A 130,697-nucleotide genomic window follows, 5' to 3' on the forward strand; every position below is an offset into this window, starting at 1 on the left:
CCCCACACCTGCCTGTGGGGCTGCGGCCCTCCATGGGGTTGTGTATCCCCCTTTGCCCCCCACTCAATGGGGCTGTGTCCCCCTGTTGCCTCCCCAAAGGGGCTGTGTCCCCTCCATGGGGCAGAATCCCCCCTCCTGCCCCCCACAATGGGGTTGTGCCCCCCGCCAAGCCGCTCATGGGGCTGTGCCCCCCGGCAGGGCATCACGGCCGGGGTCCGAGCAGCGCCATAGAATCATAGAATCATAGACTGCTTAGGGTTGGAAGGGACCTCTAGGGATCATCTAGTCCAACCCCCTGCACACGCAGGGTCACCTAGAGCACGTGGCACAGGGCTGCGTCCAAGCGGGTTTTGAAGATCTGCAGAGAAGGAGACTCCACAAGCTCTCTGGGCAGCCTGTTCCAGTGCTCTGGCACCCTCACTGTTAAGAAATTTTTCCTTAAGTTCCTGTGGAATTTTTGGTGTTTCAGTTTCCGGCCATTTCCTCTAGTCCTATCAGTGGCCACCACTGAAAAGAGACCAGCACCATCCTCTGCACTCCCTCCCTTGAGGTACTTCTAGACACTGCTCAGGTCCCCTCTCAGCCTTCTCTTCTCCAGCTGAACAGGCCCAGCTCCTCAGCCTCTCCTCATAGGGCAGATGTTCCAGGCCCCTGACCATCCTTGTGGCCCTGCGCTGGACTCTCTCCAGCAGCTCCACATCCCTCTTGTCCTGTGGAGCCCAGAACTGGACACAATACTCCAGATGCGGCCTCACTAGGGCTGAGTAGAGGGGCAGGATCACCTCCCTCGACCTGCTGGAGACGCTCTCCTTAATGCACCCCAGGATCCCATTGGCCTTCTTGGCCACAAGAGCAACTGCTGCCTCATGGTCAACTTATCATCCACCATGACACCCAGGTCCTTCTCCGCAGAGCCATGGGCAAGAGCTGCAAGGTGGTGGTGTGCGGGCAGGCGGCCGTGGGAAGACCTCGATCCTGGAGCAGCTGCTCTACGGGAACCACGTGGTGGGTACGTGCGGGGCGCGGGCGGCGGGACGGGCACGGCGGGACGGGCACGGCGGGGAACCGCGCGGAGCCGCAGCCATCGGCAGCACCGCGCGCGGCCCCCGCAGGCTCCGACATGGTGGAGACTCAGGAGGACATTTACGTGGGCTCCATCGAGACGGAGCGCGGCGTGCGCGAGCAGGTGCGTTTCTACGACACGCGGGGCCTGCGCGACGGCCTCGAGCTGCCCAAGCACTGCTTCTCCTGCACCGACGGCTACGTGCTCGTCTACAGCACCGACAGCAAGGAGTCCTTCAAGCGCGTGGAGCTCCTCAAGAAGGAGATCGACAAGTCCAAGGACAAGAAGGAGGTGAGCGAGCAGCGGGGCCTCAAAGGAGCGACAGAGGCAGCGCCCCTTGTCACTGCTTGTCATAGAATCATAGAATCATAGAATGCTTAGGGTTGGAAGGGACCTCTAGAGATCATCTAGTCCAACCCCCTGCACACGCCGGGACACCTAGAGCACGTGGCACAGGGCTGCGTCCAAGCGGGTTTGAAGATCTCCAGAGAAGGAGACTCCACAACCTCTCTGGGCAGCCTGTTCCAGCGCTCTGGCACCCTCACTGTTAAAAAAATTTTTCCTTAAGTTCCTATGGAACTTTTGGTGCTTCAGTTTGTGGCCATTACCTTGGCTTTCACGGGGTGGTGACGAGCTCCTGCTCCAGCAGACCCTCGTCTGCAGCTGGTGCTGCTCTGGGATGCTGGCCGGGGAGAATATGGGCTGTGTCCCCATGGTCATTTCACAGCCACCGAGCAGAAGGGCTCTGGGTGGAGGCAGCTGACGGGGACAGGGCCCGTGTGGCTGCTGCTTTGCGGGTCCTTGTCACCTTTCTCCGTCGAGCAGGTCACCATCGTGGTGCTGGGCAACAAGTGCGACCTGCAGGAGCAGCGCCGCGTGGACCACGACGCGGCCCAGCACTGGGCCAAGGGCGAGAAGGTGAAGCTGTGGGAGGTGTCCGTGGCCGACCGGCACACGCTCATCGAGCCCTTCATCTACCTGGCCAGCAAGATGACGCAGCCACAGAGCAAGTCGGCCTTCCCCCTGAGCCGCAAGAACAAGGGCAGCGGCTCCCTGGACGGCTGAGCCTCGTCCTGCCCTTCCTCTCCTCCGCCGCCGCCTCCTCTCCCTCAGCTCCCGCCTTTCCCTGCGGTCACCTCCCGGAGCCGGCGGGGAGCCCCTGGAGGAGGAAGGGGCTCCCTAGGGCCAGGCTTTGAGGATGGGAGAGCGCGGGATGGAGGCTGCGGGAAGCCGGGCAACGCTCCCTCCTCGGAGGCCCAGGGCTGCGAGGGCAGCCTGGCCGCATTCCCGGCTCCCGGCCGCGTTCCCGGCTCCCGGACACGCAGGAGCGCTCCCTTCCTGGCCGAGCTGCGTGCGGGACACGGAGCTGCGCCAGGGCTGTCCCTGGGAGCAGGGCCTCAGCACACATCCCATCCCAGCACACATCCCATCCCCGCGCACATCCCATCCACACACAAATCCCATCCCCACACGCATCCCATACCCGTGCACATCCCATCCCCGTGCACATCCCATCCCTGTGCACATCCCATCCACTGAGCACATGCTGTCCCCACACACATCCCATCCCCACACACATCCCATCCCCATGCTCATCCCATCCCCACACACATCCCATCCACTGAGCACGTCCACCACGCACATTCCAACACGTGCCGTCCCCGCGCACATCCCTTTCCCGCACGCATCCACCACACACGTCCCTGTGCAAATCCCATCCCCGTGCACCTCCCCACACACATCCCGTCTCCATACACATTCCCATGCATATCCCCGCACACATCCCATCCCCGTGCACACCCCATCCCTGTGCACATTCCCACACACATCCCATCCCCATACACATCGCATCCCTGAACACATTCCCACGCACATTCCCGTGCACATCCCCACGCACATCTCATCCCCATGCACATCCCCGCACACATCCCATCCCCACCCACATTCCCACACACATCCCATCCCATCCGACACGGGATGTGTGTGATCCAGTGGGCGCTGCGGCGGGCTCGGGCGAGCCGGGCGAGAGGCAGAGATCACGGCACGGCCCTGGCTTGTTTGTACTTGTTCCTTTTATTTACTGAGTAACACAATAAAGCGATGAGATTTGATTATCAAAATATTTTCCTTTTTCCCAACAGTTATAGTACATCAAAAAATATACAGTGAACATTACAGGAGGGGTACTGGCCACGTCCCTAGACTCTGCTTGTTTCGTTTTCGGAGGGGGTGGGTCTGGATTTATTTATTGTTTTGGAATCAAACTCAGTTCACGTCACTCCGAGGTTATTTACAGGGGTCACACGTCACCGAGCACTATGGACTATGCCCTACTACCTAGTACAGCGGACGCTAAGTCGGAGGCAGTCGATGCTTTGGACGGCACGGGAGCGGGGGGAGGCGCCGGGGGCTGAGTTCTGACGCAGCTCGTTGCAGTTGTTGTCGTCGGAAGGAATGGCTTTCACGGGATAAAGTGCCAAGTGTGGGGGCGCGTTAGGACCCCACGGGGACGGTGTGGGGGCGAGGGGACGGGAGCAGCCGCTGCTGCTGCCTCCAGCAAAGGCTTTTTTGGGGCAAAATGCAGGGGAGCGACCCCCGCCGCGTGGGGCAGGGGCTGCGGGCGCCGCGGGCCCCTCTGCTCCGAGCCGCGTCCCCAAGACCGACCCCGTCGTCTGCTCCGTCCTCCCACCCCGCTCGGATGCCCCGAGTGGCCGCACGGGCGCCCAGGACCCCCGGAGCCGCCTACCGGCCCCGGGGGCTCCCGGCGGCCCCGCGCGCTCCGGGAAGCGACGGATTTCGGAAGCGACCCGGGAGCAGCTCCCGTTGGCCGTGGCGCTCAGGGAAGGGGCTCGAGAGGGGCCCCTCGCTGCACCCAAGCGCCCTCCGTTCGCGCTCTGCTCGGGCGGCCCCGGCCCCACGAGCACCAAGGGAGCGGGGCCGCTCCGGGGATTGCATAGATGGAGGGGGGCTGCTCCGGCAGAGGGGCCGTGGGGGCTGCAACGTTCCTGCGTTTTCCTATTTACAGCGGCACCGCGGGCAGCGTGAGGGGCCCCGCAGCGCCGCGGTCACAGTTTTCGGACGGGGCCGTCGCGGGGTCTTGGAGCACAGTGAAAAGCGGCTCCCCGGGGGCTCCTTCCCGGGAATGCCCGGGGGGATCCCGGGGGGCGGCCGGAGCCTCCCGTGAGGTAGGGGCAGGGGGGGCGCCGCGCGGGGGGCTCTGCTTATTGCTCCATGTGGACGAGGCCTCCCCGTCTCGTCCTGTGCCGGGGCCCCTTCCCCGTGCGGGGCGCCCGGCGGCTCTAGTAGGGCGCGAAGACGATGGGCCCCGGCGTGGCGCGCACGGGGGCCGGCGGCGTCCGGAACAGCGCTGGTCCCAGGAGGGGGGCTTGGAAGAGCGTGGCGGCGGCGGCGGCGGCCGGGCGCAGCGCCAGCGGCCCCGGCACGGCGCACACGGCCGCCGTGGCCAGCGGGCTCGGCAGGAAGCGCCCGGCCAGCGTCTTGCTGAGCTGCTTCTGCAGGGCCAGCTTGGACTGCGGCGGGAGGGAAGCGCCGGCGTGAGCGGTGCCCGGCCCCGCATCCCGCGTGCTGTATCCGCATCCCGCATCCATATGCTGCATCCGCATCCCGCATCCGCATGCTGCATCTGCATCCCGCATCCTGCATCCGCATGCTGCATCCCGCATGCTGCATCCCGCGTGCGGGCACCAGGCCCCCCGGGTACTCACCGCAAGCGCCGCGTTCTTCTGCAGCTTGTTGTAGGGGCTGTACTTGGGCTTGGGCGGCTTCCCGGCCAGCCGGTCTTTGTGCCTCCGGCTGCTCATGTGCTGCGCGGGAGAGCGGCCGGTGTCACCACAGTGTCACCGCGGCCCCGGCGCCCTTCCTGAACCAGGTTTCACCCGTTGCACGAAAGCACCCACAAGCTCCATCACTTTTCTTGGGGGGTTTTGCTGGCAGTGGAGCCTGGTCGGCATCGCGGTGCAGCCCCCGAGCCCCAGGCCTGTGCACGCAGGGGCCCCGCTCTCCCCACACCGCAAATCCTTTGGGATCCAAAAGGGAGGTGACCCATAACCCGGGGCTTCGGGCCTCCCCTCCCGCGGGGGATGCGGCGCGCGGGCCCAGTCACCTGCTTCAGCTGCGTCTCCGAGTTGACGTAGATCTCGCAGACCTGGCAGTGAAACGCCTTGTTCTGGATGTTGATGCTGCCCTTGTTGCCGATGCGCTTGGCCTTGTGCCCGGCGCGCGCCAGCAGCCGCCCCCGGCCGCGCCGCAGCTGCGCGCTGTGACCCTCCAGCATGGACTTGTGCTTGGCGCCTGCGGGCAGAGGCAGCGGGGCTGGCGGGCGCCTCCGAGGTGGGAGCAGGGCTGGCCCAGGTCCCCAGCGGGGTTGGGAAGCAGCTCCCGGGTCCCCAGTGCGGTTGGGAAGCAGCTCCCGGGTCCCCGGTGGGGTTGGGAAGCAGCTCCCAGGTCCCCAGCAGGGTTGGGAAGCAGCTCCCGGGTCCCCAGCGCAGTTGGGAAGCAGCTCCCGGGTCCCCAGCAGGGTTGGGAAGCAGCTCCCGGGTCCCCAGCACGGTTGGGAAGCAGCTCATGGGTCCCTAGTGGGGTTGGGAAGCAGCTCCCGGGTCCCCAGTGCAGTTGGGAAGCAGCTCCCAGGTCCCCTGCAGGGTTGGGAAGCAGCTCCCGGATCCTCAGTGCGGTTGGGAAGCAGCTCGTGGCTCCTCACCCGTTGTCCCAGCTCTTGCCCCTCTCTGTAGGGGTGCCCGTTGGGTGGTCGCCCTTTGCACCCATCCTCGTGCCACCCCAAATCCCTGCACGAGCCCCGAGTGCCGCGCACACCAGCCCCAGCACGGATGCTGGGGGTCCCTGGCACTGCACACGGACGGTTTGTGGCACTGGCATCGCCACCACGGCGCAGCCCGGGGCAGAGCCATCGCTTCCGAGGGCTCCCGACACGGAGCCGTTGCCACCCCGTGTGCCAGCGCCACAGCCCGTGGCCCCCTCGTGCCCGGCTCATCCCTGGGCAAAGCTGCTATTTTAAGCGCGCGCCGGAGCCGCTCGCCCCGTGCCCGGGCACGAGCGCAGTCTGCAGCGCGCGGCATGCGCTGCCCGCGGCGCCGCAGCATCTCCGCTATGCCAAGGTCGCGGAGGAGCCGCTGGCAACGCCAGGAATAGCTCGCGGGGCCGGAGGAGCGGAGCCGCAGAGCCCGCGCACCTGGGGCCGCGCGGGTCACCCAAACCCCTGCAAATTCCCGCTCTTGTCCCCGGTGCCGGGCGAGCAGGCAGCGCGCCGCGAGGCCCGCGCTCTGTTTGTTTGTTTGTCCTTTTTTTCCCCCAAATCAGCTCCGGAATCCATAAGCGGAGCTGACAAAAGCACAGGACGCGCTGGCGGCGCAGGCGGCCGCGTCCTCGTCTGACCCCGTGCGCAGCCCCCGGCCCTGCTCAGCCGGGGGGTTCGGCGGGGGGACGGGGCGCTACCCCCCCGAGTGGGACACAGGGGGGTCCCTTGAAGGGCGGTGGGGGGGACGCTGCTTTCGGCATTGCAGGGAGGAAGCGACGGGGCCGGGGGAGCTGCAGGGACGGCGGGAGCCGCTGGAGGTCCCCACGTTGCAGCCTCGCGTGTCCCAGCGCGGAGCCACCGGGTCCCTTGCGGCAGCCGCAGGGCCCGGCCGCGAACGGGCCCTCCCCAAAGCGCCCCAGCCCCGGAGGGACCGTTCCACACAAACCCCATCACAAGGTGAAGCAGCCCCAAATCGGTTGGTTAAACACCCCCAAAATGCCCCTAAAATGAGGCTCGGAGATCCCAGGCACATTCCGCCTCGCCGGCGCGACGCCCTTACCGGTGTTGTGAGCCTCCAGCTGGGACAGGGAGTTGACGGTCACCTTGCAGGTAGGGCAGTAGAGGTGCTGCTTGCTCCTCTTGCCCTCGTCCTTGTCGGCGTCGGGGCCGGCGGCGCTGCCGCCCGGCTCGGCCGCCCTCCCCTCGGCGCCCGCCGTGCCCGCCGAGGCCACGCTGGCCGCGTCCGAGCCGCCCTCCGACGGCTCCGAGGGCGGCGGGGAGCCCGGCGGCGGCGCGGGGCCCGGCGGCTCCGCGGGGGACGTGGACGCGGGGCCGCCGCTCTCGCCCTCGGTGTCTTTGGGGCCGGGCAGGCCGCCCGCGGGAGCTGCTGGGAGGGAACGGGAGACGCGGGAATCACCACGCGGCATCGTCCTGCGCGCCGGAGAGCAACGGGACCAGGCGTCCCGCATCCCCTGCTGCCATCCCGCGCACGCTGTGCTCGTCCCTGTGGCTGCTCCCACTCCTGCTTCCGCCCCAACTCATTGCAGCCGTGCTCAGCCCCTGCTCCTTCGAAATACCAGCCAAATCAACCCCTACCTGTGCTGCTGCCGTCGCCCTCCAGCGCCGCGGGGACGTCGCCCGCCTTGTCCCGGCCACCGGCTGCCGCCGACTTCTGCTTGCTCTTCATGGCCTCGATGGCCTTGAGGCGCCGCGCGTGCTTGTGGCCCTTGTAGTGCGCTTCCGCCTGGTTCTGCGGGAACGGGTGGCATTGGCGCAAGCAGACACACACACGCGTGCTCGCCTGGCTCGCTTGGCACAGATGGATGCACCATGACGCCGTGGGGCAGCATCTGCAGCTTCAGAAAGCTGCAGGGAATTGCAGGCCCCTCAACAAGGTGGGTGATCTTCTCAGAGTGAAAGGCACTGGGCATCACAGTGAAAAGCATTGAGTACCAGCGCGCAGGGTGTTGGGTACCAGTGTGCAGGTGTTGGGTACCACAGTGCATAGTGTTGGGTACCACAGTGCATGGTGTTGGGTATCACCGTGCATGGTGTCGGGTACCACCATGCATGGTGTCGGGTACCAAAGTGCAGAGTGTTGGGTACCACAGTGCATGGTGTTGGTTACCACCATGCATGGTGTCCCGTACCACCGTGCATGGTGTCGCGTACCACCGTGCATGGTGTTGGGTACCACAGTGCATGGTGTTGGATACCAAAGTGCAGAGTGTTGGATACCAAAGTGCAGAGTGTTGGGTACCACCGTGCATGGTGTTGGGTACCACCGTGCATGGTGTCGGGTACCATCGTGCATGGTGTCGGGTACCATCGTGCATGGTGTCGGGTACCACTGCGCATGGTATTGGGTACCAATGTGCAGAGTGTTGGGTACCACCGTGCATGGTGTTGGGTACCAAAGTGCAGAGTGTTCGGTACCACAGCACATGCCGTTGGGTACCACCGTGCTCACTCGTCCCCGCTGTCCCTCTGAGCCCCGGACCCTCCTGTGCAAGCCACCCCGTGCGCGGCGCCCGCTTACCGCCGAGTTGAAGCGCAGGTGGCAGATGTTGCAGGAGATGAACTGCTTCTTCTTGAGCGGGGCGGGCACGCCGAACGTGTGGCTGATCACCGCCTTCTGCACCGGGTCCATCTGCGGGGCGCAAGGAGGAGAGCGGCTGGCTGCCCGCTCCGCGCTCGCCCCGTGTCCCCGCTCGCGGCGCGCACGGCGCGACGGGCGCCTGTCCCGCCGCCGTCCTCCACCCGGAGGGTCCTCCGCCGCGGCCGCAAACCCGCTTGGAAAGCGGGACTTGTTCCAAGCCAAAAGCAGCGCTGAGAGGTGAGGGGGACAAGAGGGCCTGTGTGCGCGGCGCGCTCCATAAAGCGCGCTTTGTTCCGCGCCCGGCGCGGCGGGTTATCTCATCTGCGTCCTGCTGTCAGCGGGGCCCGGGTTGGCGGCCGCCGTTATCTGAGCAGCTTTTTAGCTGCCGGGAAGGTGTATCCGAGGGGGAGCGCGTGGCCGGGGCTGTCCGCATCCCGCCGGAGCGCACGGCACGGAGCGGCGGGAGGTCAACGCGATGCCTCTCGCTACAGGCTGCGGCTCGCTTAGCGGGCACAGAAATGAGAGACGCTCGGAAATGTGTTATGTATTATATATATATATATAGTCTATATACGCTATACGCATAAATATAAAGCCCTGCTTATTCTCCCTCCAGGTGCATCTCGGTTTCACCTTTCTGTTCTTACCAACTCCGACGTCTTGCCTCGTCCCTGGGTTTTCCTACTGCTATAAATAGAGCCCCCAGCACGGAGCCTCCGGCAGCCGCCGGGAATGGGAATTTGCAAGGACAGGGATCAGCTCAGATTGTGTCTCCAGCCGGGGCTCTGCAGGATGCGGTGACACCCCGGGGCTCTGCGGCATCCCGGGGGGCAGAAAGCGCCGCTCGAGCCCTGGGGTGGCCGCCCGGCACGGGAGGGCCTCTCCGCTCCATCCTGCTGTTTTATGCGGTGGATCACAAGGCCCGGAGCGCTTGCTGGGCTGAAACGCCAAGTGCCGAGGGCTCCACGGCACACGGGGGACACGGGCAGAGCACTGCGGAGCACGGCCCGGCACCTGCGTCCTCCGCGCGCTGCAAAGCGCCAACGCGCGCCCGGGGGCACGTGCAGCCCGTGCGGCTCAAGGGCTTAGTGCCATTCCAGCCCCGGAGGTGCACGGCCGACGGCACTGCCGAGCAGGGATCAGCTCCCCGTGTGCGGGATTCATTTCCTAATTTCTTTTTTGCTTTTTTTTTTAAAAAAAACAAGCAGCACAGCTTGGCAAGCAGGCGCAGGGCCGGCGGCACGAGCGTAGCGAGCTGCTCGCTCCAAAACAGGAGCAGAGAGCACGAGGAGCAGCGCTAATGGCACCAACCCCTCCTCTCCGGCGATGCTGCTTGTTAGCACGGAGCAGAGCCGGCCTAAAGCCGGGATTGCAGAGGAGCTTAGAGGGGCTCGATGGCTGAATCCCTTTGAGCAGCAGTGGGAATTCAGTACTTAGCATCTGTGGCCGCCTTTGAAGATCCCGACGGCAGCTTGGCCGCTGCCGCGTGGAGAGCGGCGCAGGGTTTTCCTAAAACTAACGCCCGTCTGCCCCGAGACGCTTCGTTGCACGCGATGGCGGGCGCAGGGGCTGGTCCCTGCGGAGCATCTCGCTGCTTCGGCTCTCACTCACCGTGTTGAAGTTGGGGAAGAGGTTGAGCGGCGACGTCCCGTTGAGCCGGAAGGTCAGGAAGTGCTTGATGTCCAGCGGGGTGTGCAGGGGACGGCCCGGGATGGGCAGCGAGGCCAGGAGGGGGCTGCTGTGCCCGGCGGGACCTGCGCGACGGAGAGCAGAGCTTGAGGCGGCCGCTTGCCCAAACACCCGCTCTGGGCTCAAACCCACCGACCAAGCGCAACACCCGCACCCAGGCACCGCTCGGGAAGGGCTCTGCGGTGCCCCCGGCTCCCGTGGGCGCTGCCCGTCCCCCCCGTGCTGCTATTTCGGGTGCAAAGCGCCGGGCTCCCCCCCGGCGGCGCTGCCGGAGCCGCCCCCGCGCCGGCAGCCGCGCTGCGTCCTCCTCCGCGCGCTAATTGCCAGCTCCGGGGTGCCACCTAAAAATAGCCCCGAGTTAATAATAGTTTCCTTTAAATAAGAGTAAGCGGCCCCCAAGGACCGCGGACCCGGCAGGACGGTGCCAGCCCCCGGCATCGCCCCGGCCCCACGCGGGGCACTAAGAGCAGCCGGACCGAGCGCGGCGGGAGGCCGCGTCGCGCTCCCCTTGTCCCCTCTTCCCTTCGCATTTTGTCGCAAAGGGAACCCAGGAGGCGGCGGGAGGAACATCCGAAATTGGAAGCGGGGGGCGAACCCCGCGCGGCCCTGCGGGCCCGGACGACCTCTTCTGCGCCAGCGCGCGGGCGCCGCGCCAGCCCGGCGGGAGCCGGCCCCGAGTCACCGGCGGCTCCGGGCGCAGAAGCGCATCTTGCTTCGCCAGGCGTGCGCTGATCGAATTAATTCCAAAGTCACCCGGGAGGGAAAGCTGCAAAACGGCCCGGAAAATAAATAAATAAACAAGGCCGGGTCGAGGAAGGCAGCAGAAGAGGAAAATAAAAGGGTGAGCGCAGCTTCATCAGGCTTCTAGGGTGCAGAGCGGCGTCTGCACAGCCGGGCACAGCAGGGACCCGCAAGGAGCCCGATGGCAACCACGTGCACGGGGCTGCGCAGCCAGTTCATCCCCTCGTCCTTTGCCACCAGTTCCCATCCCTTTAGGGGTCACAAGAACCACATTAAAGCCACTGAGGGGCAGCAGGACGGTGAGCTCCAACCAACGCAGTTCAGTGCAGGGGCCGAGGGGAGCGCGCAGGAACCCGCCAGCGAGAGGGGAGAGGGGCCGCCCGCCGCGTCCCGGGCACCTTGGCCAAGGTCGCGCCGCGTCGCCGCTTCCTCCGCGTGGCCGCCGTCGCTGCGGGCCGGATTCCGGCAGCAGCTGCGGGCCGTATTTTTAGGCATTAATTAGGCACGCAATTAAAGGGCTTTGCTGCGGCAGCCCTGGGTAGGGCGACACGACCTTAGCGGCGGGTACCGGGAGGGTCCAGGTGTCCGGGGGCATCGCTTTGCCCCCGAGTGCCCTGCGAGGCCGCGGAGTGCACCGCGGCGCTCACCACGGCAGCCTCGTGCCATGGCCCAGCTCCCGGGTGGGCAGCAGGGCCTCACTGCACATTTTGGGGCTCTCTCCCCTTCCTTAGCCAGGGCAGCGTCTCCTCCAGGCCAGCACGGAGGGAACTGCCCCCTGCTACTGCCCAGACCTGCTGCGGAGATGCCGGCGGCTGCAGCTTCGCACATGGAGCAGCGCCTGGGTCTGCAAATCCTCCCCTTGCAGCTCCAAGCACCCGTCACCTCCTCGGAGGGAAGCGGCGGCGCTGGGGCCGCCCTGACGCGGTTGTGCCACGGCCGCGGTGCCCACGAGCCAGGCGGCAACGCGCGGGATGGGGAGCACGGGCTGGCGACAGGCGCTTGCCAGGAGCCCCCGAGGCGCAGCCTGGGCTTCGGCCGGCACAGGTTCCACAGGAACTTAAGGAAATAATTCTTAACAGTGAGGGTGCCAGAGCACTGGAACAGGCTGCCCAGAGAGGTTGTGGAGTCTCCTTCTCTGGAGATCTTCAAAACCCGCTTAGACGCAGCCCTGTGCCCCGTGCTCTGGGTGACCCTGCGTGTGCAGGGGGTTGGACTAGATGACCTCAAGAGGTCCCTTCCAACCTTAACGATTCTATGATTCTATGCTCCAGGGTAGCTGGGAGCCCTCGAGGCACAGCGTGGCCGCAGCGGCCGAGAGCCCTCGAGTGCATCCGTGCCCACCACAGCACCGAGGCGGGGAGATGCAGCAGAGGAACACGCACGATCGCGGGTTGAGTCCTGGCGGCCCAGCAGGACGCTGCAGACTTACCCCGGGACGGAGCCGACGCGTCTCGGCCAGGACGCGGCTCAGCAGCGCCGGCATCTCCGCCACCAAAGAGCCAAGGCGACGGCACCGCAGGCCAGTGCCGGGGTGTCCGCGCCAGCCCTGGAGCAGAGGGGTCGGAGCAGAGACGTCCCCTGCCACCAGCGAGAGCCCAGGACACGGCGGGCAGGACGCAGGCTCCGTGCGGGAGCCCAGGACACGGCGGGCAGGACACAGGCTCCATCCGGGAGCCCCGGCCCCTGCGCGGGCTCTGTCGGCTGCTGGAGCACAAGGAGGACACGACGCGCCAGGTCTCAGCTTTCCTCTTTATTGCGAGTTGACATCGGGGCGAAGGCGCTTCCCCCTCACCCAAGGGCAGCACAAGCAGCACCCATGGGCGCCCATGGAGGAGACAACCATGCAACACCCTCCGAAGGCTCCGACCGCTCCGTGGGTCAGCGACGCTTCAAAACAAACCAGGAAAACCCTAAACTAAACAGCACTCCAGCTTGTCCCACAGTTGGTGTTAAAAGACTTGCTTTGGCTGCAAGACTGCAGAGAGCTTTAGCTGTAGAGGGAGCTTAGGTGCACGATGCTGCTCTGAAAAGACAAGGAATTCACTTGTGTTCTGGACCCTTGTTTATAATTTATTCTGTCATTGCAAAAACAAAAAGTCCTTTTAGATATCTTTATACTTTAAACACTAGGAAAGTTAAGATAGATCTCTTATATATATATATTTATGTATATATTTATATATGTACATACACATATATACACAGCGATGCATTTAGAAGTTACCATTTCCTCGGTGACTGCTCCCGGGATGACTCGCTTTTGCCATGATCATGACTTGGATCCAGTACTAAAAATACGTTGTGCTGCGTGCAAGGACTAACAAGGAGCCGCCACCGGGCGCTCGCGGCTCTTCCTGCAAGTTCAGGATGTGGCACCTTCCCTGCCCTCCTTCCCAAGGCAAAACCTGGGTATTTCTGCAGGGTGGGAAGTGGAAGGAGCCGGGTGCCGTGGGGCGAAGGCCGCGTCATGGCCACGCTCACGGGATGCGCTCTCATCTCCCCTTAGGAAAGCTCGTCACAACGTGGAGGTGCAGTTGAAGCCACTGGGAAGGCTCCTGCTGAGGCTCTTGGCCAACACAGACGTGTGATCCGGGGGCAAAAGGAGGAGGAAGGATCCCGTTGCGTCTTCCCTTGGTCACCGGGTCCCAGCACTGCGGGGCTCTCCGGCCTTGGCCGCGCCGCTCACTTCACCTGTGCCGCGAGGAAGCCGGACTCCCGCATGCTCTCGTAGTACTCGACGGCCAACGCAAAGTCAAACTCATTGATGGGCGGCCCGTCGATGGCGATCTTCATGACATCGGAGAGCCCCTCGTCCCCGTGCGACCGTCCCCGCGCCAGGAGCTCCCGGCCCCGGCTGAGCTTGTCGGCCAGCACGGAGCCCAGCGGCAAGGCCAGCGCGACGGCGGCGAGGACGGCGAAATCCGGGAAGAGCTCGTGCATCTCGGAGCTGCCGTAGACCAGCTTGGCGCAGAGCTCCTTGAAGGAGAGCTGGCCGAGGCTGAACACGATGCGCTTGAAGAGCGGGAAGTCGCTGCGGGCCCTGTCGCTCTCCACCACACGCGAGTACGTCTGCAGGAGGAAGTCCAGCTCGCCCACGCCGTAGCCGCCAACGTCCTCCAGAGAGCGGGGGTAGCACTTGGGGTTGAAGATGGCCGAGAAGGAGCTGACGGCCTCCAGGAGGCTGCCGGGGAAGCTCTCGAGGAGGCTGCCGCGCACGCTCTCCAGGTAGCTCTCCTTGAGGCACTCGAAGCGCTTGAGGTGCGCCGGGGAGCACTCGGCCAGCTGCACGCCCCGGTAGCGGAGGCGGCTCTCGCCCGGCGGCCGCTCGCCCGCGGCGCTCAGGAACGCGCGGAGGTTGTGGCCGCCCGCGCTCCTCTGCGCCTGCAGCGCCGCGGCCGCGGCGGACACCGCGGGCTGCAGCACGGACAGGTCGACGTCCTCGGCGCGGAAGAAGCCGCGGAGCTTCTGCAAGACGGGCAGCGCGTCCAGGAGGGTCTTGGTGAACGCCACGAACTGGAAGGTCTTGAGCTCCCGGCACAGGCCCAGCGCCGGGGCCGAGCGCGCGGCCTCGCGCTCCAGCAGCGGCACCAGCGCGGCCCACGCGGCGTCCAGCGCCTCCACGGCCGGCAGCAGGGAGGCCCAGGGGACGGCGCGGGGAGCCTCGAGGTCGACGCCGCAGAGCTCCAGCGCGTCCCGCAGCTCCCGCGGGCCGGCGCTTCCCGCCGCGGGGCGCCCGTAGAGCCGGAACACGGCGTCCACGGCGCTCTCGTACTGCGGCACGTACTCGCCGGGGCCGGCGCGGCGGGCGGGCAGCGCGGCGGGGAGGCCGCGCGCCTCGGCCAGCAGCGGGCACGGGGCGGCCGGGCCCTCGGCGCGCAGCCACGCGGCCTTGGCAGCGGGGATGCCGAAGGAGCGCATGGCCTCGGCCAACGCGGCCGCCGCGGCGCCCGCCTGGCCCGCGGGCAGCGCGAAGCAGCCCAGGAAGGCGGCCGAGGGCTGCCCGCTGCGCGGGGACACGGTGGTGCCGAACACGGCCAGGCTGCCGCGCGTCTCCTCCACCAGCAGCCCCACGAAAGGCGACGCCTTGATCCTGCGCCGGGCCTCGCGCTGCAGCACCTTGGCCATGGCGGCCTGGGCCGCGGGACGGCGGCGGGAAGGGGAGAGAAACAAAACGGGCGTCAGGATGGCGCGGAGGCCGCCCCGAGCGGCGCGGGACCCGGCGCTGGCCTGCAGGAACCCGCCTTCCCGGGAAAGCGAAGGATCCGGGCGGACCTTCCTTCCAAGCATCAAGTGCTTCTAGGTCCTTCCACGTTAGGACAGGACTTGGTGGGTCTCGTTTGCCCATCCATTCCACCAAAGTGCAGGGTCGTAATACTGAAAACAACCCCAAACGGCAACGATACCCTATGCCATGGCTGCAGCCACAGGTCTCAAAGGTAATTTTGGCCCCATAATGCTGCAAAAGCTCCGTGCGCAAGCAAATTCCTCTACTCTAGTCCCTCCTTGCACTCAGAACACCCAGGTTCTGGCTCAGGAAACTCCTCGGTCCAGACCCAGCAAAACCCTGGCATGGGCTGGACCTGGCACCGCCAGCTGCTCGCAGGTGCCTCCCAGCAGAACCCACTTCTCCCTATGACGCTGTTCAGAACACTCAAACTTGCTTTTTTGCTATAATTTCCTCAATTACCTTCATGCTCGAGAAACAGCCCAGGCAGGAGCATCTCCCTGCCTTCTGCCATGGTACCCGTTTCACTCAAAAACCGCTGGTTCCGAGGGGAAACTTCCCCGTGCACGAACGCTGCAAGTGGCGCTCCAGGCTGTGAAACCTAATTAAGGACTTTAGCCTATCTGCAGTAAAACAAGGCTCCTTAGCTAGCTAAAGCGACTGGCAAACAGCCAAGAATCACTAAAAAATTAATTTGGTTTTAACAGGCAAGAAGCATTTGTAAAATCAAGAAAATCCTTTCTAAACTCTCTGGCTACTTGCACTTTCTGATCGTTCCGTTTAGGGCGAAAGAGGGAAAACCTCGTGGTGCTCATAGGAGAGCCATGGCAAAGCCTTCCCGTGCCCCACGGAGCAAGGGCCGTCCCCAGCCGCTTGGTGCCAGGAAAAGTGACACGGTGCAAAGCCCCGAGCGCCTCTCCAGCCCGCACGGGGCTCTGGACCACAGCAGGGTGAGGGACAAGGGCCGGGACAGGCCCCCTTGCTCATACGCACCTGCATCTCCCGAACGCTGCCGGGGTGGTAATAGTCACCGTGCTCCGAGGACAGCAGCGCCTGGCACAGGTTGAACTTCTGCAGCTCGAGCAGGGAGGAGACCTTCTCGAGCGGGATCTCCTCCTTGGCCATCCAGTAGACGGTGCTGAGGATGGCGATCTTGGCCGGGTTCACCTCCGCCTTGACGAGCGGCTGCAGCTCCGGGTGGCCGTGGCCGCGCGCCTCGAAGGCCACTTGCTCGCGGTTCACGGCCAGCGCCTGGCGGTGAGCGCCGGAGGTGACGTGCCGCAGCAGGGCATGGCGCTGGAAGTTGTCCGTGCCCACGGTAAAGGCGTTCTCCGCTTTACCGTGCTTGTTCTTCACCAGCGCCTGGCGACACTCTATGCAAAACATGAGTTTCCGCTCATAGTCAAACTCCAGCCAGGTAAACTCCTCCTTCCAGTGCTCATTGAAATAGCGCTTACACTTTTTATTGGAATTGGAAGTTTCCCCAGCTGGCTTTTTCCCCGGAGGCACCATGCTGCCGCGGCTGGGAAACCCAACGCTAGGACCGAACCGACACTTCCCTTGCAGGAGCAGCCTCTACATTGAACTTGGGGAGGAAGGGCCAGTACCACCTTGCTGGTTCGACTGGGGATGAGAGAGACACAAGGGGAGAGGGGTTAGGGCCCTTGCAAACCTTAGTCCTTGCTGAGCTTTTTTAATTCTGGTCTGCTAACGATGACATGGTGGTGGCAGTGACGTGGTGGGACCTTCCCGGAGCTCCTCTTCTGCCCTCATCAGCAGCTCCAGGTGCCAGCATGGGGGCATCAACATGCACGCGTGGCCTTCTCTTAAGGAATGGGATTGTCTAGATCCACTTCCAGGTCCAAAATTGCCCTTCTTTTTTTTTGACAAAACGTCAAAAAATCAGAGTGTTTGCCCTCACGAGGAGAAAACACTTGATTCTCCCAACAGCCAGTGCACTGCAGTGCAGAGGCTCGCGCCGCTCTGGGCTCCCGCACGCCTCTAGAAACCCTGTTCTAGCCAGCGGGGCACATCTGGGCTCGGCACGCAGGAAAGGAGGCCGAGAAAGGAGGCCAAAGGCAGCTTCTCGCAGCACATTTGGGTCTCCTTCCGCAACGAGCGCTCCGGGGAGCGGCGCTCGTTGCTTGGCATGGCCGGGCTCGAGCGGAGCGATGGCCTCGAGGCCAGGGAGCAGCTCGAGAACGCGTGCCCGGGGGCTGCGCGCGTGTTGTCCTCGTGTCCCTGCTGGTCCTTATCCTGGGGAGCTGCTGCACCCGGGTTGGCATCACCGGGGCACAGACGGTGCCCTCCGTGAAGCACCCGCTGGCCAGCACAACTCCTGCCCACGGGCCAAGCTCGTGTCATTCCTGGCAGTGCCGGGGGCTCTTCCGACCTCCCTGAACTGCTGCTCTGCGCCCTGTTCCCCTCTTGTTTCAGGCGAACCCAGCCAGGCCGGCACAGACCTGCAGCCCCAAATGCACCTACTGCAACCGGAGAAGTGTGGGGGAACTCGTGCCCTGAGCCCTGCCAGGAGCCCCAGGGCCATCTCCATCTGCAAGGTGGCATCTGTCACAACCGAGAGGACCCTGGGGCACAGTGAGTCCAGCATGGAAGAGCCAAGAGCCGCTTCCAGAGACCCTCTGCGAAGGAGGAGGGAAAGTCTGGACCTCCCAGAGCATCTGCTGAGGCTCTGGGGCTGCAGAGCACCCACGGAAACCAGTTAGTGGGTGTATTTGAGCAGCCACGTCACTCCATGCACACGCTTAAGCCCTGCTGAGCCCAATCCTCATGTGCTTCCATGAGCTGGATGGAAGGTCAAGCTGGGGCTTGACAAAGGTGATGGAACCAGCATAGAAGAGGGAAAAGGAAAAAAAAAAAAAAACAAAAAAGGACATTGAGCAGCAAGTCACCAAGGCAAGCAGGGGATTGTCAGTGTGACTCACTGAGAAACCCGCAAGGGACTTGGGATTTTCAAGAGCAAAAACCCCAAGAACTGAAGATGTTCCCAAGTGAAGAGTCAGGAACCTCATGGCTGAGGCTCCAGAGCAGCGTGGAGGCCAGCGCAGCCGGGGCTGCCCCAGGCCGGAGGGTCCCACGCGGGAAGGAGCCGGCACCGTGTGCGGAGCGACTCGTCCCCATCCCTGCCCGTGTCCCATGGGCCACCAGCTCCGCGGCCCTTCCCACCCCGGCAACATGGGGACACGCTCCAGCCAAAAGTGCTACCTTGGGAAGAGAGAAAAAGCCATTAGTCTCCTGGACGCAGGGAGCCAAAGGCAGCTCATCCCATCCTGTCCCGTCCCATCCTGGAGACGCCAGCCCATGGGATGGCCTCCATGCCTGGTGATTCCACCACAGGAGCGTCCGCACGGAGCCGTGTCCTGGGGACCTTGGCACAGCTCAGGTGGCTGGGAAGTTTTGGCAGGGTTTATGGCTAAGGCTGCGAGTTTCCCTGGATGTGCGAGCCCTGGGAATGGCCCCGGGACGCGGCGCACGGCACGGTGCGGTACGTGGTGCGGTACGTGGTACGGCACGCGGCCCCGCGCGGTCCTCGCCCCGCGCCGCCCGCCCGCTGCACATACGTACCGCTCCAGCGCCGCCAGCGGCCTGGGGCTCCCAAACGCCCCGGATTTGGGTTTGTTTGCTTTTTAAGTAGCAAAAAGAGCTCAAATTACAGAAAAAGCAAAAAGCAGCCAAACGAAGCAAAGCCAAGGAGAGAAATCCCCCTCCAAAGAGCAACGCGGAGACCCCCCCGGCTGCGGGCGAGCCGCCGCGCGGCGCATGGGGCCGCGGCAGCCGCAGCCCCCGCGGGTGGGCGCGCGGGGCGGCGAGGCCGGCGCGGAACAAAGGCTGCGGCGGGCGCCCCGCGCTCACGGCGGCCCCGGCGCGGCCATCTTGCAGCGCGGGCTGCCTGGCGCCTCGCGGCAGTGGCCACTAGCGGCGGCCGGGGACGCCGAGGCCGCGCGTGGCGGCCGCAGCGCCGGGCCTCGGCGTGGGGAGCGCGCGGCGCCCCACGATCCTGCGCGCTCCCACCGCGGCGCCCCGCAACCCCGTGCGCTCCCGCTGCGGCGCCCTGCAACCCCGCGCGCTCCCGTTGCGGCACTGAGGCCGCTGCAAAGGGGTCCCCGGGGAGGGCTGAGCACGCACGGGGGGACACGGCGCCGAGGCCGGTGCTGCTCCCCGTGGAGCTGGTGCCGAGAGACCCCGCGCGGAGCGGCTGCCGAAGTCGCGTTGGGCCCCACAAAGCAGCCCCGGTTCCTTTGACATCGAACTGCTTGGACCCCCCCGGCTCCTCCTCCCTGGCCGAAGCTTAGGGAAGAGCTGGGATTAGGAGCCGCTTTGTCCCTGGCTCCTCACAGCAAAGGGGACACTGGGCACCCCCCCTGCTCCGGCTTCCTGCTGCCCTGGCCCAGGGCGAGAGGCTCCTCCGCGCTCAGGACATTCCTGCCCGGCAGCTCCAGGAAATCAGGGACCGGCGGCTGAGGGCAAAACCCTGCTCTGGTTATTCCACTGCCAACGCAAGGAAGGAGAGGAGCTGGCGGGTTTAGCCGGCCTGGGAATGGGCAGTTCCAAGTGGGACAGCAGCGGTGGGACAGGAATGGAGCCAGGCAGCACTGGGGGCTTCTCCCTGCCCACCCCCGGCCAGCGCAACGGGCACAGAATTTGCTGCAACTCTCACGAGGTGCAAAGCCGAGCAGAGCGAAAACAAGGAGAAAGCCCCCAAAACGGCCCTGGGGAGCTGGGCAGCTCAGGACAGAGGCAGGACTGACACACGGCTCGGCGCCGGGGGAGGAGGAAGGCTCTGAGGAGGAGGATGGAGCAGCAGATAAGCATCGCAGCCGATGAAAGGCAGCGCCAGTCCCCGCAAGCTGCCGGCGCCGCCTCGGGCGCTGCTCCCGCTGTCCCTGGACGCCCGCCCGCACCGGGGCGGCCCAGCAGGCCACGGATGGCACGAGGGGCCAAACACGGCCCCTGCATGTCCCCGAGGCCGAGAACACGCCGGTTCTGCAAAGACCCCGCGTGGCTGCTGCTTCCACAGCTTCCAAGGCCGCAGCTCTCCCTTCTCCCCTCCAAACAGGCAGAAGGTCAAAGCTCTTCGCCCTCCTTCGGGACGGGGGTGGCAGCGCGTGTCCCCCCCACACACACAGCCCCGCTTGGAAGCAGACACATGTCCGTCATTACCTTGCAATTATTCCCACCCACGACTGTTTCATTGCAATTCCCTCCGCTCCCGCCCGGAGCGGCCGGTGCAGCCGGGGGCAGCAGGGGGGGCAGCCGGCCCGGCCCCCCCGCTCGGCTCCGTGACAAGATCCACGGTCCCCAAAGGGCATTGCGGTACCGACTCGGTGCATGGACAGGCCTCGAGGGGCCGGTACCGACCCGCAGCGGTCACCGCTGTCCTGCGGTGACACCTTCCAGCTCCCTCTATCCCTGCAGCCCAGGGCGGCCCAATGTGCAGCCACATTCGCCCTTCACCACCAAAAACAAGGAATGCAAAAACCCCCAATTAAAACTCAGCTAATTCCCTGTGCCCTAGGAAGGAATTTGGGGAGTTTGGGGTTTATCAGTTCCCGTGTTTACAGTCACACGGGGCTAACTGGACTGCCTGCATCCGGATGGAGAACAGCCTCAGGGACAGGCAATGCGGAGCTACAGCACCCTGTGAAAACAGCATTTCTTTCTCTTGAGTATTTGGCAGTTTGGGACATTGCAGCATTTTTGCTTTTTTTCCCCCTCCCCAAAGATGCGTTTGGAACATGAGAGGAACAAAATCCTTGCCACACACTTGGCGTGAGCGGCCCCAGCGCAGGGATGCGACACCCTTGGTGCAGCCCAACCCCAGGCACAGCCCCGGCTCCCGCGGGACCCCGCAGCTCCCTCCGGAGCCAGCACCAAAATGCCACCAGCCGCCTCGGCGCGGATGTCACACGCGTCACGGCGGGATCTCATTTCCAGAGAGATCATGGGGAGGGAACGTAACTTCCAGAGATGCAAAAAAGAAGGAGAGACTGAGAAAGAGGAATGGAAAATAAAGTATTTGCATTGCACATGCATGGATCGCACCTCTTTATGCCAAAGCTGCGTTTTGAAGTTTGACATTAAAGCTTTGGTGGCTTCACAGCATTTCCGATGCATGTGGAGGCGCGAGCTGAGAGCGAGCTCTGCTTTGTGCCTTCCCCAGCCCAACGAGCAGCGCAACCGAGCGGCCCACGCACTATCACACAACCCAGGACACGGGCAAAGGCAGCTCGCAGGGAAAAGACGGCGTTTCCAGCTGCTGGGAAAACTCCAGCGGTAGCGCAGGGAGAGCTGCCGGGCCGGAGCTCGGGAAGCGGAGGTGCCCCGGGGACCCCGGCACCAAGTGCCAGGCTTGTGGCACAGTGATTTCCCGGGGCTCGGTGATTTCCTGGGGCTCGGTGATTTCCTGGGGCTCGCACGAAGCCGCGAGCGAGCGGGCGCCTGTGGAATGCGGCACCGCGCAGCCGCGGGCACGAGCGCACGCGCTCGCACGCATGCACGGGCGCACAGGCGCGTGCGACGGGCGCCCGCCGCCATGCCCAGCGCTCCTTGCTCGCGTCCGCCGCGCGCAGAGCCGCTCTCGAGCGGAACAGAGCCGAGCCGTTCCTCTAGCAGCGCGGGGACAAGCTAGCGCTGCCGATAACGAGAACACTGTGAAATCGCCGGCCCCGAAGCCGTGCCCGTAACGGGGCCGGTGGCGTCACGCTTCGTTTGCAGCCCCACGCGCCGAGCTCCGCAGAGCCAGTGGCGGCCCCGGGCCGGCAGCTTCCCTGCAGCTCTCCCACCTAACCCCATTTGGCAGCAAGAGCATCAGGGAGCTCCACAGCAGGCGCAGCGGGCAGAGCAGAGCGGCACCGCGGAGGCTCCGCTGCCAGCACTGGCCCCAGGTGAAAAGCAAGGACAAAATAAAGCCATGTCAGCGCACAACCCGCTTCTTTCTCTCTTCGCAGCCCCGGGGAAAAATCAATAAGATGCAGTGAATCAAACTCAGCTTGAATCCCCCAAGTAATTAGGATTAGAGGACTAGGAGGCGGCAGAGGCTGCATGTGCAGCAGGGGGGATCGTTCAGCGGGTACGACGCCAGGCTCAGTCAATCCAGAGCAAAAGAGCAGCTCTTCAAAGGGGCTCCCTGGCAGGATGGAAATAGTGAGTGCGGCAAGACCGGCTCCACTCGGGAAGAGGGAGAATCCAGAATCCCTGGCAATCCACTGGGACCGGGCAGCAGCGGGTACAGGACGGGGCAGAGCAGATCCTGCAGGTCACCAACACTCAGGTGCCCCCACGCGCTCCCCACCAGGCGCCTTCGGCAGCTCTTCCCAAGCAGGGAATAACCCGCATCCATTCTGCCCCCGATAGCGAGAGCGCGTCCTTGGCCAAAATTGCAAAGGCGAAGAAGAGACACCCCCCCTCCATCACCACGGCACGTTAAGAAGCAGATATCCACATAACGCACACGCATTAAAGAGAACAACTTGCACCTTGGTTTCGCAGCTCGGGCAACTCTGCGGACGCCCTTGCCCAGGCTGCGTGAGCGGCCGCTCGAGCGCCCGCAGCCCCAAGCGCTCCCGGCCGCCGCGAAACCGGCGCCAACCCCGGCCCCGCGCCGGGGAAGCGGCTCCCGAAAACCGCGGGCGGCCCCGCGCTGCAGCGCTCGCCCCGGAGGCCGCGCGGCCGCCGCTCGCTTACCCAGGAGCATTTTGGATGCGGGCGCCCGGTCCCCGCGCCGCCGCCTCCCGTCCGCGCTGCCGCCGCCGCCGCCGCCTGCCCCGGAGCCGCCGGGCCGGGGCTCGGCGCTCGGCCGCAGTGAAGGGCTCCGCGCTCGCCGTGCCCGTGCGGGGGCTCCGCGCTCGCCGCAATTCGCGGCTCGGCGCTCGGGCTGCCGCGCGCCCCGGAGCGAGCGCCGCGCGGCCGCGCAGCCCAATCAGCGGCGCGCGGGGGAAGCGCCCGCCGCTCCCCGCGACACGGGGGGGCTGCGGGGCCGGCGCCCCCCGCGCCGCCCCCGCCGAGCAAAGAAACTTTGAGCGGGGGAGGAAGGAGGCGCCCGCGCCCCCCGCCCCGGACCCGCCGCCCCCGCGGGGATCGCTGCGCCCTGCGCGGCCTTTCCCCCCCTCCCCGGGGATAACTCGGGATAAGGCGGCTGGCGGCCACCGGGAAAGGGCGCCGGTCCCGCCGGGGATGCGGAGCGGCGCCCACGCGGGATGGGGAAGGGACGGCCGGGAGCTGCCCGGCTGCACCTGCCCCGGGACCCCCCGGGACCCCCCGTGCGCAGGGGCTGCTGTCCTGCCCGGGCAGCCTCTCCCGATAGAGATAATTGCACATTCCTGGCAACGCGAGCCGTTTGTATCGTGTTTTTGGCCTCGGCAGCTGCCTGGGAAGGTGATGCCCCCGCGGATGGCGTGGGGGCTTTTTAAGGAAGAAATAATTAAACTGCAGCTGGTGAGAGGGGGCTGGAGAGGGGGTGAGCTGCCCTGCCAGAGCAGGGCAGGCTGCAGTGGCCAAGAGCAGGCAGGGATGAGAAGGGGTTCCTCAAACCAGACAGCGCACAGAATGGGGTAGAAACCTGCCTCTTCTGGTTAAGAAGAAAACAAAGACAGGGATGCAAATGCCAAAAGCCTGGATCCCCTCCACCGGCAGCAAACAGAACCATGGCCAGAGCTGGGTGCTTTCAAGCGCAGAAATGCCCCAGCTGGTCAAGCACGAAGCACCCTGATGCCAGCTGCCACGTCCTGGCTGCTCCGCGGGAAGGATTGCCCCTCCAGGTGGCAAATCCCTGCTGTAGGTGCACGTGGGCCCAAGGACAGGCCCAGCGAGCCCCGGCCTGCTGCAGCTCCTGCTCACATTCCTGCGGTGCCACCCGCGCCTGCCAACATGGGAAGCGGCAGGAAGGCTGCGTGCGCCGGGAGACGCCGGCTTGCTGGGGCAAGTCCCACCGAGAGCGCCAGCAGCTCCAGGCTCGGCGGGCCCCATCTAGCACGGGCTAGCCTTGAAGTCCCTCCTTTTAGTCAGGCACTTTGCAAAGACAGAGGCCGCACAGCAGGAACTGCCATAGAGTGTTCACTCTGAAACCTACTGAAGTCAGCCCCAAGATTCCTGCTGGCTCGGAGGCAACTGAGACAGGGCAGGGAGCAGCCCTGCAAATGCAGCTGAATTTGGCAAGAAACACATGAAAGAGGGAGGAGGGAAAGAACAAAGGCAGGGAGCTCCCAGTCCCAGCTTGCCCAGCCCTTTCTGACTGACTTTGTTCACGGAGGATTTAGGGTATAATTTGGGGGTGAAAGACGCCAGATAGGATCAGGACCGATGCACCTGAGAGAGGGGGATGGTTTTTCTTTTGACTCTGTAATTTGAGCTGCCGTCATAAGCAGAATGGCTCCGGCAGGGAACAAAACGCCAGTGTTTGGTCCCCGGCGGGCAGGAAGCCGGCGCTGACCTCCGCGCTCCCGAGTTCGCTCGGGATTAAGATAACATATTTTAAGGACTGCGTTTCCCCCGGGGGCTCTGCACGAAGGGCGGTGCCGGTAGCAGCGGGTGAGACCTGGGGTTGGTTTTGGAGCCAAACTCGCAGGGGCAGAAGCCCCAGGTGGCCCTTGGCATCCGCAAGACAAGGACGTTGCCACAAGCGCGCGTCGGTCACCGCGGCCACAGGAAGGGGCACCCTGGCAGTCCCCTGCGAGCCGGCGCGCTCTTCAGCGGGCGCAGCGCATTGCTCACGACTGCCTGTCCGCGAGCATGAAGCGGTTTAACCAGGCGGCCCCGAATCGCAGTGACAGCCCCGCGCTACCCCCGGCTCTGCGCTCGCACATCCGCGGCCCCGGCCTCCCCCCACTACGGCTATTTTTAGGCCTCGTCTCCCCCTTTGCACGCGCAGGACCAAGGCCCCGGCACCGCTCCGGCTCCTCCGCGCTGCCGCACGGAGCCTGGATGCGTCGCCCGCTGCTGCTCGTGCCAAGCACCGGGGTCACGCGTGGCCTCGAGCTGCAGGTCCCAAAATGCTGCTGCAGCAACACGGCAGCAAAACAGCACAGGGGGGAAAAAATGTACATATCACAGCAACATCCAAGGCCACCTGCGTGCAAAGGTCCGTGACATCCCTGCCTCCTAGCGCGCTTGCAGCCCTGAGCGTGCAGCTGCTTCCCCAGACAACTCCATGCAGCAGGAATTTGCTGTTCTGGGCAACTCATTGAGGCCTAAGGATGTTCCTTAGAATAAATGTGTAATTTAAAAAGAACCCCCCATCCCCAAAAGGGGACACGTGGAGCACGGGAGGCGACGCTGCAAGAGTCAGCATCACTCAGAGGAAACCCCGATGGCAAAAGCTAATGGCAAATCGATTCAGTTGTTATGCAAAGTTACCGAGTCAATAATTATTGGAGATTAATTACAGTGCTGTTATTAATCTGGAGGAGTGGAAGAGCAGGATCTTCAAAGGAATGAGTTCCTGGGGGATCTCCAGGGGAAGAGTTTCCCCCAGATGAATGCAAAGCTCCAAGCACTTCCCCATAGTGCAGGGATTTCCTTGGCTATTGCCAGGTTCCCAAAAGGATGCAGCCTTTCCCTGGGACTCAGTAGGACTGGGGCAAATCCCAGGAGTGTTAGGGAAGGGCTGCTCCAAATGGACCCAAGGAGGCTCCTCCTTGGCCTTCACATCCCCCAAAGCAACCGAGCGGGGGAAGGAAGAACGCAGCAAGGAAAACCCTGGGGGAAGCCGAGCCCCCACAGCAGTGCAATGAATCCACCAGGTCTCTGCACACACAGCCGAGCTGCGCCCCATGGGGATGGGTCTGAGCAGCGAGGGGAGGATGAAGACGGGGACGTGCAGCCCCTCTGCGAGACCCTCCCCTGCCGCCCGCACCGCGCTCCCAACTGTTCTTTTTTCCTTGAGATCCGTAACCGGAGCCGTCAGGCGCTGTTAGAGTCAGCGGCGCGCTGGGGCGTGCGGCGGCCGGCGCTGCGAGCGCGGCGCGGCCCAGCAGCCCCCCCGCGCCCGGCCAAAATTCCCAGCAAAGCCCCAAAGCAACAACCCACCGCGGGGAGGAGGCGGCGGGGCCGGTGCCGGAGCACACGGCAGGGCTGAGCACGGGGCGCTCTCGTATTACAGCCCTGAAGGACAGGGCTGGAGCCGCAAATGAAGCAAATCTCCAAGGCTTCAGTCCGCCAATCAGCCCCTAATCCTGCATCTTTGCAGGTCGTTTAAATCGATGCATCGGGTTTTGTTGCAGACGAAGAGCACGGAGCATCGGCCGAGTTGTTAAGAGCAATTAAATGACTCCGCGCACAAAGCAAAATTAAGGAAAACTGATTTGGCACCTCTGCTCCTGGTCATCAACAGCCGGAGAGATCCAATAGAGAGGAACATTGGGAAGCGCCCCCCGCCACGACCTTTGGGATTTTGGGTGCCGGTGACACATGAGAGCAGGATCATATACAGCATTAAGGCGCCCGGCGCGGAAGCTCAAGGTCAGCACCGCAAACTCCCCGCTGCGAGCGGCTTTCCCGACGGAGCTCGCAACGCTTCTCAGGATTCGTCCACGGAGCGTTGCCCACCCGCTACGGCCGTTTCCTTCCCAGGTCGCCCCTTCACCACTCGGCTGCGCAAACCGCAACGGCCTTTGGCTTCTCCCCGGAATGCCCACGGGCACCCAGTGCTCTCCAGAGCCAGGAGCTGGGGGGCGATGCCCCCCCGGCAGCTCCCGGGGCAGCGCGTGCCCTGCGCCGTGCGCCCGCAGCCACCGCGCTGCGGCTGTCGCCCTGATTTCGCTGCTCGTCTCAGACAGCTCCGCTCTGCGGCACCGACATCTCGGCAGCTAATGGGGAAACCTCAACCCTCTCCCTCGCGGGGAAAGGAGGACGTCGCTGCCTCCCCTGCAAGGGAGCTGGGGGACAAGAAGCCGAGACCCCCCTGGGGGCCATTCCTGCTGGGAATGGGAGCATTTCCCCACTGCGTGCAGCAAGAGAGGAGCCGCCGGCCCCAGGCTCCTCCAGCAGCACAAGAGAGCCGGAGCGCGTGGAACACTGCGATGCTGGAGGCGACAGGGCCGGCACGGCGAGCAGAGGGAGCAAATCCCGGCCTTTCTGCCCAGGGGGGACACGAGCAGCGCTCCGAACGGAGCCGACAGCACCAATAACTTGGCCACCCTTGGAAAATCACAGGCGGTAATTAAATCACTCCTGACCCAGTTGGATGTGAGCTGGCATCTGCAGCGCACAGGCAGCTTTCATCTGCGGCCACGCGGCGCGGAACGGCCGCCCGCGCCGCAGCGCTGTGGAAACCCAGGGTTTGCCTCACGGGCAATAATTCCTCTTTTAGCTGGGGTCCATCCCAGCACAGAGCTAATAAATCGCGATGGTACCAAGGCCCAAGGAGGCAACCGAGCATTCCCCAAAACACGACAGCTCCCGCGTGCCCAGCCCGACGGAGCAGCGGGGCCGTGACCACCGTGCACTTACCTTGTGCCACTGGCATCTTGCCCTTGTTGAGTTGCTTGAGGCGCTTCTGGTGGGACTTGCCGTTGCAGTGGATCTGCGCCTGGGCCGCCGAGTTGAGCTGGATGTTGCAGACATCGCAGAGCGTGAACGACGGCTGCTTCCTCTCGCGCTTGGCGCGCTGCTCCGGCGCGCAGCCCGCCGGCTCGGCCGCGCGCTCGGCCTCGGGGCTGCGCGCGGGGCTCAGCGGCCGCTTCATGCCTGCGGGGAAGCACAGAGCCGCGGTGAGCGGCAGAGCGGGTGCTGCTTCGTGCCCCGGACCCACACGGGATGCGGGGATGAGACCCGGAGCGGAGCTGCTGTCCTCGGAGCCGTCCCGGGACTGGCGGGACGCTCAAAATCGAGGCTGGAGCGCGCGGACACCCGAGCCCTGCGATCCGGTTACCCCCCAGAGCCAGCAGCTGGCGATTGCAAAACGCACAAACACGCTGCCCACGGGGTGCCCCGGGGCTCGACGTGTCCCCGGAGAGATGTTGGCTCCTTGGGGAGCCTTGTGACCTCCCTGCATCCCGGACCGCTGCGGCGGCTGCTCCTCCACCCCAGCTCAGGCATCACAGCTGAGAGAGGCATCAGCTCATGCAGCGGCTACATGAAATGCTGCTGCCCGGGCACAGCATCACCCTGTGGAGCCTCCTCCGGCCCAGGATGACTCCATAGTGTCTGTGCAGGGAGAACAGTCCATGGTGGAGGCCTATGAGCTCCCTGTCCTGCAGCGAGCAGGGCCGGAGCCATCGCAGCCCCCACGCTCCGTGTCCCCACAGAGGCAGCTGCCGGCAGTGGCCCCACGATGGCGCAGACGCTCTGCCGCTTCCCCGCGCACGTGGGGGGACGCGGGGCTGGCACTGGAGCGTGCAGCAGCCAAAGGACACTGGGGATCTCACCAGCCCTAAGGCAGGAACACGGAGGCTCCGGCCACAGCGCCTGCAGCATCACCCCCCATCTCCATCCTCACGACCGACTTCAGCACCTCCCTCTCCTGGATCTGTGCTCCGGCCTCAGGGGACAAGGAGGGAGCGCAGGGCTCAGAGGGCAGCAGGGAGGACACGGCACAAGGAGGGCCAAGGTGAACCCGGCTCGGTTCTTTGCTTCCCCCTACACTTGAGGAAACCCGGCTTTACACGCTCTTAAAATAGACCAAATCGAGGAGACACCCGAGAGCCTCAGAAGGTGCTGCGGGTTGTGGTGCCCTGGGGCTTACAGGACATGCAGGGCTGGGAGAATCAGAGCTGCAGGAGCACCCGATGTGCCCCCATTAACCAAACAGCCACGTCCTGGGGGCCCTGCAGGAGTCCGAGCCACTCTCAGAGTTTCAGCCCTGCCCTGGGCCCAGAGGAGTGAGGGGAATTAATAAAGGCAAGAGCAGACACCTGCAGCGTCCTGACACATTTACGCCCCAGAGCTTGTAAATGGCACGTGGAGCACAGGACACGTGGCAGGACAGCGCAGCCACCCACACTCAGGACAGAGGGGCCCCGCGGAGCTGCCCCGCACCCCAGGAAAGAGCCTCACTTGAACTCCAGCCCCACAGAGGCAGGATCCAGGCCAGGACACCAAGCAGTAACCAGGGAAGGACTCCAGAGCCCACTGGGGCCCCATGATGTTCCGGATAATCCAAGGACAGAGCAATTGAATTTAGAGCAAGAAGTCTAAAAAATATATATACCCGAGTTCATATAATTTCATGGCACTAAATCCATTTTCTGTGTCCATGGTGAGTGCCTACAACAACATTAAATAAAAGCACTGGGAGCAGAACCACCAGCATGACAGTAGCTCCTACAGCTGCCACAATCTCCCTTCAAGCCCGAAGCACCTGAGTGCGTTCGAAGCGACCCGACACCCGAACGCAGCTGGGGTCACTCCATCCTTTTGCTATCTCAAATGCACGGGGGAGCCCCCATGCACGTTGCTCGGCCGAGATCCTTGCAGCGCACAGGGGACCCCGGGGCAGGACCCTGGAGCACCGGGGGGAGGACTCGGTGCCCCCCGCCGCACCGGGGCCGCCCGTTCGCGGCTCCTACCTGGCCGCGGGCCCCCGGGGCCGCCCCCGCTCGCACGTCTCGGGTTTCAGGGCGCGCTTCGACGGCCGCTGCCCGGCGCTGGGGGCCGCGGGGCTCCGGGTGTCCCCCCAGCCCGCGCCAGCTCCGCGGGGCCGTCGCCGGAGGCGCCCGTTTAACACGAGCAGGGCGAAGGGTTTCGGCTCCGCCGCGGGGGCGGGACGGGGAAGCCCCCGCGCTGCCGTCAAGGTCAGATCCGCCGACCGGCCGCCCCCGCCGCGTCCCGCCCCGGGCGGCGGGAGCTCCCCCGGGGCGACCCGGCCCCTCCTGGGCAGCGGCGACGTCGCGAGCGGGACACGGTGTCCCCGGGGCTCGGCGCGGGGTGGGCCGAGCTACACGGGGCCGCGGTACCGGGGGCTCGGCGCCGCCGCGCTCTATTTAGCGCCGTGACGCGGGCCTCGCAGCGGGGAGCCCCGGAGGGGGGGGCACGGGGGCCACGGGGCCGTCACCGAGCGCTGCGAAGCCGCCCCTGCCTCCCGAAATATTCCCTCCCCCTCGCCGAGCCCCCCCCGGGCACCGCCAACCCTTCCCAAATCCCCTGAAACCGGAGACCGCGGCGGGGCCGGGGCTGTCGGGCCGCGCACGGACAACGCGGGGGCTCCCGAGGGGACGGCCCCGGTGGCACCGAGCTCTGCGGTGGCCCATCGGCCACGGGGCCACCAAGGCCACCGCAGAGCGTGCCCTGGGGCAACAAATCTGCCAGGCAAAGGCCCCCGCTGCCCCTCTCTGCACAGGGCTGGCCCTGTGTCACTGTGCTCCCTGCTGCGCCCATCCTTGACTCTGCTCACAAGCATTTGGGAGCAGAACCCAGGTTTGGGCACACTTGTGCAAAGCCACCACCTGATGCAGAGGTCCCCGAAGCTGCTGGAGCAGCCGCAGGCCCTGGTAATAGAAGCTAAATTAAATCTTTCACAAGTAGCATTTGCAATCCCAGCACAGCAGTGGTACCAAATAAAGATATTCAGGGGGGACCTGCTCAGCTCCCTGGGAGGTCGGGGATCAGCCCTGCAAACGGCCCCTTGCTGCAGGATTAACACCCCCAGTGCAAGGCAAATCACCATGCAGGAAACACCCAGGGGCTCTGCTGCCCCAAGTAAGCAAGCAGCAGAGCCTCAGCCTGCAAGCCAGGCACAGGAGTGATTTTTAAAGCCATTTTCATTAAGAGGTTAATAAAAGTAAGCAACCTCACACTGCTTCTACCTCCTGGACTCCAAGCCTTCCACACCTACGTTTTACAACCCCAGGGCCATAACCAAGTGCCGGCACTCAGCAGAGCCTCCCGGAGCTGGGGATCAGCCCAAGCATATGGGGCTGCCCAGCCACAGGGCACCAGCACCCCCAGCTGCCTTGGGACCTACCAGAGCTCCCAGGAGAAGGTATCAACAGAGGAGAAGGTGACTCCCACCCAGAGAGGCAGCAGGAACAGAGCTGCCACAGAAACATCAACTCCCACCTGCCCCAGCCCCTCTTATCCTTTCTTCAAACCCCTCACAGCTGAGCAGCGTTCTTGGGATCCCAGCACCTGAAAACAGAGCAGCTGCCACCTTCATCTGCTCCTGAGCACATCTCCCAAGTGCACTTGTTGCAAGGACAAACAGGGAGCCGAGGGGTCCGGCAAGTGCCCACTCCTCTTCCCCGTGCAGCAATACACTCATGGCAAAATGACGCGCACCAAAATTGAGCGTGCGGCAAGATACCATGTGCCTACAACAACTTTTATTAACTCTTTGTCACCGTGGTCGTCCCCATGTGGCCTGTGGCACCCGGGCCCCAAGCTCTGGGCAGGAGGCACCAAGTGGGAGGCTCTGTGTCCACCCCAGTCCGCTTTGCGGGGACGGAGCAGCCGAACATCCCGGCTGCCAGGTAGAGCCTGAGACAGAGCCAGGAGCTGAATGACAACCAACAAGGCCGCCCCAATTTATGGCTTTTTTTTTTTTTTTCAGTATTTGGAGTGGGAGGAAGGAAAATGGGACGACCCATGATTTTTTAATGCCTGCTGCTGGCAGCTCCGCGCTGAGCGTGAGACGAAGAAGACACTGGCACGAGGGAGGGGTGATGAAGTGACAAAGTGATGCGCTTCGAGGCTGCCACCTGCCCCGCTCCCGCAGCGGGGGGATGTCCCCCGTGTCCCACGGCGAGGTGTCCCCCGCGTCCTCATCCCTGTGAGCACTGCGGTGCCGGTGCCGGAAGGGACGGGAGCCCCGGGATCCCTCTGCTCACAGAGCGCAGCAGAAAGCGAGCGCTGGTCGGAGGGACCTGCAGCCTCCCCGCAGGGAGCGCGGGGTCCCCAGGCCCGCGCCGGTGGCTCCGCGCGGGGCCGAGCGCGGTGCAGAACCCCCCGCACCGCGGGCAGAGCTCGCGCCTCCGCACAGCAGCCCCGGCCCCGCTCACCAACACCGGAGCCCCGAGCGGCGGCGGAGCGAGCGATTAGTGACTCAGCGGGTAATTTTGCTCCTCTTGTGGCTTTTTTTAGCACTGCGTGGACCAACCTCGCATTGCAAACCCTCGCACGGCCCCGTCGCTGTTGCCGCTCTCTCCTTGCACTTTAATCTGCCCGGCTTTGCAGCCGGCCGCCCACCGGCACCCGGAGCCGCGGCCAGGACAGCCCCGCTGCGCTGCTGGCTGGGGACACGGCAGCTCGGGGACACGGTGGCTCACGCACTTGGGACGTGGTGGCTCGGGGACAGGGCAGCTTGGCCTCTGGAAACCCAGCCTCACCACAGGAAACCAGGCGGGTTTTGCTTTTGCTCGAGTCTCCCATTTCATCCGCTTTTTATGGCAGGGAAAAGAGCTCTCCCCTTCCCAGGTGCCGTGTTTTCCAAGGCCTCCCTTCTCCGGGCGCTTCCCAGGAAGGCGCGTGCCCGCCCGGCTCCCTCCTGTTTGCTTTTCCCTCCCAACCAGGGCGCGGAGGCCGAGCCGGGACAGAGGCTCCTTTGTGGCCCCTCTGCGCTGGCCGCGCCGCCTCCCGCCGCGCCGGCCCCACAAGGCGCCTCTGTCCCGGCGCCGCCGCCGCTCCTGCTCCCGCTCCCAATTCCTTGGCCCTCCTGCCGGGACAATTCGCCCTTCGATGCCACATAGAGAGGGGACCCCGGGGCGAGCTCCCTGCTTCGTGAGCCCCGTGCTCTTCGTTGTGCAAAGGGGCTGGTGCTGGGAAGCCCCATGGAGGCACCATGTGCTGCTCCTGCACGTGGCACGTGTGAAATCGCCACGTGGCTGTTCCCTCCTTGGGAAGGGGGCGAGAATGGGGCTGACATCGAGCTGCCGCAACGCAAATCCCTTGGAATACCCAGGTTGCTTCTGGGTGATGCTAGAAAATGCTGCAGGATGCCGGGCAATGCCAGGCAATTCCACATGATGCCACATGACGCTGGGCAACGCTGCATGATGCCATGCAATACTGGGCAATACAGTGTAATGCTACACTGTCCTGGGCAATGCTGCAGGATGCTGGGAATGCCAGGCAATAAAATGCAACTCCACATGATGCCAGGCGATGCCATGCAATGCCATGCAACCCTGCACAACAACATGCAGTGCCTCATGATGCCAGGTGATGCTGCATGGTGCTGGGTGAAGCTCTGCGATGACCCTGGTGCCCAGGCCACGGTGGCCACAGGCACAAGGAGCCCAGCGGAGCCTCCTCACTGCATCCCGGGCTGCAAGCCGCCCTCGCACCCGGCCTCCCCGAGCAAAGATTAATCCTGGCCTCCTCTAATCCGCTCAAACCCTTTCATAACGATGCTCAAAAATAAGCCCAGGGACTTCCTAACGTTCCTTTAAAAATTTCAGGGCTGGGACATTAAAGGGTTTTGCTGATGCTTGGGGTGCAGGCGCCACGGGGATAAAGGAGCCCCCTGTGCCGTCCCCACGGGTCCCCTCCTGCGCCGGTGCCGCCATCCCTCCCGACGCCGCTCCAAACAAGCGCCTCCTGTTCGGGGCCGATTCGAGGCGTTTCAGGGTCCCTCCAAAGCAGCTCTCTCCCGGCAGCGCACAGTAAATCTTCTGTGCCGAGGCGCTCCCGGCAGTTCAAACGAATGCAAAGCAGCGGCGGCCCCGACCAAAGTAAACAGCGCGCGCAGGCGCCCGCCCCGGCGCGCTCCTCCCCGCGCAGGGGGGCAGGTGACGAGCGGGAGGACGAGAGGTGACACTTCAAAAGAAGCAAAGAGAAAGGGCCCCCCTTCCTTCCTTCCCCGGCAGCGCCTGCAGCTCCTGCTCCATGGATCACCTTCCCGCACCTGGGATGCGTGGCACGTGGCCGCTGCCGGCCCAAGGTCGCGGTCCCGTGAGCACCACGGCCCATCAGCATCCCCGGCCCTATCCTGAAACGTCCCCCGGCAGCTTCCCAGGGACCTCTCTTATCAACTAATTAATTTTTTTCCATAATTAGGCCAGGGAAATCAGGACTCGGGAACGCTCCCATTTCCAAGGAGGGCGGATTTCTTCCGAGCGAGGTCCCAGCCTCCGGGGCCTTCTGGCTTGGCCGAGCTCCCCAACGCAGCCATGACCCGATGAGCAGGCGGTTCCGGGGGTCCAAAGGAACAACCCTGCCCTGAGGCTGGACTTGCTTTTTATTATTTTAATTTCATTTTTTCTCTTGGAGGCTCCTCACAGATCCAGGGTCCTTTAGGACCCCCAAGTAAATTGCGACGGTTCTGCTAAACCCCGAGCCGGGCGACTCCGCAGGTGCCCAGAGCAGCTGGTTTGGTGCTGACTCAATGCCCAGGGCTGCGGTGCAGCCTCAGCACAGCCCAGTGCCCTCCCTGGCCTGGCAAAGGGGCCCTGCTGACCTTGTCACCCAGCTCTGGCCTCGTCACCCTGCTCTGATGGGCATTTTATTGTCACTTGGAGCCCGTGTGGGGCTGTGCAACAGCCCTGGGAGCCTCCAGCTGCAGTACGGAATGAACTGAGGAGCAGGAAAGGAGCAGGGGAGCATCCTGTGCCAGGCGGAGGAATCATTTCCATACACTGTGGAGGGCGTCTGCACCAACGGCCCCGTTTATTCAGTACCTAGGTCAATACTGTGCACTTACCAAGACACACACAACCCCCCAGGGATGCCGAACTAAAGCTGAAACAAGGGGGAAATGTCCCAGAAAGGAAGACTCGGGTGCCCAGTGTGTGTCACAGGCTCTTGTGCTCCTTTGGAGGCCACAGTGGAGGCTCAGATGTGCCCTGGCCTCCAGCTCCATGGGTCTCACCACCCATGCCCCTCGCAGGGATCAGCTCAGCACGACCTGCCCCTCATTTGCACCAAGCTGTGCGCACTTGCGTGCACACACAGATTCACCGCTGGGATTATACGGGTCTCTATTTTTTTTTTTTTAATGCATGTGGCAGATTACAAAACAAGTGAAAAAAAAAATCCCCAAATCCCCCAGCGCACATTATCGCTAGCCCATTTCTAAACTCTACATATGGCAGGAGAATTTATCACCCACAGAGCTGGGCTGGGAACTGCTCCGGGAGCCAAGCGGTTCCCCTCAGCTCTCCAAATTGCTGCTGCAGATGAGCAGCGACAGCCATGGGGACGCGCCAGCACGTGGCTGGAGCTGCCACCAGAATACACCTGCAGCCACTCGGGGAAGAAGAGCAGATTATCATGCACTTGACTTGCATCGTCTGGAGAAACTCAGCCGGGCTGCATGCGGGACAGAGCCCCGTGTGCTGGTGGCTCCGTCCCTCCGGCAGCGCTTCCCGACGGTGCCGTTCGCGGTGCAGCAGTGAATTTAACCCAGGCCCCCCGCACGGGGCTGCTGGCCCCGGCTCTCGCCGTTGTGCGGAATCACCTCCCATATCTCAGATAAACTTTTTAGCGTTGCTCTGAGGATCAAGCCCAGCCGGGCTCTTCCATGAGCAAGGCGCTCGGATGCTGTGCAAGGAGTCGTGTTCCCGGCCGTGAATGTGACCTGCCCAGCGCTGCTCTCCAACAAGGACGCGCTCTCGGCACGTGTCTTCCCATGGAACACGCGAGTTTGGGAAGGGCAAACCCTGATCCCAGCAATGGGGCGAGGGACAGCATTCCTGACAGGAGCAGCATTCCTGTCCAAGTCTCCTGCGGGCAGGATGGCTCAGCCGGGCTGGGCTGCTGCCACTCGCTTCCCCGTCACCTGCAATGGCACCTGTGGTGGCTCCGGTCCTGTCCTCCCTCTCTTGGGCATCAGCGAAGCCCCCGTGAAGCCCCCACTCCTCTCAGCACCGACCTCCCGAGGCCGCCCCAGGCAGCGGCACCCGCGGGGCACGCGGGAGTCCCGGCTGTGCCGAGCACGGCGGCGGGTGACACCGGGGACGCCGCTCCCCGCACCGGTGACACCGGGGACGCCGCCGCAGCCTCCGCCGGGAAAGGGGCCGCGCCGCCCCCGCCAAGTTTCCTCCGCGCGACTTCGCCGTGTCCCGCTGCCCGTGGGGACCCCGGCGCGGCTGCGCGCGTGGCCCGAGCGGTGCCCGGCGCTGCACGGGGCCGGCGGGGCCGGCGGGGCCGCGCGGCCGGGGAGAGCGGACCCTGCCCGGTCCCCGGTGCTGCCCCTCGCGCCCCGCCGGCAACCCCGCGGCGGCCGCAAGTGCCCCGGTCCCGGTCCTGGCCCCGCGCCGGTCCCGGTACCTGCCCAGCTCGGCTCCGCCGCCGTTTGCAGCATCCTCCCGCCGGCTGCTCGCTCCCGGCTGGGCGAGCGCGCTCCCGGCGGAGGAGGAGGAGGAGGCGGGGGGGATGAAGGCAGCGCGCGCCGCCGTCCCCCCCCCCCCCCCCCGCAGCTCCGGTGTCGTGCGGGGGCGCGTCCCGGGGCTGCGGGCGGGATGGGGGGAGCGCAGGAACCGGGAGGAGAGGGGACCCACAGGGAATGGGGACCCAGGGGCAGAGAGGGGTCCCCGGGGGCTGCTTTGGGTCCTGCCCCTGCTCGCCAGGCTCGGGGTCAGTGTTTGGGAAGTCTGCATGTGAGGTTTGCTAATGAACCCGAGCTCTTCCATGGCCACCGTGTCCCCACGCTGCCTTTGCTTGCCGTTGTGTCTGCCTGGCTGTGCCAGCACCAGAGAACCCCCCAGTCCTTTGGACACCATGAAGTGCAAGCAGAAGGACAAGGGAAATTGCAGCTTCGTGCAGAATTTGCACAAAACACAGCGGGAATCGGTTGCCCCCGTGCATTGGTGTGTGGGAAGGGAGGGTGGCGCGGAGCAGGGGATTGGATGGGGTGGCGGAAGGAGAGCAGAGCCGGGTGTCAGGATGGCACTAGATGGAGAGCAGGATGCTCCAGGGGCCCCTGTGCTGACGGGGCCCATGTGCTCCCATGGGCGCCTTCCCAGTCCTGGAAGTTTTGGCGCTGCCAGTTAGCTCACAAGTAGGATTCACACTGGCAGGATCGCGGCTGTGCCCGGCACCCAGCTCTGCTCAGTGCCAGCACGGGGCCCATTGAGCCCCGAGGAGCTTCCAGGAAAAGCCGCCCCACAGCCAGGAGCACCGGAGCGGCTGGGCCCAACTCCGTGCCGGAGCTCGGGGTGTTCGGGAGCACAAGTGGCAACACTGTCCTGGCAGGGACCTGCGCTCTGCAGCTGCCCGGGGCTGGCAGCAAAGGCCCTTCGCCCCATGGGGCACACGCCAAGTTCAGTGCGCAGGAGGCAGCAGCAAGAAGCAATTGGCTCCAGTCTTTATTTAAGCAAAAAGCCCCCAAAAGGGCTTTTTGCTCCTGGGTTCCCTGTGCGGGGGCTGCCCACGGCCCCGCACCGGCGCAGACATTCACTCCAGGCGCTGCCAACTGCTCCCGCAGCTGCCCCAGCCCCTCAGCAGCTGCTAAGCCTGTAATTGCTCCCGGAGTCATAAATAGGTTTTATTTATTTATTTATTTATGTGCTGAAAGCGGCGCTGTCAGGGAATTAGAACCTGCGCAAGATGCCAGGAGGGTTCGCGCAGGTTTCGAGCGCGGGTCAAGGAGGGTGAGCGGGGGACATCAGCGTGGCCAGGATGGGCCCTGCGGTGGCCGGGGGCAGCACGGGGCGAACGGCACTTTGCAAAGTCAGTGCCAGGCACCCATGGCCTCGTCCCGTCCCCTGCACCGCTCGCGCTGCTGCCACCCCAAGCACAAGAGCACCAGGAAGCCCAAGGCAAGCTTGGAGCGTGTCAAAAATCCCAGACTCCGCTGAGCGACAAAATCTAACAGTTTTGCCAACAAAAGCTCGGGACAGACGGTGCGAGTGAGCAAAACATTGGCAAACGGCAGCAAGAAAATGCATGAGCCGGTGTGAAAAAGAAAATGAATTCGGAGCTGTGGTTGCGTTGCAAACGTCTGTGCACTGACATCGGTGCCGTCCCGTGGCCGCAGCCACCGGCTCGTCCTCTGCTGCGGTTGCTGCCGTTTGGGGCTGTTGTTCTTCCCTGCTTGTTGCAACTTTTAATTAAAATCTACAGAAGACAAGATAACGAGTCCCGCCGCATAATTGCAGGGAGTAGATTATATTGTAGAGAAAAGTGGCTTTAATTTTTAATGTGCTGTTATTTTTAAGGAAGAGCAGCCCTTTGAAGGGAGCGTCAAACCCCAGCGCTGTCAGCAAAGGAGTAGAGGAACAGGGGCAGGTTCTTTGCCTCTTCCTGGTAAAAACTGCCGTTTTGGGGCATTTTGCACTAGCTCCAATGGTTGCAGGAGTGAAGCGGCCTGGCCTCAAGCACCTCACGGTTCCGCTTATGGAAGCGAGCTCAAGGCACGCCAGGGACAGGCCTGCACGTCTGCATTAATTATAAATAAATTATCCACAGTTCATGTTCAAACAGACCCCCAGATAAAAACCTTATATTTAGAAGAGCGCTGCATCAGGCATAAATCCTCACGCCTGCAGCGCCGGAGCTCGCGGGGCGCCGGGAAGCGCCCGGGGCAGCGGCTCGAGCGCCGCTCGCTGCCGGCAAAGCGGCGCTCGGCCCGCGCGGTGCCAGGCGGCTTCCCGGCACCGCCGAGCGCGGCGGGGGAAGCGGCGCTCGGTGCTGCTGCCGCCGGCAGCAGTTTGGGGCGATAAATAAATAACGTGCTTGGCGAGCGGCCCTGCTCCCCGCGGGGAGCGGGAAGGCGCCCGCGCAGCCCGGTCCGGCTCCCCGGCACCGTTTGTGGCTGGGATGGCACACGGGGTCCCGCCGGCTCCGTGCTGCCGCGCTCGCCGCGGGGTCACCTTGGCAGCGGTGCTGGCGAGGGCAGCGCTATCTCCTTTCTCTCTCAATTAGCTCCTGATTATCAGTGTCCCAGGGCCCCTCTTCGGGCGCTGTTTAATACACCATTAATAATTCATGTCTCCGAGTGGCCTCTGCAGCTTCGGAGGGATCCAACGCAAAGGGACGGGGTCGCGGCGAAGCTCCCTGGGATGGGGGAATTGCTCCGCTTTGCCCCATGGGGGCCGTGAGACGAACCTGGTGCCCCCTTGCTCCCAAAGCATCCGTCTGGCCCCACTGGAAACCGCACACCTTGTGAGCTCCCATTTGCCCACCTATATCCAGAAGCCTTTGGCTCTTCTTCCTCTCCTCGCTAAGCTGAAGGCCCCTCTGGCACTTGCCAACCCCCTGGGTTGGCAACACGGTGGCTCCGTTGCGGGAAGCGAAGCCGATTGAGCTCCAAGACTCGCTTAGATGCTTGAGTGGGAAAGGGCCAACCTGGGGCGTTTCCAAGCAGGATGGATCAGGGTTTGCCCAGCTGGGGCCTCCGCGGGATGAATCGGCCCTTCCTGCTGCACCGATGGAAATGAAGTGGGTGCTACAGAAACCACCCTGTGCCCTGGGGGCTGGACGCGGCTCTGGGGTCATTGAGCACGGGCAGCCTCGTTTATAGATGGGGCTGTCACTGGGATGAAGCGGGTGCTCAGGGCGCTCTAATCACCAGCCCCAGCACAAGGGGCACCAGGACGGGCATCCCAGGGGTTTTGTCCCACAGACCGAGCAGCCCAGGCGATGCCGGAGCCAGCCTGGCTGCTGCACGCTCACACGAGCACCCGCTGCCTTAACTCGCAGCCTGGATTCTCTGAGCACAAATCAGGACAAGCCGAGCCTGGAAAACAACCTGGGGTCCCAGGAGGAGGAGTTTTGCCAGGGGAGAGGCAGGAGAGGCCACCGCAGCCCCCCGAGAGCCACAAATAACTCCAGCGGCCTCGTTACCTACTTTCTGATGAGCAGGCACTGGGGTCCGTGCTTCCCCAGGGGCTACTGCACCTGCAGTGGGGCTAGGGCTCCCTCAGCCACCGCTGCAAAGTTGTGCAAGTGCAGGGTGCAAGGACAGAGCACACATGCAGCATGCAAGCAGAGCATGCAAATGCAGCATGCAGGTGCAGGGTGCAAGGACAGGGCGCACATGCACCATGCAAGCAGAGCATGCAAATGCAGTGTGCAGGCGCAGGGTGCAAGGACAGAGAGTACATGCAGCATGCAAGCGCAGCATGCAAGTGCAGCGTGCAGGCTCAGGGTGCAAGGACAGGGCGCACATGCAGCATGCAAGTGCAGCATGCAAATGCAGCGTGCAGGCGCAGGGTGCAAGGACAGGGTGCACATGCAGCATGCAAGCACGGCATGCAAATGCAGCGTGCAGGCGCAGGGTGCAAGCTCGGCACGACGGCTCCATGCACCCATCCTCGCTGGGGAGCATTGGCAGCCGGCACGGAGCGGGATGGATCTTCACCCGGGCAGCGCTCAGGCCCCGAAGCCGCGGCCGTGCCGCCCTCCTCGCTCAGCCCTGCGGGATGGGGCTTCCCTCTAGCGACTTCCCCCGGCAAGCGCGCCCGCACGAGAGCTGCTGCAGCGAGTGCAACCACCAACACGTCGCTTCCCCAGCACACACAGGGTTTAATTTACACCATAGAGTACATCAGGGAGAGTGCAAGGGTTGCTGGTGCATGGTCAGGCCCTGCAAAGCAGCTGCTCCTCCTCATAGGATCATAGAATCACAGAATGCTTAAGGTTGGAAGGGACCTCTAGGGATCATCCAGTCCAACCCCCTGCACACGCAGGGTCACCTAGAGCACGTGGCACAGGGCTGCGTCCAAGCGGGTTTGAAGATCTCCAGAGAAGGAGACTCCACAACCTCTCTGGGCAGCCTGTTCCAATGCTCTGGCACCCTCACTGTTAAAAAAAATTTCCTTAAGTTCCTGTGGATCTTGGACTCTTCAGTCTCTCCTGGTGCAGCCTCCTGCTGCGGTCATGGGCTCTGCCAGGGACCTGCTGCAGCGCTTGGGTTGTAGAGCGGAGCTCAGCGCGCTCGAGGAGGGAGCTGCAGCACGGGCTGGCTCCGGAGGAGGCGGAATAGCCCCCTTGCAAGGGAGACGCTCTAGGAGGGCTGCGTGTCCAGGCTGGAGCAGTACTCCAGGTAGTCGAACTCCTCGACGGGGAACGTCACGCTGCTCCACTTCTTGTACTTCCTCTTCTCGTCCGGCGTCTCCACCACGAAGTTCTTGATGGAGAGGATGGGCAGCTTCACGGCCCGGTAGATCATCTCCAGCCCCCAGACCTGCGCGGGCAGAGGGGAGCGTCGCAGCGCGGCCCCCAGCGCCGCAGCAGCTCCCTGCTCCCAGGGGAGCTCCCCGTGGGTGGCAGGAGCCCCGTGCCCCACGTGCAGTGCACAGGGCGCGTGGGCACCAGCCTGAGCTCCGTTTCTGTGGGATAAGGAGCCCAGGGTCCATGCATGAGGCTCGGGCTCCCACAGCGATGGGCGCAGGCCCCCCGGACTCGACGCGCGCGCCGCTCACCTGGCTGCACTCGCTGCACGCGAGGCCGCAGCCGGGCTCCCAGTCCTTGAAGGAGCGCTCGAGCTGCAGCTTCCCGGGGGTGACTTTGTAGTAAAACCTGCCGGGAGGCAAGAGGTGGTCACGGGACCCCAAAGGATCCCACTCCCCACACAGTGGCCCCAGAAGGGGCCTGTGGTGGCAGCGCTGCCCCCAGCCCTGCCATGGGCTTCTGGGCCCAGGCCAAGGGCACTGCCCGGGTCTGCTCCTACTTGAAGAGGGGGTTGATGTTGACGTGGTGCATGCCCTCCACGGTGCGGATGTCGCTGCCCCGGCACACGGCTATGTTGCAGTTGACGCAGTAGAAATAAACGGCGCCTGGGTCGTGCAGCTGCCGCCTCTCGGTGCTCTTGGCTTCCTTCGCTTTCCAGCTGACAACGGCGTTTCGCTGCAGCTCCATGATCTGGGAAAGAGGGTGGAGGAGGACGGCGGGGAGGACGGGGTCAGTACTGGCGCACAGGGACACGGAGGGACTGCAGACTATGTGAAAGACACATAGAATCATAGAATGCTTAGGGTTGGAAGGGACCTCGAGGGATCATCTAGTCCAACCCCCCTGCACACACAGGGTCACCTAGAGCACGGGGCACAGGGCTGCATCCAAGCGGGTTTGAAGATCTCCAGAGAAGGAGACTCCACAACCTCTCTGGGCAGCCTGTTCCAGTGCTCTGGCACCCTCTGACACGGCGAGAGCGGGCGCGCAGCAGCAGAGACCTGGGCAGCACGTGCGTGCGCTGCCCGCGCCGCGGTTTGCTCACCCCTGCGGCCACCCCGAGGGCAGAGCGCGTGGGCAGCGCGTGCAGGGCTGCGTGCGCGGGGCCGCTGCAGGCAGAAGCTGCGCCAGGCGCTCACCTTGAGGCGATACTCCCTCTCGGGCATGTCCTGCACCTCTCGGATCGCCCTGACCATGAGCTCTATGAGGCTCTCGTTGAGCAGCTCCCGGGAGACCTCTCTGCTGCTCGCTTTGGCCAGCACGGAGTACACGCTGTTCTCGGCACGGGCACGGCCGCGCGCCTGCGGCACAACAAGGGCACGGGCGCCGCGGTCGGCGGGGACGGTCGCGGTGACCCGCTCTCCCCTCCGCCGGCCGGGTCCAGCCTCCCGCCCCGTTGCAGCGGCACAAGGAGACGCTCGGGCTCACCCCAATACGAGGGGCACAAGGGCCCACGTGCCCCAGGGGCCCACGGTGACACGCGGCGCAGCGGGAGGGAGCTGGCAGATACCTGCGTCATGGCGATCTCGTTGGTCATGAGCCCGTAGCGGACCACGACGTTGCACTCCGGGATGTCGAGGCCCTCCTCGGCCACGCTGGTCGAGAAGAGCAGGTTGAGGTCTCCTTTGCGGAACGACTCGATCACTTCCTGCTGCTCGTTCTGTCAGGAAAGAGGGGCGGATGCTTCAGCAGCTCCATCCTGGAGCCAGGTACGTGGGGGCTCCTGTGGGGAGAGCTCCTGGGAGCACCCACAGCCCCGAGCACCCAAGCAATGAGTTGCACCTCCTGCGTGCACAGCAGTTAGGGCAGAAAGGCTTTGATTTTGGGCTCCTGGGGCTCCCCACCCGTTCCCTGGCCCCAGCCTCCCCATTTCAGACCTGCAAAAGGGCCACGGAAGCCTCTTCACCTGCGTCATGTGCTTGGTCTGGTTGCTGTAGCCGGCCCCGGTGAGGACGGCCGCCCTGATGTCCAGCCCGCGGAGCGACGCCGTGTCCTTGAGCCAGCTGTGCAGGCTATGGGCGCACTGGCGGGTCCTGGTGAAAACGATGCCACGAGAAGTGCCCGGGGCCTGGAACTGCTCCTGCAGGATCTCCTCCAGCTTGCCCAGCCGGGGGTTCTCGTACTGCTGGTCCCTGGCGAGCTCCAGCAAGCGGGTCCTGTTCTCTGGAATGATGGGGAATGAGAACGGGGATTGAGAAGTGCTCCCCACTCCTTCCAGCACGGCCTGGCCTCAAACCCCCCGGCTGATCCCAACCAGGCCCTTCCTTTACCCTCGAACACAGCAGCGAGGAAAAGCTCTGTCGGATCCTTCAAGTCCCTCTCCGCGAGGTAGAACTCGCTGAGGCACTGGAAGGCGTCGATCATGCGCACGGTGTCGTTGATCAGCAAGGCGTCGTTGTACCTGCGCAGGTGCAGCGCGCACACGCGCGTCTTGCGACAAAACGTCTCTGCCGCTGCGGAGGGACAGGACGGGTCGCGGTTCCAGCCCGGTCCCCATAGTGAGCAGCCCTGCACCCATCCTGCTCCAGAGCATCCCACGTTGCTCAGCCCCCTCACCTCTCGTCTCCAGCTCCACGATGCGCTGCTCGTACATCTGCGTGCCAAAGCTCAGCGACAGGCCGGGCACGTCCATGTACTGCTGGATCTGGTCCATGATCCCCTTCAGCCGCTCTCCAAAAGGGTCCTGGGAGCAAAGAAGAGCTCCGTATCCCAGGAATCGGGGAAATTCAGGTACAGCTCGGAGAACATCTAGCTCCAGCAGCCCCCAGCTGGTTATAGGACCTCTCTCCACAAAAGTTTTGGGCCAACCGATTGCTCAGTCTTGAGCTAAGCAGATAGAGGGACTTAAACCTGCTGGGCAAAGGCTCCAGCGCAGGGGCTCGGGAGAGGGTCCCCATTTGGGAGCCGCGCGCCCCGCTCACCCGCGCTCTCTCCTGGCACAGGTCGTACTGCTTGCGGGGCTGCGGGACCTGCGTCTGCAGCTCGTGCAGGTACTTCTGGGCAGACGCGATTTTAGCAGCATCCAGGTTGGCACAGATCTGCAAGGGAGAAAGCCCCACGTCCAGACGCTGGATGAACCGCTACAGCGGCACCTCGCGCTGTGCCACTGTGGCCTGAGGAGCAGCTCGGTATGTGGCACCGGGTGGCACCTCGGCAAGTTTTAGGCTTATTCAGGATGCCTGAGACAGCCAGGTGCACAGCAAGGTCAGCAATGTCCATCCGCCAGGGATGCTCCCATAAAATGATGGGAGAAGCTGTCCAGCTGCCCTAGCCTGTTACAGCCGTGCAATCCCTGGAGCCTATTCCCAGGTGGGAACGCCGAACACGTGGGCTGTCCTACCTGTAGGATGTGATCCACGGCTCCTTGGAAGGACGTGGCGCCCCCGGTGCCGGGTGACGCCGTCAGGCCCAGGATCTGCGGCAGGTTCTGGTGCCCGCTCAGCTTGTGCTGGAGATAATTCAGCATGATTTTGTTGTAGACGGCGTCCTTCTGCGTGTGGTGGCACTCGTCTATCACCAGCAAGGAAAAATCTGCACCGGGGCGAGGAAGGAGATCAAGGATGAGCAATGCCAAAGCAGGCTGGGAGCCCATCCAGGGCAATCCCATGCCATGGGGACGCATCCTTAGACCAGATCCATGTCACATGGAAAGGAACAATCCCTGGACTGCGGCACTGTGGCCCTGCCACCTACCCGTCAGCTCCACGTGCACGTCCTCCTCCGTGCTGACCAGCGCGTTCTGCAGGATCTGAGCCGTGCAGATCACCACGTCGTTCCGCTTCACCATGTGGGCAAAGAAGAACCTCTGCTCGCTGTCCCCGCTGATGGCCGCGATGCTGAAGGTGTCCTGGAGCACGTGGAACTCGTTCTTGGCGTGCTGGTCCACAAGGTGCACCTGAAAGCAGGCGCCTCCCATGAGAAACCTGCGACGGCCACACGGAGAGCGGGGCCGAGCCCACGGCCCTGGCTGCCAGCGAGGGCTGGAAACGCTCACGCCGGTCCTGGCCGAAGCGCCGTCCCGGATGGACGTGTCCCCTGCGCGGTACCTTGTTGACCAGCACGGCCACCTTGCCACGCGGGCGGCTCTGCAGGTGCCTCCTGCAGACGTGCACGGCGGCGCGCGTCTTCCCGGCGCCCGTGGGCAGCCACACGATGCTGTTCTCGCCGCCCAGGGCCGGCGCGATCACTTCCCACTGGTAGTCGCGCAGCTCCATGGCCAGCGCCGTCGGAGGCTCCGGCTGCCCCGGCTCCAGAAACGAAACCGGGCGGCTGCGTTTCCTGGCGGGAGCCCCAGCGAGGGGGCCCCGGCGGGCGGCGCGCGGGCCCGGGTGCCGGCGCAGCCCGCTCGGGTGCAGGGGGGCAGCCCGTGGTGCCTCCTCCGCGCTGTCACCGTGTCCCAGCTCCGCCGGTGCCCGCACAGCCGCCCCGGGCCGCCCAGCCTGCAGTGCCCGGCCGGGCCCCCCTCAGGGAGCCCTGCTCACAGGCAGAAACCGAAAGCGCCAGGGAGCGGAGCTGGGACAGCACCGGGCGGCCCTGACGGCACCACCGAGCCCTGCGCCGATCCCGGCCTGTCCCCAAGCTCCGGCTTGGACCCCTGCACCCCAACCTGGGCTGCTGCCCCCGGAGGATGCAGCGAGCGCGGAGCCCCTCTGCTCCTCTTCCTCCATCCGAGCCCCCGGGCGCACACGGAGCTGCTGCAGCCCCTCCGAGCAGCCCAGGCCACCCCCAGCCCCACACAGGCAGGCGACCGGCTCTGCACAAGGACGTTTATTTAAAAAAAAACCCTCAGCGGAGCAGAACGGGCGCGTGGGAGCAGCAGGACGGGGCCAGCGAGGCGGCGGAGCAGCCCCTGCCCAGGCCAGCACAGACGCCAGGGCAGCAGGCGCGAAGCGAGCGAGGGCCGGGGCAGTTAATGCTACAGGCGGACGCAGCCCCGGTGCCCTTCCCAGGGAGGCCGAGCGGGAACGGGGCCCACGGAGCGGGGCAGGGGGACGGGCACCAGCGGGAGCCAGCCCTGCAGCCCAGGGGCAGGAGGGGAGCAGCGGGCACCGAACGCCCCCGTGCAAGGGGAGCTGCAAAGGCAGCCCCGGCGGGCAGGGGGACAAGCAGGCAGGACAAGGGGAGCTGCTGCTGTACGGAGTCGAGGATGGGACGGAGCGTTGGGGCCACGGGCAGGAACGGTGAGAGCCCGGAGCGGGAGCAGCCCCTCGGCCCCGGCACAGGGAGCTGCACGCCCGGCGGGCAGGAACCACGCGGAAAACCAAAGCACTTACGTGCCCCAGCCCTGGGGCTGCCCTTTCTGCGCACGGAGCGCGGGGGGAAGGCACATCCCTTGGGGACAGGGGAGCAGGGGACTCCCAGACCAGCAGGGACTGGGACACTGACCCCCTCCTGCCCTGGGCACTGCTGCAGAAACTGCTGCTCCAGCCCTGCAGCTGCCCCAGAGGCTGCTGCCACCTCCAGGATAGAGGTGACTCCGAGCACGGAGCAGCCCCGCTAGGACCCCATGGCCCCAGGCAGCAACAAACCCTCCAGCAGCCCCTGCTCAGCTGAGCAGGGCTCAGGGCCCCACGGGCTCCCTTGGGGGTCAACTGCAGCCCTTTGCCTCCCAGGCTGTGCCCGGGGGAAGCAGGGACTGGGTCCTGGAGAAGCCAGGTGGGCTCCTCTACTTGTCAATGAGCCCCCCTTCCTTGAGCTTGAAGTAGAAGAACTTCTCCAGCGTGTTGGCACACTTGCAGTAGTCGCTGTCGGGCGGGTTGTACTCGCGGCAGTTGGTGATGATGCGCTGCAGGTCGGCGATGAACAGCTTCTTGGTGACGTAGTAGCGATTCTTCAGGCGCTCCGTCATGGTTTTCAGGTCTGGGGTTGCAGAGTAGGAGAAGAGGGAGACCCTCTCGTGCCTCTGTATCCCCTCCTCAGCCTTCCTGCCTGTCCTTGCCCTCCCACCTGCCCCAGGATCATTGGGGGCAGCTCCCCGCACACCCCGGGACCAGCCACCGACCAGGACACCCCAGCTGGCCCCTCTCTCCTGCCCCTCTCCTTTGCCCTGAGGAGCAGCCCTGCAGCTCGGGCCCCGGGGCAGCCTTCCCACCACATTCCTGCCTCCCGAGGCAGGATTCGGCCGCCTACCGATGGGGAAGCGGATGATTTCGTAGTAATCCGGTGCCTCCGACTTCTTCACAGGCTCCATGAAGGGCCAGGCGCTGGGGTGGGTCTGTGGAGAGGGCAGGTTAAGCGGTGAGAGGAGGAAGGTGGGTGCCACAGACCAGCTCCCACGTAGCAGCAGAGATGGGTGCCTGGGTCAGTGTAACGGGCCAGAGCTGCTCCAGGACAACCTGCCCTTGGGGAGGCTGTCCCAAGGCCACTGGAGGGGACAAACACCACGGCCAAGGGCACACAGCCTGTCTGGATACCCTTGTGGCCCAGCTTGCTCTTCCTCACCCCAAACCATCCCCTTCTGCTCCCACACCTTGATCTGGGCCAGAAGGTTCTTCAGGGTGTTGTAAAGTTGGTCCGGATCCTTCAGCTCTTTTCTGGAGGAAAAAAATAAGAGAGTCCATCAGCCCCAAGCACGGATGGTCTCTCCAGGCCAGCAGGCAGCTCTGCGCTGCGGCTCAATCCATTCTCTCCCTTCACAGTCCCAACTACAAGGGAAATTCTGCTCCCTGCCAAACTCAAGAGACACCAGCAGCTCTCACCACCCAATATCTAACATCCCACTGTTAATACTAGGCCACCCCTGAGGTCTCAGATAGCCTCTAGGCACTGCCAGGAGCAAAGCAGAGCAGCTGGCCAGGCCCCCAACAGCCCAGCTGACTGTAGGAAACAGTCGTTTTCATCCCCACAGAGGCCAGCACTTACCCCTTCTCCTTTCCTAAAGGCTTCCATCCTGTTTCCCCTGGAAGACAAGAGTCAACATGATAACAGGGCTGTGCCCCCAAGCACCCAGCGCCCTCCTGAGTGATCAGGACAGACCCCTGCCTCTCCCCAGCCACCCTCCACCTCCCAACAACAGCCCTGCGCTGAGGCTGACCGGGTTGTCCCCACATCACAACCAGCAGCAAATCAAGGGCACAAGTCAGGGCTTGTGATCGTGCAGCCCAGGCCACAGCAGAGGGAGGACTGAGCAAAGCTGCTCCATCCCCATTCCAGGGGTGAAAAAGCTGCAACCTGTTCTCGCAATCCTGCCCACAGACCTCACGGGACTGCCATTCTGCACGGTGACAGCACAGCTGCCATGGCCACGAGGGGCTGGCACCAGCACTGCAGCCCAGGGAGCTGCTCTGCAGCTAGACACCCTTTTTCTGCTGGAAGGGAGCAAGACTCACGAATGCCAGGGATGCTCTCGATAGGGATCTGCCGCACGCCCTCCTTGAAGCAGGTGAGGCCAGGGTAGACCTTGCGGATCTGCGCTTGCTTCCTCTCAATTAACTTCTTGATAATCTGTGGTAGGAAGGGAAGACGTTTTAGGCACTGCAGGACCCACTCTGATGCTCCATGGAGCAAAATTATGATGGGGGCCTTGGCAGATCTAAAGCAACAGGCTGCACCATCTATTTGCCCAAGGCCAAAGGCATCCCCTGCCACTCTTAAGTGCCACCACAACAACCTCTCCCCTTCTTGCAAGCCTTTTTCTAAGAGACTTCAGGAGATGCTTCCCAAGGGACAGCACTCCCCATCAGCTCACCCTCTGCTCTCGAGGGCAGCTCCAACACAGGGAAAAGCCAACAGGAGCCAGGGCAAGCACAGCCTAGAGAGCACCCGCCTGCCCAAAGGAGATACCTCCTTCTGCTTCTTGATGATGTGGGAGAGCTCGGTGTATGGGATCCGGGGGTTCAGCTCACACTCCATCAGGGTTGCCCCCTCATAGTCCTTGATGTAGCCCAGGTAGCGGCTCTTGGGGACCTTGATGTCCTTAGAGAAGCCCTAGGATGGAGAGGGCAGGTCAGGAGCGGCTTGTTAGCAGGAGAGCCGGGCCTGAAGGATGCCAGTACAGAGGGGAAGGACTCACCTGCTTCTTGAAGTAGCCGATGGCATACTCATCGGCGTAGGTGAGGAAGTACAGGATGTTGTGCTTGATGTGGTACTCCTTCAGGTGGTTCATCAGGTGTGTCCCGTACCCCTGGCGGAACAGGCATTGAGACAGGCGTCCCCACTGTCCCCAGGCAGCCTGGGGGTCCCAGGTGAGGACGCACCGTCCCTCTGCCCATAGCCTCTCCTGCACCCCTCCAACAGGTTGGGGCTACATCCATGCACTGCTGTGAATGAGCTGCTAGCTCACACTTCCCTTGCGGCTAGAGCAGGACCTCAAACACGTCCTGTCACCTCTCAGCCCGTGCTAGCCCAGTCTACCCTAGCCCCTCGTCATGTCGCGACTACCACGCTCTGCTTCAAAGGGACCCGTGCCCCCTGCGCACCACCCGCCTCTCCCTGCTTCACCTTCACTTGCTCATTTGATGTCACAGCGCAAAAGACTATCTCTGTGAACCCCTGGGTCGGGAACATCCGGAAGCAGATCCCGCCAATCACTCTGCCATCCTTAATCAGAGCCAGGGTCTTGTGTTTCCTGTTGGCACCAACGCAGAGCGTGAGGAAGGGAGCTCCCCGCAGCAGCCCAGCACACGGGCTCCCCTCCGAGCTACGTACGGGTCGAAGACGAGGCGGGTGATGTACTCCTTGGGCATGCGGGGCAGCTGGTGCGAGAAGACATTCTGCAAACCCACCAGCCACATCAGGATCTTCTTGTTGGACTTCTGCGAGAGCGAGTTGCCGATGACGTGGAACTCGATGATGCCGCGTCTCTCCTCCAGCCGGGCGGTCTCGTCCCGCGCTGCGTTTGCTGACAGCAGGCTGGTCTGCGAGGAGATGCGGGCAGGTTAGACCAGCCCCACAGATACCTCCCTGGGAGAAAGCTTGGGTGCTCGAGGGCCCAGCCAGGCCGGGCAGGCATCCTCCTGGATATCGGTTCCTGGAGAGCACAGGGAACCCTGTGCTTAGCGCTCTGCTCAAATGAAGCACCGCTGTGTGGAGACCTTCTCCCTCCCAGCTCCAACAACACACCACGCAGGTGACAGGGAGCAGCTCTGCACAGGTCAGCGCTGGCACTCAGAGGCAGCACTGCCAGCACCTGAGCCACAGATCAGCCCTTTGAAATGCCAGCTTGGGTCCTGGCAACACTGGTAGGAGCTGGCTGCTGCTTCTAGCCAGGTTTGCGGTGCATTTGCAGCATGGCCCCTGCCACTTACCTCGGGGCCCAGCATGGCCGCGGGGTCTGTGATGGTCAGCATGACTTCGTTCACCAGCTCCATGGGAATATCGCCCATGACCCGAATCCGTTTGGCATCTTCCAGCGTGAGGCTCTCAGGCAGCTTCCTCTTCTCACCTGGAAAGTGGAGCAGCGGGTCAAAGCCAGATGTTAGGATGGAGTCCGCTGGGACCAAAGGAAGTCTCCGCTCCCTCCAGTGCTGGGCCCAGACCAGCATTACCTGGCAGAGGCTCCGGGGTGCTGGAATCCATGTTTGCCGACGAGCTGCTGTTGCTGAGCTTCTTGCTGAAGAGCGGAGCAGCGGGCACAGCAACGGTGCTGACCGCGGCTGGAAAGAAACAACAGTACCCAAGACATGAAGAACCATGTGCATCAGTCCAACCACCCTGAGCGCTCTACAGGCAAAGGCAACACCCGCAGCCAGACTGTTTATCCCAGCAGCCCCCAATGCAGGGCGAACTGCTCCCCAAGATACCTGGGCGAGACACCAGCTGGCCACCTTCTGTGGCAGGTACTGTGAAATCAGCCTCCCAGATAGGCGAGTTCTCCCCATAGATCTCCTCCTCCAGCATGGACAGGAACCTGGGCAGGAACCAGCACGTTAGCTGGTGAGCTGGAGCACGGGCAGCCCCATTGCCCAGCGTGTGGCAGGGAGCACAAACGGGCACCCCCGGGGAAGGGAAAAACAGCACCTGAGCGAGGAGCCCCTCACCAAATCCCCTTCCCACACTGAGGCACTTACTTGGGGAAGTGGGTGAGGATCAGTGTCCGCTTCTCCGGCACTAGCTTGTCCTTCTCAACCCGGAACTTCTCCAGGAGCTGCCGGCGGGTGACCGTGAAGATGGACTTGAGGAGGCTGCGCCCAAAGACGTGCGTGGTCTCATAGCGGGGAAGGCTGTCGCAGCTCTGCGGCACGTGGCAGTAGCACAACCACCTGGGAAGCAGCGGGACACACACTCCCAGGGATTGTCCACTTGCTAGGGACCAGCACCCATGCTGGGACCAGTGCTGGTACAAGACACCTCTTTGGAAACAGGGGTAGCAGGAATCCAGGGGAGGAGACTGCTTCCAAATAAGAGGCCATGAGCCATTCCCAACCTCCCAGTCATCTGCGGGACATGAGCTGCCCAGCTCAAGGAGAACGTGAGCGCCTTGTGACCTCCAAGTCCAGACTCTCCTGTGCACGTGGCAGCACGTGGCCTGCTGGCATACGCACTGTGATGGTTAAGACCACGGAGCAGTGATCCAGGAGAGCGGCTCAAGAGACACAAGCCAGAGTATCCGTGAAGGCGTGAGGCTCACGGTGCTCTAGACACACAGTGCAAGTCATGAACGCTCCAGAACGGCAACCAGGCCCTTGGGGCTGCGGGGTTCAGACACCAGCGCTGCAGGGTGAGGCCAAACGAGACAGGGACCAGAACAGAAGCTTCCTGGTTCCCACTTACCAGTCCCCAAGCCAGCGCGTGCCTAGACTGTGGGGCTGGGAAGAGGCAGAAGACACAAGGAATCACCAGCGAGCCCACAGCAGCTGTGCAGACCCTGCCCCAGAAGCTGGCTGGGCTCAGACCCTCCTCCTCATCACTCACCGCGTGTAGTTGACCTTGTAGGTAGCCACGTCGTCATTCTGGGAGCGCTGGCGGAACTGGGAAGGCGTCTCCAGCTTCCAGTAGTTGAGACAGAGCAGGAACATCTTTGAGAGCTCGTACATGGTCTGCCGCTCCTTGGGTGGCAGGTGGCTGAACTTGTACTGGACAAAGTTCAAGACTCCCTGGGAGAGAGGAAGAGAGGATGGCACCAAACGCACCCCCTGCTAACACAGGGCTGCAGCAGGACACAACCCAGGACGCTGCGGAGGGCTCGAGTTCGGGTGTGCAGCGTGGTGACCAGGCATCACCAAGCTGCAGGAGGACACCCTGTATTTTCACAATATCAGTGGGACTGAAAATCACAAAGTGGGATGGAGAAAGAAGCATCAGTCCCTTCAGTGCTGCATGCAAAGGGCACAAGGAGGCACGTGGCCACTACCCACACGGGAACCACGCAAGAGCAGCAAATACAGGACAAGTCATCTGCACAACAGAGCTCTGGCATCACCTGTTCAATGTTCGGTTTCTCAAACGGGGGCTCCCCAGGGACCCCTCAACTACAGGCTGGCTCATCTGCAGGATACATTTCCTCAGGAGCTGCAAAGACAGCATCAGGCACAGTTAGTGTTTTAATGCCAACAGCCCAAGAAACAGTCCAGGCCCTCAGCACAAAACCAAGCACCGAGAGCCTTTGGCACCAGGCGCATTGCACAGGACAGTGGAGGGAGGGCAAGAAACTGGTCAGTCACCAGCACCACTGGGAGACCAAGCACGGAACAGAGCTCCTGGTGAGCAGCGAAGGCCCAGCTGTACCTTGAACAGGTAGAAATACACCTGCTTGGTGTCCGTGTCCTCCTCCTTGTGCACAGACATGAAGAGGTTTTCGACGTCCACCACCATGCCCAGCAGCCGGTTAATCTCCTCCTCGGATACGTTCTCCAGGTGGGACACGTGGTCCGCTGCGGAGGACAGGGAGCCGCTGTGAGACCCTGGGCACGCTGCCCGCCCAGGCAAACCCTGTGGAGCGGCACCAGGTCCCGGTTCCTGGGCAGGTTACCTAGGGCATGGCTGCAGCTCCGGCACGGCTCGCTCAGGTTGGCCACGGGCTGCTGCAGGTCCATGCGGGGGGCGGTGGGCGGGTTGGGGTTCTTCCAGCCATTGCACTTGCAGGCGTCGTTGGCCTGGGATGAGAGAGGCCGTCACGCAGCAGCCGCGCGCGCTGCCTCGAGACGAGGCTGTAGGGCCCAGCACCCTCTGCACTCCCTGCATGGCCCAGGATTGCACTCCCACACCCACTGCATGGCCCAGGACCTCCCTCACGCACTCCCTGCCCATGCCCAGGACCCCCTCCTGCACCTCCTGCCCATGCACAGCCCTGGATTCCCCTCCTGCACCCCCTGCCCATGCACAGCCCAGGATTCCCCTCCTGCACCCCCTGACCATGCACAGGACCCCCCTCCTGCATCCCCTGCCCATGCACAGACCAGGACCCCCCTCCTGCACCCCCTGCCCATGCACAGGATTTCCCTCCTGCACCCCCTGCCCATGCACAGCCCAGGATTCCCCTCCTGCACCCCCTGCCCATGCCCAGAACCCCTTCCTGCACCCCCTGCCCATGCACAGGACCCCCCTCCTGCATCCCCTGCCCATGCACAGACCAGGACCCCCCTCCTGCACCCCCTGCCCATGCACAGGATTTCCCTCCTGCACCCCCTGCCCATGCACAGCCCAGGATTCCCCTCCTGCACCCCCTGCCCATGCCCAGAACCCCCTTCCTGCACCCCCTGCCCATGCACAGGACCCCCCTCCTGCACCCCCTGCCCATGTACAGCCCAGGAACCCCTCTCCTTCACCTCCTGCCCATGGACAGCCCTGGATTCCCCTCCTGCACCCTCTGCCCATGCCCAGGACCTCCCCCTGCACTCCCTGCCCATGCACAGCCCAGAACCTCCCCTCCTGCATCCTCTGCCCATGCACAGTCCAGGACCCCCCGCTCCTGCACCCCCTGCCCATGCACAGGATTCCCCTCCTGCACCCCCTGCCCATGCACAGACCAGGATCCCCCATCCTGCACCCCCTGCCCATGCACAGGACCCCCCTCCCGCACCCCCTGCCCATGCACAGCCCAGGACCCATCCCCTGCCCATGCACAGGATTCCCCTCCTGCATCCTCTGCCCATGCCCAGCCCAGGACCCCCCTCCCGCGCCCGTTGCACGGCCCCGCACCCCCCTCCCACACCCCCAGCGCCCGGCCCGGCCCTGCCCGCGGCCCCGCGCGCACCTTGCAGGCCGAGAACACCCCGAGCTTCTCGAGCTTCTTGGCGCGGGGGAAGCCGCGCACCTGCGCCTTGCGCTGGCTCGCGCGCTGCTGCTGGCTCAGCCCGGGCCGCGCCGGGTCGCTGGAGCCTGTCCCGCCGCCGCCCGGCCCCGGCCCCGCCGCGGCCCCGCTCGCCGCCCCCGCGCCCGCCCCGGCGCCCGGAGCCGCCGGGGGCCGCCCGGGCTGCGCGGCCTCCGCCTCCGCCATGCCGGGCCCAGCGTGCGCCCGCACGCACCGCGCATGCGCGCGCGGGGCACGCCGGGACCTGTAGTCCGCCGGGCGGAGCGGGTGGGCGGAGCCGCGCTCGCGGCGCCCACCCCGCCCCGAGAAGGCCCCGCCTTCCCATGCCATATACGGTAAAGACCACGCCTCCCTGTGCTAAATATGCGCTACGCCACAGCACGTCCCGGATCCTAATATGGGCTGTGCCCGCCCTCTGTGCCCATATATGGTATGGCTGCCCCTCCCAAATATGGCAGTACCCGCCCTCCCCTCCGCGGCGGGGCGGGGCTTTCCGGCAGCGCCTGGAAGGTGCCAGAAGTGGCGGGAAGGTGGCGCTCCCGGTCCCGCGTCCGCGCCCGCGCGTGGAGCCCCCAAGAACGTCGAAACACACCCCAAGAACGTCGAAACACACCCAAAACGGCGGCGCCAAACCGCGCGGGACGTTTATTTGCTACCAAAAAGCCCGTCGGGCCGCGGGCGCGCGCCCCTCAGGCCTTGGCGCGCTCGGTGTCGCCGTCGGGCGCGGGCGGCACCAGTTCGATGGGCACGTTGCGCTCGGGCGCGGGCGGCAGCGCGCGGCGCGGCGCCGCGATGCGCAGGCGGCCGTCGCGCAGCGAGCAGCTCAGCGCCTCGGCGTCCGCCTCGCGCGGCACCTCCCACTCGCGCTTCAGCACCTCGTACTTGTAGGAGAAGGCGCCCTGCGCGTCCGCGCTCTGCGTCTCCCGCTGCGCCACCAGCACCACCTTCCTGCCCACCACCTTCACCGAGAGCTGCTCGGGGGCGAAGTCCTTCACGTCCTGGCTCACGCAGAAGCCCTCGTCGGAGGAGCCCGCGCTGCTCGCGGCGCTCGCGGCGCTCGCGGTGCTGAAGAGCCGCTCGAAGCTGCTCACCATGTCCCGCGCGCGCTCCATCTCGAGGCGCAGCTCGCGCTCCAGCTCGGCGAGCAGCGCCCCGGGCTGCGGCCACAGCGTGCGCACGGGGCCCAGCCACGGGAAGAGGCCGCCCGGCGCGGGCGGCGCGAGCTGCAGCCGGCAGAGCATCGCGGCGGGGCGCTGGTGACGGGGCGCTGGTGCTGGCGCCGGCCGCGGGCGCCCTATTTATTCAGGTGCCCGGGGGTGGGCACTTCCAGAAGCCTCTGATCCCAGGACCTATTTTTGCCCGGCTGATGATCCGCCGGCCGAAATAGCAGCGCCGGCCCCGGGTTGGAGGGGGACACACACGTCACCCGCTGCAAATAGGGCACTGAAGTCAGGGCTCGGGTTTCTGCAGTGCCACCGTGATGCAGCAGCGCAGGGACCGGCCCCATAGCAACGTGTTCCGGAGGTGCCGGGAGCCTCTAGCAATTTCTGGGCTTTTCCCCAGCTGCAGCACCCGCTGTTCTGGGACAGCCGCCAGCACCCGCCCCGGGCACCCACAGGGAGGGTCGTTCCCCTCCAGGGCTTTAGCCCTGGTAATGGGTCCCCAGTGCAGCTGGGCTGGGGGGTCAGGGTGCAGGGCCGAGACGGGGGGGTCCAGCCCTGCGCTTGGCCTGGGAACGGAGGCGCTTTGGGCAAGGGCGGCCCGGGCGCGGGCTGAGCTGATGATGCTGCTAATTATAAGTGGTGAGAGCAGCACAGCGAGACTCAGGGCGAAGGCACGTGGGGCAGGGCGCGAGAGGCGCCTCTCCCAGCCGATGAGTAAGAGGAGGGAGCTGGAAGGAGCTGGAAGGAGCTCTTCCCTTCCCGGGGAATGACGTGGGCGAGCGGGACGAGGCTCCTCCTCCCCGCGAAGGGTACAAAAGCTGCGGGCAGCGGTGCCGGGGACAGAGCTCACAGCTCCCCGCACAGGACAAAGCTCCCTGCACAGGACGCAGCCTCGGAACCGGCAGCCGCCCCGCAAGCCACGGAGATGCTTTGCCGAATGCACCTTCTGCCGTTCGCCACCCGCCTGGGCACCGTGAGGACCCTGTGGCCGAGCGCGGAGACCATCTTCAGCGACCTGCAGCAGGAGATGGAGCGAGTCCGCGAGTTCATGAGCGGCTTCGAGAGCCTCCTGACCAGCCAAGGAAGCTTCGCCGGGGACCGTGCCCAGGGCTCCATCACGGCCGCAGCCCCAGCCTCCGGCGAGGGCTTCTCCGTGTGCCAGGACGTGAAGGACTTCGCCCCCGAGCAGCTCTCGGTGAAGGTGGTGGGCAGGAAGGTGATGCTGGTGGGGCAGAAGGAGACGCAGAGCGCGGACGACAAGGGCGCCTTCTCCTACAAGTACGAGGTGCTGAAGCGCGAGTGGGACGTCCCCGAGGACGTGGACGCCGAGGCGCTGAGCTGCTCGCTGAGCGAGGGCCGCCTGCGCATCACGGCGCCGCGCCGCGCGCTGCCGCCCGCGCCCGAGCGCAACGTGCCCATCGAGCTGCCCGCCGTGGAGGACGGAGCCGCCGGCGCAGCCAAGGCGTAACGGGGAGGGAAGCGGTGCCCGCGCCACGACCAGGAGCGGTGGCAGCGCGTCCCGGGCTCCAGCCCCGACGCGCGCCGTCAGCTCTGCCTTTGTGCTGGTGATTGTACTGGAACACGCTTGTTTTTGTACGCAATAAAAGTGCTTTTGAATAGAACCTGCTTGTGCTCTGCTGGCTGTGATTCACGATGGGGGGGACTGCGGGTGGTGGAAAATGGGACAGAGGCAGATTCGGAGCAGGGCAGGAGCCACGAGCACCCGGCTGCTCCGGGGCTGGGGAAGCGCAGGGTGGGCAGGGGCAGGATGGTCCAAGAGCCCCAGGGAGCAGCCACCAGTTACCTGTCCCCGAGATTAGGTGTCTACCCAGGGCAGGGAAACCATCGGCACCACCTTGAGCTCCTGGTGCTGCCCTTGGACCACCCCAGCCTCCTGGGGCCACTATTGGCACCACCCTGAGCTCCTGGTGCTGCCATTGGCACCCTCTGAGCTCCTGGTGCCACCCTTGGACCACCCCAGCCTCCTGGGGCCACTATTGGCACCACCCTGAGCTCCACGTGCTGCCACCTCCATCCCAAGCTCCTCGAAGGCTCAGCGTCCATTCCCTGGAAGGGGCTAGGGAATGGGAAGACCACTGTGCTGGAGCCCACGCATGGGCTGGGGTTGTCCCCTTTGGAGCTGCCCTCACCTGCGAGCGGCTCCCACGGGAACAGGCGGCACCTTCCACACCGGCTGCCACCCGTGCCGTGGGGCAGGCCCAGGCAGGCAGCCGCACACACGGCAGGGCCGGCGGCTCCTGCCAAAGCGGCTCCGCGCCCGGAGCCGGGAGGCTCCGCGGGCTCCGCCGCGCTGCAGCGGCACCCAGTGCCCCCGGGCTCCTGCAGAGAGGGAGACCCAAAGGTGCCCAAGGAGGCTGGCACCGAGCGGGACTGCAAGCAGCAGCCGGCAGATGGCAACAGCACCTTGGTCCTGACACGATTTTTCCATGAGCTCCGAGGCAGCCCTTCCCGGAGCGCTCCCGCTCCCAGGCGGTTCCTCCTGCAGGGACAGGCCCAAGCTGTGCCCAGGGCAGCCAGCCCCTTGGAAGCAGCCCCATCCCTCTCCCAAGGCTCCTCCAGCCCCCTCTCAGCCCCCGAGGAAAGGGATTTAAGGAAGCACACGAGGCAAAAGGCGCCTCCGCCGCAGGATGAAGCTCACAAGTCAGGGCGTTTCACCAAGGTTTTATTTGCAGCTACCCAGCAGAGCTTTCACAGCCCCCATCCCGCAAACCAAGGGCGAGTCCAAGGCGGAGGTGGTCGCGCCGCTGACTGCAGCCAGGTCCTGGCAGAGCTCCCGCCGCACGGGCAGGGGGACAACAGCAGGTCCAGGGTGTCCTCACGTCTCTCCAAGCACCGGGGGCAGCGGCTCCGCTGGGCGGGCGGTGGGTCAGGTAGCAGTAGAGCTGTAAGTGGTTGCTTCACGTTCCACGGGTCTAGAGATCTTGAAGTTCATGCAGCAGCGACAGGACAGAAATGCCTTTCGAGGTCATCCTTCTCCAGGGACATTAACATTAGAGCACATTATTGTCCCTCTGCCTACTGCCCTCCTTCCTCCGCCTCTTCCCCAGTGGGGCTGGTGATGCTCCCCTAAGAGCTCCTAGACTAGGACCCTTCCCACCTCTCCACGTTGGGCCGAGCGCCGCTCCCGGCTCCGCTCCAGCCGTGGCAAACGCTCCTCTTCCCTGGAAGCAGGAGGCAGAGCCCGGGCACTGCGGATGCCGAGCAGAAAAGCCGCAGGGCCGCGGTGCTCCCTGCCTAGGGAAGGGATGCCGGTGGCTCCAGGGAAAGCTCCGGGAGAGCCGGGTACGGCGCACGGCCCAAGACAACTAGCCCCTATCGTCCTCCAGCATGTTTGGGTCTGATCCTGCCCTGCTGCCTTCAGCTCTGTAAGAAACAGGAACATTGTTGATCACGGTAGATTTATAAAAATTTTTTTTGTAATCACACAAAACTGAAGTTTGTGATGAAGACTAGGCTGACAGTTCCTCTTAAATACCAGTACGCATAAGACACTGCATTAGGCACTAGGCAGCAGCCAACATCAGTTAGAGTCTGGCAACAGAAACCTTTTTAATACCTCCCTTGATACCTTGTGGAATTACAGGCTTTTGTAACACATAGTTTCCACAGACAAGTTACTCAAGGTTCCCCACCCCACCTCTGTACATCAGTAAACCATGTGTATTTGCACCAGAGTTGGGTTAACAACATTAGTGGCATCACAACCATCAAAAAAAAAAAAAAGGACAATTTTCTATACAAGATCTTTGCAAAAGTTGCAACAGGATTAGTGCATTACGACAGAACTGGAGATAGAAAACGTTGGCATGCTAGAGTCCAACACAAAGAAAGACAATAGGCGGCTAGTTGTATGTACTATATTGACAAGATACTGATCGGTTACATGAAGAAACATACAATACAAAATACAGAAGAAACCAGTTTTGCTTCCCTCTGCCCCACCCCAAAATACTCATAATCGATTTGGTCAATAAGTGGCTAAAAGCCAAAGTTTGTCACTATAATGCTACAGTTTAGTGGTTTTCCTAGGCATATTGTACTGGTATGAGCCTTAGCTTTACATGTGGATAATTTGAAACAAGGTTCTGTCTAGTCTCAATCTCCCTTTGTTTCCAATAGTGAACTACAGTACTGTGGGAGCGGGTGCTGCCGCCCAGCTCATGCATCCACCACCACCAGGAAGAGGGAAGAGCAGAAGTTCATATATTAAAAAAGTGACTTAAGACTTAGAATTGAATTAGTATTTGTACAGAAAGGTGCAGGTGGAAGAGCTCCCTCCAGCCTATGATCAGAAAGGGATGGAGAAATCACAGCAGCCACCGGCAGCAGCTGCTCTACTGTAAGTGCGATTGGTTAGAGTGGATTCCAGTCACGTCATTCCAAAGGGCTTCGGCCAGCTGGGAACGGTTGCTCAATTGCTGCAGCACTGGCTCCTACTGGGCTGACTGCTTTCTTGAAGGTCAACCACCCGATTCCTACCTGGGCCACCAGGAGCATTCTGGGGTTCATTTTTTGGCAGTTTCTTGGCTAGAAAGAAACAACATGTTAGTAGGCTCCTCTGGAAAGGCCAGCCTGTCCCCTCCTGCTGCCAGAGCAAGCTGGGCTCAGCCCTGCTTTGGTCCAAGCTCTCATCTCTTAAGGGTTTTGGGATCAGGGGCTGCTAAGCAGCCCAGCAACAGTAAGGAAACACACTCCAGCTTTGGCCGTCACAAATTCTGCTCCTTACTCATCCCAGATAAAGGAAGACAGGGAATAGGCTCACAGGGAAAAGGCTCCAGGCAGTCAGTCACTGACTGCTCACAGCAATTTGGTCATCTGCTTGCAGGAGAGCCCCTAAAGCCTGGCTGACACAGGAATCCCCATGGTTTCCAGTGGGATGCACTGCTGGTGCTCCAAGCTACTCCAGCCATTCTTCCTCACACAAGCTATTACCTATTGCCATGAAGATTTCGTTCACATTCATTGCTGTCTTTGCTGATGTCTCCATGAACAGCAAGCTGTTGTCATCTGCATATGTTTGTGCATCCTAGAAGGAAGGAGAGCAGTAAGGGCACCCTGCCAACGGGAGGGCTCCGCACACCTCATTCCTTGGCAGACGAAGCAGCAAGGAAACCCTGTGCCCCAGCGCAGGCCACATTCCCACCCCAATTCCTTGAACTCCCCACAGCCATCGCAGCTGGAAGCTAAAGTGTCACCGGACACGAGGTTGGGCCACCAGCCTGCAAGGTGGGGAAGGACAACGCTGCCTCTGCAAGCCACTTGACCCAGAAGTAGAGCCAGGCTATTTCCCAAGCGTAACACCTTGTACTTTGGTTAGCTCGGAGTGTAACGTGCCGAATTCCAACAGCTCCGTGCAGAGGCCCAAGATAAGAGAGTCTCCTTAAACATCTGCCTTGAGCAACTTAAGGCGAGAGCTGTAAAAACTAGAGATCAAGCTGGAAATCTTCAGGCATCTGGTATCTAAAGGGTGCCATGTCACACGTTACTCAAGGAACCCTGTATGAGCAAGACAGCAGCAGAGGGGGGAAATGAAGCTTGTGCTCTAAGGGCCTTTTCCTCCACATCCATCATGTAAAGAATTGTTGTGAAGTCAGCGAGAAGCTGCAAAAGGAGAGGGAGGCTACAGTTCCCTCCAAGTCTCCTTCTGGGGTCCTCATAAACCTTGACCCCCTGCATGCTCCCTCAAAGCATTTCTAACACAGCCACCATCTCTCCTGCTTCAGTGAAGAGAAATCCACTTCCCCAGCTTATTCAGTCAAGAACTGATCCACATCTCGGCCTACCTGAAAGTCCACAGCTCTCTTGGTAGCAAGATCTGCCTTGTTGCCTGCTAGTGCAATTACAATATTGGGGCTGGCCTGTCTCTGCAACTCTTTCACCCAGTTCTTGGCTCGTACAAACGTGTCCTGGAAACAAACAGGAGGCAGCAGTCAGGAAGGGCAGCCTCCTGCTAATCCACAGGGAAGATACGATTAGAACAGGTCTTTCCTGGAAGGGGCGTTTTGCCTCTACAGCACTTTGCAGCAGGATCCTTCCCCAGCTCAGAGCTGAGGAGGAGGTCAGTGTTGAAGAGACCCAGCGCCTGCAGGTTGATAAGTTGACCATGAGGCAGCAGTTGCTCTTGTGGCCAAGAAGGCCAATGGGATCCTGGGGTGCATTAAGAAGAGCGTGTCCAGCAGATCGAGGGAGGGGATCCTGCCCCTCTACTCAGCCCTAATGAGGCCACATCTGGAGTATTGTGTCCAGTTCTGGGCTCCACAGGACAAGAGGGATGTGGAGCTGCTGGAGAGAGCCCAGCACAGGGCCACAAGGATGATCAGGGGCCTGGAACATCTGCCCTATGAGGAGAGGCTGAGGGAGCTGGGCCTGTTCAGCCTGGAGAGGAGAAGGCTGAGAGGGGACCTGAGCAGTGTCTAGAAGTACCTCAAGGGAGGCAGTGAGGAGGATGGTGCTGGCCTCTTTTCAGTGGTGGCCACTGATAGGACTAGAAGAAATGGCCGGAAACTGAAGCACCAAAAATTCCACAGGAACTTAAGGAAAAATTTCTTAAGAGTGAGGGTGCCAGAGCACTGGAACAGGCTGCCCAGAGAGGTTGTGGAGTCTCCTTCTCTGGAGATCTTCCAAACCCGCTTGGACGCAGCCCTGTGCCACGTGCTCTAGGTGACCCTGCGTGTGCAGGGGGTTGGACTAGATGATCTCTAGAGGTCCCTTCCAACCCTAAGCATTCTATGATTCTATGAGCTGCTGGCAGCTGCATGGACACCAACCCCGCGGCTCTCCGGGAGCTCGGAGGAGTCGGGAACGCGGGCGAACGCGTCCCCCGCGAGGCGCGGGCGCTACTCACGGTGTTGGTGATGTCGTAGACCACGATGGCAGCCTGGGCGCCTCTGTAGTACATGGGCGCCAGGCTGTGGTACCGCTCCTGGCCCGCCGTGTCCCAGATTTCAAACTTCACCGTCGTGTCGTCCAGGCAGACGGTCTGCGTTAGGAAAGCGGCTGGAAGAGAAGGGCTGCGTTGGCCTCCGCTTGGCTTTGGGAGCCAACAGGAGCGCCAGGCAGGGCAGTGCCAGGTGCTGGGAGACTCACAGGTCTGCTCCATCAAGCTGCTGCATGCAGGATCCACAGTCACAGAGCACCAAACCACCAAGAGGGCCCTGGCAGCCCCGTTCAGATATTGATTTGGACAGCAGCGTGGCTGCAGAGCCCTATCCCTCCCCAAGAACCACCAGGAGAATCTTATTCAGCACAGGGGCAACATCTCCAGGACTTCTCCTTAGTCAGTCTAGTTACACTGCTCTCCCATTTAGCAACTGGTTTCTTTCTTGTTTCCGTAAGTACATAATGCCATGGGTTACAGCAAGAACAAACACAAGCAACCCTGGATACAGAATGGAGTAACAGCGACCGCACGATCCTCTGCAGAAGGGCCCTCAACCCTGCTTGCCCACAAGCTACACCCACAGCTATATTTAATTCCTACATGGGTTACTAAACCAAGCCTCTGCTCAGCACTTGCTGCTTATTACTGACAGGAGCTGAGGGTGCTGACAGACCTTTGGTAGGCAGCACTGCGCTAATGATTTAAAGTTTAAAAGTACAAGAGCTGGAAGAGCTGCAGGAGTAGTTTACAGTAGCGGGCGAAAAAACAACTCTGAAATTTCAGGTCTTGGTCTGAAACACAATTAAGAGATAACCGAGTCGAAGGCCGTGGTTCTAATTGGAAGCAGATATTCAAGGACGAAGCGGAGGAGCCTCAGAGGCAGAGCACTTACCGTTGCCATAGCACTATCCTCTAGTGCACGGATTTTCACACTAACAAGCAAATCGTAAACACAGAATTAAAGCAGCAGCTGTTTGCCTATTTGGCTGCATTGCATCTTCACAGCTGGGCGTTTGGACCTGACTCACCTCCAATCGTGCTCTCCTGGTACTCGTGGAACTGTCCCTTCACGAAGCGCAGGACCAGGCTGGACTTCCCCACGGCCGACTCGCCCAAGAGAACAAGCTTAAACTGGCAGATTTTGTTTCCAGCAGCGGGTCCGTTCGGTCGAGCGGCTCCACCTCGACCTGCCATCGTGGGCGAAGGGCAGGAGGGCCGAGAGCGCGAGGAAGCCACAGGCTCTGAGCTCAGCTGGAGGCAGGTTCCACCTGGAAAGGAGGTGGCAGTTAGTGACATGCTCCTGGACCAGCACAGGCCACTAGTTTTAACCCAGCACCACGGGCACAGGTAGGGGCCAGCCCCTTCCCACCAGGAGAGGCCCTTGCCATCAGATGTGGGCACCACAGCAGCAACAGCTCGTGCATCTTGAGGTATCTGACTGTCCTCGGAGTGGGGACATTAACCACAAACCTTCACACCCACCAAGGGCTCCCTGGCACTGCCACCACCCATGAGGACCGCAGACCCCACGTTAGGATGAGGCAGGTGGCACTGGCTGGTGGTGGCTGTTAGTGCCAGCGAGCAGCTGCTCGGGCCATGGAGGCTATGGAAGTTATCTCTGACTTCAATTTGTTCTTCTAAAATTATGTGGTTAATCTAGGAGATTATAAATGCAACACAGATGCTCACGAGGCCTCAAGTCCCCTGTATAAACCATTTAGGGAAATCAGTACTGTGAGACAGTTCATATCACATTTGGAGCGTTTCTATACTCAGCCCATTTAAAGGTCTTTAAAGAAGCCATCGGGCTGTGCATCCTCAAGATGACACCTGAATTGCTGTGCAAGAAGCACAGCAGAGGGGAATCAAGATACCTGCTCCATGGGACTCGTTACGTGTCCACAGACTGAAAGAAACTGCTCCCCACCACTGCAGCAAGGGGAGGGCTCCCCCTCACATCCAGGAGGGCACGAGGTGACATCCCCACCTCTGCAAGTCCCTGCGTGTCACCCAGGGCTGCCAGGACACCCCTCTGCTTCCTCACGGCAGGTTTCAAGGCACCAGAAGAGTCTGCAGCCCCAGCGAAGCTTTGGGGCCATGCATGGAGCTGCCACAGCAGCAGGGGGACAGGCTGTGGGACATCCACAGCTTCACCACGAACAAGGCCTTGGCGCTCCCCGATCAATTAACTCAATTAGGGAGTTATCTGCATGCAGCTGAGGGATGCTTTCTCAGGGCAGAGTGGCAGGGGCACATTCCCTGTCCCCAGCACAGCCCATTGTCCCTGCTAATGCCACAACTGGTCACTTCTACTGTCACCACTTTCCTCCAGCTCCCACAAATCAACCTTGATGCCCAAGCTGAGGCCAGGGCTCCTCCAAACAAGGCTCCGACCTGCCCCAATAGAGATCTTGCAGAGAGCAATTAAACTGGGACTAAACCAGAGCTAGGGCTGAGCTCGCTCTGCTGCCAGCAATACTGTACAACAGAGCCTAGACAGGAGGGCATCATTTGCCACCCAACATTTGCTGAATGACTGGAAAGCTGGACATCGTGTGACAGATCACCTGGAGCTCGAGGGAAGCCTTAAGCTCTGGCTTATTGCAAGTATCCGTTAAGCCCATGCGTGCAGGATGCTGTGCTAGACCATTAATGCATTTGCTTTTGTGAACTGTTGCGTTTTATCACCACGTTGCCCGAGAAGCACCATTCCGTGGGGCTATAAAAGGATTAGGAAGCCCGACGGGGTCGTTAGGCAGATGGCAGCTCATCGGGAACGGAGGCGGCAGCTCCGGGACGCGGAGGCAGCTCCCACGGCGGCATCAGCAGCCGGGGAAAAGGGGAGCCCGGAGCGGCGGCAGCGCCAGGGACATCCTGGAAGCCACCAAGCACCATGAGAGCCCAACAGGGAGCAAGTTCACAGGTTGCTTTGGGCCACGAGGACGCAGCGTTTTCATCGCGGCCAGGAGCAGCTCGGTCCAAGGGGCACCTCGGAGCCCTGCATCCGCTTCCCCCTTCCAGGGTTTCTCCTCCAACGGAGGTATCAAGGTAACGACAGCTGCTGCTTGTTTAACCCTGTGCTTGTGGCTGCCCCACACCAACACGCAGCACATCAGGTGCCAGATGAATCACGGCCCCCTGGAACAGGATGGGGGGCGATTCCCAGAGCAGAACAAGGGAACCAGCCTGCTGACACCCTCCAGTCTCCGTGCGACCGGTATTCCAGACCTCAGGACTTCACCAGCTGGTTGTGCTACACTAATCCAGTTTTTAGCAAGTCTGGAGAGCTTCTGACCAGAGAAACGGTCAAGTCTGCGACTGCTTCATCATGGAGAGTCTGCCCAGCACCTAAACACAACCCAAAGCCTGGTGCAGGGTTGCAAGGCCTCATGAAGAGCTGCCCGATCATTAGGCTGTTTAGGGGGGGGGTTCACATAGTTCAGGTGACCTTAACTGCAGCTATCAGGCTAGGAAGGAGCACTGCAACCAGCTCCAACAGGTTAGCACCTCTGCTACATCTGCGTGAAGATCAAGAGGCTGCTAACACTGCAAAGAGCAAGAGCTCCCATCGCAGGCTGATCCTCGTGGTGCTTTTCACTGATGCTGACCCCTCTGAGGATCTCTGCAGGAGCTGGAATCATGTGCACGAGCAGAAGACTAGAAGTTGTGAACTCCTGAAGCATCCCAGCACCCATCCACACCGAGACGAAGGGGAGGCTTCCATGCCTGGTGCTGCCCAGTGAGCAGGAGCTGGAGGCTCCTCATTCCTGTGATTTAGCTGCTCAGCACCTCTCCTGTCTGCCCATGCTCCTTGTAGATGCTTCTAAGCCTCTGTGGATATCAAATGGAAGTTGCTGTTTTAAGATATCACTGCAGACTTGAACCTGGTATTTTTGCCCTACACTCCCTCGGCAGCAAGGACTGCCCCGAAAGCTCGGAAATTCCGTCCTGAGGAATCCTGTTATCCGGCAGGACTGCTCCTGCTCTCAGCCAGGCGAGAAATCACATTTCAGTGGGGATTTGCTGGCTCAGAGTCAAGATACTCAAGACAAAAGCCCCAGTGAAATATTTATCTTGTTAAATAGCTGACAGTTACATGAATTCCTTGGCAAAGCAGCCTTGGAGGTGCGAGCGGTTCCGCTTCGCGGAGCGGGCGGCCCGCGCTGCTGCGGGTCAAGGGCCGGATTCACAGCAACTTCCATGACCAGGATCAGCAGCGAGTTCAGGAGCTGCTGGAACTAACAGAGCCTTTGCTGGCCCAGATTAGCTCAGCATTTGGTACCGAATCTGGCTTGCTAACACATTATTACTACTCTCTCGGATAAGGGAGAAGCTTTTTTAGAGACCTAAATAAGCGCAGACAAGCACAGAATGGGTACTGAGCAAGGAGCTAAACTGAACATCTGACCTCACCAGCCAGGATTGAACTTTAAGAAAACTGCCCCGAATTCAGAGCATTGTTATAGCCAAAGCCACTGCCCTTTAACTGAGCTTGCCAGGTGACAGTAGCTCCAATGAGGCAAACGAGCCCTCGCTTCGTTAGGGAGCGACGGAGCCGGGATCTCTGCACAACTGAGCCAAAAAGCACAATCTTTCAGCCAAAGGAAGCGATCGAGCTGACTGAGCACCTAAAAGTGAAGTAGTCAGGGAGCCTCCAGCCTTCCCTCGTAACAGGGGTTTCTAGGAAGAGCTTGTCCTTATTCGTCACGCAGGCCACTTTCACAACCTCTATCCAGTAACAAAAAGCCAGTCAGCAGCTCCGACCTCGATCACGTCCTTTTGCTCAAGCCACCGACACCCCAGTAGGATACATTAAACACACTGAAGGGACAAGGGCATGTGAGCAAGCTCAAACTGGGTTTAAACTCCCTGGAGAATCTCAAAGGCTCAGGTGCAAGTTCCAGTATCTCTGGCTGGGTGCAGGGAGTGATTCCATGAAGCCAGAGCAAGAGCAGGAAAGCACCAAGCCCCTGTGCTGCCACGGAGCCCTTCCAGCCGGCACGGCCCTGTCATCAAGGGGTTTAGCAGCCACCAGAGCTTCTCGACAGGTCTCAAAGCATCAAGAAGTTGCTCTCCCTGACTCCTTCTGGCAGCTACAGGTTCCTGTATTGGAGGCAGTTGAACAAGCATCAGCAGCCAGAGTTGCTCTCAGTTTGGTCACGCTGGCACTACAAGGAAGTCCCCTGCCCAATGCAGTGGGGGCCTTAATTCTGCAGAAGGGCATGACTAATTGCTTTCAAAACTGCAGCGAGGGCTCTCTTAGATCACCAGAGGCTTCTGCCTGTTCCTGGCACGTCAGGAGAGTGACAGGGATAATATTAGAAGGCAGGCGAACCTGTGCCACCCAACCCAGCAGCTCTGCTTACCCGAGAGCTGGTGAACTCGGTCACGGGAGCCATAAACACGGGCTCCCAGTCCTGCTTTGGGCAGGTTTTATTTAGGGGACTGGCAGAATGTGCTGCAAAAGGAGCAAAAGAGCGAGAAGTGCCAATTCTCCACCGCATACTGAGGTCAGAAAGGCAGCATGGGCATCTGTGGAACGGTTTGACACCCTTCTCACTCCAAACAGGCTCCTCGATAGGTGTGTGGAGCTGAGCACATCCTCCTGGATCCCATCCCTGTATCCAGGCAGTCCCATCCCTGCATTAGAGCCTCTTGCAGATCCTCCCTCCTGTTATCCCTCTCGGCAACGCCAGAGCTTAGTCCCGTTTCACAGGAGCTGCAGGACAGTCTGAGGAAGTTATTCACAAACACAGTCTGGAACGGCTAAAAACTGAACAGAGCAGGCAAGTTTTTAATCCCGTAGGAAAGGTTCTCATGCCTCCCACTTCCAGCACTGTCCACCGCTCACCACCCTCCTGGCAGACTCCTGCTTTCAGCCAGGAACACAAACGTTTAGATGACACCCCCTGTCCTGTGAACAGGACAACAAGCTCATTAGCAGAGCAAGGCAGAAAACTGTTATCTCCCCTGCAAAAGAGTCAGTGACCTTCATAATATCTTTTGCAGACTGCACAAAGACCTATCGCCTCCAGCAGTTCCTTATTTGGAGCCCAACTGAATAAAAGCAAACACGAAAAGCAGTGTTTTCTTATCTGCTTGTGTAGAACTATTCCAGGAGCTTGTTCCTGTGCTCCAGAGGAAGAAAGCGTGTTCCTTGGAGGACTTTATTCCTCCCTAGCGTTGTCACTAGGACGAGGCTCTTTCCGGCTAGCCCTTGCACAGCTTTACTCCCAGGACTTAGCAGAACTTGCACAAGACGGCTCCAAACTCCGTGCCCCGCGGAGCGGAGCTGCTGACTCCGCTGTTTCCATGTTCTGCCCTCTCCCAGGCTGAGCTGCAGGCTCCCCCCTGCGCCCGGGAGCCCCCGGGCTTCGTCCCACGCTCCTCGGGGAGCTGCCAGGGCCACCAGCACCACCAAACCTGCGAGGAGCTGAAGAAGGGACCCCTCTTCAGACACGGGGCAGCTGGAGCAGCCACTGCCTGCCCAGAGCGGGTCTGTTCCTCAGCACAACAAGTGTGAGGTCGTTAGCGGTGGTGTTAGGCCCAATCCATTTACTTGCTCCATTACTACAGCAAAGTGATTAACCACAACTCTATCCACGGCCAACTCGGACAAGTGTTTGGCTTCACTAAGCTCACACTAAGCCCATTCCCGTCTAACCTTTTCCCTTACAGCTCTGGAGATTTAAATCCCAGAAGGGTTGAGGCTGGAAGGGACCTCTAGACATCATCTAGTCCAACCCCTGCTCCAGCAGGGACACCCAGAGCAGGGGCACAGGGTGGCATCCAGGTGGGTTTGGAAGATCTCCACAGAAGGAGCCTCCACAGCCTCTCTGGGCAGCCTGTGCCAGTGCCCTGTCACCCCCACAGTAAAGAACTTCTTCCTCATATCCTTCATGGGAGTCACGTTTTCCCTCGCTTTAGGGCTCTCCCACGTGGAGAGGTGTTAGAGCCTGAACAGCTTTAAAGGGCCCTACGGCACCAGGCACCTTAAAACAGACAGAGTCACAATTAAGCTGCAGGACCCCAACGGGGGCAGACCGCCCCCAAAGGGGGTTTTGCTGTGGAATCTGCATGAATATTGGGACCTGCTGCTGAGAAAATTCCCTCTGGAGAGGCGCGATGGCTCAGAGCGACGGCAGCAGTGACCGTACGGGCTGTTCCAAGCGCGTTTGCTCACGCTTTAGCCCCGTGTGAATCAGAGGCCGGTTCATTCCCGGCTCTCGGCAGCCCTTGCAGTCCTGCCTTGAACACGAGTGCGGGAGCCCCAACGTGGCGCAGGGCAGGACGGAGGCGACGCCGCACACGGGGCAGCCCCGGCATCCGCAGACCCTCCGCAGCAGGGCTAAGAATAGGAGCCGTGGGGACCCAAAATAGACCCGCTCACGTCCCCCCGGCTTCCCGCACGCTCGGGAGCCACCAAGGTCAGAGTCGCAAGCAGAAGCGACAAGGTAAATGCCAAGAGCCAAAGCCCTGGCTCGGCACAAGGAGCAGAATTCCCTGCAGGAGCAGGGATGGAGCCACCTGGGCCCTCCGGCGGCTCTCGGGCACCCGGTGCTCCCCGCACACCGGGCACTCCCGCTGCTCCGCTCCCGGGGCCCGGGCTCCCCGCAGCCGCTCGGAGGGTGCCCCGGCCCCGGGGGTCCCTCCCCGGACGGCCCCGTTCCAGCACCGGGCGCCGCGCAGGCCCCTCCACACCCGTCCCCGCCCGGGGACAGCGGCTTCCCCGGGCAGCAGCCGGAGCCGCCCCGGCCGCCGCTCCCCGCACAGGGGTCCCCGTTTGCGGCGTCGCCCCGCGGATCCCGCCCACGGCTCCCCCGCGACGCGGGGCTGCCCGGCCGGCGCCTCAGCCGCCACCGAAGTACCGAGCGGCGGCGCCGGGAGCCGCCGCGCAGCGAGAAGGACCGGGAGCCCCGCGCGGAGGAACCGGCCGCGGGAGCCCCCGAGCTGCCCGCACCGGGGGGCGGCCCCGGCCGGGGGCTCCGCGCGCAGCGGGCCCCGCCGCCCGCACTCACCGCGCCGACCCCGCCGCCCCGCCCCGCTGCACGGGAGTCTCGAAGGCCTCGGCCTTCACTTCCGCCTTTCACCCGTTCCGCTTCCGGACCCTCCCACCCCTTCCGCTCGCCGCCGGCAGGCCACAGGCGGCTGGGACTGCCAATCAAAGATTCCCCGCCCCCTGATAGGCCTCCGCCCCCGAGCCCGTCGCACCGCCTCACGTGGCGGTGCTGCGTGACGTCATGGCGCGTCCTCCGCCGCGGGGGGCGATGGGAGTTGTAGTCCGCGGCACCTTGGGGAGTCGTGGGCGGGGCTTCGGGCGTTGGGATCCCAGGGGATCCCGGGGGAATCCCGGGACGAGAGGCGGCTCGGAGCACGGGAATTCTCAGTGCAAAGGGGGGGATCCCAGTGCATTGGGGGATCCAAGTGCATTGGGGAATCCAGAACTTGTGGGTCTCCGAGAACGGGGAACCCCTGCCCACGGGAAGGGGGACGGGTCCCTGTGCACCCGCGGATCCCGGTGTATAGGGGAGTCCCGCTCACGGGGGTCGGCGCCGCCGAGGTCCCGGGCGCCCCGCATCCCTCCCCGCGTCCCTACGGGCTCCCGTTCCCGCCGAGCAACACCCAGAGCCGCGGCTGGAAAAATAGACCTTTATTTCCATGTGTCTGAGCAGGGCCGGGGGAGGCGGAGTGGAGAGGGCAGAATAAACTGCAGAAATCGGCGACCCGGGGCAGGGCGGGAGCCACCGACCCGGAGCCCCTAAAAGCCGGACCGGAGCCGCCCGGCCCAGCGCAGCGCCCGCTGGCGCGAGGGAGGCACCGGGAACAGGCACCGGGCACTGGGCACCGGGGAAGGGAGTGGGACGAGGGTGGCGCCCCGTTAAAGAGAAAAGGAGGGGAAAAAAAAGGAGGAAAAAATGGGGAATGAGTATTAAACACGTATCAAAATCCCTGTCGGGGAGGCGGGGGGGACGCTGGAGGGTCCCGCGGGGCAGCCGAGCTCCCGCCGCGGCTCCGGGGAGCAGGACCGGAGCGGGGCTCGTCCCCCCCGGCGCCCCCGGACGGGGTCAGTGGAGGGCGGCGGGGCTGGAGCGCAGCGCGGGGCGGCCGGGGAGCTGCGCGGCCGGGCCCTGGCGGGGCGGCCGCCACGGGGGCCCGGGGCCCGCGGCGTTCGCCGAGCGGCTGCGCAGCGGCCCCCGGGGGCTGGTGGCGGGGGAGCTGCGGGCGGCGGGCGACTCGGGCGGCCCCGGGGCGGCGGCGCCCGCGCGGCCCCGCAGCAGCTCCAGGAGGCGCCGCAGGTCGCGGCCGAGCTGCGAGACCTCTCGGTTGAGGCGGCTGATCTGCAGCGGAACGGAGAGCGCTGAGCGGCGCCCGGAGCGGAGCGGAGCGCCCCGCCGCCCTCCCCGCGCACCTCCTGGCCGAGCCGCCCGAGGCTCCGCTCCAGCTCCTCGGCTCCCGGGCCCGGGGCAGCGTCCGGCGCTGCCGGGACAGGCGCCCGTGTGAGCGCGGCGGAGCCGCCGGCGCTGCCGGGCGCGGGGCAGTCCCCGGGCTGCGGCGGGGGGGCCGCGCTGCGGCGGGAGCTCGGCGGCTCCGCCGCGGCCCCGTCGTCCTCGGTGCCGTCCACGACCCTGCACGGGGCCCGGGGCGCTGAGTGGGGACGGGTCCCGCGGCGCCGAGCTCCCCTCGCGCGTGCGGGGAGCCGGGAGCACCGGGGAGCACCGGGCACGCGGCCAGGCGCCCCCTCGGCCCCTCGGGGGTCCCGGCCTCACCTGGGGCTGAGGTCCGGGGGGCTGTCGCTCTGCAGCGCGGGGATGAGCAGCCTCGGGGGCCTCCTGCCGCCGCCGGCCTCCCCGGCCCCGGGCGGCGCGTCCCGCCGGCTCCGCGGCGAGGGGCTGCGGCCCCGGGCGCAGCGCGCGGGCGAGCAGCAATTGCGGCGCAGGGCTGAGAACTGGCACAGCTCGTCGCCCAGCAGGCTGCTGAGCGAGCCGCGGCGGCCCGGGCTGCTCAGGCTGGGCAGCAGCCGCTTGCGGCGGGTGCCCGCAGCGGGCGAGGGCTGGAAAACCTCGTCGGGCTCCTCGCCGTCCTCCAGGATGGAGGGAAGGGGCTTCTCTGGGGCGCTGCCGCCATCGGGACGTGGCTGTGAGTGGGTGCAGGGGGTCAGCGCTGGGGTGTCCCCTGTGTAGGGCACTTCATGCCCCCGCTGCCCCCCTGGCTGGGCACCAACCTGCGCTGCTGGCACCAGCCGCGGGGACCGCGTGAAGCGGAGGAGCCCCTGGGGAGGGAAGGGGGACATCTGTGAGCTGCCGTCACAGTGACTGCCAGCAAAGCCATTTCAAACCGTTCACCCCTCTCAAGGAAGGAGCCCCCAGATCCTGGGTGATCCGGGGGCTCCCAGCTCCTCCAGGCAGCTGCAAGACATGGAGCCGCTCGTGCAGCGCAGCATCCCTGGGATGCTCCAGCCATCTAGGACCTTGGCACCTCCTGCGGCTGCAGGCGCAGGCAGGAAGCGCCAGACACACACCCACCTCCATCTCACTGCCCTCCCGCAGGTTGAAGGTGAGGTCCTGGTGGATGTCGGCCGTGAACTTGCTGGCGTACTCGGGGTAGAGCTGCAGCACCTCGCAGAGCCCCCGCAGCCCGATGTACTGCAGGTCGCAGTAGGTCAGCGCCTTCACGTCCGCGCTCGTCTTGATCACCGGCTCCTGGCTTGCCAGGTCGGCGCCGATCAGGTCCCCTTTGCCTGCAGGAGGGACTGCTCACAGCAGGGGCCGAGTCGCGGCCACCACAGCCCACGCGCCCCGGGGCCCCGCTCACCTAGGATGGCCAGCACCACGTTGTCCCGCAGCACCTCCAGCGAGCCGGAGCACACGAAGTAGTCGGCCTGCAGCGCGTCGCCCTGGCGCAGCAGGTACTCGCCCGGCGCGCAGAACGACGTCTTGATGTGCAGTGAGAGCGAGCGCAGGCAGCCCCGGCTCGCCGTCTCGAAGACGGGCAGCTGCAGGATGTCCTTGTTGAGGTGCATGGCCACGTCCGCACGCAGCTCGTCGGGGAAGTCACGCAGCAGCTGGGGGAGAGGCAGTGGGGCTGGCAGTGAGCAAACACCCCACAGGACCTGCTGGCCCCGGGCTGAGGATGCTGCCAGCCCCAGGCCTCGGTGCTGGCCAAAGGCTCCCATGAGTATCCCTGCTCCCCAGGCCTGCAGGAATTGCGTCTCCATCTCTGCTTGCAGCTCTGCTCCTGCAGCAGCAGTGCACATGCATGCACCTTTGCACCCATGCACTGGTACGGGTGTGTGCTTGCAACTGCAGCGCTCCATCACCCGGGTCCTGGGATGGACCTTGCCCTCCTACCCACCTCGTTGGCGTCGATGCCGTTGTTCACGGACCAGGTGGTCTGGAAGTACTCGAGCATCCGCTGCTTGAGCTGCTGCGGGAGGCGGTGGACACGGATGAAGTCCTTGAGGTCCTTCATGCGCGTGTGGTAGAGCGAGCGGCGCGAGTACATGCGCTGGATGATGGCCGTGACGTTACCAAAGACCACGGCGTGCATGAGCGCTGGGGGCCAGCAGGACGGCGTCAGACTGAGCCCCCGGCCCCGCACCGGCCGCCCCCCGCCGCCACCTCACCCCCGATGAGCATGGTGCAGATGGAGAAGATCTTCTCGGCGTCCGTGTTGGCGCAGACGTTGCCGAAGCCCACGCTGGTGAGGCTGCTGAGGGTGAAGTAGAGGGAGGCGATGTAGGCGCTGCGGATGGAGGGGCCCCCCACCGAGCTGTTGACGTAGGGAGCCTCCAGCCTCTTGCCCAGCTCGTGCAGCCAGCCTGCCAAGCAGAGCGGGGCTGAGCGGCGGGCGCACCGGGCCGCCCCGCACGCCCCGCGTGCCCCCGCGCCGCTCACCGATCTCCCAGGTGCGGCGGTCGCTGCTCTGCATCTCGGCGCGGCCGATGACGTACCAGATGCAGGCCATCCAGTGCGCGAGCAGCGCGAACACGGACATGAGCAGCGTGAGCACCATGGCGCTGTACTGCGAGTAGCGGTCCAGCTTCTGCAGCAGCCGCAGCAGCCGCAGCAGCCGCACCGTCTTCAGCAGGTGAACCAGCGAGGTCTGCGGAGCGGCAGGCGCGTGAGGCCGCGCGGGGACCGACGCAGCTGCCGGGATGGCACCGGATGGGACGAGCGGCCTCTCCGGACAGCCGGGCACTGCCGTGCCCGATCTGCAGCGGTGCCAGCATCGTCAGGGCCCCGAATTGCTGCAGGTGAGGAGTGAGGCGGCCAGCAGCAAAGCAGGGCCATGGGTTTGCTGTTGGCTGGAGCCAAGCTGATCCAAGCTACTTGCAAGGGGAGACCTCCACAACAGGCTGGTCCCCCCACCAAGATCACGGGTGCCGCAAGCTGGAGATATCACGCGCTCAAATCACCCCATCTCAGTCGATAGGTCGGGACACACAGCAATGCTGAACCAGTGCCATCACCCCCAGGGACTCCCTGGCTCCCAAGGCCCCTCTCCATCCTCTGCTCCCTCCTGGCTCCACATGGGCAGCAGTCCCAGCTCCAGCGCTTTTTTTCCTGGCCGGCAGCACAGCTGGGGACCAGCGGAGCTGCTCTGGCGCAGGGGGCAGGTCCAGCCCCCAAGCGCCTTCATTCTGCCCGCGCTGCCGCGGTGCCACCAACAAGTGTAATTACAGCCGTCACACTCTCCACACTCCTTCCTGCCTTCTCCAATTAGCAGAGGATGGAAATGGGGCTGCCGAGCTCTTGTGGCTCGCCCGGAGCCCCGTGAGGCTGCCAGAGGCAGCGACTGGAGCCAGCTGCGTGTGCCCAGGTGTGTTTGCATGCATGTGTGCTTGCACGCGTGGATGTTTGCATGCACATTTGTGTGCGTGCATGTGCATGCAGAAATGTGTGGGGTGGGGAATCCCTGCCCTCAGGACTTGTCCCCTCCTGGGACACTGCTGCAGTGCATGGGGGACATGGCATTTCAGCTGCCTGTGGATGAGCCCCTCTCAGAGCAGCCCCTTGCAGAGCGTGCGGCGGCCGCTGCCCCGTGCCACTCACCACGGTGATGTTGAAGACGTAGAGCAGATCGAAGGGCAGCGCGGCGATGAGGTCCACAAAGAACCACGTGGCCACGTAGTGGATGCAGATGCAGCGGGGCTCGTACACCACCTGGCCCGACTGGCTCACGTAGGTGGTGCGGAAGTTCAGCACGATATCTGCGCGGCGAGCACGCCGGCCTCAGCACCACGATCCCCATTCACCTCGAACCGCGGTGGCACCAACACAGAGCTGTGCCCAGCAATGCTGGCACGAGCATCACCGCTCCCTGCTCCTCCTCCCGCCAGGAGGAAGAGCTTCCCTACCCAGGATGAAGAGCATCTCGACCGCGATGTCGCTGACGATGGTGCTGCGCGCGGCCGAGGCGCTCTCCTCCGTGCCCGTGAAGCAGACGTTGTAGGGCACGGTGACGGCCACGTAGAAGGTGGCCAGCAGGATCAGCCAGTCCCAGAGCGCCTTGAAGACGCTGTAGTGGAGCAGGATGAAGCGGGACTTCTGCATCGAGGCCACTTTGTACTCGGGGATGGACGGCTTGTTCTCGAAGACGTTCTGCAGGAAAGGGCACGGATGGCACCCGCCGGCAGGCACCAAGGAGCGCGCAGATCCCTCTCCACATGGGACCCCACCAGCCCATGGCTCCCTCTGGACTCGTGTTTTCCAGGGGCAAACACGGGCTGCGTGGAGGCTGCCCACAGAGATGGGCACAAAACACTTGCTTTGGCAAACAAACTAAGGCTCTGCTGATGCTCTTAACAGTCTCTTAACGGAGGCTCCTGTGCACAGACCCCTGTCCCCAGGCAAATCCGGGTCCCCCTCGGCTCCTTACGCGGTTGAGCTTCACGTCGCCGCGGTCCCTGCGTGCGAAGCGGCTGCCGAGGCGGTGCAGGACGGTGCGGCCCTGCCTGCGCGCTGCCCGCAGGGACGCGCTCCCGGCCCGCCGGCTGCGCTGCCTCTCTGCGGGGCCAGACGGGCGCCGTGAGCCGCGGGGACGCGGGGACGCGCCGCCCGGCCGGGCCCCGCCGCCGCTCACCCTCCCTCCTGTCACCCGGGTGGCTCTTGCTCCGGCTCTCCGTGATGTCCTTGAAGGAGAAGAGGAAAAGCACCACCTCGCCCTTCTCGTTCTTGATGGGCACCACATCCAGCAGGCACCAGAAGGCCGTTCCTGCAGGGCAGAGCGGACGGGCAGCACGAGCTGGGTGGGATGGGACGGGGACGGCGCCGCGCGTGCCACTCACCCCCCTTCTTGTAGAAGCAGACCTCGGCCTGGAACTCCTGCTTGCCCTCCAGCACCTTCTCGATGCGCTGCAGGACGGGCTCGCTGGTCTCGGCGCCGCAGAGGAAGCGGCAGCTGCAGTTCTTCTGCATGACCTCGGTGCGCGCGAAGCCCGTGAGCTCGCAGAAGCCGTCGGAGCAGTAGACGATGGGGAAGCCGCGGCGGAGCTGCGCGTTGGCCAGCAGGAAATTGCTGTCTGGAGGAGGAGACACCACGGGCAGGGGCTGCGAGGACACGGGCGGCCGTTGCCCCACGCAGGGTGGGAGCAGGTGCCCACCCTGCTGCATCTGCTCCCATCGCATCCTGCTTCCCCCCAAGCAGAATTCCAGGTGTCCAGCTCCCCGTGTCCCCGCACTGCGCTGCCCTGGCATCCTCGCAGTGAGGCGGCTCCATGGAGCTCTCGCTGGTCCCGAATTCCTGCCCAGCCCTGGAGCAGCTGCTTTGGCATCACTTGCCACCAACCACCAGCGGGGACAGATGGCCTCACACAGGGATGAGGCCAAGGAGCTGGTGTGTGCGGACAGCGGGACCAGGGACATGGGGGCCAGCAGCAGATGATGGGCACCGTGGAGGGGACATGGAGGGGACGCGGTGGAGGGTGCCAAGGGGATGCACAGGGGCAGCCCAGGGGATCCCAAGGGGATGCTGAGGAGAGGCCAAGGGGATGCCAGCCACAGGCGGGGCGGGGGGGCTATGCTGGGGCCACTGCCACCAGATCAGCTCAGGATTAGCTCTGGGAAGCAAAAATAGCCCGAGGCTATGAATAAGGCCAGATTTTGGCTCTGGGGAGCCAGGATTACAGTGCTGTCCAGAGGTTGATATTAGAAAGGGGGAAAAAAAATGCAAAGGACTCTTTTCAGCTGCTTTCAGGAGCGGCTCTGCCATGCAAAGGGAGCTGCAGCCCTGGCAGACACTCATGGTCCTGGGACATGCCCAGATGGAGGAGTGGGGCCGATTAGGTGGCTGCTGTGCGGCAAGGCCAGGGTTAACTCGCACCATGTATCGCTGCAGCTAAAGCCCCTCTCTGTGGCGGGTAAAGCCGATAAGAACCACATCTAACCAACAAAGCCAAACACTATTTAAAAGTGCCCAGGAGGCGGCTCGGCACAGTCGAAGGCAGGATGCTCTCAGCCATCCTCCTTCCCATTCTCTCTGGGTAGATTCCCAGGGCTCCTCTCCTGCTTTTCCTGGGCAGCTTCCCTGCAGCTCTGCTGCATCCTAAGCCCTCGTTCAGGTCTCCGGGGCCACAGGGACAGCCAAGGGGGATGAGGTCCCTGTTGCCCATGATGTGGAACCAAGGGAAGCCGGGAGCACCCAGTTCCTCTGGGAGCAGCTCATCCCTGTGCTGGGGCAGGTGGCAGAGACACGTTGCCTTGTGCACAGCAAACCCCGAGGGCAGCACCCGCTGCCAGCTTCTAAAGCCAAACATGTCCTGGGCAGCAGGATGGGCTGGGGAGCTCCAGGCTCCAGGCTGTCCCAGGGTGGCTGCTGGCATGTGGCACCACTGCATAATCCCTTCCCCAATGTGCCAGGGTCTTAATCCCCACTGGCCCTGGCACATGGAGCAGGGAGGAGCCCGGGACACTCCAGCACCTCCAGCTGCAGAAAGTGGCTGCAGAACAGCCAGCAAGGACAAGAGCCCTGCTCCCACCCGGCCCAATGCCCGGCTCTGCTCCCAGTCCAGCCCAAACACACGGCTCAAACAAACAGGCCTCAACATTTGCCTTTCCCAAGGCCACAACTCGGAGCAGCGAGACACTTCCAGGCCCTAGAGGAGGGCAGGGCCCCCTCGACTCAGGGGCAGAAGTGCCCGTGATCCGCGCAAGTGAGGGGCTCCCGGTGCAGAGGGAAGCCGGTGCGATGGTCCCCGTGTCACCACCGTGTCACACGCTGCTCCTGCCCCCCTGGCAGCGCTTCGGGGGGCACCGCCGGCCCCGGTGCCCCGTGGCGCCTGCCAGGGCGCTGCGCCCCCTCCCCGGACCTCCCCGATCCTCCCGGACCCCCGGGCGGCCCCGGCCGCTGCACCGGGACCTCCCGCCCGCCCCGGAACTGTCCGTGGTGCTGAGCGGCCCCGACGGCGCCGAGCGCGGCCCCGGGCCCAGCAGCGGCGTCGGGGCCACCCACCCGCCAGGGCCGCTCGGGGACCCCCGTGGTACCGAGCCCGCCTAGGGGCACCGGTGTCCCCAGGTCATCGAGCCCGTCCGGGATGCACGGAAGGGGAACGCGGGATGACGAGCCCGGCCGGGTCTCAAGGGGGTCCCCAATTCCTGAGCCCTCTCCGACGCCGGGAGGTCTCGGGGCAGCGGGGCCAGTGTGGAGAGGATGGAGCCGCGTTCGGTGCCGACTCCGGTCCTGGGAGCCATGCCGCCGCTCCCGGCGCAGACATACGTGTGCCATCGAAGCGGGTGGCGATGGTGTCCAGGAAGGTGTTCTGCGGGGCCAGCAGGCCCTTCATCACCGGCATGGTCCCTCCGCGCCCCGCAGGGGCTGCCGCCCCCGGCCGCGGCGCAGGTGCCTCCCCGGCGCCGCGGGCTAATCCCGGCCCGGCGCGCCCGGGACTGCGCTCCGCCCCCGGCCCGCCCCGGCGCCGGGAGGGGCCTCGGCACCGGCACCCGCCCCGGACCCGCCCGGCACCCCCCGCCCGGGCACCTGCCCCCTCCGACACTGGGAGAGGCTTCGGTACCGGTACCCGCCCCGGCACGCGGACCCGCCAGCACCGACACCCGCCCCGACACCGGGAGGGGCTTCGGCACCGGTACCTGCCCCTGGACCCGCCCGGCAGCGGGATCCGCCCCCGCGGGGACCCGCCCGCCCCGGCGAGACGGCACCGGCCCTTGGGGAGCCAAACGGGGGCTTTGGGAAGGCTCCACACCCTCCAGCTCCCTCCCTCGTCCCCAAGGCCAGAGGAGCTGGAGCCGGGGCCGTGCCGAGCACCCGAGTACCGGCCCCACGGGCTGCAACGGGACAGAACCCCCTCCTCAGAAACGAGGCGACACCAGTACCGTCAGGCTACCATTTATTGTAAAAGGCCAGCGGTACCCGCAGCGCCCTGAGCGGGCTCGGCCGGGGCACCACGAGGTATTTAAAAGTGCTATTTACATCAGGTGCCAGGGTCCATCCCGCTGCCGGGACCCCCCCTCTGCCCCACTCCCCCCCAACCATCAGTAAAAGCTCGTCGTGGTCCCCTGTGCCCCACTTTGCCCCCGGCACTGCCCAGGGCCCGGGATGGAGTGGCTCGTGGCCAGCGTGGGTGGCACATCCGTGCCCGGGGCACAACCCATGTGGCAGGCCCCGCGCTTGCCCATGGTGAGGATGCCGGCGGCGTGGTTGCCGGAGCCGTGCAGCAGGCGGTAGAGCCGGCTCTGGAAGGCCGGCGGGACGCTCTTCCTCTTGCCCAGCGTGAGGATGCCGGCGGCGTGGTTGCCCATGCCGTGCAGCAGCTCGTAGATGCGGCAGGAGCAGGTCTTCTGCCGGCAGCACTCAGGAACGTTCTGCCGGGCAGCAACCAGGGAGCAGAACAGCAGCAGGAGGCAAAATGCTCCACGGAGCTGCCGGAGCAGGGACCGCCGTTAGCACCTGAGTGACTGGGCTGCTCTGCCAGGATGCCCAACCTCCGACGGGGACGGAGCCGCTGTCGTATGGGGACAGGGCTGTGCCCCATGAGGGTGGCAGCTCAGGGTGCTGGGAGACTTGGCAGTCCTGCTCCTCCCTCCCCATCCAGCCCTGCAATTCCTGGTTCCTTCCCGCAGCAGGACAGAGCTGCAGGTGTCCTGGCTCGGCACGGGGCAACACCACCCTCCCGCACTGCGGATGCTGTGGGAGGTGCAGTGAGAGCCCCGTGCTCAGCCCGCGCCGCTGCCCACACTGGGCGCCCTGCAGCCCGCAGCCTCCTCTCCCACCGGCATCGCCCCCAGTCCCGCTTCCCTCCTGCTCCCCGGGGCTGCTCCAGCCAATGCAGCAGCCGGGGCCTCGTCCCCCTTGGGAGCTGCTGCTTGTCCCGGCCCCACCTTGGTGCTCGGAGCCTCCATCCTTCCCGGGCGTCTTCAGGTGGCCGAGTGGCGCTGGGACATGACCCGCTGGAGCCGAGCAGCAGAGGTGCCCTGAGCCACCAGTGCCCACGGGCCTTTATAGGGGGCCACCCCCCGCCAGCCCCGGCCTGGCGGGCCCCGCACAATAGAGCTGCCAAAAATACCCGGTGGCGGAGGGGCCGGTCTCCGGGCGACGCGCACGCTTTGTTCCCGGTAGCTCGGAGACGGGCCGGGCCTTTCCCCTCATTTGCAGCTCCGCATTGTGCGGGACGGCGCGGGGCAGCGCGGGACGGCAGCGCTAATGAGGCCGTAATTGCCGGCAGAGTCGTGGCCGGAAGGTCAGCGCCGAGCGGACGCGGCGGCTCTGCTGTCGCCCGCCAGCTCCGGGCGACGGCATCTCCGGCTCCGTCCTTGGGGCCCCATTAGGCTAATTGCTGCTGCTGTGCAGAGGCTGGATGTGGTGCCTGGGGCCTTGCAAGCACCTGAGTCCTGAGATGGGGGGGACCCTCCAGCAGGGTGGGCCGTGGGGACCCCCGGCACCCCCGGGACCTCGCTCCATGGGTGGACACAGGCGGGAGCTCACAGGAGCCGGGGTGGACGGGAACAAAGATGTTCCCTTTGGCCACGGCAGCGTCCCCGCTCCAGGACCTGCATCCCTGTGGATGCTGCGGGCCGTGCCGGAGCGCTCGCCGCAGGCCCCGGTGCCATCGTCAGCAGGTGGCCGTGTCGCCGCCTCCGTCGGCTTCGGGGATGGGCTCCAGCGGGGCCCCGCGCGGCCGGGGGGGCTCGGGCGAGGCGGCGCCGTTCCTGCCGATGCCGCACGCCTGTCCCGCATTGTGGATCTGCCACAGGTTGTCCAGCGCCTCCGCCTTGGCGTGCTTGAGCAGGTCGGCTTGGCCCTGCAGCCGTGCGGTGAGAGCGTCAGGGCTCAGCCGGGGGCTGCACCACGATGCCGCCCACCCGCGCGCATGGCAGGATCCCGGCTGCATCCCGCAGAGGCAGCGGGATGCAGGACGTGGGAGCATCCCGGAGCGCGGGAGCGCTGCTGCATCCCTGCGCTGCCGGACGCCCCCGCGTGCCGCGGGCCCCGCGCGCGCCCCCCGTGCTCACACCTTCAGCACGGTGATGTTCCAGGCGAAGCTCTCCAGCGCCTTCTGCAGCTTGCGGCCCCGCAGCCCCTCCTTGGCCTCGATGCGGTGCAGCTCCTTGTGGAAGTCCATGCCTGGGGGGCAGAGCCGCACTCAGCCCCCCACGCGTGGGGGCTGCCCGGCCCCACGGGGGCTGCGCTCTGTCCACCCCACGTGACACAGTCACACGAGGCTCCCCCGTGAGCTGCTCTCCCCCACCGTGACTCAACCACCCGCCAGCCCCCGCGCCGGCTGCTCCCAGCACCGGGAATCACCAGCAGCGTCGCGGGACGCAGAGCCCCTTGTCCCTCCCCACGTGTCCCAGCGCCCCCCAAGTCCCCATGGACCAGGGCAGCCACGGCCGTGCATGGGGCAGGGTGACAGGGCAGGCTGCCAGGAGCACCTGCGCGTGGGCTCCGTGCGCCGGCGCTCCTGCCCGCTCCGTTCCTGCTGCTGCTAATTATACCCCGCGTTTGGCAGCTAATGACTCCGCTCCGCTTCTGCGCCTGCCTCCCCCGCGCGCTCCTCCCGCTGCTGCCCCCCGTCCCCGCCGCCCTGCGCGGGGGTCCCGGGGAGCGCGGCGGGCGCCGCGGGGCACCCACCTGCCTGCTGCGCCTGCAGGAGCTTGCCGTGCACGGCGTCCGCCGACTCGATGAGCGTGCGGCTCGTCTGGATCATCTGCGGGAGGGGAGCGGGTGCCGCCAGCCACGTCCCCGCGAGCCGGGGTGCTCGGCCGGCCACGCGCCCACCCCTGCTCCCCGTGGTGCCGCATCCCCAAGGCTCCCTTGGTTATTAACGGGATCCAGGCAGGACCGCAGCGCTGTGCGCACACGGGGGGTCCGTGTCGCTGCAGCCACTGCCGCACCGGTGACGGCGGCACCGTTTCTTACCGTCTCGTAGGCGGTGAGGACCTTGCGCAGCAGCTCGGGGATGGGGCCCTGGGCCTCCATGGGCGGGTAGCGCTCGGCCAGGTTGAGGGTGACGCTGGGCGCGCTGTCGCTGTGCAGCAGCCACGCGGCCACCGTGAGGATGCACTGCTTCATGTTGGCGGCCGGCGTGAGCCCGCAGAGCTCCTTGAATGAGACCAGCGCGTTCTGCGGGCAGACACCGGCGTCAGGTCCTACGGGAGGGACCGGGGGCTCCGGCTCCTCGCTGCCCACCCGATCCTGCATCCCGCATCCCGCATCCCGCATCCTGCATCCCGCCTCCCCCCGGTACCTGCACATTCTCCCGCAGGTCGGTGGCCTCCCGCAGAGGCTGGGTGGCCGTGCGGAACACCTCGTCGATGGCCTTGATGCCGGTGGCCTTGGTGGAGGTGTACTCGCGCACGCGGCGGCCGCGGCGCCCCGACAGCCCCCGGCGCTGCCCCTTGCCGCCGCCGCGGCGGTCCGTGATGGCCACGTGCACGAAGAGGGTGGCGTGGGGCAGCGGCTCCCCGGACAGCGCCTGCAGCGGCACGTGCCGGTAGCCGGGCTGCAGGCACTCGAAGGGGATGGTGTACTGCGCGATGAACTCGTCGCCGATGTAGTCGTCGTCCAGCACCACGAAGCGCAGCACGGCCAGCTCCGGCAGGTTCACCTGGAACTCCAGGCTCTCGTCGAACACCGGGTTGTCCCCGCTCTGCAGGGCCGTCTTGGTGCGGTGCTCGGCGCAGTCGGCCGGGATGCCGTGGATCTCGGCGCACACGTAGGGCTCCACCACCTCCCCCTTGGCCCCCGAGCCCTTGGGCTTGGGCAGGTTCTGCCCGCTGATGACCTTGAGGTGCAGGAGCTGCGCGGGCACCCCGGGCAGGGAGTCCTTGGCGTTGGCACTGAAGTAGGACACCTCCTCCCGCATGATGGCGGGCCGGAGCACGTAGCCGCAGGCGCCGTTCTGCCGGAACCAGCCCGCGTTGAGGTCCATCATGAGCCCCGGCGTCTGGTAGTTCATGGCCACCATCTGGCAGCCGCACTTCCAGAAGTCCTGCGGGTTCATGTTGCTGGCGTCGATGCGCATGGGGCTGGGGTAGACGCGCGAGAGGAAGCGCTTGTTGTAGCTCACGAGCTCGGCGGGGCACTCGCTGGCGAAGCGCCCGGCCTCCACCTCGCTGAAGGAGCAGAGCTGCCAGTAGCGCTGCGCGCGCCGCGAGCCCTCGAAGCCGCGGAAGGCCACGGCCTGGCACAGGCTCACGAGCTCCGAGAGCTCGCGGCTCAGGCGCAGGCGGCGCGGGCCGCCCTCGGGCTCGTCGCCGCCCGGCCGCCGCGCCGGCCCCCAGCCCTCGTCCTCGTCCGACACGTCGCCCTCGCTGTCCTCGCAGCCCGGCGGCAGCTTCTTGCCCTTGATGAGGATGCGGCCCTTGAGGCGCTCCGGCGAGGGCAGGAAAGACTCGGCGGGGTCGGGCGGCTCCACGTAGAGCTTCTCGCCCAGCGTCTTGCGCAGGCAGCGGGCGGCCAGGCGCTGCTGCGCGGCCGAGCAGCGCACCACGAGGCACAGGATGAGCGGGTACGCGGAGGCGGCGAACGCGTGCTGCTCCAGCAGCCCCACCACGGCGCGGAAGGGCACGCCGGAGGCGGCCGAGGGGCCGGTGTAGACCACGGGCTCGCCGTCGGGGCCGTCCCACAGCACCAGCTCGATGCTGCGGCAGCCCGAGCCCAGCGCGCTGACGTAGCCGCCGATGTCCGAGCGGCCCCAGAAGTTGTCCTCGAGCAGGCAGGCGCTGTGCGCCGAGCTGATGTAGTAGTGCGAGAGCGGCTGCGCCATGTCCTGGCACACCGTGCGGTGCTGCGGGTCGAAGATGGAGCACTCGGAGGAGAGCAGGTAGCGCGTGAAGCCGTCGATGGCCAGGTAGCCCTTCTCGCGGCCCTCCTTGGAGGGCTCGTACTTGCTCACGATCTCCCAGCACTTCTCCTCCGTCACGCCCTCCATGCCCTGCTCCACCTCCAGGAACATCAGCAGGTCCTTCAGGGCCAGGTACTCCTTGTTGCTGGAGAACTGCACCAGCAGGAAGAAGATCTCGGGCCGCGTGCAGAGCTCGCAATAGGCCTCCACGAAGAGGTCGCAGGCCACCTCCGCGCCCACGCGGTCGCTCGCTTTCTGCAGCTCCTTGAACTTCAGCTCGATGGTGGAGGCCTTCATGCCCGGGTTCAGGGCCTTGATGAGCTGCACGGCCCGGGACACGGGGATGAGGCCAGACTTCTCCAGGTCGGCGAGGTCGAACACAGAGGAGATCCAGGAGGTCCGGAGGCTGGGGTGGCCGGTCCCCAGCGCTTCGGGTGTGTGTTTCCCATAGGACACCAGGTACCGCAGCCCCATCACCCAGGCACTCACCACGTCGGCAGAGCTGGCCACCAGGTCCAGGGACTCGTAGTTGTCTCCGTAGATGATGGAGAAGGCGCACTCGTCCGGGAACTGGTCGGAGAGGCCGTTGCTGCGCAGGATGGGGGTCTTCTTGCCCATGCGCACCTCCTTGACCGACTTGATCTCAATCTTGGCCTTCTCCGAGTCCTTCTTGGAGGGCTCCCAGCGCACGGAGCGCATGTCGGAGTCCAGCACGAAGAAGCGGCTGTACATGCGGGAGTTGGAGCGCACCTTCTTGAGCTCGCAGCCCTCCAGCATGAAGGAGATGCAGGCGGCCGCGCTGTTGATCTTGCGGTCGTTGGGCATGGTGCTGAAGGACACCGTCTTCTTCTTCTGCGCAGACCGCTGCCGAGAGCCATCCTGCCGGGCGGGAGAAGGGAGCAGAGCCGTGAGAGACGGTACCGAGTGAGAGGGAAAAGCCATGAGCCCCCCGGCCCTGGGCGCATGGGGACCCTCTGCTCCTCATTCCGGGGACACGCAGCGGAAAACAGGGACAGCCGTGGGGCCGCGCTCCTCAGTGCCATGAGCAGCCCCGGGAGCTGCTCCTGCCACAGCCTCCCCCATTGCTCACCGGCCTGGCTTATTATAACTCTGCTTCCTTCCTTCCTTCCTTCCTGCTGCCGGCCTTGAGCCGGATCCTGCCCGCTCTGCGGGAATGCTGGAGCAGGGATGCAGCACTGCGGCCCCATGGCCCCATGGTGTGCCTGGCCCCACAGCGTGCCGGCCCTATGGCACATCCATATTCCCATGGCGTGCCCAGGCCCACAGCATGCCAGCCCTATGGCACATCCATGTCCCCATGGCATACTCGGCCCCATGGCACATCCGTATTCCCATGGCGTGCCCAGCCCCGCCGCATTCCCGGTCCGCGCTGCCTCCCAGGGACGGAAGGGGGCCGCGTGCCACCACGCGGAGCTGGACAGGGCCAGGATGGAGCCGGGGGGAGCGAGGGGGAACAGCAGGGCTGGCAGCATATTATGGGATGGAATTCATTAAGCGGGGCAGCGGGGAGGAGGGTTAATCCACTTCTTTAAGCTTTCGGTGAGTCACCTCTAATCCGGTGGCGGCTGCGGCACGGGTGGCTCTGCCCAGCTGCCTGCGCTGGGGGCCGCGGTCACCCCAAGCACTTTCCCATCACTGTCACCCAGCTGCCAGCTGCTTTTTGTCCCATTGGGGCTGGATGGATCCCCATGGGCCCAGAAACCACCACCTAAGGGTGCTGGAGACACGGGGGAGCAGGATAGGTCATGAGGGCAGGGGGGACGGACCCGGACATGGACACGGAGCATCCCACCAGGCCGAGCTGTGGGATGCAGCACCAGGATGCAGGATGCTGATGGGGGATACGGCCCCGGTGGGGAAGCGGGCGCAGGCCAGCGCCGCGCTCCCCATTGCAGCAATCTGAGCTCGCCGCTGCGCGGGACCCCCCTGCGCCGGCCCCCGCCCAGCCCGAGCACCCCACCCCGGCACTCGCCTCCGGGCCCGCGGCACAAAACAGGAAACCCATCCGGAAAGGAAGCGCGGGGCGGGGGGCCGCGCGGCGAGCGGCTGCCGGGACCTGCCGCCAGCTGCACCGGGGCCACCTGCGCCCTCCGCCGCGGCCTCGCGCCCGCCCGGACCCCCGGCAGACCCCGCGTGGGCGCAGCCGGACGCGCTCCGGGCCACCCCGTCTCCATCCCGGTCCCGTCTGGGGATTCTGCAGCAGCCCCGGCTGCAGCTCGCTGCCCATCGTGGCTGTGTGGGGCTCGCGCAGCCCCGCGCGCTGCTCGGCTCGGCCCCTCTGCGTGCAGGTCCCGATGGCAGTGCCCGCGCGTGGCCTCGCTCCTGCAGCCCCTGCTCCCGCGCGGAGGGAGGAAGAGCCAAACCGGCAGCTCGTGACTGAGCGCCCTGCAGGCCTGGGGATGCTCCGCGAGGCGCGCGGGCCCCGGGGCTCTGCTAAGGCGATGAGCAGAACAGCAGCGCAGGCGGGAGGCCACGGGGATGGCAGCCGGAGGAGCGTCCTGCTGCTGGGGACTGCACGTGCCAGGGCTGCCCGCGCGGCGAAGCCGAGCGAAGCGCTGGGAGCGCGGGAAGCGCCGCGGCCGCAGCCGCCCTCCCTTCCCATCCCATCCCACGGTGTAGCAGCTCGTGATGGCCGGGACAGAGGAACTGAAAGCAGCCGGGGCCGAGGAGTCCGGCAAAACCCGCAGTGCTGCAGCCAGGGCAGCGGCGTCGGCACCGGCAGGACCCCGCGTTTGACCTGCCCCGGAGGGCAGCGAGGACACGTGGGCTCCCCGTGGCGGCTGCTGCTGCTCCGGGCACCTGCAGAGCGGGCAGATGGCACCGGGGCTGGCCTGGCACAGGCACTGCCACATGCTGCAGCAGCCAGGAGCGGAGCCCGCACTGCCCCAGCCCTTGGCACCGCTCCACTCCCAGGGAGGAAGCTGGGAACGGCTCCTCCTGTGGGGATACGGGGCTGCCAGGCGCCCCACGGTTGCTTCAAGCCAGTCTGGCTCTGGACGGGTGATTCGTGCTGTCGGATTCACTCCCACAGCCCTTTCTGGAAACCCAGAAAATAACGGAGCCTTCGACTCTTCCCACTCCTGTTTCCAGCACTGCGGTGCTCCCTGCACGGCTCGGGGCAGCAGGGCCAGGGCCACGGGAGGACGGCAGCTGGCCCGGGATGCTTGACCTCCTTTGCGGCCGTGTCCTCTCCCGCAGCGCTGCCCAGGCCACGCGACCTCTGCGTGAGGCCAAATCCCACGGTGACGCACACGGGGCCGCGCACAGCCCGGCGCGGAGGCGAGCGGAGGGGGACGGCCGGGCCCCTGGGCCCACGGGCTGCAGCACAGCAGAGTCCAGCAGCTCCCGGCACCAGGGGACCCGCCAGGTCCCGGGATGCCGGGCACTCAGCCAGGCCTCGGCAGTCACCAAGGGGCTGGGAGCAGCGTGGGAATCCCCGGGAAAGCTGCTTGCCGTGGTGACACGCGGCACATCTCTGCCTGCACCGAGAGTGTGGGGACAAATGGCCCCTGGGGGCAGCGCGGCCACCGTGCCCCATGGCACGGAGGTGGCAGCGAGGTGCCTGGCCCGGCACGCGGAGCAGCCCACACACCAGTATTAATAGCCGTGCAGCTCTAGCAGCTTAAAATAGGCTGCCGGGAGCGGGGGGTGGCTCCAGGCTATGGAGACCTATTGTGTGAGCAGTGACGCTGGCGCCGCGCAGCGCGGGGGTCTCCTTTGGAAAACCCCGTCCACCCCGCGGCCCATGGGAGCGGGAGACCCCGGCGTTTCCCCGGCCGCACCGCAGCCCTGCACGAGGGAGCTCCCTGAGCCTGGCTCCGGTGCACGATCCTGCTCAGAGCAGAAAGCAGGAGCGCCTGTGAGCTCCGGCCCAGGCAGCACCCACGGGTGCCCCGCGCAGGACGGGCCGATGCTGCGATGCAGTTTGCACCGTGGGAGGAGTGTGTGGATGAGGGGGCACCATGGGGCACCTCAGAGACCCCTGGAAGGACAGGACAGGCCTGGGACACACAAAGCCCAGGCCGGGCTGTGCCCACAGCGGGCTGGAGGGATCCGAGCGGAGCAGCCTTCGGTGCCCAGCCAGGAACCTGCCGCGATTTGAGGTGGGAGCAGCGCCCAGAGGAGCCGGGCTGCTCCGGGAGAGGATGGACGGACGGTGCTGAGCAGAACCGAGACCGGGCCGGGCCGGGCGGAGGCCTCTTCCCGCGGGGCCCGGCCCGGGGCTCGGCGGGGCTGAATCCCCCCCAGGTGCCAGGGAGGCGCCGGGAGCCCCTTCCCCGCCGGGCGGCGCGGGGGCGGCCGCAGCTGGGGCGGGGGCCGCTTCCCGGGGGGCGGTTGTGGGGATCGGTTGTGCCGGATACCGGGGGCGGTTCCCGGGGAGGGAGCCCGGGGGGCCGGGGCCGCTCTCACCTTCATGATGCTCGCGCGGGGCGCGGCGGGCGCGGGGCTCCGCTCCGCCGAGTCCTCGCGGCTGCTGCTGCCCGAGCCCGAGCCGGGGCTGCCGCCGCCGCCGCCGCTGCCGCGGGGCCCGTTGGGCAGCGGCGGAGCGGGGCGGGGCGAGCCGGGCGGCGGGGCGCCCCGGGGCCCCTCCGCCATCCCCGCGGCCTCGGGGCAGCGGCCGCCGCGGGGCCCCGGGCGCCCCGGTGCCTGCGCCCGCCGCCGCCACCGCCGCTGCTGCGGGCTCAGTGGCGGAGCGGGCGGGAGGCGGCGCGGCCGGGGGGAGGGCCGGGGGCGGGGACGGCGGCGGAGCGGCCCCCCCGGGCTGCAGCGGCGGCGAGCGGGGTCGGGCCCCGGCGCCCCGGGACTTGTCGCCGCCACCGCCGCCGCTTCCCGGGGCCCCCCAGGCAGCCTGGGCCTCCCCCCTGCACTGGGCACCCGGCCAAGGGTGCACCTGCCACCGGGCACCAAACCTGGCACCCAAACCCAGCCCTCACCCTGTATCCTGCCACTGGGCACCCAAACCTGGCATCCAAACCCAGCCGTCACCCTGCATCCTGCCACCAGGCACCCAAACCCAGCATCTCATTCCTAACGCACATCCTGGGCCTAAAGCCAGAACCCAAACCCAGGCACCCAACCCAGCCTGCACCCTGCACCCTGGTCCTGCCTAGCGTTGTCCGCACCGGCCCAGGTTATTGACAGCAGCCCGAGCAGTGTCACTCACCTGCCAGGGACACAGCGAGGGAGGGAGGCTGGGACAAGCCCAGGAGCCCCTTCCTTGGGCAGGAGGGGCCCAAGGCAGGTGCAAAAGTGACTCCCTTTTCTCCTCACCCCCATCCCCTGGCCACATCAGCACTGGGCACCCCAATAACCATGGGTCCATTGGACAGCTCGCCCAGCTCCCATCCTTGCTGGGCCACCCAGTCCACACCATTTCTCCCTCTGCCTGGAGCAGGATTTTTGCTCCGGGCTTTTCTCCCCATAGGAGCAGGCAGAGGCCCCGGCTCACTCGGCTTTCCCGGCCTGGCTCCAGGACAGGCACCGAATGGGTTAAACATCCACAGCTGTCCCTGCACCGGGCCCTGGTACCCGCCACCAGCTTGGGACCTTCATGATGGGGGCTGTCATCACCAAAGCTCCTAATGGGGATTAAAAAACACACTGCTCGAGCCCAGAGCACAGCCCTTTATTTATTGCAGAGGGATAATCCTCCTCTATTTCCTTCTTTTTATAAAAAACACATTAAAAGCAGCCCTTGCTGCAGCTCATTGTTTCCTAAGGCAGCGGAAACGCCCCAGAGCCCATTGGAGCCTGGATTAGCGGCTGCTCCTGCGCCAGCTGCTCCATCTCCGGCCCCAGCCTGGCAGGACCCCAGCAGGTTATTGGCTCCCACCGGGGCGGCCCACGGTGCCACAGCCGGGCCGGGCCGCAGGGTCCCGGGCCACCCTAGGAGATGACGGAGCTCTGGATGGCGGAGAGCAGCCGTGTGTCCCGCAGCACCCGGAGCATGGGCTGTGGGTGACCGGTGACCTCCCGCAGCCGGGCAAAGGCCCCTGGCGCCACCAGGTGCAGCCGCAGCGACCCGATGCTGCCCTTGAAGCGGAAGGACTTGTAGGTGGGGAAATCCTCCTGCAGGCAGCGATCCAGCTGCGGGAAACGGAGGTGCCTGCAGCCCCCCAGGGCCGTCCTGCCCACTGCCACCCGGGGTATCCCCGCCACATACCCCCTGGGCATCCCCACCACGTTCCCCTCCATGGGCATCCCCGCCACATGCCCCCCGCGCAGACGGTGCCGCGGGCCAGCCCGGGCGGCCGCGTGTCCTCCCGGCACCCTGTGAGCGGCGCGGGCGCGGGTGGGCAGGCAGCAGTGCCACCGCGTGGCTGCGGGCGGCCGGCACCGAGTCCCGCGCGCCGCGGGTACCTTGGAGCGCTGCTCCTCCGACAGGTCCCGCAGGCCCTGCAGCTCCACGAACACCTGGTAATGGGGGGCACCAGCCCCCGAGGAGGCGCCTGCGGGCACCGTGAGAGCATTAGACGCGTGCCGGGATGCAGCGCGGGCACCTCCAACCTCGGCACTCTCGATGGTTGCTCACCCAGCAGCGCGCTCTCCGCGCACACGTAGTCGACCAGGCGGGCGCCCGGCCACATGGCCACGGCGCGGCGCAGGCTCCGCAGGAAGCGCTCCTCGGGCACGCGCTCGCCCCGCACGCTCAGCGTCTGGCTCTCCCTGCGCACGGGCTGCACCACGGGGCACTGCCCGTGGAAGCCGGACACCCGCAGCACCTCTCCGGCACGGCGCCTGCGGGGCCAAGGCGGCGGCGTCACGGGGGCTGGCGCGGGGGCACGCGGAGCATCCACGTGCAGCGGGGCCGGGCGCACCTGTAGTGGCCAGGCCGGGCAGTAAGGACCAGCTCGTACTCGCGGCCCTCCCAGAGCTCCCCAAGCAGCACGGTGGACGCCGGCGGTGGCTCCGTGGCTGTGCAGGGCAGGAACTCGCAGAAGGCCCAGTCAGGGCAGAGCAGGAAACGGGGACTTGGCTCCTCCGGCCAGAGGTTCACGCCTAGCAGAGCTGGGTGGGCAGCAGCACCATTTAGTGGGGTCCTGGCACTCATCTGCGGCTCCTGACACCGTTGGAGAACCCCGCAGGAATGATGCATGGAGATGCCCTACTCGCTGAGCAGGGCCACGCACACCCTGCGGGACACTCACCTCCATTCACCTGGTAGAAGGGGCAGTAGATGGGGAGCCCCTTGCAGTCCCCCTGCTGCAGGGCCTCGCAGTAGAGCTGCTCCCCGCCATGCGCCGTGCCCACCACCACCACCTGCAGCTGCGGCCACAGGCGCCGCACGATGCCCTCGAAGCCGCGGGCGCACTCAGCCCGCAGCTCGGCCGCCCGGGCAGCATCGGGAGCCAGCAGGGCCTGCAGCTGGCACTGGGCACCCACAGGCAGCTCGGGACACGGGCTCAGCCGCCCCAGCTCCAGGTCGTCAGCCAGGCTGGGCCAGTCAGCGCGCAGGGCGGCCAGCGCGTCGAAGAGCTCGGAGGGCAGCGTGGCCTCCAGCACGCGCAGCCCGCGCTCCCGCAGGGCTACGAGCAGCTGCAGGCGCAGGGCTGCGGCGCGCGAGGGCAGAGCGCCCGCCTCGCCCGGCGTGCAGTACAGCGTGGGCAGGGGCCAGCCTGCTGCGGCGCGGGGGCTGCCGGGGGCCCAGCAGAACCGGGCCGTGCCACGCAGAGCCAGCACCTGCGGGAAGGCGGCACGGAGCGCGTCCAGGTAGAGCAGGGCCCCCTGTGCAGGAGGGGATGGAGTGAGCGAGACCCGAGCCCTGTGCGCCCCAAAGCCCCTGCCCGTCCCGCCTACACCCCTACCTGCAGTGGGGGGGCCGTGGCGCAGCAGCTCCACAGCAGAGCCCAGGGGCCCAGATGTGGGACAGGGACCCCCTGCACATCTGGCCCCTCCTCGGGGCTGCCTGGTGCCAGCGGGTGACTCTCCCGGAAAGTGTCTGAGTCTGCGGGACGGAAGGCGCGGGTAGAGCACGGGCCACGGCCAAGCTGCCCGTCCTGGCCCCGCCAGTCCCTCCTTGTCCGGCGCTCACCTGCAGCCGCCCCCGCGGGCAGCAGCCGCCGCAGCCGCCGCTCCTGCCCGTGTCGCACCTCGGCGCTCTGCAGCTCCAGCCGCCGCCGCTGGCAGCTCCCGGCGCGGCGCAGCGCGGCCCCGGCCACCCAGTGCCGCAGCCGCGGCGGCACCGGCAGCGCCGCCGTCACGGCCACGGCCACGGCCACGGCCACGCACAGCGCCAGGGCCGCGCACAGCGCCGCGGCCACGCACAGCGCCGGGGCGACGGGCAGCATCGCGACCCCGGCCTCCGCAGGCCCTCCGGGGGCACCGGAATCACCGTGCACCGATCCCGGGCAACGGACCCCCTGAACCGTCCCGTACTGTGCACGTAACCCGGCACCGGACCCCTCTCCTTCACCCACCGCGCACCGTGCCCCGATCCCGGGCACCGAATCCCCCTGCACCGTCCCGCACCGCGCACGGACCGCGACGCTGGATCCCTCCCGTGCACCGACCCCGAGCTCCACGCTCACCCCGACGGCGCCCGGCCGCGCGCCCGGCCCCCGGGCCCCGGTCCCGCCTGCATCGCGCCCCGTCCCGTGCACGATCCCGAGCCCCCCCGACGGCTCCGTGAGCCCGGGCCCGCCCCGGCCCGCCAGCACAGGGCGGTGACACCGGGTCCGCCCCCCCGGATATTCCGCCTCCGGCAGAAATGACGGGAAATGAGCGCGACCGCTCGCGCGCGGCCCCCCCGCCGCCGCATGGGGGTGGGAAGGGGGGAGCGGAGCAAAGCGGCCCCCCCACGCTGGCGACACCGGGGACTCTGCCCTTTCTATGAAGGAAAGGACCCCCCCGCCCCACGCGAATAGCGAGGGAGGCCGCGATTAAAAGCGAAGGTGCCCGGCGGCTCCTGGAGATACAACGTGCAGGTTACCCGTTTTCCTCTGCTTTTCCCCCAGGACAGAGCGTACTCCGGTGCGGGAGGGCCCTGCGACACCTGCAGCCCGCGAGAACGGGAGTCCCGGGGGGGGGCGGCCCCCGCAGCCCTACGGGGAGGACGAGGGTCCCGCAGCCCCCCCAGCGCGGGGCAGGGACCTGTCCCCTCCCCGAGACACACGTGAAACCCAGAGCTTTTGTGTTACAAAAATAGTCGGTGCTTTATTTACTCTGTGGTAGAAAAATAAGAGGGCTGGGGAGCGAGGGCTGCGTGGAGGGCAGGGGGAGAGGGGCCGCTGTGGCCCCCCGCCAGGGTCCCAGCCACGCTCAGCCCGGGCTCCGGCCCCCCAGCCCCTCACTGCGGGGATGGCCCAGGGCAGGAGGGACACGTGGGGCTGTCGAGCCGGGGGCTCCTGTATCCTCCCCGGGAGCAGAGCCATGGGACGAGGGTCCCCGACGCCCCCCGACCCGAGCTCACGGCCGCTCCGGGTGATGGAGGCGCGGGGACAGCAACACCGCGGACACGTACAGGCACGGCGGCGACAAGCGAGGGGGCGGCCGCAGGCGGGGGGCGCGCGCTGAGTCCCCCCCCCGGGCGGCCGCAGCAGCAAGCCGAAGCTGGGGCTCTCGAAAGGAACATACAGGAAAACCATGCGACAAATCCGCTGCCTTTTATACACGGGAAAACACCAAAGAGCCGGCGCCAGCCTGCGGTTGGGGGACAGCACAGAGCAAACCGGGGACAAGAAACCACCCGCCGCCCCCCGGCCCAGCACAGAGACACAAAGAGCGCGGCGGCCACGTGGGGCCGGCGCCGGGGCCGGGCGCCTGTCACGACTGGGCGTGCGGGATCCACTGAGTGTCCATGGGGCGCCGCAGCAGCTCCTCCACGTGCCGCGCCACGTCCACGGTGTCGTCCAGGTCGAAGTCGCCCTCGGGGTCCAGCACTGCATCGGGGCTGTGGGGAGAGGTGGCGCGTGAGTGGGGACACGGGCCCGGTGCAGCCCCGTGGGACAGGCCGGGGGTGGCAGCGGCACCTACTTTTGGGCGTACATGTTGTAATGGGGCTGGGAGCACATGGCTGGCGACGGCGCCTGGTCCATGTAGGTGGCCCCGCCGGAGGAGACGTCGCCTGAGGCGCTGACAAACCTGGAGGCACGAGGGGACGGTGAGCGGCACCCAGGGCCGGGGCACCCTGGGCACTGTGTCCCGGGGCGCCGCTGTGGGGGACAACAGCGGAGCGAGATGCCCGGAACCGCCCGGGCACTTACTCGGGCACCACTTGCTTGATCTGCGGCTTCACGTATCCGTCCACCGCTTTGGCTGCAGGGAAGGAGATGGCGCTAAGGCTGCGGGGGGCCAGGTCCCTGCCTGGCTGGGGCCCCCGGGGCTGCCGGCACAGCCGGCCGGGGGCCGCGGGACGCGTGGGGACGGAGGGCAGCGCTACCTGGCGTGGACTCACAGAGAACCGGCGTGTAGTACTTGGAGAAGACCTCGTCCTTGGGCCGCTCGGGGAACACGTAGATGAGGTAACTGAGGTCCCCGAGGCGGTCGGCCAGGGAGCGGATGGAGAAGTCCCTGGTGGTGAAGGGCATCAGGTTCCAGAACATCCGCTCGGCTGCAAGAGAAGAGCCAAGCCGGCTGTGACCCCTGCAGCGCTTCGAGACACGCAGCGAGGCTGCATTGATCAGAAGCGACCCAAACCTCTGCCTTTTCCATGCTTTTTCCCCCCCTTGTACCATTTCAGGGCCAAACGCATGAGGCAGGAATCACCCCGGCCCACGGTGCGCACTCACGGGAGTCGAACTTCCACGCGATGGTGATGCCGCCGATCTCCGAGTCGCTGAAGCGCAGCAGGAAGGTGCCGTCCGGCTTGTTGATGAGCAGGTCGTGCGCTTGCTGCTTGTTCACGAAGCCCAGGATGGCCCTAGGCGGAGGGAGGGCTCAGCCGGGCGCGCGGGGCCGGCCGCGGCGCAGGGCGCAGGGCGTCTCTTACCCATCGTTCCAGTGCGGCTTCAGGTGCTTCTTCAGCACCTCCATGACCCCATCAAACCACTGCCAGAATGTGTAATTCCTCCCAGGCAGGTTTTCCTGTTGAAATGCCCACAAAAGAATCATTCCTGAGTGCAGCTGCCCTCCAGATTGCTCCAAGAGTGGAGAGCAGATCCCACTACAGGTGGACAGGGATGGTGGTGGCTGTTTCTGCTTTGCACCGCTGCAATCAGCGGATCCCCGCGAGGACCATCCCCATCCTCTCTATGGCTCCTGCTGCTCGTGGGTGCAGCCAAACCCCAGCACCCCCGTCCCGCTCACCCGGTTGAACTGGGACCAGGACACCGTGGTGCTGCTGTAGTCCTCCAGGTGGGAGCTGGTGCTGTTGAAGAGCTTCTGCGCCAGGAACACCAGGTTCTCCTTGGTCAGCCCGCGGCTGCTCTGCACCTCCGCCTTGAACTTCATGTTGAGCGCCTCGCAGAGCTGCGGCCACTGCACCTTGTCGGGCACGGCGAAGGGCACGCGGCCCTGCGGGGCGGTGGGGGCGGTCAGCACGGCGCCGGCCCCCGCGGCGCCCCCCGCGCGGCGCGGCACCCACCGCCTCGGCGAACGCGTTGTCCCACAGCACCGTGGCGGTGGCGTTGTTGTCCTGGCTCCCGTGCACGATGACCACCACGGGCAGCGACAGCGTCTGCGGGCGCACGGGGGCTGAGCCGGGCTGGCCGGGCAGCGCCGCCTGCCCTGGGGGCAGCGCCCGCCGCCTTTACCTTCACCTGGAAGACCAGCTCGTTGCCGCCGACGCTGAACTGCGACTCGAAGAGGATGGTGAACTTCTCCTCCGTCACCGACTCGGCCCCGCGACGGTCCGAGCGCTTGATCCGCTTGAGGGACTGCGGGGACAGGCGGGGTGAGCCGGGGGGACGGGACGCGCGGGACGGGCAGACGGAGGGGCCCGCGGCGCTCACCATGTTGCGGAAATGCGCGCTCAGCGTGCCCGTGGCCTGGTGATACTCCATCACGCAGCAGTTGTTGAGGATCTCCCCGCTGCTCTCGCTGTGGTGGGAAGGCGCAGGGTGAGGGGCGCCCACAGAGCCCCCGTCCTCCACCCTGCGCGGCCCCGGTGTCCCCCACACGGCCCCGTTGTCCCCCGCACGGCCCTGGTGTCCCCCGCGCGGCCCTGGTGTCCCCCGTGCGGCCCTGGTGTCCCCCGTGTGGCCCCAGCCATTACTTGCGGGTGCTCTCGTTCTTGAGCAGGGCCTTGGCTTGCTGCTCGCTGATGATGGTGGCCTTCACCTGGGGGGGGTTCATGTGCACGTTCAGCTTCCCCCCCACCAGGAGCCGCACGGTGGCTGCAAATTTAGTCTGGGTCTTCAGCACCTGGGGCGGCTGCTTCTCGATGATGAAGGTGCTGGGGAGGAGGGCACGGGGGTGAGGGCTGGCCGGGCCGGCAGCCCCAGACCCCCCGCAGCGGGACCCGTGCCAGTACCTGGTCACCAGCGCAGAGATGATGTCCGTGATGGTGCCGTTGAGCTCCGAGAGCATCTCCTCCACGGGCCCCGGGATGGGCAGCTGCTGGCACAGGTGCTCGGCGCGCCGGATCTGCTGCCGGTTCTGCCAGATGATCTCGGCCAGCTTCTCGCACCTGGGGCAGCGCAGGGCTCAGCGCCGCGCCGGGGCCGCCCCCGCCGCGCGGCGCCGCGCACCCACCAGCTCTGCAGCACGTCCAGGGTGCCCTCGGCGGGGCCCCCGTTCCCCGCCAGCTGCTGCCGCCGCTTCCACTGGATCAGCTCGTCGTCCAGGATGGTCGTCTGCTGCTTGCGCAGCAGCTGCAGCGTCTTCTGGTGCTTCTCGGCCAGCTCCTGCGGGGCGGGCGAGCGGGCGGGCGTCAGGGCGGGCGGCGCGGGCGGCGGGCGCCGCGCCGGGGCCGCACTCACCACGCGGTACTGCTGTAGTGTCTGCGCCTCGCGGTGCAGCCAGGCCTCCAGCGACGCCTTCTTCTGCTGCAGGGTGCTCTCCCGCGAGAGCCGCTCCTGCGGGCCCAGCTGCGAGAGCTGCGAGAACTGGGCTGGGGGGGCCGGGGCGGCGTTAGGACCGGCGGCACCGGCGCCCCGCGCACCCCCCGCCCCGGCCCCGGTCCCGTCCCACCTTGGAGCCGCATGTTCTCCTGGTACTGGATGATGAAGTACTCCTGCGTCTGCTGCAGCTTCTTGAGCTCGTTCTCCGAGTCCTGCGTGATGAGCCGCAGCTCCTCGAAGGTCTGGTTGATCTGAAGGTGCTTCTGGGACATGGCGTCCACGAGGGAGCCGGCCGGCGAGGGGCTCTGTGCGGGGCGCAGGGGGCTCAGCACGCAGCCCCTTCAGGCCACCCCTGTGCAGGGGGACCACGGGGACCTGGGGTGCCCCCTCTGCAGGCTGTCCCACAGTCCTGGGGGGATGGAGCCCCGAAGCTCCCCGAGCCCCATGTCCCCCACTTACGTTGTTGGCCTCCCGCACCAGCCGCTGCTCGTGGTAGAGGATGTGCCGGATGCAGCGCACCAGCTCCATGGGGCAGCGGTCATACGTGTTCTGCGAGGGCAGAGCACAGCGCTGAGCGGTGGCAGGGCGGCACGGCCGCCCCGTGGCCCCGCCGCAGCCCCCCGCTCACCTGCAGCTGCGTGGCGTAGTGGCCCAGCTTGATCTTGAGCAGGAAGCCGTCCTCGCCCACTTGGTGGTCCGCCTTCTTCTGCAGCTCCTGGATGAGCCCCTCGAGCAGCTGCGTGGCCTTCACGTTCTCCTGGGGGTTGTCGAGGTCGATGCTGTCCCTGGCACGGGAGGGGGGCGAAGGTGGCATCGGGGTGGCTCCGGGACGTGCCCAGCGCGGCCCCGTGCCCGCTCACCTACCATGGCTGGCTCTCGATCCACTGCGAGAGGTAGTGCCGCACCTCGATGGGGAAGTGCTGCCCGTAGAGCGCCTGCATCTGCCGCAGGGCTTCGCCCTGCAGCTGCTGCGCCTGGATCCACACGGCCATGGCTCAACCTGCGCGGGGACACGGCGCCGTCGGGCGCAGCCACGCGCGGGGCGGGCGGCCAGCCCGACACCCGAGCGCGCGGCGCCGCCGCGGCCTCCCCGGCATCCCAGCGGGCGTTCGCACAAGCGCCCGCAGCCAGCGCGGGCAAATATAGAAAGGGCAGCGGAGCAACGGCGCCTATAAAAAGCCGGCGCTTTGCCCCAGCGTGGGGGCATCTGCAGCGTTTCAGGGCCAGCTGAGGGGCTTTGGCAGCAGTGACACGCGGCGGGGCTCGGCGGAGCCCCGGCCCCTCGCTGCCGCGAAGCCACCGGCACTCGTCGTGTTTGTCCTCGCTCGCAGCCAGATTTAGCCCCAGCGCGGTGCAAACAGGCAAGTCACGCACTTGGCCCGGGGAGATGCCAGCGCGGGGCTGAGACGCTGCATCCTCCGGCCAGGGCCCGGGACGCGGATCCGGTTACGGCACTGCCCTCCGTGCCCGGCCAACGCGGCACAGATCCACGGAGGGAGCTGCCGCTCCCCCCTCCTGCCGCCTCTACCCAGGGCCGCTCCGGGAAGCTGCGGCACGAGGACGGGCTCAGCGTCGAGCACAGGGAGCACCCGCCGGTCCCCAGCTCCGCCATCCCGACCCAGAGGAAGCAGCAGTAATTGGGAGTTGGCTAAAAATGGCTTTTTCCCCTTCATAAAATGCAAGGAACATTCCCACGTCCATGGGAAAGGCCCAGGGTTAGAAACCCTCCCAGCGAGGAGTGGTTTCAGGAGGCAATAAAAATTTACAGCAACGAAAGAAGGGAAAGCCGATAGCAAGCTGAAGCACTGGCCGTTAGGAAATGCGAACGTTTGATAAGAGGCATCACGGCACCAGCTGCCGTGGGCAGAGAGCTGAGGAGAGCTTAAAAAATGGTTTTACTGCAACAAGAGCAGACGAAATCCCAGGAGCAGCCCAGGCCCAGGGCCAGACAGCAGCGGGAATAGCAGTACAGGCAAAAACTAAATCAACACTGTGCTTCCTATCAAGCGAATGGTGATATATTCCCATCTTCCAGCAGCAAAACACTTCCCAGTCCACTTCAGCAGGTTGTCAAGCAACAAGTATTAACCCACCACTGCAGCTACTGAGTGCACAAAGCGCCAGCCTTGGAGCCGAGCGGAAGCGTCGCCACTGGGAACGCCAGGGAAGCAGAGCCGACCCCGCAGCAGCGTTTACAAGGGAAAACGGCACGTTCGGCGCGGTGGCCGCGGGCCCGGGCGCGCGGACGCTGCAGCTGCATTTTGCACAGAATGAGGCGATAGATCCTCAACCCCCGCGTGTTGCCAGAGGCCACGGCAGCACCTGGCCCTCCCTGCGCTCCCCTGACTGCCACCGTCACAGCCCGCAGCGGGTAACGAGCTGGAGCCCGCAGGGCCCGTGCGTCCCATCCAGTGTGTCCCGAGCGCCCCAGCGATGCCCCCGGCTTGATGCCCGCAGCCCTCGGCGCGGTCTGGGGTGCCCAGCTCTCCAGGTAGCCCCTGCCCTCCAGTTCTGATGCCCGTGGGCATCGTGCCTTGGCCGGGGCTGCTGCGGCGCAGGCCCCGGTGCCACTGCAGCCGGGGCACGACCGACCCGGAGCAGGGGCCGGGCAGAGCCGGGGGGCTGCCCGAGCCCGGCCCGGCTCCGCCGCCTCCTCTCCCCGCCGGGCACCGGGTGTTTCCGGAGCCGCTTCCCCGCGGGGCCCCGGTCCCTTCCCGCACACGTGCGCGCTCGGTCCCCCCGGCCCCGCGCCTCCCCCGGGCGCACGTGGCGCGGGGCCCCCGACGGGGCGAGTCCCGCGGGCGCCGGGTCCCGCCCGGTGCTGCCGCCCCCCGGCCCAGTCCCGGTGCCGGCACTTACGGCCCGGGCCGCGCTGCAGGAAGAGCGACGCGGGCCGCGGGGCCGCCGCTTCCTCCCGGCGCCTCCCGCCGAGCGGCCGCTTCCTCCCGCCGCGGGGCCCCCGGGGCGCGGGGGAGCCCCCTGCCCGGCCCGGTCCGACCCGGGGGGGCCCGCACTGCAGCGGGAGCGGCAGGAAAAACGCGGCGGGACGGAGGGACCTCCCTCCCGCGGTGCCGCTCAGGCCCGGTCGGGATGCACGGGGGCAGCACCGGCCCCGGGGCCGCCGCGGGCTCCTGATGCGGGGCCGGGGCGCGGGGAGCAGCGCCCGCTCTGCGCCTGCCTGTGGTTTGCAGCTTTCGGTTCGGAGGGGGAGGCAGCAGCTCGGCGAGAGGCACCAGCTCCTGCGCGGAGTTCGCTGCTTTGATGCGTTTTGTTTTGCTCTCGTGGCAGAGCAGCCCCGGGCTCTGCCCTCGGCAGCACCGAGTCGGAGGAGGCCGCGCAGCTCCCTGCAACCCACGCTGGAAACGCCGGCGCGAGGGCAGGGAGCTGCCGGCCCCCGACTGCAGGTACGGCCGAGACAACAGCCGTGGAAATTAAATATTTCCTTGGGGGAGCAAAGGCCAAGGGCTCTGCAGCGGGAAAGCCTGCGGCGGCACCGGTGACGCAGAGCCAAAATGGAGAAGTTACCCTGCAGGAGGAACAAGGAAACCCGGGGGTGGCCCAGTGCTGTCCAAAGGGAGAAGCCGCCACACGTGGACATCGCTCTCCTTGTCCGTCCTACGCTCAGGGTGAACAGGGCCACCCTCGTCCCGTTAGTAACAACGTCCGTGAGCGTCCAGCTCCATCGGCCCTTGAAACCTTGGATTTTCCGCTGCGACCACAAAGACCCAGGAAACTGCATAAGGAAAACCTGGCGTGGTCGGAGAGACCTGGCACAGCCAGGAATCCAGGAGCCGAGACAGACAAACAGTAATAGAAAAAAGTCTCCCAAAGGACTCAGAATGGGGCGTGAGGAAGGGGCTCGAGGGGCTGGAGCAGGGCCGGTTGCCGTGTACCCCCCACCAGGCTCCCCGGTCCTGCTGCTCCGCAGCTCAACCGGTTGCCGCGCACCGGGATGCTGCCCCTCCTCCCACTCCAACGTGATGGATCCAAGGGGGCACCATTCCTTTGCCAACGGGACCGGAGCCAGCCAGCAGGATCCTCACAGACCTGCCCTACATCCCTGTAATGCAGCAGCTGGGGACAGAGCATCAGCCCAGACACGGCACCAACCCCAGGGCTGGGCAGCCAGAAGGGGTTGCAGGGATGGGGCACAGGGAGAAGCTCCTGCCAACCCATCCAGCCTCCCCCCCGCCGGCACGGAGCCGCCGTGGTGCACGGCTAATCCGCCGGCACGTGCCCCGGAGAGACGCGCTCGGCAGGAGGATCTGAGGATTAAGCTCGTTTCAGTGTCGAATTAGTCCTGATGGGGGTCTGGAGAGACAATTTCATCCCAGCAGCCACGCTCCAGTGAGCACCGACCAGACAAATCCCGTCACCTGCCAGGCAGGATTTGCAGCGCCGGGCCCCGGCGGAGCCACTCGCTCGCACGCACGGGTGGGCAGCGTCCCCTGCCTCGTGCAGGGACAAGAGCGGTGCCCGTCCCAGGGCTCCTCCAGCACGGAGCCGACCCACGGGGCTCTGCCTCCAGCCCCGCATTCCTTCCCTCCTCACAAGCCGGCACGTTTGGCAGCTCGCCACATCGCACCGCGTCCTGCGCACACGGGCTGCCCGCTGGAAACAGAGCTGGTCCCCGGGGAAGTGCTAAGGAGCAGGGGAGGATGCAGTGGAGACGCAGCCAGGCACGCCGCGCTGGACCCGCGTGCCTTTCCCAGTGCCACCCTGCAGGCAGCTGCCGGGCAGAGGGACAAAAAGGGGGAGCTGAGCCCGGCCATCGCTCAGCCCCTCCACGGCCCCCGCGGCACCGCGGCGCCCCGGCTCCCTGCTGCGCTGGGCACCAGCCTTTTCCCCAGTTCCCTCCCAGCACAGCTCCACATTAAACCAGAATTTACAGGACACAGCAACAGGAAGACGGCGAGTCGCAGCGAGAGGAGAGATTGCAAAACTCACCAGCGGCTGCTCAGATGTGGAGCCGGTCACGGCCGCGCGCCGGGTCGGCCGCGGCGTTGCAGCGCGCGGCACCGCCGGAGCCCGCGCCGGGGCCCGCGCCGCGCGGCATCGCGCGGCCGCAGGAGGGGGAACCCCGCGGCGCCAGGCGCGTTCCTGCGCGCCCGGGCCTCGCCGCTGCCGCTCGCAGGGTGGATTCTGCTTTATCAGCGCGGCAGCGGCTCGGCCCTATCGGCCAGGAAGCCGCGGCGGCGCGGGCCTCCCCTCGGCGCTTCCCAATGGCGAAGCGGCCGGCCATGGCAACGCACCGTTTATCAGGCCGCAGCGGCCGGGCCGCGCACGCGGAGCGGCCCCCGTGCGCCGGGAACGGGACCCCCCCGGCCGCGGCGGGCGCCCCATGAAAGGAAAGGCACGCGGGCCGCCCGCGCGGCAGCTGTCGAGGCGCCCGCCCCGGGCACGCGGCCCCACCGCACGGGGACCCCCCCGCGGCCGCAAGGCCCCGAGCGCGGCCCCGACTTACAGGAATCCCTCCCTGCGCAGCGAGTCATTTCCCAGATGACGGCGGCGCCCGTGGAGCGCCAGCCCCTGGGCGCCCACGCGCCGCCGCGGCCCGGGGAGATGGGAGTTTTGCTGTGGGAAACCCCATGGCAGAGCTGGTATCTGCAAAAAGGTCCCTGAAGCCGCCCCACTCCGGGCGCCTGCGCTTGGAGCATCCTGGTACCGCTGCGGGGACGCATCCTGCTCCATCGAGGGGCCCAGCGTCCCCTGGGCTGTTGGCACCGCTCAACCGAGCACCTGCTCCTCTTTGCGCGTCCCGGTCCCTCTTCTGCACTAGGAGGGCTCACCTCCTTCCCCGGGTCCCAGTGACGGCTCCAGACAGGGAACAGCCGCCATCCTTGCAGCTGGCACCACAGGAGCTGCATTGGGCCAGGCTGCGGCCCCGGCGCTGCAGCCTCTCGCATCCTGCAGAGCAGCCCAACGGACTCGGCAACCTCTGTCCCGCGCCACGGCGGGCACTGGCCCTGCACGAGCATGGCCAGGGCACCGCAGGGCACCCCAGCCCCGGCCTCACTCGCCGCAGCACAGGCAACACTTTGGAGGAGAAATACTCGAACCGCTGCTTCGCGTCAGCTGCGGGAAGCCAAGGCGAGCGAGAGCCCCGTGCTCCCGGCGACCTCGCGCCAGGAGAGGCTCCGCGACCTGCCGGCCTCCGCATGTGTTTGCAGCCCCAAACCTTCCCCGAGCCAGAGCCTGGGCCGAGCGGCACCAACAAGCCCCAACTTCAGTTGCCCCCGCAGGGCCCGGTGGAGCCTCCGGTGCATTTGCTCCAATGCCAGCCGTCCCGGAGCACCGACGCTCCCTGTGCCGCGGCTCTGCTCCAGCCCCGTCCTGACAGGCTGTTCTGAGCCCTGGCCGCCCTGCACCGACCCGCAGCAGCTGCATCCTTGTCCTGCCCGCGGCCACTCAGCACTGGCCTCCGATCAGGGACCCCTCAAGGCACCCGGGCTGCAGCGAGTGCCCCTGCAGCACCGTGGCCAGCTGCGACGTCGCTGCCACCAGCGCTTCAGCCACGGGCCCAGGAATTCCTCACGCACAGAACCACTGCGGTGCCCATGAGCCCCAGGGACAGTGCCCGGCACTCCAGGGCTACTCGGGAGGGCCCCAACCTCCTCGCATGGGCCCGGAGATGGACTGGATCCGTGCACGGCCAGCGCGCTCCGATTGCCTCCAGTCAGGGCAGCTCGTGCCATGAGGGCCTCAATCAGCCCAGCGGGCAGACGAGCTGGATCAAGGAGTGCTGGGGGGCTGCGGCGCGCTTGCCAACGCTGTCGGCTTGGACCCAGGCGGATCATCCCTTGGACCTGTGATCCTGACCCAGGAGCACATCTGCCCATCGGGATTTCTCAAGGGGAGCCTATAGGTGAGTTCGCACCGGCCTGGGGCTCCCGGCTCTGCGCACGCGCCCCGGCACCAGCACAAACACGCGGAGCCGGGCCCGGGTACCACACACGTTACTGAAACGTGCTCCGAGTCCCCTCCCAGGGGCAGGAACCATCTACAGAACTGTCCTCTCCCCAGCGCTGCGTCCTGCAGCCGCTGCCGAGCCTGAAACAAAACATTGCCGGTTCAAAGGAAGCAGCGGAGGAGGCAGAAGCAACCAAAAGCCCCCGCATCGCGGGGCCCCAAGTTCTCTTTTCTCCCGTGCTGGATCCGCAGCAGTGCCGGGCCCCGGTCCCACAGGAAGCACCCGGGCAGCCCGGAGTGCGGGGCTCTGCGGGCACCGCCAGAGCTGGGCATCCACCGGGGGGACGGGGGGACTCCGGGCCCGGATCTGCCGCGGTCCCACCTGGCTGCTCCTGCACCTGCCCCGGGCCCCGGTGCTCGGCCGGGCCGGGCCGGGCCGGGCCGGGCCGCATCGCGCGCGGCCCCGGCGCAGCCCCCGCTCCCGCTGGCAGCGAGGCCGCAGGCCCTGACACTGCAAAACGCAGCCCAGGCTGCGCCGGGGCCGCTTTTGAAAGTTGAGTTTGGCCGCAGGGAGTTACGAAACACCCAAAATATTTACCAAAAGCGACGGAGGGGGGGAAAAAAAAGAAGAAAAACAACAGGAAAAAAATAAACACAGCGAGAGGGGCGGGGGGGGGGGGCAGCGCCCCGGCCAACGCCGCCGCCCCCCCGCAGGTGCCGCCGCATCCCCCCGCCCGGCCCGGCCCGGCCCGGCCGCCCGGGGCCGCCCCCCGCGCCCTGTTTACGGCCGCCGAAAGCGAAAGCGGGCGGCAGCGGCGGGGCCGGGCCCCGGGGCCGCGCGGCGCGGCCGAACCCCCCCCCGCCGCCCGCCCTACCTACCTGCGGCCGCGGCGGCGGCTGCGGCTCCGCTGGGCTCCGCGGCTCCTCGGCGCTCGGCTCCGCCGCCGCTCTGCCCCCTCCGGCCGCCGCCGCCGCCGCCTGCGCCGCCCCCCGCCGCCGCCGCCGCCGCCCGGCCCGGCCCGGCCCGGCCCGCCGCGACCCGCCCCCGCCGCCGCGGCCCGCCCCCGGCTCGGCCCGGCCCGGCCCCGCGCGCCGCAGCGCGGCACCGGCACCGGGAGCGCTCGCGCCGGCACCGGCCCTCGCAGCAGCGAGAGGCGGCAGCAGCTCCGGGGCTTGGCGCCGGGAGCAACCGGCCCCGGGCCCTTGCGCACCCGGGGGAGCCGGTACCGAGCAGCGGGGCCTCGCACCGGGGACAGCGGCCACCAGGTCCAGGCCGGGGGGGGCTGCACCAGCACCGGCCACTGCAGGGAGGTGTCACTGAGGGGAGGCCCCAGGCGCATCCAGGAGCCCCTCATGGGCACCCGGCCCTGCCACGGGCACAGGGTTGGGGGGCACAGGGATGGGGGGCAGCTCTTGTCCAGGAGGGAGCGTGGCAAGGGGCACCGCTGCCCGCTGCTCACCGGGTTCGTCGCACTCCGCTGGCTGCAGATCTTGGCCCTGGCGGGGCAGCCCCAGCACGGGACAGGGCTGTGTCCGTTTCCAGCCCTGGACCAGCCCATTTCCATGAAAAGTGGCGTGGGCTCCCTCAGGGGCTGCATGTGAGTAAGGGGACAGGGAGGAAATCACCGTGGGGTTGAGTAGCGCCATCGCCCAAGTCCCACTGGCTTTTCCAACTTCCTTATTTCTGGTAAATGAGCTGAGCGAGCGGGAGCCAGAGGGATTGGTGCCCGGCAGAGCCGTGTGTGCAGTTTGCAGGGAAAAACGCTTCCGCCAGCTGCTTTTCCGGGCTGCAGCTCCGCAGGGCGGCAGGGAGCCCAGCGCTGCCTTAACCCCTCTCTGCACTGCGGCACCAACGGCCTCGGGCCCAGCGCGTCCCGCGAGCTTGCGGTTGGCACCGGGTGCTGGGCAGGGTTGGTCCCTGCGGGTGCCCAGGTCCCAGCACTGCCGTGGCTCCGTGTGGACACGGGACGGGAGGAGAGGGCAGCGGGAAGGACCCGCAGCTCGGCCAGAGTGTCCCCCACAGCTTCCACCTCACCGCCAGGTGCCACAGGCTGAGGTTCTGCCCTCACCCTGATGTCCCCCATCCCCTGGCGCTGCCCTCTCTGTGTCTTCTCCCTGGACAGGCAGCAGAGGCCACAGAGCAGGAGGCAAAACCAGAGCCCAGCAGCCTCGTGCAGCCTTCTGGGCATTGCCTTGGAGCGATGGGGCACCCTAGGGAGTGGGACACCCCAGAGGGATGGAGCATCTTGCAGCAACGGGGCGCCGTGGGGCGATGGAGCATCTTGGAGCGATGGGGCATGTGGGGGAGATGGGGCACCCCAGAGTTATGGGCCCCCCCAAGGTGATGCAGCACCCCAGGGTGACGGGGCACCCTGAGCAGCGCAGGAGCCGCGAGGGCCGTGGCAGGAAGCAGCGTGCGGCGTGCCCCGTTCTGCTCGAGAGCGCTTGCGGCCGCGTGGGATCTCCTGGGCTTTCGCTTTCGCTACCAGCTCATCTTCCACCGCCGAGAAAACTCCGGAGGGAAATTCAGCGGGCGGCAGACAGGCCGCAGGGAGAGCACCCGCTCCCCCAGCGAGCGCTGCCGTTTGGGCTGCGAGTGCCAAGGGCTGGTGGTTATGTAAGAAGCGAGTCCCAAGTTCTTCCGGACAGATCGCTCCGTCCTTGGATTTGGAGAGGCCAGGACGAGCCCTGCCACCACCAGCCACACCAGGACGTGTCGTCCTCCGCTCACCGCCCCCAGGCAGCCGGGACTGCCGTGTCCTCTCCGATGGGCAAGGATGTGGCAACGCTCCCACCCTCCCTGCCGTTCCTGGGAAAGCTCCCGCTCGGCGGGTTGCATCACCCCAGCAAACGGCTTTCACAACCCGCGGCCACATTGCCCGCGGCAGGGTCAGCCCCGCTCCGCTCCTGCCCGCAGCGCCAAGGCCGCGGGGGGCTTGGGACGGAGGCGCGGGGACAGCGCCCACCCCGTGAGCGCAGTGGGGCTGGCACGCAGCCCACGAGCTTCCCCTTCTCCCTCCCCTGCCCTACGGCTTCTTCCTTCTCCATTCATAGGAAAAAGAAAGCGGGAAGAGAGCAATCCCGGCAGGAAAGCAGAAGCTGCCTCATCCTGCTGGGGCAAAGGGAGCAGTTTAGAATCACGATGACTGCAAGCAGCAAGGGGCTTTGGGATGCAACAGGAGGTGGCCGGGAAAGGTGGGTTTTCCTGGTGTTCCAAGCAGCCGGAGCCCACCCCGCGCTGGGCCGCCCCGAGGAGGCAGCAGGGGCCCCGGCACGTCCCTGCGCCGTCATCTCGCATGAGCTCAGCGGGAGGCGGGTGACGCTGGCGCTGCGGCACCGCGCAGCCCGGGGCGCGTAATTGCTTTCCTGGAAATCCGCCTCTCCAGCCGCGGCCTTCCTGCCGGAGAGGCATCGCCAGGGCCCCGGCTGCTTCTCCGGGGCGGTGTTTGTGTCACCAATGGCCACAGGACCCCAGGGGCACTGGGACATTGCCCATCCTGCTGCGCCTGGCACCGCGTGCAGCAGGATCCATGTCCCGCTTCCCCGTCCACCCAGCCAGGAATGAAACCGCGGGTTTCTGGTTGCTGAAAATCACGGAGGGAAGGAGCAGGCTGGAGGCTGCAGCACAAACCGGGGCGGCGCACGGGGGTCCCGTGCAATGCAGACCCCAATGGCACTGGGGGCCACGGGGGCTACCAGTATCCTGGCCCCCGTCGCAGGCTGCGGTGCGGGAGCCGCGGTGTCCCGGCCCGGTGGCTGCTGTGGCGCTCGCCCCGCGGGTTGCCAAGGTTACCCCGGCTCCGGCGCTTGCTGCTCTGATAAACACGTGGCTCCGGGTCATCCCGGTCCATGGGGCCGGCAGCGCTCTGCATCCCGCCAGCCGCCCCGGCCCCGCGGCAGCTCCCGCAGGAGGAGCCGGAGCAGCCCCCGAACGGCTCCGGTCTTAGGGCTGCACAGAGCCAGGGGGAAGAGCCCCCCGTGGCCACCCCAGAGCCGTCACCATGGGGTCCCCAGTGCTGCTGGCAGGTGGCCGCTGCCACTGCCCTCCTCCCCGTCACGCGAGCGGCTGCCCAAGCCGCTTAGCCGCATTTGGAGCCCTAATCCGGGTGCAAAGCTGCCCCGGTGACCTGCTTTGGTGGCACCCGGGCTACCTCGGGGGTGTGATGCTGCAGGTCGCCCCTGCAGCGCAGCGCTGCCCAGGTCCCTGCTCTGGCACTGAGTCCTGCTCCATCCCAAGCTGCAAATCCCAGGAGCAGCTTCACACGGGCAGGTGATGCTGCTTCCTACAAGCTCCCTCAGCCGGGGCCAAGGCCGCGGGGGTCCCGGCTCCCCGGCACGAAGCCCACCCAGTCCCTGGCCCTCCTGCCCGACCCTGGGCCCTGCCGCCTGCGCGGGTTGACATTCCCTGCTGTGTACATGGGACATGGGGCTCGTGCAGCCCCGGCCGCTCCGATGGAGCCGGCCGGGATCTCGCATGGGCCAGGAGAACCAAGGGGCCGGGGCCTGTGCGCGGGGCGAGCGGCAGCCACGGAGCCCTCGGGGCAGCGGGCGCAGGGCCGGATCCCGGTGGCCCCGCGCAGGGAGCTCCGAGCCGCCCCGGGCCGGACCGGAGCCGCCCCAGGTTCTGCCCATCAGCCAGATCCGGCCCCGCCGCCGCGGACCGTCCCCACGAGAGGGCAGCGCAGCCCCGGGAAGCGCCGCGGTCCCGTCCCGGGGCGGCTCCGAGGGCGGCCGGGGTTTCTCTTGACCCAGGACGGCGCCGCTGCTGCCCCGCGCCCCCCGGTAACGGGACCGGGGAGCCGGGTCCCCACGGACCCCAGGTCCTGGAGGGGGAGGAGGGCAGGAACCGGCCCCAGGCAGGGGGAGGACTGAGCTCACACAGCAGCGCACGACACTTCAGAGCCTTTATTTCGGAGAAAGTTAAAGCCTGTAGATACAGCAATAAAATATACAAAAAAATTAATTTTTTTTACAGTATCGAATGTCGCTCAGGACGATGCTGGCTGCAGCTAGAGGCAGCCACACGCAGAGCAGAGGTGCAGGAACAGCCCTGGGCTCCTCTGCGTGCCCGCCCAGTGCCAGGGATGCTCCAGGCCCCTGCAGAGCCCTGGCGCTTGCAGGACCCTGCAGCCTCGTGCCCTCAGCTCTGCCCTCTGTCCCTGTCCCCCTCCTACACTTCCCATGGCTCCAGCACAGCCTCTGCTCTCTCCCTCACAGCCAAACTACGTGTCAGAGACCTGTAAAAGCTGGGGCCATTTCCCACCAAAACGCTGCTCCGCAGCTCTGACCCTCTGCTGTGCCCAGGGACCGGCCTGGACTCAAGTCCCTGCTGGAGGCTCCTGCACTGTCCCCCCTTTCCTCGAGCCTCGGAGCGAGGCAGCCTGCAGCGCCCCTGGGCTCCGCGCCCGGGATTCCTCCCTCTCCGTAGCCCCTGATCCCTTCAGCCTTTGCTCTCTCCCTAATGCTGGCAGCCACCTTCCAACCACAGTGTCATGCAAAGCCCCCCGAGAAGCTGCAAATTCACTGATCAAGACACCCCAAGTCCCAACAAAGGAAAGAGGGCCCAGCCTGGACCCCCGTGCAGGAGGTCAGGCAGGTCCAGCCCCAGAAAAGGGCAGCGCTGCCCAGCCCGAGCCTGAGCAAGAAGCCCCAGGGGCAGGAGGGCCAACGTGGCAGCCCTGGGGCCCCAAGGGACCACAGAGCTGAGCTGCAAATGCTGCAGGTTGCCAAGCACAAGGGCACTGGGACACATCCCTGCTCCTCCCTAGGAGACTCCTTGCAGGGCAGGGAAAGCAGTAGGAGCCCTGGGCCTGCTGGAGCTCTCTGCCTGCAGCAGGAAGGTGCTGGCAGCAGAGCCCAGACAGAGCCCAGCAGAACTGTCACCCTCACAGAACCGGAGGGCCTGGGCCTATCTACCTCCCTGCTCCCAGCTGGTCCCCCAGAAATAGGGGGAGCAGAAGGTGCAGGGACAAGAGCTCCAAGGGCTGGGAGAGCCTCCCCTCTCAGGCTGGGTTTCCAGCACACGGTGCTGCGACTCCATCCCGCTCAGCTACCAGGAGACTAATCCACACTTCACAGATCTTCAGGGGGTTTCTAGATACGAGCAGTCAGGAAAGCAGCTTTTGACAGCACAAGAGGGGCTGCAGAAGCATTTGTAAGAACTGAGGCTGCAATCGGAGGCTGATAGGCACTTGAATGAGCAAAACAATAATATAAAAGTGTGTTATGGAAGGAACTAGAAAAAGGTTTATCCCCCCCTCCCCCCAAAGAGACCAACGGCACCACCATGGAGGTGGTTGTTCATTTGGGTCAACAAGGAAATCTATGGTGAGGACCAGGGCCCCCAGCAAGAAAAGGCCCTGAGTGAGCAGGGCGAGACCGGGGGGCTCTTGGGGGACCAGGCGAGTGCCGGGAGGCCCCGGGAGCAGCGCTGGAGCCATCACATGGGCGACGACGCACACTCGGGGGTCAGCTCCATGTCGAAGGTCAGCGACTCTGCGGGGAGACACAGAGAGGGGTCACGGGGCCCGCGCGCCCCGCGGGGCTGGCGTCGAGCCCTGGAGCTCGGCCCCCAGCCGGGCCCTCCCCGCGCGGCCCTCGGAGGGACCCACCAAACTGGCCCGCGTTGGCCTCTGCTCCCTCGCTGCTGATGCCGGACTGCATGAGCGAGTCCAGGGTGCGCGGGGACATGGGCAGGTCGATGGTGTTGCTGAAGGAGGTGCTGGAGGAGGGAAGGGAACACAGCGACAGTCAGATGCCGACCGGAGCGCTCCGACACCACGGCCACCCCCAGCCTCAAGGCACAGAGAGCCAAGGTCCCAAGAGCTGGGCCCTCCACGACACAAGGAAAAAAGCCAAGGAGGGAGGAAAAGGCGGCTCAGCCTCCCCTCTGGCCTCCTCCTATCCTGGCTATGAGCCTGGGGCACTGCGGCAGAACAGTGGGAGCCGAGGGGCTGTAACCACCCCGAGCAACCAAGCAGTGCAGGGTAAGACCCCCGGAGCAGGACTGCTCCCTGGGCTTGCAGACAACCCCGCCAGGACACTCACGGGGTGACGCAGATGAACTTGGTCTTCAGGTACGGAGCAGCACCTGCAGAGGAGGAGCAGACTTGTCACCAGCTGCCAGAGGAGGAAACCAGCTCCCCTGCCCCGCTCCGGATGGGAATGGCCCTGCAGACACTGCGCAGCGGCCACCGAGCCCTCGCACGCTGCTGCGGTCCTGCATGGGCTCTGCGCCAAGGAACGTGCTCCCAAGCACTAGCCTCAGGCTGCAGCTGGGAATCGTGACCCACGGCAGGATCCCACCGTTACCAATGGCTCTTCCGCCTCGGAGCGGTCACCGCAACAAGCCCGCGCCAGAACACAGAAAGTCAACGACTACCTGAGTCTGTGGCTTCAGAGTGCTCCTGGCTCTCAGGGCGGCAGTACTTCCCAAAGGCCTCCTCCTTCGGGATGTCCGGGTACAGATACACCAGGGGGGACACCAGGATGTTGGTGGCATCCATGATTTTGTAGCCCATGATGATCTCCGCAAAGGACATGCTGTTCAGCTGCTGCTTGGTGTAAGGCTCCACGGACTGGATCTGGGTCTTCCCTGCACAAGGAGACTTTTGACACCGGGCAAGACACCTGCATTCCTCAAACTGAGACCTTCCTTGGACACCGCAGGAGAGGTTGGGACAAGGCAGAGCGGCCTGGGCTCACACTCGGCACAGCAGAGCTGCTGTAGGCACTTGGGCTGTGGCACACGGGCAGCACGGAGAGGCGCCAGGCAGTGCCAGCAGCCTGGAAAGCTGCACCCTGCCAGCAACACACGGGCAGGGGTGACCAGCAAGAGCCACCCAGGCTCATGCTCAAAGGTTTAACCAAGGGAAAGGGCCCATCAGGACAAGGATAAAGGACAAACATAATTGGTGACGATGCTGTGACCCAGGAGCATCCCTGGAGCAAGGCAGCAGCGCCAGGGAGGAGGGAACGTACCACTGATATCCTTCTCCACCCAGGTGAAGGTGATGCCCCCTTCCTTGCTGCTCTCGCTGAACCGCAGCAGGAAGGTTCCTGGTGGCTTGGTGCTCAGGATGGCTCGCTCCCGCTCCTTGCTGATGAATCCCATGATGTAGCTGGATGGCGAGGGAAAGAGCGTGCCAGGGTGTGGGACCACTGCGGCACCAACTCTAAAACACGAGTCCAGCCAGTTCTCTTCACAGCTTCAGGCAGCCACAGGGTCTGGCCTCACCCTCAGCAGAGCTTTTAGACATTCCCAGGTGTCGGGAAAGGTTTTTTTGCTTGGAACCAGCCAACAGGGTCTGGGATGAAGAGGCATCCCGGGAAAACCCAGTGCTTGTACCCAAGAAGACACCCCCACCGCCCTCGGGACAGGGGTCACCAGCCCAGCTCACCCACCCTTCATTCCACAGCGCCAGGATGTATTTCTTCACTAAGTCGATGATGTTGTCCAGCCAGACCCAGAAAGAGAAGCCTTTGCCAGCCATGTTCTCCTGAGGAACAGAGCAGCGAGGCTGTGAGTGCAGCCTGGGCAGTGGACAGCCCAGGGAGGGCACGGGGGAGGAAAGGGGCTTTATACCTTGCAGAACTTGGCCCAGGTGATTTGACAGCCGGAGTAATTCACACCTGGCCCTGGCAAAGAAAAACAGGAGCATCAACATTTGGACAGAGCTGCTCTCCCATGCAGCAACCCAAGTTTGCAGTGTTTCAGGGAAAACCAAGCAATTAAAAAGTAAAGCTCTCTTCCCAAAGCATGCAACGCTGCTACCACATCGCATTTACAAATGGTTCTCACGGAAGTCACCCCGGAGGGACAAGCAGGGCACCCAGGACGGTGCTTACCTAGAAGTTTTTCTGCCAGTGTTGTCAGCTGCTCGATGCTGAGACCGCGCTTGGTGGTGGAAGAGAACTGCCAGCTCAGCACCTCCGCCACCTGGTCCCAGGTGCCGATGGGCGGCTTGGTGAAGAAGTTCACGTTCTGCACGAGGAAACGCAGCCCTGAGCAGGGCATCGCGCACAGGTGGGGCCAGACCCCCAAGGAGCCCTGTTGGGCCATGGTTTTTCCCATCGCTTCCTCCTTCTGCTGCAGCCTGGGTGCTGGGGCAGCTGCCCCGAAGGCTGCAGGGCATCTCTGCCCACCCTACCTTGGGGTTGTTGGTCAGCATGTTGTACCACAGGATGGAGGCCCAGGCATTGGGCATCTGGCAGATGTTCGAGATGACCACAACGGGCAGCGAGTGGGTCTGCAAAGACAGAACGCAAAGACAGGCTGGGACACCTCACCGGTGCCGCCTGCCCCGTTCTCCAGGACTGTCCCCAGCCAGGCACAGCCACGGCACCCCTCCAGCTCGGCCCTCTCCTCCTTGGCCTGCAGGAGCCCACAACTCACCTCCAGGTCGATCTTCAGCCCCTGGTGATAGACCTCTGTCTCAAAGGTGATGAGGTGCAGCTCCTCGGTGACGATCAGCGAGGCCTGGGGAGACGAGGGCACAGTGGGCACCCCGCAGACACCTCCCCCAGGGGACACACGGCCACTGGGGCCAGCGCTGCTGCTAAGGTCTCTGCTGCTGGTCTGGCAGCTGCCAGCACATCGGATGGTGCCCGCCAACACCCGCTGCGAGCAGTGCCCACACTTCCCCTTTCTGCGGTTTAGCTGCTTGACGCAGACTGAGGCTCGGAGCTGGCGGATGGCAGGGGATTGCTACGGGTGCTCCAAGCAGAGCTGGCAGCCTCTCCTGAGCAGGGCCCCTTCCCCGGCACGGCCCCGGCTCAGCACTTACGTCGCAGTTGGCTCTCCCTCCATTGCCACATCGCTGCTCCCGCAGCGTCTGCAAAGAGAAGAAACAGCTAAAGCAGCTCCCCAGGCCCAAGGGCTTCGGAGCAGCCCCGAGGGCTCCCTGTACCCACCAGGTGCTTGAACTCTGCAGAGAGGCTGCCGTTGTTGGACTCCTCCATGTTCATCACCTTGGTATTTGTCCCCAGAATGTTAAACTTCCGTGACCTGGGAAGAGCAAAGACACAGCGTGACCGACAGCTCCTCAGCGAACACGGCACGCCAGGTTACAAAGAGCCAAGAAGCGGCACTGCACTTACCCCCGCAGGGCTGCAACATCCCCGGAGTCCCTAGGAGAGAGGGGAGAGCCCGGTCAGGTGCCAGCCTTCCACATGGACACAGGAGCACAAAGGGCAGCACTAAAGGAGCTGCTGTGCAGGAATAGCTGCACTCCCAGGCTCTGCCCTGTGCTGGATGCTGAACCCTGGGACCCTTCCACCCTGTGCCAGATCCTGCTAATCCCCTTTACTCAGGGTCACGCTGGCCCTTGGCACAGGAATGGAGATCTGATGGCAGCACGAACAGCCCAGGGAGCAGCAAGCCCCATCCCAGACACTCCATCCACTCAACACCAGGATCACAGGACTCACTTGTCAATGCAGACTTTAATTTTCAGCTGATAGTTCAGCTCTGGGAACTTGACCAGCAACCTGCAAAGAACCAGGAGATGGGCAAGTGAGCATGAACACCCTGCACAGGCAAACAGGAACCTGGCATGAGCCACAGCGGAGACCGAGGCTGGATGAACAGCACTGCTGGGTGCATGCCCAGCCTGGCAGCATCATGGTTCACCCCACACCATCCACGGAGACTCAGCATCACACAGTCCATGCGGCTCCTCTGATCCAGCCTGCACTCAGGACTGGGTTATCCTCAGAACAGGGGACAGCACCTCAGTGCTCCGGAGCCCACCTCCATCAGCTGTTGATGCCACCCACATCATGGGGACATCTGCTCAGAGCGGGCACCATCCGCGCCGCTGCGCTGCCGCATCCCGCCGCACGCGGAGCGGGCAGGCATGGCAAAGCCGGGACACCATGAACCCGCTCCAGGTGCAGGAGCGGCTCCGCACAGGCTGGCGAGGCACGTGGAGCTGCCGAGAGCGGCCGGCCAGGGAAGCATTGGCGTTTCCCACCCGCCGCCCCCACGGCAGGGTTTACCAGAACCCCGGCTGCCTCCAGGAACGCGGCGGCTCCGCAGCCAGCGGCGGCACTGAGTCACCTGGCTGCGCACCAGCAGGGCCAGCCCGCAGGGCTGCATTCCCTCCCGGGCTGCCAGCGCTTTCCAGGCCAGCCGGAGGCAGCATCCGCAGCAGCGTTTCCTCCGGAGGGAGCTCCTTGGCTTCCCTCCCCACCGCGCACACCCAGGGCCGGCGACGCACCTGACTTTGGTGGTGAACTGCACACCCGTTTTGATGACCAGGGGCCGGTCGGGGTGCATGGGCATGCAGGGCTGCCTCTCCACGACGAAAGCGCTGCAGGGAGAAGGCACAAGGCAGAGCGGTCACATCCCGGACCCCATCCCAGCACACGGGCTGCTCATCCCTCCCCACACTCCCCGTAACCCCAGAGCTGCCGGCAGCTCCCAGCACCTTTTCATCAGGTTCCTGAAGAGCTCTACAATCCGCTCCTCCAGCATGGGCCGGTGCTGGACGATGGGGTCACCCTTGTAGGACACTTTCTGCTGCAGCTCTTCCAGCTTCTTGATCTGCTGCCGGGTCTGTAGTTGTGATTCCGCAAGAGAGGTTATCCTAGGGGAGGCAGGAAGGACCCGTGTTAGCTCTGGCTGCCAAGCCTTGCACCCTGCATGCTCTCAGACCACCCGTTGCAGCCCTCTGCCCCCCTCACTGGTACACAAGGGGCGAATCTCTACATCAACCATCAGAGAACAGAATGGCCTGCACCTCCCAGCCAGGTGTGTTTAGGCTCTGAGCTAAAAAGGAAATCTGCACATGCCTGAGATCTGCAGAGAAACCCCTGCCAAGGGCCTACAAACAGCCACGCAGCGACAGGAACTCCTCACAGCAGCCTTGGGAATCCCACAGGCCCGGAGCTAGAAATTCCTGCTGCAGCACCTGCTCTCCAGGACCAGTCCGACCAGCAGATTACATTTATGCTTGCAGGCATCAGCACTCAGTTGGCAAGGACATTCCCAGAGGCATTCCCAGACCGTTTCCAGTGCAGATGTTTGGATGCAGCCTCTTGAGAGGTTTCTGCAACTCTCAGCAGGCTTCCTTACCAGTTCTCCAGTCGGTCGAGACAGATATTGGGGGGGCCACCAATGCAGGCGATTTGCTGCCGCCTTTTCCAGTCTGCTAGCTCCTCATCCGCAAGCATCTTCTGCACATACTCCATGGCTGACAAGAGCCCAGCCAGCTCGCTCACGATACCCTAGCGAGAAAGAAACTTAGCACCCTCCAACTCCTTTCAAGATCTACAAGTTCCTCTAAAAACAAGAGGGGACTGAGGGTTGCACTTCTAGTGATCCTCTCAGATCCGGCCACGTATGAGCACCAAACTCCTATTCCAGGGAGGGCATCTCTGCATCCCAGAGGGATCTGGAGGGCTGGTCACTCATGAGGGTCACAACGTACCCTCCGCATTTGGTCCAGCGCCGTGAGCATCTGCTCCAGCTGCTGCATTTTCTGCCGGGTCACTGACTGGTTGTTTCCATTCAGATCCTGCATGTCTGCAATGAGAAGAAAACAATTTTCAGCCAAGCACATGAACTCCTGCCCTCCTGAGGATCACACGCCGGAGACCTCCAGTCAATTGCAAAGAAAAAGCAGCCCAGGAGGCTGGTGATCATTAAGTAGCCTCCACACTCCTTGCTGACTTTAGTACATGCACAGCAGGGATATCACCTCTACGTGCCACTTCTCTTTTCACGCTCAAAACAAGCAGAGCTGTTTCAGCTCTCCTGGGGCTCTGCCAGCAGCAGAAACAAAAACAAGGTTTCTCCAATTGCCATGCAAATGCCCTGAGCCTAAACTGCCCTTTTTGCTTGGAAAGATGCACAGTGAGGGCTGGAAACACCCTCCAGCACATTTCCTTACAGGAACACGCTTTGGTTTGCCAGAAACTAATGAGCTTCCATTACCTCCTTGGCTTTTCAAAGTCTTGTAGTTGAAATCAAAATCATCTTGGAGATTCTCCACCACTTTCATCTTCTGCTCCAGATCCTGCAAGGCCAGAGATGTAGGTTTGTTCAAAGCACTAAACCACAACGCTTTTAAGCATCTTCTTCCCCGGCATTGCACACACATACCTGTACCCTCTTCCTCACGTCCTGCAGATGCTGCTCCAGCATTTGCTGCTTTTCTGTCACGACAGCTGCTGTCGGGTGTGTTGCCTGTCCCCCTTGCTGCAGAAGAGACTTAGACCTTAGTCTCTTAGACCTTAGACTAAGCGCCCCCAAGAAGGGACTTAGAACAGGACTTAGGACCCAGAGAGACTCTGCCCTGCGGAGGTTTTGCAGGCAGAGCCCTCAAGCTGGCTGTCAAAAGCAGCTGAGCACGTGCATGGAGCTGCCAGGAGGAAAGAGCCATCCCGGGACACCACCTGCCCCCGAGCCACTTACTTGGGCTGCGGTTGCCGCTGTCTGAAGGAGCCGGGACTCTTCCCACAGGCAGCGAGCCACAATGCGGGCTATTTCCATCGGCTTCTCCAGGTATCTGCTCTGTAAAGCACCCAAACCCCCAAAGTTAGCAGGGAAAAATGCAACTCGTGGGATTTGCAGAGCCTTTAAGGCTGCAGCTCGAATCGCTCAGGGGAAGCGTTAGGAGCGCAGAGGTTCCCTCTGCCAAGCCAGCATTTAAAAACAAAACGTGCGCTTCCTTCCCACCTGCAGGAACTGCTTGATGCGCCGCAGGTTGTGCTGGTAGAGGACGTTGGACTCCTGCAGGAAGCGGCTGTACTGCTGGTCGATCTCCCCCAGCAGGTTGTGGAACACCAGCGTGGCGTGCGACTCCTTGCTGGCGGCGTAGGCCCTGCGAGCGGCACGGCCCCGAGCCTGGCACCCCGCGCCGGGCTCCCCGCGTCCCCGCCGCCCCGGAACGCGGATCATCGCAGGCCTTGGCCAGCGTCGATCAACCAGAGCGCTGCAGATGGGGGCAGCGGTGGCTCCCCCATGCACGAGCCACCCGAACGCACGCAGGGCCGAGGTGACAAATGTTCTCGGCTTGTGCTTGGGCTCTGGCTTTCAGCCAGGGTGCACGGCCTCCTCTCCAGGCCCACGTGCTCTCCAAAAAGGAGCAGGTGGCTCCTTTGCAGCCTCATGTGCAAGGGAGGACAGGGTAAACCTGGATGTGAACACCTTTGCTTTGCACCTTCCCCCTTGGGGATTTGGCACCACATTCACAGATTTCTGCTCCCTTTCGCACTGCACTTAACGAGTCCCAGAAGGAGGCAGAGCAAGGAAGAACAGTTCTGCAAAGCCAAAGCCTAGGGGAACAAGCACAGCCTGTTTCCAAACCTCCCTGGCACCCGCTCCCATCCCAACCCTTCTGTGGAGCAGAGCTCAAGGGTCTGAAGGAACAAGACCAGCAACCCACACACAACCCTCAGATTTGGAAGCAAGCACTGGAAAATCCCTGTTCATCCAAAGCAGAGGACAAGGCCCTCCCCTAAAACACAGGGCTGAGCATCCCCAGCAAAGCCCACGCGCCGGAGCGTCGCAAGGCCTCACCAGTCCTGGCTCTCAATCCACGGAGCCAGGAACTGCCGGAGCTCCATGGGGAAGCTGTCGCTGTAGAGCTGGTGGAGCTGCTCCAAGTAGCGCGTGTCGAGCTGCTGCAGCTGGTTCCACTGCGCCATCCTGGCCGGCTCCGGAGACCTGCAGGGCCGGACGCAGCGGTGAGAGCGGCAGGGCCTTGCAGGGCATTGGGCTGCCCTGCACCAGTGGGAAAGGTGCCCGGCTTTGGGAGCGCAAGTCCAAGGCGCTCAGAGCAACGGGAAGATCCCATCCTCCCGGTGCCACAAAGAGGAGGGTTCCGAGTTCGTCCTGCAGCCAGGGCCGATGTCCCGCGCCACGCGGCCCCGCTTGCCGGCCCGATTCCCGAGTCACGGCGAGGCTGGGGTGTTTGTGACGGCAACGCGACGGTCTCCGCTCACCCCGGAGCCCCGAGGGGAGCAGCGAGAGGCTCTGCTGTCCCACACAGCCACCACCAGCCAGACCGTCCGGCTCAGGGTGCCACGAGGCCCTGTGGCATCGCAGAGCTCCCGGGCACCTCTGCGGACACCGGGAGAGCCCGGGGTCTCCGGCGATGCCACTCGTTGGTTCCCGCTCAGCAAGGCCCTTTGTGGCTCACGGCCGGACCCGTTAGCAGCACCGGCCCGGGGACCGCAAGAGCTGGTGCCGCCTCTGCCCCCAGGCCCAGCGCCCGCCCGAGGAGAGGCCGACAGCCCGTGGGCTCCGAGCGCTGCTGTCGTCACTAGCGCACGGGCCCACGCCGGGAGAACAGGGAACCACAGAGCAAAACCGCACCGCGAGCAGCGCCCCGAGCGCGTGCGAACCGGGGGAGGAACCGGCCGAGCGGGGCAGGAAAAGGCCCTTCTCACCCAGGGCAAACGGCAGCCCCAGCCGCGACGCGCGGGGCCGAGGGCGCCTGGGGAACGCGGAGCTGCCGCCCTGCGCGCGGCAAAGAGGGAGACGGCGCCGAGCGCGAGGCCGTTTCAGCCCCGGCCCCGCAGGGGCAGCTCCGACAGCGCCGTCTCCTTCCCAGCGAGGTCCCCTTCCCAGCGGCCTTGGCCGTGAGGCCGAATAAAGGGAAGATTCTGACTCATTTTTCCACCAAGTGAAATTAATGGGAAACATCTGAGATTGCAACAGCAGAGCCTGCGCTGGCACTGGCAGCTTGCGGCCATCCGCGCCAGGGTCCTGTGCCAAGCTGAGCCCTGTCCCCGCCACCGTCCCGAGGGGGATTTGCAGCACAAAAACACGGAGGCTCCGGGAGGCCACAGAGCGGCAGGACCAAGGGGTGGCTCCAACGGGCTCATGGGGCTGGTTCGGGCACCCCCGTGCCCCATTCTGCAGCCCACAAGAGCCTCCCGGAGGCCACGGGCCAGGCTTGGAAGTTCAGTGGCCGTTTGCCGCTCCGGCAGCTCCACGGAGAGGGAAGAGGAAGGGTCCTGGGTCCCCCCGGTCACTACAGGCAGGGGTGAGACTTGAGTGCGGAGCCGCTTCCTGCTCCAGGCGCCGGCGCCGGCTCCGGGAGGGCAGGGAAGGAGCTGCAGAGCTTACGGTAAGCGCAGGAGGCGGAGACTGCCAGGAAGCAGCAGAAACAAGGAAGGAGCAATTCTCGGGTTCGCAGCTTCTGTATCGGTGGAAATCAAAGCAAGAGCAGAAGGGAGAGAGCGCAAGCGCGCTCGGGAAGCGAGGGCACCGACCCTGCCCGCGCCAGCGGGAAAGGGCACTTCCCACGGGATCTTTGCTCCTCTGCGGAGGTTATTGCAGCGAGTGACACGTCAGCTGGGGCTTGGAAAGGGCCCTGCACCAGGAGCCCGTGCGTGTCCTGCCAAAGCCGGGACGAGATCCCTGTTGGCTCCCGGGGAGCGATTGGAGCTGCTGCCGGCAGCGAGCGGAGCCGGGCGCGTTTGTCGCACTCCAGCCCTGTCGTTAGGGCTGCTCTTTGCAAGGGGAAGGAAAGGGGACGGGTTGTGTCCTAGGCACACGCAGGGACGGGCAGGACACGGTCCCCCTGCGTGGGGACAAACACGTTCCCAGCGCAGGTGACAGATGCAACGCGCTGGGGCGCCAGCCCCCGGCACCGAGGCGGTTCCCACAGCGCAAAGCACGGGCGATTCCTGCTCCCCACGGGCACAGCGGGATCCCCCAGGCTGCCCCGGCCCCGTTTGCCATGGAAATAAACTGCAAAACATCCGGGCTGAGAAACCCCAGGGCGAGCCCGGCCGCCTCCTTCCCCTCACAGCAGGGCCCAGGGACCCTCTCGCGCTGACCCAGGCTGAACGGTCCCGCCGGGAAGCCGCGGTCGCCCTCCCGGCCCGTGTCCCGCGGCAGGAGCCTCCGCGGAGCCGGCGCCATCGAAACGGGAAGCGGAGCAGCCGCTTCCTGGAAGAGCCGGCCCCGCTCCGGGCCACGGGCGGGCTCCGCGGCCGGACTTTCCCCGCGGGCGGCAGCAAAACCAACCGGATTCCCTGCGCGGAGCCCGGCGGCTCTTCCGGCGGCAGCGCGGAGCCGAGGCCGGCGCGCGGAGGGGCCCGGCGCGCGGAGGGGCGGCCTCGGCGCTGGTCGTGGCGGCGGCCGCGTCCCGCCAGGCCCCGCGCATGCTCCCCGCCGCAGGAAGCGCTCCCCGCCGCGGGCCCCAGCGCGCCCCGCCGCTCCGATCCCTCCAAACCGGAGCACGGGCTGCTCCGCCGCGTCTTTGCGGCGCGTCGCCGTCGGGCACCGCGGCCAGCAGGGGCCAAGGGCCCCACGGCACCTGCCGCGGCTGAGGCGGCTACCAAAGGGACCCGTCGCAGCCCCGCGGGATCCTCCCGGGGGTCCGGCCGTGTTCGCCTCCCCCAGCCCTGGAGCAGGGCCAGGCGGCGCGGGCGGCCGCCGCGGCCTGACGCAAGCGCCGGGGTAAACAAGGCGCTGAGCGCCGGGACGCTGCCGAGAGCGGCCCTGGAGCTCACGCACGTCCTCATTAGCCCAGCGGTAGCCAGAGGCCCCGTGGGCAGCTCCGAGCTCTGCGTTACCACCAGTGTGGGAAGGGATGGCGATGCAGTGTCCCGGGAGGCGATGCCAGCGCTGCCCGGCCCGGGGATGCGTCTCACGAGCGCCCCAGCCTCGGGCTCGCGGGCAGCAGGGCCCCTCCAAAACACTGTGGCTCTTCTCAGGTGCTGGCCCGGCCGGACCGAGCCGAGTTTTGCACCAAGAGGTTCATCGCCTGCAAGAGCACCCTGGCTCCTGGCACCATCAAGGACACCGCGCGGCTGCGGCGAGCCCAGGAATCGCCCCGCGCGCTCCGGCATCACCAACCGCCCGTGGAAAACTGCTCTCCTGGAATAAGGAGCTAATTACTGCAGGCGACGCAAGAGCAGCTCCAAGCAGCCCTGTTCACGAACAGAACTTGGCTCTGCTCCCCGGAGCACTTTGAAAGCCAGTCCTGAAGGGAGAAGCACCAAGAAGCAACAGGGGACGCGCGGACGGGGTGGCACGGAGGGCAGCGGGAGCTGCAGGGATCTCGCGGCCCCAGCACGGAGCTCTCGGCACAACCGGCCGTTCCAGCTGCAGCTCCGGGGCTTTGCAGGGTCTGTCCCCGCAGCCCGTGGCCACCACGGATGGTGCCTTCCAGTGTCCGTCCCCAAGTACCTCCCATCCGCTGTCACCTGGGCTCCCGCGGCTCCGAGAATCCGGGGAAGCCGCAGAAGGGGCTTCACTGGGGATGACACCTGAGGGCAATCAGAGATCTGGGATGGAAAGGGGGGTTAATCCCTGGGGCAGGCCTGGGAGAGCAGTGCTGCTACCCCGGGCAAAGACCCAGCGTGGGGACGGACACGGGGCGAGCGGCGGGGGCCGCGGGGCAGGACAGCGGGACGGGGGTCCCGGCGCATCCGCCCCGCGAATCCCAGGACACCCGTGACCTGCGCATCCGTCGCGCCTCCTGCGAGAGCGACCATTGAACCACAGCCCGGAGCAGGGAAAGGGTCCCAGACGGGGCATTTTTGAGAGGTCACAGCCAAGGGGTGGGTAAAGCCGCAGCCCCGACCCCAGCTCTGCTGCAGATGCGAATCAGCCCCTGGCACTTCGCTCTGCCCCGGCAGGACCATCCCCACGCGGTTTCCAGGCTGGATTACAGGTCACCTCCCCAGCCCGACGCTGTCACCCCAGCGTGTGACACAGGTGCCACCGACAAAGCCACGAGCATCTGCCCCGGCCCCTCGGCTCTCAAACCCGTGTCCCGAGGAGGGCTCGGACCCCCAGGGCTCACGCTCCCCGTGACACATCCCGGCTCCATCCCGGACTCCGGCTCCCCCGTTCCCGCCCCGCCAGCCCAGACGTTTCCCCCCGCGCACCCGGCCGGGCCTTGGCGCGACCCCAACGTGGCCACGGGCACCGGCCGCGCGACGGCGGGAGCGGGCGGTGCAGGGAGGCGGGGAGGACACCGGGCCCTGCCCGCGGCACCGACCGAGCTGCAGCCGCGAAACCGCCCGGGGACGGGACTGCCCGGAGCTGCCGCCGCGATTGGCCCCGGTCCCGCGCCGCTCGGTGCCGCCCCGGCCCCCTTGCATCGACCCGGCCCCCTTGCACGGATCCGGCGCCGCTCGGTACCGCCCCGGCCCCCTTGCATCGACCCGGCGCCCTTGCACGGATCCGGTGCCGCTCGGTACCGCCCCGGCCCCCTTGCACCGACCTGGCGCCGCTCGGTACCGCCCCGGTCCCCTTGCACCGACTCCGCCCCCTTGCACCGACCCGGCGCCGCTCGGTACCGCCCGGCCCCCTTGCACGGATCCGGTGCCGCTCGGTACCGCCCCAGCCCCCTTGCATCGACCCGGCCCCCTTGCACGGATCCGGTGCCGCTCGGTGCCGCCCCGGCCCCCTTGCATCGACCCGGCCCCCTTGCACCGACCCGGCGCCGCTCGGTACCGCCCCGGTCCCCTTGCACCGACCCGGTGCCGCTCGGTACCGCCCGGCCCCCTTGCACGGATCTGGCGCCGCTCGGTACCGCCTGGCCCCCTTGCACCGACCCGGTGCCGCTCGGTACCGCCCCGGCCCCGCAGCGCCCCGGGCCCCCCGCGCTCACCGGCGTAGCGGGGGCGGCGGCGGCCGCTCCCGGCGCCCAGCGCGGACCCTGCCCGAGTGCCGAGCGCTGCGGCACCCCGCCCCGCCCCGCGCGTCACGGCGCGCCCGTCCAATGGCGACGCAGCCCGCGCGCGAGGGACGGGCCGCGCCGGCCAATCAGCGCGGCCGCTCACCGGCTCTTCCCGGACGGCCCCGCCCCCGCCGCCGCCGCCGCCACCGCCTGGGGGCGCCGGGCGCAGGACGCGGCGGGGCCGCGGCGGGAGGGGCGGAACGTGCCGGGAAGGGCCGTGCGGGAAACCCAGCTGAGTTCCGGGCAGCGCCGTGACGTCAGCGCGCGGCCGGGGCTGGCGCCACCGCCTCTTAAAGGGACAGGGGCGGTCCCGGCGGCACCGACATTATGCGGGGTCCCCGCCCAGCCCCGCGCGTGTGCGGGGCCCCGGGACCAGCCCCGGTCCTGCCCGGACCAGCCCCAGTTCTGCACGGGACCAGCCCCGCACGGAGCCCTGGGGCCGGCCCCCGTCCGGTCCGGAACCAGCCCCGGTCCTGTCCGGGACCAGCCCTGCATGGAGCCCCCGGGACCGGCCCTGGCCCTGTCCCGTCCCAGCCCCGAGCCAGCAGCGGGGCAGGACGAGCCCCCCATCCCGTCCCATCCCATCCCAGGAAGTCGCTGCACGCTGCTCCTTTAGAAAAGAGACTTTATTAGTCGCGCTGCTCACCAGGATGCAGGCGTAGAAAACGTTAAAGCGTCGCCGAAGCCCCGCGGCCGCCGCCGCCGCCCGCGCCGGGCTCCGCTCTGCAGCGGGCAGGGGTCCCGGGGACAGCCCGGCGCGCGCGGGGCGAGCGCAGGGGAACGCGTGCGGTGGCCAAGCGGGTTACGTGTGACGGGAGCGGCGTGAGCGGGAGGCCTCCCGGCGCGGAGCCGCGGGGCGGGATGGGATGGACATCCCGTGTCGCCTCCGGGACATCCCGCGACGCCTCTGCACGTGGGAGCGGAGCGGAGCCGCCCGGGAGGCCCTCGGAGACGAGCCCTGGCCGGTGTCACGGCTGCTCCGACAGCCCTTCCTTCCAGGGCGGGATGTATCCCGGCCTCGGCCGCTCTCGGGAGCCGGAGGCCGGCGAGCGGGCTCTGCTCTTCGCTCCCGGGTCCGGGTGTACTCCGTTATCTTGGATCCAGCACGGGGCAGCGGGGCGGCTGCGCCGGGAAGGGTCTCCGCGGGGGTTCGGCGCGTGAGGAAGCGGTGCTGAGCTCCGAGCTTCTGCGGTGCTAAAGCTAAAATACCAAATACACCTTGTCCTGGGGCGGCGGCGGCTCCGCGGGCGCTTCGGACGCGTCGTGGGCGCTCGCCGAGGCGCCGGGGCGAAGAGAGATCTCAAACGTGAAGGGTTCCGTGTCCAGCCGTCCGTCCGATCCTTCCCGCTGCGCCCGCTCCTACTCACTGTCGCTCTTGTCCACCAGCACCGCGTCCGACTCCTCCGTGATCTCCAGCAGCGTGTGCATCTCGGGGCTCTCCCCGCGCAGCAGATCCGAGTTTTCCGCCTCCTCGCCGCCCACCTCCACCAGCTCCGTGGCCTTCACTTCCACCGCCCCCTCTCTTATTTTCTTGACGTGGAAAGTGAAGGGCGGCACCTTGTAGACCGCCGTCTTGGAGCGGGCGTAGATGGTGTGGTCAGGGGTGAAAGACTTTCTCAGCTTGTCCCGAGAAGTTTTCATCTTCTCTCTCCTTTCATTGGTCACAATCTTGGTGCCCAGCTTGTTCATCCTCTTCTCCAGGTTGTGGCGGGTCTTCTCCAAGTTGTGGCGGGTCTTCTCCAGGTTTTCCTTGGTCTTCAGCTTCGTCTTCTCCATCTTCTCCTTCGAGAATGCCTTCTTGAAGTCATCCACTCTCTTCATGCCGCTCCTCTTGATGCGCTCGGCCCGTGACTCCTCAATAATCTCTTCAATCTCCACCTCCTCGTCCGAGGAGAGCTGGATGTGGTCCTCTTCTGCATGGTCCTCACCTGCAGGCACCTCCTCACCCTCTCCTTCCTTCTCCTGCTTCTCACCCTCCGTCAAGGACTTGCTGATGCTCAGCTTCGAAGGCAGCTTCACCTCATCCTGCAAGACACAGAGCGGAGACGTGAGATGGGCACGTGCAGCCTCCCTGCAGACGGGGCACGGCCGGATTCACAGCTCCCCAGCGCCAGGTGACCTCAGGCCTGGGCTTATCCTCTCCTCTCAGGACACCCGATAAATTACTGCAAAGAGGATCTGCGCTGCCCTGCAGCAGCTTAGGGCTCTGCTATATTTAAGCCCAGATAACAGCAGCTCTGCACCCTCGGGGCTCCAAATCCGCCGCGATGCAGCAGCTCAGACTGGAGCTCCCTGCCCTGCATCACGCAGAACCCTCCGTCCCCCAGCGCTACCTTCGCCCCAAGGCCCCGGTATTGGCAGGTCTTTCTGCCTCTCCGGAGCAGGGATCCGGAGGCAGCTCCGGAGAGCCATGGAAATACATCCTGGGAGCGAGGGCCGCCGGGCACACACTGGCCGGGCCTCCCTGCTCCGCGTCGGCTCCTCCTGCTCGCCCGGGAGCTCCTCTCGCCTCGCCAGACGCCGCCGGCTCCGTGCAGAGCCGCAGGGCGCCCGTGTCCCGGCCCGGCCTTGGGGGGCCCTCGAGCCCCCGCTGCGTCGCTGCCGTCCGCCCGGCGCCGCGTTAGCCGAGACGGCGTTGCCGGGCGCAGGGGCCGGGCACCGCTCCGTCCGGCCTCCCCGCTCGCCTGGCCGCTCTTCCCGGCGCGGCTCCCGCCGCGGTGCCGGAGCAGGTGCCGTCCCGGCACTCGCCAGGCTGCAGGTGGCAGCACAGCCCGGCCGGCGCGCGGCTCCGCACGGACCTCGCTCCGCACCGGCCTTCCCAGGGCCTTCCCAGGGCCTTCCCACTCCGGGTGCCCGAGGAACCTCCCGGATGCAGCCCCGGGGGCAGCAAGAGGGGAGGCTGCCCGAGGCCTGGGCAGGGCCTGGCTCGTGCCCAGCACATCCCGGGGACACCGGGAGAGCGTCGGCCGAGCGTCCCCCCGGCCGGCCGAGCCCGCGCGCGGGGGCGGCCCGGCCGGGGGGATTGGTTTTCACGCGAGCAGCACATAGCGTGCGGCCCTGCTGCCATGAATCACCGCTGTGTCCCGGGGACACGCTGGAAATAGCCCAGCGGCGTGCCCAGCGTCACCGCTGCGCGCCCGCCGCGCCGGGATTTATTACCGGGATGTTTTACCCCGCGGAGCGGGGAGGGAAGGGCTGGGATGAGCGCGGGCAGAGCGGCGGGAGCGGGGAGCAGTGGGACGGGACCCGGAGTAGGGACAAGAGCAGCAAAGGGGGCGCGAGCCCAGAGCCGAAGGGCTCGGAGCGCGGGACGGATCCACCTCGGGATTCAGGGAGCGCAGCCCGCGGAGGGCACGAGGGTCCACAGCGCCCGCGGCTGCTCCGGAGCTCCGCAGAGTGGGAAGCTGCCCCGGCCCTGCTCCTGGCTGGGCACGGGGCGTTTCCTTGGATGGAGCGGCCACGCTGGGGAAAACGAGGCAGGAGCCGGTGGAGGGCGGTGGTTGCGCTCCCAACCACAGCACCTGCCGGAGCCATCCCAGGGGCTTGCAGGGAGCACGACCTGTTGGATCCATCCCAGGGGCTTGCAGGGAGCACGACCTGTTGGATCCATCCCAGGGGCTTGCAGGGAGCACGACCTGTTGGAGCCATCCCAGGGGCTTGCAGGGAGCACGACCTGTTGGAGCCATCCCAGGGGCTTGCAGGGATCCCGGCGCCCACGAGCCAAGAACATCGCCAGGAACATCGGGAACTGCAGCCGCTTCCTTCCCCCTAGCACAATGAGGCAGCACAAAGGCATTCCCTGGCCCGCGAGCTGCTCCTGACCCGCTCTGTGTGCCCCGGCTGCCACGTAAACATCCCCTTCCCCTTGGTGTCAGGATCCCGACGGAGCGGAGTGGCTGGCGCTGGCAACACCCGCCCAACACCTGTCCCTACAGCCGCTCTGGCACAAGGACACCTGCAGCAACAGGCGCTCTGCCCCGGCCGTCCCTCCCGTCCCGCCCCAGCATCGTCGCTGCCTGCACACAGGGGCAAAGGGAGCTGGTTCCGGAGATCGACCCCCTGCCAACCCCGGCCTTTCCCCGGAGTTTTTCTCCAGCTGTGCTAGGGAACGGTTCCCAGTGCCCCCTGGCCCTCCGCCAGCTCCGATAATCCCGGGTGGATGCCGGAGGGTAACCTGCCCATGTAAGGGCCGGCCGAGCAGCTCGGGGCGCTGGGGAGCCGTGGCCGCGCTCCGCCTGCTGCCATTCCTACGTTGTTTCCCCATCTCCTCGACGGGATCGCTCCCTGTTGCGGTGGACACGAGCAGCTGGAGAGCAGCTGGGGCAGCTCCAGCGCTCGGGGCTTTGAGGCGCTTTCCTCATCCCAACTCCATTTGGGAACGTTCCTACACCCCCGGCTTAGCCCCAGAGAGCCGGTGCAGGAATGATGCCCCGCTCCGGCCTCGCACAAAGGGACCCGCTGGAACAATCCCCGCTGATCCCGGGGCTCGCGCGGCCGCCGCACAAATCCCCGCTCGGGGCAGGGCACTATTATGTGTGGAATTTATTTCACTCATGACTCATTCAGATGAGCCACGTTTGTAACATCAGGCATTCCAAGCAATCTATTTTTACTAGGAAAATACTGACCCTTGTAGTGGGCGAGTCCAAAATCCCAGGTCTTGGCATCCCTGCATTTTGGGGCGTTCGACTGCGAGCTCCCAATCTGCAGAGAGAAACTAGTTCTATTCTCAGAGACAGCCTGAATCCAGCTGGGACAAAGGCAGGGGACAAACAAGACTTCTCGGATTTTTATCCTTGCTGAAAAGGTCTCCCTGCTATGGAGTTTTTGTGGCAGACAAAGCACAAAGGCCCTGGGCAAGGGAGCCGGGTGTCCGCGCGCGCGAGGACGGAGCGATCCGCTCATTCCTGTTGCCAGCCTCCACAGCAGGGCTCCCCTTGGATTGGTGTGAACGCTCTGTTTTCCCTTTCCACATTCCAACGCGTCACCCCGTGCACTTCAGCCTGCGGCGCGTCCGCCACCTCATCCCGCTCCGCAGCCCTTCCCGGGGCTGCCTTTGGGAAGCCCCTTCCCTGCTCGCAGAGAGCAGCTTGGGGAGCACATGGATTCCCGGAGGGGCTCAGGGCATCTGTGCAGGACCGTGGCCTCCTGCCAAAGCACCGGGAGCGCCGGAGCCACCGTCCTCATCCCCCACCACCAATCCCGGCTCCCGGAGCCGTTGGGCAGCCCAGCCGCAGCTTTGCTGCATTAACGGGATTTTCCTCCGCCGCTGCTTTGAGGCCCGAGTTCCCCTGCAGTGAGTCACGCACGCAGCCCCGGCACGGGCACGCACGGAGGGGCTGGTTGCTACAACACATGTAAACACTTCCCTCGTTGTATAAAAGGCCAAAGAGACACAAAGCCGAGCTGCATTCCCAGCCCAGCAGAACTGCGAAACGGGGGCAGAATCACGGAGAAATCCGGGGAACGTTCCCCACGTTCTGGGAGCGCTCGCGGAGGGCTGCTGAATTGCGGATCTTATTATCAGTGTGGGAAAAAGCAGAGTCCTCGAATGCTCGGCCACTCTCCCCCCAGCCCGGAGCTTTAATGCGGTATTTTCCGCACGTGCATGCGAACCACATCTGCAGCTCTTTCTGCTTGGTTATTTTTACCCCCTTGCCAAGCACAGGGGGACCACGATGGGGTCCCCCCCATGAAACAGCCCCTGTCCCGGTGGAGGTGGGAGGCCCAGGGGGAGTCCAGGGGCAGGAGGCCGCGTAGGAGACGAGCGAGGCCCGCGGAGCACCCGGCCAAGGAAGGGCCCAGGGAAGGAGGACACGGTTATCCGCGAGCAAGATAAGCACCCGCAGCCCCACACAGCCCAAGGATTTAAAGACAGCCGGCACAGGAAAGAGGAAGGTTGTGCTTTTTTCTTAAGCTTCTTGTTGGAAATGACTTTTTTTACCCCCAGGCTCTCGCTACATCACAAACTGCTACGAGAGCAGAAACGTAGCTCCTAGTGAGCAGAGCCAGCGCGCGGCCGGTCACGGCACGGACGCCGCCGCCGCCTCGTCTGTGGCGGGTTTAGTCTGACACGATGAGTTTATGCTCTCTGCTTTTATGTATTTAAAATAGCAACTGCAAAGCACTTCACAAACACTTACAGTGTGCAGGCCCTACAACGAGGCTGAGGAGGGAGGTATGATCAGGCCTGTATTTCAGAGAACCTGAGGCTCAGAGAGCAGGTGGGATCTGCCCGGGCACAAAGAGCCTCGTGGCAGAGCTGGCTGCTCCTGCCCCGTGCAAGCCCCGATCCTGGCAGTGTGACACAAGTGCCCGATGCCCAGGGAGGATTCAGCTCCTCAGCGTGCAACAAAGCTATGCGGGAAGCAGGTTAATTGAGAAGCAGAGGTGTTACGCCAAGGAAAAGGACCAGCTTTGCACATCCAAGGGCTGCAGCAGCACAAACAGGAGGCGAAGGCAAAGGCTGAGGAATCGGCAGCTGTCAGAGTTTCCGAAGAGGAGGGTCAGAGCAAATCTTCAGGGGACGACGCTCCTT

General features: G+C 65.2%; 15 protein-coding genes across 19 annotated transcripts in view; 2 read left to right on the forward strand and 13 right to left on the reverse strand.

The window, feature by feature from the left end:
• The first annotated feature begins 919 nt into the window (after nucleotides 1-919).
• Nucleotides 920-2,187, forward strand: LOC148595688 (NF-kappa-B inhibitor-interacting Ras-like protein 2). The gene is made up of 3 exons (XM_088519836.1): nucleotides 920-1,009; nucleotides 1,113-1,354; nucleotides 1,889-2,187. The coding sequence occupies exons 2-3, from the start codon at nucleotides 1,121-1,123 to the stop codon at nucleotides 2,126-2,128; spliced, it is 474 nt and encodes a 157-aa protein (XP_088375962.1). The 5' UTR covers nucleotides 920-1,009; nucleotides 1,113-1,120; the 3' UTR covers nucleotides 2,129-2,187.
• Nucleotides 2,188-4,362: 2,175 nt separating this feature from the next.
• Nucleotides 4,363-36,293, reverse strand: ZNF385C (zinc finger protein 385C). 2 transcript variants are annotated; one of them, XM_088519839.1, is made up of 9 exons: nucleotides 36,245-36,293; nucleotides 27,554-27,790; nucleotides 10,048-10,190; nucleotides 8,377-8,487; nucleotides 7,428-7,587; nucleotides 6,898-7,224; nucleotides 5,187-5,374; nucleotides 4,774-4,887; nucleotides 4,363-4,593 (listed from the first exon to the last, which is right to left on the reverse strand). In XM_088519839.1, exons 1-9 carry the CDS (start codon nucleotides 36,276-36,278, stop codon nucleotides 4,363-4,365), a joined length of 1,545 nt encoding a protein of 514 aa, XP_088375965.1. In that variant the 5' UTR covers nucleotides 36,279-36,293. The 2 variants fall into 2 exon arrangements, with proteins under 2 accessions (XP_088375965.1, XP_088375964.1); XM_088519838.1 differs by having other exon boundaries at nucleotides 6,898-7,221; nucleotides 7,434-7,587; nucleotides 36,245-36,278.
• Nucleotides 13,501-16,684, reverse strand: CUNH17orf113 (chromosome unknown C17orf113 homolog). The gene is made up of 2 exons (XM_088519837.1): nucleotides 16,085-16,684; nucleotides 13,501-14,997 (listed from the first exon to the last, which is right to left on the reverse strand). Exons 1-2 carry the CDS (start codon nucleotides 16,601-16,603, stop codon nucleotides 13,549-13,551), a joined length of 1,968 nt encoding a protein of 655 aa, XP_088375963.1. The 5' UTR covers nucleotides 16,604-16,684; the 3' UTR covers nucleotides 13,501-13,548.
• A 4,629-nt stretch (nucleotides 36,294-40,922) lies between the features above and the next one.
• On the reverse strand, nucleotides 40,923-45,334 carry DHX58 (DExH-box helicase 58). Its single transcript, XM_088519909.1, has 12 exons — nucleotides 45,136-45,334; nucleotides 44,783-44,984; nucleotides 44,430-44,620; nucleotides 44,011-44,127; nucleotides 43,646-43,772; nucleotides 43,360-43,542; nucleotides 42,996-43,252; nucleotides 42,600-42,749; nucleotides 42,229-42,390; nucleotides 41,589-41,779; nucleotides 41,341-41,437; nucleotides 40,923-41,102 (listed from the first exon to the last, which is right to left on the reverse strand). Exons 1-12 carry the CDS (start codon nucleotides 45,301-45,303, stop codon nucleotides 40,923-40,925), a joined length of 2,025 nt encoding a protein of 674 aa, XP_088376035.1. The 5' UTR covers nucleotides 45,304-45,334.
• A 1,398-nt stretch (nucleotides 45,335-46,732) lies between these two features.
• On the reverse strand, nucleotides 46,733-54,464 carry KAT2A (lysine acetyltransferase 2A). The gene is given in 19 exon segments (XM_088519855.1): nucleotides 46,733-46,948; nucleotides 47,219-47,303; nucleotides 47,559-47,622; nucleotides 47,951-47,987; nucleotides 48,418-48,532; nucleotides 48,872-49,015; nucleotides 49,101-49,211; nucleotides 49,529-49,655; nucleotides 49,736-49,944; nucleotides 50,335-50,471; nucleotides 50,575-50,682; nucleotides 50,830-50,936; nucleotides 51,097-51,288; nucleotides 51,941-52,122; nucleotides 52,449-52,480; nucleotides 52,483-52,537; nucleotides 52,754-52,899; nucleotides 52,998-53,121; nucleotides 54,222-54,464. Coding segments are annotated over 19 exon segments (2,412 nt in total). The 3' UTR covers nucleotides 46,733-46,754.
• A 503-nt stretch (nucleotides 54,465-54,967) lies between these two features.
• On the reverse strand, nucleotides 54,968-55,519 carry LOC148595689 (heat shock protein beta-11-like). Its single transcript, XM_088519910.1, has one exon. The coding sequence runs from the start codon at nucleotides 55,517-55,519 to the stop codon at nucleotides 54,968-54,970; it is 552 nt and encodes a 183-aa protein (XP_088376036.1).
• Nucleotides 55,520-56,302: 783 nt separating this feature from the next.
• Nucleotides 56,303-56,909, forward strand: LOC148595690 (heat shock protein beta-11-like). The gene has a single exon (XM_088519911.1). It carries the CDS (start codon nucleotides 56,367-56,369, stop codon nucleotides 56,907-56,909), a length of 543 nt encoding a protein of 180 aa, XP_088376037.1. The 5' UTR covers nucleotides 56,303-56,366.
• A 2,077-nt stretch (nucleotides 56,910-58,986) lies between these two features.
• On the reverse strand, nucleotides 58,987-70,441 carry RAB5C (RAB5C, member RAS oncogene family). Its single transcript, XM_088519856.1, has 6 exons — nucleotides 70,361-70,441; nucleotides 63,371-63,610; nucleotides 62,307-62,458; nucleotides 61,246-61,368; nucleotides 60,395-60,488; nucleotides 58,987-59,989 (listed from the first exon to the last, which is right to left on the reverse strand). The coding sequence occupies exons 2-6, from the start codon at nucleotides 63,534-63,536 to the stop codon at nucleotides 59,874-59,876; spliced, it is 651 nt and encodes a 216-aa protein (XP_088375982.1). The 5' UTR covers nucleotides 63,537-63,610; nucleotides 70,361-70,441; the 3' UTR covers nucleotides 58,987-59,873.
• A 966-nt stretch (nucleotides 70,442-71,407) lies between these two features.
• KCNH4 (potassium voltage-gated channel subfamily H member 4) lies at nucleotides 71,408-79,131 on the reverse strand. The gene is made up of 15 exons (XM_088519912.1): nucleotides 79,056-79,131; nucleotides 76,630-76,863; nucleotides 76,425-76,556; nucleotides 76,221-76,348; nucleotides 75,700-75,943; nucleotides 75,395-75,552; nucleotides 74,237-74,444; nucleotides 73,966-74,160; nucleotides 73,695-73,894; nucleotides 73,155-73,404; nucleotides 72,866-73,080; nucleotides 72,565-72,612; nucleotides 72,110-72,477; nucleotides 71,752-71,968; nucleotides 71,408-71,680 (listed from the first exon to the last, which is right to left on the reverse strand). The coding sequence occupies exons 1-15, from the start codon at nucleotides 79,129-79,131 to the stop codon at nucleotides 71,408-71,410; spliced, it is 2,946 nt and encodes a 981-aa protein (XP_088376038.1).
• A 697-nt stretch (nucleotides 79,132-79,828) lies between these two features.
• On the reverse strand, nucleotides 79,829-81,124 carry HCRT (hypocretin neuropeptide precursor). Its single transcript, XM_088519914.1, has 2 exons — nucleotides 80,675-81,124; nucleotides 79,829-80,215 (listed from the first exon to the last, which is right to left on the reverse strand). The coding sequence occupies exons 1-2, from the start codon at nucleotides 80,693-80,695 to the stop codon at nucleotides 79,829-79,831; spliced, it is 408 nt and encodes a 135-aa protein (XP_088376040.1). The 5' UTR covers nucleotides 80,696-81,124.
• Nucleotides 81,125-81,405: 281 nt separating this feature from the next.
• Nucleotides 81,406-89,256, reverse strand: LOC104579064 (inactive phospholipase C-like protein 2). Its single transcript, XM_088519857.1, has 6 exons — nucleotides 89,071-89,256; nucleotides 83,041-85,518; nucleotides 82,713-82,916; nucleotides 82,425-82,500; nucleotides 81,808-81,917; nucleotides 81,406-81,594 (listed from the first exon to the last, which is right to left on the reverse strand). The coding sequence occupies exons 1-6, from the start codon at nucleotides 89,254-89,256 to the stop codon at nucleotides 81,406-81,408; spliced, it is 3,243 nt and encodes a 1,080-aa protein (XP_088375983.1).
• Nucleotides 89,257-90,534: 1,278 nt separating this feature from the next.
• GHDC (GH3 domain containing) lies at nucleotides 90,535-92,948 on the reverse strand. Its single transcript, XM_088519915.1, has 7 exons — nucleotides 92,693-92,948; nucleotides 92,466-92,605; nucleotides 91,809-92,385; nucleotides 91,479-91,668; nucleotides 91,193-91,398; nucleotides 91,021-91,109; nucleotides 90,535-90,747 (listed from the first exon to the last, which is right to left on the reverse strand). The coding sequence occupies exons 1-7, from the start codon at nucleotides 92,946-92,948 to the stop codon at nucleotides 90,547-90,549; spliced, it is 1,659 nt and encodes a 552-aa protein (XP_088376041.1). The 3' UTR covers nucleotides 90,535-90,546.
• Nucleotides 92,949-94,243: 1,295 nt separating this feature from the next.
• LOC104571860 (signal transducer and activator of transcription 5B) lies at nucleotides 94,244-105,486 on the reverse strand. Of its 3 annotated transcripts, none has more exons than XM_088519859.1 (19): nucleotides 105,387-105,486; nucleotides 98,463-98,598; nucleotides 98,227-98,383; nucleotides 98,058-98,147; nucleotides 97,729-97,903; nucleotides 97,518-97,648; nucleotides 97,291-97,442; nucleotides 97,070-97,225; nucleotides 96,812-96,991; nucleotides 96,549-96,636; nucleotides 96,357-96,473; nucleotides 96,182-96,274; nucleotides 95,905-96,111; nucleotides 95,588-95,682; nucleotides 95,388-95,518; nucleotides 95,039-95,209; nucleotides 94,863-94,914; nucleotides 94,633-94,740; nucleotides 94,244-94,549 (listed from the first exon to the last, which is right to left on the reverse strand). In XM_088519859.1, exons 2-19 carry the CDS (start codon nucleotides 98,588-98,590, stop codon nucleotides 94,423-94,425), a joined length of 2,358 nt encoding a protein of 785 aa, XP_088375985.1. In that variant the 5' UTR covers nucleotides 98,591-98,598; nucleotides 105,387-105,486; the 3' UTR covers nucleotides 94,244-94,422. The 3 variants fall into 3 exon arrangements, with proteins under 3 accessions (XP_088375985.1, XP_088375987.1, XP_088375984.1); XM_088519861.1 differs by having other exon boundaries at nucleotides 95,054-95,209; nucleotides 96,351-96,473; XM_088519858.1 differs by having other exon boundaries at nucleotides 96,351-96,473.
• Nucleotides 105,487-110,894: 5,408 nt separating this feature from the next.
• STAT3 (signal transducer and activator of transcription 3) lies at nucleotides 110,895-124,172 on the reverse strand. 2 transcript variants are annotated; one of them, XM_088519863.1, is made up of 24 exons: nucleotides 124,091-124,172; nucleotides 119,032-119,178; nucleotides 118,189-118,333; nucleotides 117,925-118,023; nucleotides 117,613-117,708; nucleotides 117,445-117,526; nucleotides 116,939-117,033; nucleotides 116,584-116,735; nucleotides 115,937-116,095; nucleotides 115,727-115,819; nucleotides 114,936-114,995; nucleotides 114,606-114,635; nucleotides 114,420-114,513; nucleotides 114,293-114,340; nucleotides 113,902-113,985; nucleotides 113,657-113,755; nucleotides 113,355-113,490; nucleotides 113,092-113,144; nucleotides 112,911-113,005; nucleotides 112,488-112,627; nucleotides 111,889-112,101; nucleotides 111,555-111,597; nucleotides 111,119-111,228; nucleotides 110,895-111,002 (listed from the first exon to the last, which is right to left on the reverse strand). In XM_088519863.1, the coding sequence occupies exons 2-24, from the start codon at nucleotides 119,157-119,159 to the stop codon at nucleotides 110,947-110,949; spliced, it is 2,310 nt and encodes a 769-aa protein (XP_088375989.1). In that variant the 5' UTR covers nucleotides 119,160-119,178; nucleotides 124,091-124,172; the 3' UTR covers nucleotides 110,895-110,946. The 2 variants fall into 2 exon arrangements, with proteins under 2 accessions (XP_088375989.1, XP_088375988.1); XM_088519862.1 differs by having other exon boundaries at nucleotides 111,886-112,101.
• A 1,257-nt stretch (nucleotides 124,173-125,429) lies between these two features.
• CAVIN1 (caveolae associated protein 1) overlaps nucleotides 125,430-130,697 on the reverse strand; it is an 11,906-nt gene continuing 6,638 nt past the window's right edge. Inside the window, exon 2 of the mRNA XM_010211140.2 lies at nucleotides 125,430-126,184. Coding sequence (XP_010209442.1) covers nucleotides 125,519-126,184 — 666 coding nt within the window. The 3' untranslated portion in view covers nucleotides 125,430-125,518. The remainder of the gene's footprint in view (nucleotides 126,185-130,697) is intronic.

Source organism: Tinamus guttatus, unplaced genomic scaffold (genome assembly GCF_059628265.1).
Source record: "Tinamus guttatus ecotype Peru unplaced genomic scaffold, ASM5962826v1 Tinamus_guttatus_pri_ptg000075l, whole genome shotgun sequence".
Lineage (NCBI taxonomy): Eukaryota > Metazoa > Chordata > Aves > Tinamiformes > Tinamidae > Tinamus > Tinamus guttatus.

Coding starts and splice junctions, on each gene's coding strand:
- ZNF385C (XM_088519839.1), bottom strand. CDS start 36,278: ATGCTGCAAACGGCGGCGGAGCCGAGCTGGGCAG. Junction 27,791..36,244: donor GGCGGAGCCGAGCTGGGCAG/GTACCGGGACCG, acceptor GCTTCCCCGCAG/GCATGAAGCGGCCGCTGAGC. Junction 7,225..7,427: donor CGGCAGCAGCACAGGTAGGG/GTTGATTTGGCT, acceptor GTTCCCTCCCAG/CAGCTCCCGCGGGCGGCCTG.
- LOC104579064 (XM_088519857.1), bottom strand. CDS start 89,256: ATGGCGGAGGGGCCCCGGGGCGCCCCGCCGCCCGGCTCGCCCCGCCCC. Junction 82,917..83,040: donor ACCTGCGGGAGAATGTGCAG/GTACCGGGGGGA, acceptor GTCTGCCCGCAG/AACGCGCTGGTCTCATTCAA. Junction 81,918..82,424: donor CCTGCAGGCGCAGCAGGCAG/GTGGGTGCCCCG, acceptor TCTGCCCCCCAG/GCATGGACTTCCACAAGGAG.
- KCNH4 (XM_088519912.1), bottom strand. CDS start 79,131: ATGCCGGTGATGAAGGGCCTGCTGGCCCCGCAGAACACCTTCCTGGAC. Junction 73,405..73,694: donor ACGGCATCGACGCCAACGAG/GTGGGTAGGAGG, acceptor CCTCTCCCCCAG/CTGCTGCGTGACTTCCCCGA. Junction 73,081..73,154: donor CGTGGTGCTGGCCATCCTAG/GTGAGCGGGGCC, acceptor TCCCTCCTGCAG/GCAAAGGGGACCTGATCGGC.
- CUNH17orf113 (XM_088519837.1), bottom strand. CDS start 16,603: ATGGTGCCTCCGGGGAAAAAGCCAGCTGGGGAAACTTCCAATTCCAAT. Junction 14,998..16,084: donor GCAGCGTTCGGGAGATGCAG/GTGCGTATGAGC, acceptor CCCGCGGCCCAG/GCCGCCATGGCCAAGGTGCT.
- GHDC (XM_088519915.1), bottom strand. CDS start 92,948: ATGCTGCCCGTCGCCCCGGCGCTGTGCGTGGCCGCGGCGCTGTGCGCG. Junction 92,386..92,465: donor CCACGGCCCCCCCACTGCAG/GTAGGGGTGTAG, acceptor CCTCCTGCACAG/GGGGCCCTGCTCTACCTGGA. Junction 91,110..91,192: donor CGCGGAGAGCGCGCTGCTGG/GTGAGCAACCAT, acceptor CGGTGCCCGCAG/GCGCCTCCTCGGGGGCTGGT.
- LOC104571860 (XM_088519858.1), bottom strand. CDS start 98,590: ATGGCCGTGTGGATCCAGGCGCAGCAGCTGCAGGGCGAAGCCCTGCGG. Junction 97,443..97,517: donor CACTACAGCAGTACCGCGTG/GTGAGTGCGGCC, acceptor CCCGCCCCGCAG/GAGCTGGCCGAGAAGCACCA. Junction 94,550..94,632: donor TACAACATGTACGCCCAAAA/GTAGGTGCCGCT, acceptor CTCTCCCCACAG/CCCCGATGCAGTGCTGGACC.
- STAT3 (XM_088519862.1), bottom strand. CDS start 119,159: ATGGCGCAGTGGAACCAGCTGCAGCAGCTCGACACGCGCTACTTGGAG. Junction 116,736..116,938: donor CGCTGGACCAAATGCGGAGG/GTACGTTGTGAC, acceptor CTTTCTCGCTAG/GGTATCGTGAGCGAGCTGGC. Junction 112,102..112,487: donor GGTGGAGAAGGATATCAGTG/GTACGTTCCCTC, acceptor CTCCTTGTGCAG/GGAAGACCCAGATCCAGTCC.
- DHX58 (XM_088519909.1), bottom strand. CDS start 45,303: ATGGAGCTGCGCGACTACCAGTGGGAAGTGATCGCGCCGGCCCTGGGC. Junction 44,985..45,135: donor TGGCCGTGCTGGTCAACAAG/GTACCGCGCAGG, acceptor GCCTGCTTTCAG/GTGCACCTTGTGGACCAGCA. Junction 44,621..44,782: donor CGTGCACGTGGAGCTGACGG/GTAGGTGGCAGG, acceptor GCCCCGGTGCAG/ATTTTTCCTTGCTGGTGATA.
- LOC148595690 (XM_088519911.1), top strand. CDS start 56,367: ATGCTTTGCCGAATGCACCTTCTGCCGTTCGCCACCCGCCTGGGCACC.
- HCRT (XM_088519914.1), bottom strand. CDS start 80,695: ATGGAGGCTCCGAGCACCAAG. Junction 80,216..80,674: donor TGGAGGCTCCGAGCACCAAG/GTGGGGCCGGGA, acceptor CTGCTCCGGCAG/CTCCGTGGAGCATTTTGCCT.
- LOC148595689 (XM_088519910.1), bottom strand. CDS start 55,519: ATGCTCTGCCGGCTGCAGCTCGCGCCGCCCGCGCCGGGCGGCCTCTTC.
- LOC148595688 (XM_088519836.1), top strand. CDS start 1,121: ATGGTGGAGACTCAGGAGGACATTTACGTGGGCTCCATCGAGACGGAG. Junction 1,355..1,888: donor AGTCCAAGGACAAGAAGGAG/GTGAGCGAGCAG, acceptor TCCGTCGAGCAG/GTCACCATCGTGGTGCTGGG.
- RAB5C (XM_088519856.1), bottom strand. CDS start 63,536: ATGGCAGGTCGAGGTGGAGCCGCTCGACCGAACGGACCCGCTGCTGGA. Junction 61,369..62,306: donor TCTACGACATCACCAACACC/GTGAGTAGCGCC, acceptor GTTTGTTTCCAG/GACACGTTTGTACGAGCCAA. Junction 60,489..61,245: donor AGAGAGCTGTGGACTTTCAG/GTAGGCCGAGAT, acceptor CCTTCCTTCTAG/GATGCACAAACATATGCAGA.